The sequence below is a fragment of the Aricia agestis genome, chromosome 1 (genome assembly GCF_905147365.1).
Source record: "Aricia agestis chromosome 1, ilAriAges1.1, whole genome shotgun sequence".
Classification (NCBI taxonomy): domain Eukaryota; kingdom Metazoa; phylum Arthropoda; class Insecta; order Lepidoptera; family Lycaenidae; genus Aricia; species Aricia agestis.
In genome coordinates, this window is record NC_056406.1 from 20,618,441 (window position 1) to 20,762,619 (window position 144,179).

The 144,179-nt window shown below is 35.1% G+C and overlaps 7 protein-coding genes across 10 annotated transcripts; 4 read left to right on the forward strand and 3 right to left on the reverse strand.

Annotated features, from left to right (window-relative positions):
• The first annotated feature begins 9,693 nt into the window (after window positions 1-9,693).
• LOC121738217 lies at window positions 9,694-15,187 on the forward strand. Of its 2 annotated transcripts, XM_042130203.1 has the most exons (5): window positions 9,694-10,049; window positions 10,137-10,252; window positions 10,403-10,915; window positions 14,554-14,808; window positions 14,887-15,003. In XM_042130203.1, the coding sequence occupies exons 1-4, from the start codon at window positions 9,749-9,751 to the stop codon at window positions 14,791-14,793; spliced, it is 1,170 nt and encodes a 389-aa protein (XP_041986137.1). In that variant the 5' UTR covers window positions 9,694-9,748; the 3' UTR covers window positions 14,794-14,808; window positions 14,887-15,003. The 2 variants fall into 2 exon arrangements, with proteins under 2 accessions (XP_041986137.1, XP_041986207.1); XM_042130273.1 differs by lacking the exon at window positions 14,554-14,808 and having other exon boundaries at window positions 14,887-15,187.
• Window positions 15,188-26,396: 11,209 nt separating this feature from the next.
• Window positions 26,397-36,177, reverse strand: LOC121738113 (glycerophosphocholine phosphodiesterase GPCPD1). Of its 2 annotated transcripts, XM_042130005.1 has the most exons (8): window positions 34,874-36,177; window positions 34,113-34,338; window positions 33,684-33,893; window positions 30,968-31,090; window positions 29,518-29,652; window positions 28,626-28,772; window positions 27,546-27,957; window positions 27,249-27,417 (listed from the first exon to the last, which is right to left on the reverse strand). In XM_042130005.1, exons 1-7 carry the CDS (start codon window positions 35,887-35,889, stop codon window positions 27,625-27,627), a joined length of 2,190 nt encoding a protein of 729 aa, XP_041985939.1. In that variant the 5' UTR covers window positions 35,890-36,177; the 3' UTR covers window positions 27,249-27,417; window positions 27,546-27,624. The 2 variants fall into 2 exon arrangements, with proteins under 2 accessions (XP_041986011.1, XP_041985939.1); XM_042130077.1 differs by lacking the exons at window positions 27,249-27,417; window positions 27,546-27,957 and adding an exon at window positions 26,397-26,421 and having other exon boundaries at window positions 34,874-36,176.
• A 6,813-nt stretch (window positions 36,178-42,990) lies between these two features.
• On the forward strand, window positions 42,991-46,096 carry LOC121728022. The gene is made up of 2 exons (XM_042116118.1): window positions 42,991-43,237; window positions 45,328-46,096. The coding sequence occupies exons 1-2, from the start codon at window positions 43,096-43,098 to the stop codon at window positions 45,984-45,986; spliced, it is 801 nt and encodes a 266-aa protein (XP_041972052.1). The 5' UTR covers window positions 42,991-43,095; the 3' UTR covers window positions 45,987-46,096.
• Window positions 46,097-49,015: 2,919 nt separating this feature from the next.
• LOC121732703 (serine/threonine-protein phosphatase 1 regulatory subunit 10) lies at window positions 49,016-70,226 on the reverse strand. The gene is made up of 5 exons (XM_042122660.1): window positions 69,766-70,226; window positions 66,374-66,471; window positions 65,838-66,112; window positions 64,387-65,523; window positions 49,016-50,621 (listed from the first exon to the last, which is right to left on the reverse strand). The coding sequence occupies exons 1-5, from the start codon at window positions 69,766-69,768 to the stop codon at window positions 49,207-49,209; spliced, it is 2,928 nt and encodes a 975-aa protein (XP_041978594.1). The 5' UTR covers window positions 69,769-70,226; the 3' UTR covers window positions 49,016-49,206.
• Window positions 70,227-75,449: 5,223 nt separating this feature from the next.
• On the forward strand, window positions 75,450-77,247 carry LOC121732735 (calcium load-activated calcium channel). The gene is made up of 6 exons (XM_042122692.1): window positions 75,450-75,470; window positions 75,574-75,642; window positions 75,713-75,790; window positions 76,043-76,217; window positions 76,417-76,557; window positions 77,066-77,247. Exons 2-6 carry the CDS (start codon window positions 75,582-75,584, stop codon window positions 77,160-77,162), a joined length of 552 nt encoding a protein of 183 aa, XP_041978626.1. The 5' UTR covers window positions 75,450-75,470; window positions 75,574-75,581; the 3' UTR covers window positions 77,163-77,247.
• Window positions 77,248-77,325: 78 nt separating this feature from the next.
• LOC121732728 (FAD-dependent oxidoreductase domain-containing protein 1) lies at window positions 77,326-79,658 on the reverse strand. Its single transcript, XM_042122685.1, has 6 exons — window positions 79,257-79,658; window positions 78,841-79,144; window positions 78,427-78,763; window positions 78,104-78,329; window positions 77,706-77,820; window positions 77,326-77,492 (listed from the first exon to the last, which is right to left on the reverse strand). Exons 1-6 carry the CDS (start codon window positions 79,527-79,529, stop codon window positions 77,353-77,355), a joined length of 1,395 nt encoding a protein of 464 aa, XP_041978619.1. The 5' UTR covers window positions 79,530-79,658; the 3' UTR covers window positions 77,326-77,352.
• Window positions 79,659-84,421: 4,763 nt separating this feature from the next.
• Window positions 84,422-97,019, forward strand: LOC121732712 (ATP-dependent RNA helicase DHX33). 2 transcript variants are annotated; one of them, XM_042122669.1, is made up of 12 exons: window positions 84,422-84,833; window positions 85,562-85,771; window positions 86,200-86,422; window positions 86,504-86,688; window positions 86,916-86,991; window positions 87,202-87,389; window positions 87,933-88,106; window positions 90,775-90,899; window positions 91,718-91,842; window positions 93,049-93,213; window positions 95,923-96,051; window positions 96,655-97,019. In XM_042122669.1, exons 1-12 carry the CDS (start codon window positions 84,562-84,564, stop codon window positions 96,925-96,927), a joined length of 2,145 nt encoding a protein of 714 aa, XP_041978603.1. In that variant the 5' UTR covers window positions 84,422-84,561; the 3' UTR covers window positions 96,928-97,019. The 2 variants fall into 2 exon arrangements, with proteins under 2 accessions (XP_041978603.1, XP_041978610.1); XM_042122676.1 differs by having other exon boundaries at window positions 84,422-84,563.
• Window positions 97,020-144,179: the final 47,160 nt, after the last annotated feature.

Below are 144,179 nucleotides of genomic sequence, written 5' to 3' on the forward strand. Positions count from 1 at the left end.
CCGGCGTGAAACAGCGCTTGCGCTGTGTTTCGCCGAGTGAGTGAGTTTACCGGAGGCCCAATCCCCTACCCTATTTCCTTCCCTACCTAATAGAGGAGCCTATTCACTTCCCTTCCCATCCCTACCCTCCCCTATTACCCTATTCCCTATTAAAAGGCCGGCAACGCACCTGCAGCTCTTCTGATGCCGTGAGTGTACATGGGCGACGGAAGTTGCTTTCTATCAGGTGACCCGTTTGCTCGTTTGCCCCCTTATTTCATTAAAAAAAATGAACCGCGCGACTTCGCTTGCGTAATTTAGGAATTTCACGCGACCGTACATTTGTCCGCAAAAAAATAGCCTATGTCCCTTAACTCCTTGTATAACAATTGTAATTGCCAGACAAAATTAGGTCATTCACAGAATTATATTAATAGTTCAGTTATCGTTTCAGCGGTGAAGGCTTCTACTGACTCCTCAAATTATTATTATAAAGCTCAGGCATATGTCCCTGAGGCCGGTTCCATCAGTATTTTATGTGTGTGTTTGTAACTGTGATGTGCGCAATAAAGTATATTCATTCATTCATTCTATCATAATGCATGCATTTCTAATATATTATATTAGAAATGCAGTAGGAGTTCTATAAGATAAGATAGATTGATTATTATTATACCAAGTGATAATATTATTAAACTTATTATTCTAACGTATTAAAAACTATAAACAAAAACATAATAACTAATTATAAGTATGATGTTCTATGTTACAATGAAGTAAAAAATAAAACGCCATCTGTTGAATCGTATTAGAACTAAAATGTTCATCGCATCGATATATTTCTGGATTTTTTATAATATTATACATAAAATATATTTAAGATTTTTGAAATATTATTTTAATACACATCCAAGACCCAGGAACATTGAAAACTTTTTGTTCCGCCTGCGACACTCGAACCCAGGACCCCCGGGATGAGCGCTGGCCACGCGCAATGCGAATTAATTTTCATCGATATTTTCATGGAAATAAGATATTTTCCCACATCAAAATGTAGCCTATGTCCTTTCTCAGACTCTAGAATTACTGTGTACAAAATTCCATTGCAATCGGTTCAGTAGTTTTGGCGTGAAAGCGAGACAGACAGACAGACAGAAATACTTTCGCATTTTTTTTTTAATATAAAATTGTGGCCGTCCATGGACTGTTCGTCCATATCCTTTTTTTGTTATTTTATTATTTAGATTTTCGCACCAAGGATAATTGAAATAATATTATGAATTTTAATTAATTGTGGTCCATTTTTTTATACTTAATAAGTAATATACCTATATATATATATAAATATATATATATATATATATATATATATATATATATATATATATATATATATATATATATATATATATATATATATATATATATATATATATATATATACACACTTAGTAGAATATACACTTATTGTTTTGAACGGTGAGGTCCCAGTCGGTGCCTTTGCCTTTAGATGTTGTGACATTGGCTTGGTGGAGAGGGGTCACTCAAGCTGGGTGGAGTTTCTAGGGTGTTAAAGAGATATCGTTCTGTGTCGAATCTACCCGCCATGTGGCTTAGGACTTCATCGTTCCTGTCTTTTATAGCCATTTTTATGTTATAATCTTTTATGTGTTCGGTTGACACCTCCGTGGCTCTTTTTATGAAGCTTGCAACAGCGTCTCCATTACAAATTACACATTTCAGAAATTGGGCAACTCCAGGTATTATTCTAAGTAGGCAAAACTGTATGAGTTATATGATGAAAAAACAATGAATACTAGTGAATCCTTTAAAACATACGTGAAGAAATATTCAAAAATTTTTAGAAAAGTCTGTCAAGCTGCGAAGGCCCTCCGCATAAAAGAAAAAATAAAGAACTCTAAAAATAAAGTGAAAACCACCTGGAAAGTTATTGCAGATGAGACTGGAAGAGTCAACTGTCGTAACTCTAAACTTGAACTTTATATTGATGATAAAAAGGTCAACTCTGACCTTGAGGTTGCGACAGTTTTTGAGAAGTTTTTTGCTGACATTCCGATCTCAACTACAAAAGACTTAAATTCCTCACCTGAAGTTGCGGAAAGGTTACTTAAAGAAAATGTCAAGGAATGTGATGTCAATTTTATTTTTAAAGAAATCGACTCCAGGGATATTATTAAGACTTTCAAATCGCTAAATGCTAAAAGTACAACTGATCTCTGGGGTATGTCCACAAGAGTTATTAAATCAATAATTGACATTATTGCCCCGCACTTATCTCTAGTCTTTAATAATTGTATTAAAAATGGTGTGTTCCCTGGCCTAATGAAGCATAGCAAGGTGATGCCTCTCTTCAAAGCTGGGACTAAGTCTGACCCAGCTAACTACAGACCAATATCTATTTTGCCAACTTTTAGTAAAATATTTGAAAAAATAATTCTAAATCAATTACTAGTTCATTTTAACTGTAATAATTTGCTACATAACAATCAATTTGGCTTTACTAAAGGTAGGTCCACTACAAATGCAGGCATCAGTCTTCTATGTAGTATATTTGACGCTTGGGAGGTTTCGCAGGATGCACTTGGTATCTTCTGCGACCTATCCAAAGCATTTGATTGCGTTGAGCATGCTACATTAATCAGAAAATTATATCATTATGGTATAAGGGACACAGCCCTAAAACTGTTAAGTTCTTACCTTGCAAATAGAACGCAAAGAGTTGAAGTTAATTCTAAAAGGTCTAATGGTAGTAAAATAAAGCTAGGTGTTCCACAAGGATCTATTTTAGGTCCCTTTCTTTTTCTCATTTACATAAATGACCTACCTTATCTAATATATAATATTATAAAATATTAAAGATAAGCATGAGATAGTACTTTTTGCTGATGACACTTCACTAATTTTTAATGTGAAACGACAACAATATAATTACGACGAAGTAAATAGTGCTCTCTCAAAAATAGTACAATGGTTTAATGCTAATAATTTACTACTAAATTCTAACAAAACGAAATATTTAAAGTTCGTTCAGTTTGCCAAATGTTAGACAAGTACAAACCAATGTACTATTAAATGATGAGAAAATGAAATTAGTGGACACCACTGTTTTCCTAGGTATAACTTTAGACAGTAAATTACAGTGGGGTCCGCATATTGCAAATCTGGCGGATAGGCTCAGTTCTGCAGCATATGCTGTTAAAAAATCAGTGAAATAACTGATGTAGAAACAGCGCGACTTGTTTACTTTAGTTACTTCCACGGCATTATGTCATACAGAATAATGTAAGTACAGAATAAGGATTATTTAATACTTTTTAGTATAATATATGTAATACATTTAAGTATAATCTTAAATGAACTAAAAAGCAATAATTGCTTCAGTACAAATAAAGTTGGGATAGCTCCTTTAACCAAAATAGTATTTATTCTACTTTTTCTTTAAAAATTTTCAATGAAATGTTTGCTACATATTGTTGAGCTTTTCTTGGGATTCCAACCAACACGCCCAATTAATTTCAGCCATTTTACTCTTATTAGATGATCTTGAGGGAATCTGTAAAACAAATGATTATGATATATAAATACTAGCTGTTGCCCGCGACTTCGTCCGCGTGGACTTCAGTTTATAGCGCGCGATGTCAACAAAATTGGTGTCAAAAGCTTTTATAAAAAAACCCTGGTACCCCTTAAATCAATACAGCTGTGCAGTGTGCAAACAATAAGTACTTCATTTTTGTATGTTAAACTTTATATATTATGCCAAATTTTAAAGCTTATTTAGCCCCCCAATTACACAACTTTACCCATAAACTATTTATCATTGATAGGTTTAGCCCCAATTTCACCAACGTCTGTTAGTGTTAACAGCTTGTTAAAATATCCTGTCTTCTCTTTCATTCATATGAAAAACAAAACAGCTAACGTGATACTAATTCGAGCATTAACTTTAACAGTCGTTGGTGAAATTTGGTCTTAAGGTTACGTCACTGCCTGCACAGATAAAGTACTGAGTTATTTAATACCGTAGAATAGATATAACAATCGAAAAAAATCGAGACTTAAATGTAGGATGATACCACCTCTTATAGAAAGACTTTTGAGCAAGCGTCAGCGCGATGTAGAAGACGCACGGCGCCATCTATTATGAATTTTTTGAACAAATTTACGACCCTTACAACCCTTTTTTCCAGTAAAAAAGTAGCCTATGTCCTTTCTCAGGCTTTAGACTATCAGTATACAAAATTTCATTACAATCGGTTCGGTAGTTTTGGCGTTTGGCGTGAAAGCGAGACTGACAGACAGACAGACAGACAGAGATACTTTCGCATTCATAATATTAGTACAGATTATGTGCACGCTGCACAGCTGTTTTTGGGTATTTTGATTAATTAAGGGCCGCGCTACACCGGAATGGCAGCGGCGAGGCGAGCACTTTCAGCGCTGCCATTCCGGTGTAGCGCGGCCCTAAGAGGGGTACCACTTACCAGGGTTTTAAAAAGTTTTTAAATTTGACACAAATTTTGTTGACACCGCGCGCTATAAACTAAAGTTCACGCGGACGAAGTCGCGGGCAACAGCTAGTTATGAATAAAAACAATAATATATAATAAAGTAGGTACCGTATGATTAGTTCTGTTATAATAATGAAGTAAAAAATAAAGCGCCATCTGTTTTCATACATTAGAATTAAAATGTTGATTGCATTGATATATTTTCTGGATGGAATATAGGCCAACACAACACACTCGAACTCCTTAGAAATGCAGTAGGAGTTCTATAAGATAAGATAGATTGATTATTATTATACCAAGTGATAATATTATTAAACATAATATTCTAACATATTAAAAACTATAAACAAAAACATAATAACTAATAAGTATGATTAGTTTTATGTTCCAACGAAGTAAAAAAAAAGCGCCATCTGTTGAATCGTATTAGAACTAAAATGTTCATTGCATCGCGTCGATATATTTCTGGATTTTTTATAATATTATACATAAAATATATTTAAGATTTTTGAAATAATATTTTAATACACATCCAAGACCCAGGAACATTGAAAACTTTTTGTTCCGCCTGCGGGACTCGAACCCAGGACCCCCGGGATGAGCGCTGGCCACGCGCAATGCGAATTCATTTTCATCGATATTTTCATGGAAATAAGATATTTTCCCACATCAAAATGTAGCCTATGTCCTTTCTCAGACTCTAGAATAACTGTGTACAAAATTTCATTGCAATCGGTTCAGTAGTTTTGGCGCGAAAGCGAGACAGACAGACAGACAGACAGACAGAGATACTTTCGCATTTATAATATTAGTTTTTGGCGTGAAAGTGAGACAGACAGACAGACAGAGATACTTTCGCATTTATAATATTAGTATGGATTAGTATAGAATAGATACATAAAATATATTTAAGTAAAAAATAAAACGCCATCTGTTGAATCGTATTAGAACTAAAATAAAATAAAACGCCATCTGTTGAATCGTATTAGAACTAAATTGCATCGATATATTTCTGGATTTTTTATAATATTATACATAAAATAATTATATTTAAGATTTTTGAAATATTATTTTAATACACATCCAAGACCCAGGAACATTGAAAACTTGTTCCGCCTGCGGGACTCGAACCCAGGACCCCCGGGATGAGCGCTGGCCTGCGCAATGCGAATAAATTTTCATCGATATTTTCATGGAAATAAGATATTTTCCCACATCAAAATGTAGCCTATGTCCTTTCTCAGACTCTAGAATAACTGTGTACAAAATTTCATTGCAATCGGTTCAGTAGTTTTGGCGTGAAAGCGAGACAGACAGACAGAGATACTTTCGCATTTATAATATTAGTATAGATAAACCTTCCTCTAGTTTTAGAGTCACTCTACATTATAGTTGTTATATTATATTAGCTATATTATATTATATTAGTTAAAATAAGATATTAAGTCCTTTTTAGTCCGGCCGCACATTATCCGAATTTATGATCACAAAAATTCGGACGCCCCGCCCCGCTCATACATTTTGACACGTCAGAAATTCTTTTAGTATGATGGGTCTACAACAAAATATATGAACAGTAGTATCGACGTTCGGTAAAGTTTTTGTAAAAAATTACTCCGAATAAAAATATTTTTGATTTTGATAACGTGGTCTATTCTTCATGTTTGCCAAATAACATAAAATTGCTCCAGTAGTTCTTAAGACTCTTATTTTTCACATTTTCCACTATTTCTTCGCTCCTATTAGTTTTAGCGTGATCAAATATAGCTTGTAGCCTTCCTCGATCAATGGGCTATCTAACACTGAAAGAATTTTTCAAATCGGACCAGTAGTTCCTGAGATTAGCGCGTTCAAATAAGCCCTTTCAAATAATTTCCCCCCGTTTTTTCCACATTTTCCTCTATTTCTTCACAGCGCAAGCGCTGTTTCACGCGCTTGTTTGTGCGCAATCTCCTCCAAAACGGCTCAACCGGTTTTAATGAGATTTTGTATGTAAGTATTAAACATACAGTGGTTAGGCCTGAGAAAAGGTTTTTATCTACTTTTTATATTGAAACTAGAAAATATAATTTACTAGCGACCCGCCCCGGCTTCGCGTCGGGTATAAAATATATAGCCACTGAAAAAAATCATTAAAATCGATTCAGCAGTTTTGACTTGTATTCATTACTACTACCCAGCGACCACATAACCCAATAGACGCCTAATGTTTTGATTTCTCTTAACAAATTATTGTGTCAATGTGTGAGGTAGGCGACGCGGGTGAAGAGGTAAGAAATGCATTACGATTGGCCAATTCAAATTCACGGCATGTCATAAATCAGAACTAGTGATGGGAAGTACGAGAAGCGCTTGTCAAAGGAAATAAAAAAAAACCAGTACATATTTATTTTAAAGTATAGAATGAAGAAAAGACTTTTATTAATTGTGGCAAGCTTCTAAAAATATACAAAAACGTCTTCGGATTATATTAAAAAAGTATCTATACTTACCTAAGTATATTTAAAAATATACTTTTTTTACAAATTATATATATATACATTTTTTTAACTTTTAAAGGGCAAGAATTCTGTAATATATATATACAATCAAACGGGTCACCTGATGGAAAGCAACTTCCGTCACCCATGGACACTCGTAGCATCAGAAGAGATGCAGGTGCGTTGCCGGCCTTTTAAGAGGGAATAGGGTAACAGGGGAGGGTAGGGATGGGAAGGGAAGGGAATAGGGGAAGGTAGGGAAGGGAATAGGGTAGGGGATTGGGCCTCCGGTAAACTCACTCACTCGGTGAAACACAGCGCAAGCGCTGTTTCACGCCGATTTTCTGTGAGAGCGTGGTATTTCTCCGGTCGAGCCGGCCCATTCGTGCCGAAGCATGGCTCTCCCACGCGAGTTTGCTCGTTTGCCCTCTTATTTCAATTTAAATTTTTCCAAGTGATCCATAACCATATTTTCCATTCTAAAATAATCAAACACTATTATAGTGTTAAATAAATTATTAATTTACTCTAGGATATTATCGTTTGCATTTTACCAAGTTACTCAAAGAGTATGAAATAAAATGTCAATTATAGTTCACAATGACACCGACCGTGACAGTTGACACCCTGTTGCGCAACTATTCTCAGTTTATTATTTACTCCACCAAAATAGTCCGTGTAAATATTTACTCCCGTGTAATTACCTTATTCTTGGATTAGAAGTTGGAAAAACGCAAAACCAGCTTACTCTTAGATTAGGAGACATTTATACTTGAGGAAAAATTATTAAAAATTTTAGGGGTCTCCATAGGTCCAAGTTACAACTGAAACAAAAAAAAAATTACCTATGCGTGTGGGGTATCTATGAATAGGCCTTCAAAAATCATAATGAGGTTTCTTATATCATTTTTTTCTAACCTGAATAGTTTGCGAGAGAGACTCTTCCAAAGTAGTAAAATATGTGTCCCCCTCCCTCTAACTTCTAAAGTTTTTTAGTCATGATAAGTCTAAAAAAATATATGATGTACCATCGAGGAAATTGATTCCTAGGCAGTTGACAGACTAACGTCATTTGGTCGGATCATGTCAATTCAATGTTAATTTGTGATTGACTGATTGGTCGCGTTACGTCCAACCCAGCGGGGGTTTGAAGTAACGCGACCAAACTACGTAGGTCCCCCATCTGCTTAGGAATCAACTTCTCTGATAGTACATTACTATAAAAACTACCAACGAAAATTGGTTTGAATGAGATCTAGCAAGTAGTTTTTTTATACGTCATAAATAGTAAAAAGTAGCGTTGCCAGACGTCCCGATTTTGGCGGGACGTCCCGATTTTTTCATCAAAATTAAAGGTCCCGCGCGGGACAAGCTCAGTCCCGCTTTTCGGTGAAAGAAAGGTGAGTAATGATTAAAATGAAGATAAGAGTGTGGAAGGTAGAAGGGTTGATTTTCTTTGGCTACTTTAGCTATCTATATGCTATTGTCACGTAAACGTTATTTTAACGCAAGTAAAAAGGTAAAAATTTGAAAAACTTTTGATTTCATACCTTTTTAAGGTTCCGTAGCCAAATAGCAAAAAACGTAACCCTTATAGATTCGTCATGTTTTTACTTTGTCCCGCTTTTGACTGAAGAATTCCGCTTTTTCACTCAAAAAGTTCCAAAGTCCCGACTTGGCACAAAAAAAATCTGGCAACGCTGGTAAAAACAAAAAAAAATTTTTTTTTCATTCATCTTCCAGTAAGGCACCTGAATAGTTTGCGAGAGAGACTCTTACCACTTTGGTAAAATGTGTGCCCCCCCCCCCCTCTAACTTCTAAAGTAGGGGCATGATAAGTCTAAAAAAATATTTACTTACTATAAAAACTGCCAACGAAAATTGGTTTGAACAAGATCTAGCAAGTAGTTTTTTTATACGTCATAAATCGTCTTACCTTAAATTAATTTTCATTAAATCAAGTGAGATATAAAAATAAATCAAAAACCTTTTAATTTCAAAAAATAAACCTTATTGCTGCTGCGGAACCCTTCATGGGCGAGTCCTACTCGCACTTCGCCGGTTTCTTTCCTTATAGCGACTGATTCTGTGTGTGAAATATGCAAATATAAAAATTTATCCAATGATCAAGGATATTTTTTTAAATCTGCCATCCAAATTTGCCATCAGATCCTGGTAAGTGACTTGACCTATAATATAGGTATCAAAGTCTCAGCCCGACCGGTTGACAAAGTTTCATACAAACTTTCATCCCCTATTTTATGCCCTTGGGGGTGGAATTGATCAAAATTCTTTCTTGGCGGATGCCTATGCCAAACATAGAGTGATGCCAAATTTCAGTCCGAGTGCAGCAGTGATTTGGGCTGTGCGTTGATACTTATCTAAGATGTATGTCAGTCAGTCACCTTTGAGTTTTATATATTTATTTTATCTTGTTATCCTCTGAAAATTTAATAGCGCAATACAACTGAATTAAATTTTACAATAAAGAAAAACGGTGCAGAAAATTGTTGCAAGAATATTATTTTCCCGCCATTTACTTGACACTGGCCATGGCCCATGGATCCATGGTTATAATATAGCCGAAGTGACATAGTAAGAAAAAAGAAATCATTTGTCATATTGACATTTCTCATTTCTCAAAAAGTTTTTGATGTGGATTCAGGATTTTGGTTTTGGTTTTATTTTTTACCAAAATTTGTTGAAGTTTTTATCTTATAGTATTTTAAGCAAATATTATATTTCATGTAAAGTAAAATGAGTGGAAATACTGAAGCGACGTCATCAAAAAACAATGATTCAAATGGAGATTTAAGTTGTGAAAAACCTCAGAAAAATTGGGTTAAATTTGATGATGAAACTCCACAAACAAACAATGATAAATCAGAAACAAACGCGGCATTTGAAAATGACACTGGGCGCGCTGAATCTTCTAGAATAGAAATACCAGCTGTTTTAACAACGGAAACCATTCAAGTTAATATAGACCGCGAAAAACCCGAATCGATTCCACATAATATAAAAAATGTTGAATATGTTAATAATCGCCATGGATTCTGTAATTATTTCAAATATTATTTAATCGATACATATTGCTAGAAATGTATCAGTCCTGAATTCTTATAAGATTGTTATTGTTTTCCAGCAAATGGTGATATAATCGTAACTTTATTGCCTGTAAATACAAAATGGCCTTGGATAACTGCCGCTAGTTTTAAACCGGAGCTTGTACCAGAAGAGCTAATGGCTCAAGGCTTGACTGTAAGTATTTAATCTAAATGTCAAGTATCCAGAATTTTACTGTGCTATTAAATAATTAGTTCATTGGTTAACTAATTAAGTATGCTTTATTCTAACTAATTGACCTGCAGGAAGTAATTTTATGGCTGAGAGTTTTTTTTTTAATTTCAGTTGACTGTTGAGGAGTATGTTCATGCAATGGAATTACTTGTAAATGATGCCCGATTTACTTTGTACAATATATGCTATAAAAGGGTTTTAATTTGTTGGATTACTATAGCATTCCTTGTCCTTCTAACTCTACTTTTTTCTGGTCTAACTGGATTGACATTGTTTTCTCTTGGAGTTGTGTGGCTGGTTTTGAACGCTTTGGCAATATTTTTGTGTATGTGGATAAAACTGCGATTGTCTAAGGGACTGGAGCAATGTTTAGCGACTGTGAACAAACTTTTGAATAAGCACAAGTTGCTACTGGCTCTGGACGACAGAGGAAAAATATCTTGTCACAAAGTTAATCTTTGCTTCATTTACTTCGATTCCGGACCATGTGTCACTCATTTGCAACAGTTTATTGAAAGTGAAGAGGGTCGTACCATTATGGAAGGCTGGGAGCAGAGACTCGATGTGTCCGCTAATGACATTGTTATCCAAGGAAGCCAATCAACGAGACTTTCAAGAAAACAGGTATTACTTTATTTCTTTTATAGTTTTATTGCGAAATTATACACTTAGATTAAAATACAAATCACCTTTGAAGTATAGTGTTTGAACATAATGTTGGTTACTTTTTTTAATTCCTAGGTACTTTTACTAATGAAAGTGCCAATAGTTATATTGAATATAAGAAAATAGGCTGAGAACAATTTGTTTTCAATTTTAATTATTAAATTCTGTTCAATATTAATGTCTGAGTGGCTTTTAAGCTTTTTATGTAATAGTAAGTACCGTTGCCAGATATATTGTAAAACAGTACAAAGCTTATTATCTACAAGAAACGTAATAGCCGTTAAAATACTATGATACCTTCAGATTTATGTTCCTTAGACATTTGAAGGTATGTTTCGTATGTGAGAACTAAAAAACGTAATTTGAGTATTTTGTTTCATTCTACACCAGCCCCGTATCTGCAATTTTTTTTCAGGCGGGGCAAAAACTGAAAAATGCCACCCCCCACGGGGGGGGGGTGGCATTTTTCAGTAGGGGCGGGGTGTCCCAAACGTAAAAATGCGGCCAAGTGCGAGTTGAAATTTTTTTATTATATTGTAAGTAGAAAAAAAATACAATAATATGTACCTCGCCGATGACAATCGATGACAATAATATTATATTGTCGATTGGACAAGTAAGATGGATAGTAAAGTGGGGGGTCCGGACCCCCAGGACCCCCCCCCCCCTTATATACGCCCATGCCGCCCCCCCTTCACCTTTATCATTCATATAATTTCAGCTATCAATATTATGTAGGATATATAATACAATTAACACGTTAGGGTTTAAAATCGTGCGAGAGCCGGGTGCGTATTTTGAACTATACCTACGCGCCTCGCGAAAAATAAATGTTCGTGCAGCACGTCTCACTCCGCAGTCCGCGCTCAGGGTATCGGTCAAGTTGATATGGCCATGAAATTGCTGTACTTGTGCTATTATATATTTTATTACGTGGTCAATGATGAGTTGTCCATTGGTCCGTGAAGTATGAATTTGGCCGCCCCCTAAATTTTCCGCCCGGGGCACAGACCCCGGCCTGCCCCCCCCTTAGATCCGGGGCTGTTCTACACTAACCCTCTTTGTAATAAAATAGTACACTGACTATCTTTGTTATACTACTGAAAAGTTGTATTATAGAAATACAACAGAACTTGTGTGGTTTTATGACTAAAAACTTTAGGTTTAAAGTAAGATAAAACTGTACCTACAACCATTTATTGAAGCCAAAATACACAATAAGGCTTGTTTTATGCCATATCCTTAACATTGTTTAGTAGCTAGAATCTAGATGGATATACATATTTTGCTTTGCTGAAATCATTTTACTAATAGTTTCATTTCATATATTTTACCATGATCATACTCATACTAATCCTTGTATAGGCCGCCCGAAACTTTAAGATTGCTCGGTAAATGTGGAAGGGCCAGTCGGTAGAAAGATTAATAACACCAATGATCACAGATCTACCCTATCCCGCTCAGTCCTCGCTTCATCAAAGACTGAACTTTAATCGAACAATGCGCATTTTGCCGAGCAATATTAAAACTTTTGCATTTTAATGGGCCCCTCGCACACTATCGATTTAATCAACTAATACAGAGTCCAAATTAACTCCTTTGTTTCGTGGACCACTTGTAAGGTATTGGTGCATACTGCGGACCCTTGAAGCACCCCCCTCAGTCAATCCTTCATGGATTAGTATTGTACCCCCTTGTAAGGGTACAATACTAATCCATGAAGCTTTGCTATTATTTTAAATTACAGTCGCTGTGCATTTTAACAAATTATCTGCCCATTCCACGGATGGCGAACCAATGGCACGCGATGATTATTCTACAAAAGCGCGAAGTTAGGTTATAGAGGCATTATATTTTTAAATATACGAGTCAGGATTACAAAGAAAAATATTATTTGATGACAAGTCGATGACATCACTTTAGTAATTATTCAGAAAAATGGCACGTTGATAAGGCAGGGTTCGCCTATGCTTTCTAATAAGAGAAATCAAGTCAACACAAAAGTTTTTCACTGCTAACCCCCCTAACCTACAATTGTCGACCCTCGTTTTTTGTCAGGGCCATTCCTATAGCACGGCAGTGATCGCTCTGTGTTGTGCGCGCGCTTGTTAACTCAATAGTCAAACTTCACGGACGATTGATTAGTACCGGTTACCATTGTATCAATTGTAATGGTTACATAAAATAGTTTTGTAATTACTAACTAGTAAACGACTCTAGGACCGTACCACGAAACCGTTTTGAGACTCAAACAATCGTACGAGAATGCCGCGTCCTACTCTAACAACCGTGAAGTGACGTTGTTAGAGCAGGACGCGGCATTCTCAGCCGATTGTTTGTCTCAAAATGGTTTCGTAGTAGGCCTACAGACTAATATTGCTAATAGCATGTTGAAATTATTCAATCCAATTTCGATTCGATCACTGGATCACTTGCAATAATGTATAAACTGAACATAATTATTGTTGATGGACCAAATATCGATAGTGTGCGGTGGCCTTATAGCAACTGGAATTATTTGTATCACTGTGTTCACATTAGTATTTATGTATTTTTAATTATTAAATATTAATATATCTATTGGCAGCTTTAATACTGACTCATTAATACGGTTAATAAAGGTACGCGCACATGACGAAGGGGCGCAGCAATGCATTTTCTAATTATTGCTATACAATAATATATTATAATACATTATTGGGACGCTGTTAAGCGTTCGACATGTACTCACTACTAACCCAAAAAAAAATACGTATTGAGTTATGAATGCATTATGCAGTTATGTTCTGTAGAACAAGAATATTCAAAATTTAACAACAAAAAATGGGTTAGGACACTAATGCTTAACAGCGACCATTTATGACTTATGAGTTATGTTATGAACGTAGGACCAACCGCAAATTAGCCCTGTCACAAGGCATGTACCTTAATGGTGTAAAATATAAGAATGTTATAAATATATAAAAATAAATTAGAGGAGTCTTTAATTTTTGGACAAATTACTAAAGTTAAGTGTTACTAACTAATAACATGTTTCTGGACATAATACTAATCGAATAATAATAAAAAACGGCCAAGTGCAAGTCGGACTCGCGCACGAAGGGTTCCGTACTATTATAGAGCAAACATTGTGTTTTTGTATGGCATAGCCCCCCTTATTTTTTTAATATTATTCTTAAATATTGAAGTAGACATATAATTAAGGCCTTTGTGAAAATATCAAGTGCCTACCTGTTGCCATTATTGATATAGAGCAAAAAAGACCAAAAAAATCACGTTTCTTGTATGGGAGCCCTCTTTAAATATTAATTTTATTTTGTTTTTAGTATTTGTTGTTATAGCGGCAACAGATATACACAATCTGTGAAAATTTCAGAACTCTAGCCATAGCGGTTCTTGAGATACAGCCTGGAGACAGGCAGACGGACAGACAGACATCGAAGTCTCATGAATAGGGTCCCGTTTTCACCCTTTGGGTACGGAACCCTAAAAATGGTAAACCTGGCTTTACTCGTTTCCTACAATTCCTACTAATGTTGTTATTATCTGGTAGTATATAGTTTAATATTATGGGTAAGAGGTGTATAAATGTGCAGGATATGGCAGAGCAAGTATATCTACGTTACCTTCAACGTTGGGGCAAAGACTACCTCCGTCGTCGGCTCGATTGGACCTTAGACGAGGAGGGCGGCAACCCCGCGGCGCCGCGTCACCTCGCTCAGTCCCTATGCCCTTGTCAGTATGTCGAGGAGATCTTACGGAACAAAGAACCGAAAGATACCCGCGCCTGTTGTCCGCTGTGTAACGACTGGCTCAGGCGACGCGGTCTAGATTGACCTAACCGCATTCTGGCAAGTCCTATTTCTGAACATTTTTTATAATGGTAGAACGTTAAATAGATTAGCAAAAATAAATAATTTTGATTGCAGGAACGAGGTGCGCTTCTGTATCTTCGATATATCGGGCGGTGGGGCACGTATGTCGTTAAGAAGAGGTTAAATCTGGACCGCATCACCCCAGGCCGACACGGAGACAAGTACGTGTGCCCCTGCCAATACATAGAGGAGCATCTCAAAACGAAGCCCCCGGCTGGGCTGGCAAAATTCTTCTCGTTGCCCAACCAAAACAATAGTGTGTACTATTAATATATTTTAGGAGCATATCGTTAAATTAAAATCCGTCCAAAATGGTTGTAAGAACTTAAACATATCGGTAATATAAAATTGTTACATGTATTTATATTACTTAAGGTAAACTTAGTCATATAATAGAAATGACGATATTTTACGTAAGTACTTAATTTTGTTAAAAGGTATTATTTTATATTAATTATAATTTTATTGTACAGGCATATAAAATATTCTATTGTATGTGTATATTCTGCAGCAACACAATAATCTCAGCTGCCATATTTTTGTATAATACTGCGGTCCATGCTTATCGACATGTAAATAATGTCTTGAGGTATTACTATTTATTACACGTATTATACACACTGTAGATAGAAAGTGGGCTATTAGAATTAGCTTTGTAGCTTTTATTGGTACTTAAAACTTGGTTTCTTTTTATAACAAAATCCGGTGTCGTGCAATGTCATTCAAGCTTGTATTTTTATTATCAGCAGGTACTATTATATTCTGTATTTTATTCTGTAGTCAGTTTTAAAACGTTTATTTACAATAATTCTGTAAACCGCAACTCCATTTTTCAAAACGCAGGCTTAAATATACTTCACTAGGACATAATATTATAATAAAACGAATTCAAAAATAGCTTCTATATTAAAATACAGTAGGTATGCATCGAAGAAATAACATTCCTTTATATTTGATAATGATATTCTGTGAGTTACAGGATTTTTTAAATAGGCTGACCGTCAAAGTCGAGCTTTAAAAATACATATATTATTTTCGAAAGGAGTTTTAAAATAAATAACGGTTTAAGGTTTTAGTATCGACGTTGACAGTCAGAGACCAGTCAGCGTCACTAATGCCGCGGCCGCACATGCGTCTATCGTAGGAAGCTTCGTGCTATGAGACGATATACGTGGTATCGTTTTAAGCACGAAGCACTACGCAGGTGCGGCCCGAACATTATACACAAATCAGCAATAATATGAAAAAGTAAAGACAGAGTTTCGTGAAACTAATTTTGAGTCCGGTTTTTGGTATCTTCTATGTACTGTTACTCACTGCGACAGCTGGTCGGTAGGCGTAGTTTCGTCACATATTATGTGCAATTGTGTATGTGACATGTCACTACACGACGAGGCGTAGCTTAGACCGGCCGAAGTGTGTGGTTCGCTGAACTCCATCCTTACTTTTATAAATCTATGGTTATCCAAAATATACTTTTATTTCCGTAAAAACATCGTAATTTTTAAGTCAGAACTAATTTCGTCCCTACCAGTCCTAGCTAGCAAAACAGCAATATAATAATGCCGACCTTTCATAAAATATGAGTGTTTTCACAAATTAACTGCACCTTAACACTAAGAGTCCTCTAACGGTTAGAATGCGGAATACGTTAACGTGCAGATTACCAAGGTAATCTGCAGATTCCCTGTTACCATCCGTTAAAGTGTGAAATTTTGAAAAAAAAGTCTTATATTTGCACTTAACCTATAGTTTGTGCGTTTTATGATGATATGCGTGACACATTATAATTGACAATAGTAGGTAAGTTACCTAACAAAAATTAATCGATAATTTAAAAATATCGAATCACTTCGTAAAGGAATTGCAATCGAAATTATCGATTTCGTACTGACATTTCAGTGGTGCCGGCGCTTTAAGATGGCCGCCCTTTTTATCGATTTGATTTCGATTCAACCGAGTCAATCTCTATTGACATAAGTTCCGTTTCATGCATATGACATTTTTCAAATGTTTTCGTAACAATAATTTTATACTCCTATTTCACAGTTAATATTTATAATTTTTATTAATAAGTTAGCATTTAGCATCTTTTCATTTTTATTCATTTACAATTATAGGAAACATTTGTTTTTGTAGATGGAATATAATTTATTACATTTTGATTTTTTTTGTTTTCTTGTAAAAAAAACCCGTAGCAAGGAACATGAAAACTGTCACCCATATCATCTTAGAACGCACAAACTATAGGCCTCTTGGATATCTCTAGTGGCGCGGCGAGTGGCAGATTCAGGCAACACGTGAACGTCACAGTGTGATCAGCTGTAAAATACGGTTTACTAGTTAAAAATGAAAACACGTTGAAAACGTTAAAAAGTGCTCTGAAAAAGGAAAATATGGGCGGTACGAGATACTGTTGTGTTGTAGGGTGCAAAAATTCCCAATCTCGGAATCGTGAATATGTTTTATTCGTTTCTGAGACGGAATTGGGAAACGTATCGAAATCAACATGCCGCTTACTAATCATGCTTAAATCTAAATCACGCATGAATATTTCTAAATTATCACGTGCAAGTTACTTTTATTAACATTATTTCATTACGTATAATAATATATTGTAATTTAAAAAAACGATATAATAAAAATAACGTAATATTTATTCCTTCAATATTCACTTTCGCATTTATAATATTATATCATACTAATATACTAATTACTGATATTACTAATTTACTAATAATATTGTAAGTGCGAAAGTGTGTCTGTCTGTTTACTGTTACCTCTTCACGCTTAAACTGCTGAACAGATTTTGCTGAAACTTGGCATGGATAACTCCATATATCATTAAGAGTCCCGAAAAAGGACATAGGCAGTGGCGTAACTATGAGATCCGGGGCCCGTGGCAAATTGATGGGGCCCTATCAGTAAAAATCGTCACGTTAATAATAAAACAATATGTGGGGCCCGTGGCATTTTTCCAGCCCTGCCACCTTCCACTAGACATAGGATACTTTTTGTCTCGGGAAAATGTACGGTTCCCGAATCCCGCGCGATTAAAGAGTTATGGCAGAACGGAATTGCGGGCGTCATTTAGTAAATATAATATATTAAGTAAATAATAACATTTTCTTTGATACATCTTCATTTATTTCCATTTTTATTTTGCATGTACGGTTGAACAGTTGCTGAACATATATTTGTTTAAATTATTCAAGTATTATTTATTTTCCAATTAATATATAGCTCCACTTTCACGTCATACAGTCGATTTCCTACTCTGGTCTGTGGTATTACTTTTACACGGATGATTCGTTCTCCATCATCATAGATTTCGAAGACCTCATGAACATGATTGCTTTGGAATAGTTTGTGCCCTATAATTTTTTTTCAATTTTTTAATTAGGTAAACAACCTGTTATTAGTAATAAGTAATAACTAATAAGATGATCTAACAAATAAATAAATACACAGTAAAAATCATATTCAATGAATTTGAAAGAATATTTCATGATCTTGTATTTTTAAGTAAATATAGCTTTCGATACAGATTTTATGCGGAAAAAGTCTGTGGAAATATTCCGAAATCCAAACTTAATAGTAATTTGGCTCATTACTTTTTATTGTGCTAAAAATATAAACAATTACCAAAAAAGTGCAGTGACTTGTATGAGAATCATATGAGAAAAGCGCCCGTGAGTTTCCGCCGTCAACCGACCCGCGGCGTTGCCGTAGCTTAGCAACGATATCCAAGAGGCCTATAGTTAGTTTACATTCTCTTCCTAAAAGTCCTAAAACTTTAACTTAAGCTTGTCAACCTAAGACTGTTGTTGTTTTGACTGTTTTTTTAGTTGATACGATCTGTTATATTTTATTAGTGGAGTATCATTATATTATGTACTTATTTAAAATTTAATAATTTATTCCTTTGTTTATAACCAAAAAATTATATCAAATAATTCTCTACAAATAAATAACATGTTTTATTCAAACAAGAACCTATTTTATGTAATTTAATGAGAATAGAATAAACTTTTTGCACTTTAACTGACTCACCCAGATAATCTGTAGAATACCTTGTTAATCTGCAGTCTTACTGGTTTACGCACATTAACGGTAACATATATATTGTACTGTATATATTCTAATAAGTAAAAAAATATTTAAAATTTTATGAGTCCCGCTAAAACTCCAATTTGACTCATATTAGTCTTGAAATAATTGTGGTCGTCCAGGGAAGGTTTACACGGTGAGAAAATTTAGAAGTTAAGTTAATCTAGTTAAATATTACCTTAAAAGATAATATGGTGATAATGTTTTACCCACGCTTATGTGTCATCTATGTCCGCAAATAGACGCCGAGAACTAGCATTAAACGAGTGTTTAGAATTTTTGTAGAGACAGTACCGTAAACGGCCGCTAGGGGACACTTTAATGTTAAAGAGCCACTAGTGATTCACAAAAACTGCTCAAAGTGAAACCTTTACGTTTGCAGAAACCTTGCAATGACTTTCACACTTTTTGTTTAATATAATATTGTAGATCAATATTTTATTCTTAGAATTTTATTGCTTTTAAAATGTTTTATTGCTCTTTATTACAAACGTATTGCATATTTTTAGCCTAGTCTTTAAGTATATTTTTTATTTATTTAATGATATTTGGAAGTTTAATAAGTGAGTATTATTTTAGAAATACATTAGTCCAAAGCTCCATAATATTATGTACTTAAATAGCCTCTGTCGATTGATAATTACAGATACCGGCACGGATCTCGAGCGCTAATAACTAAGCTGTATAACCATCTTCATTCATGTTTTGTCAATTTCGTCGCACCTCCTAAATATGAGACTGCACTAGGTAACTGAACTGCAGCGGCAGCGGTCCGACGCGACGATTCACGCCCCATAGGTGTTAATCCATAAAGTGTGACACACCTAAAGGGGGAAGGAGGAGGTCGACAATGTGGGACAAGGAGGGGGGAGGTCCTAAGTTTTGTGACATCACATCCAAAAATCATGAAAACCGTGACATACTTTATGGATGGTCCCTCGTAGGTACTGGAGTGCCGTGAATCGTGATGCGTAGTTTCGTTGCCGCGAAGTGCAGTTTATAACGTACAATTTCATACCAATATATTTGGAGTTTATACCTAGTGAGGTTTTGTCCTAAAAATTATAGCTCAACATGGTGCCGTCCCGATGTTTGTAGTTACTTAACACAAGACAGATTTCAGACAGAAGAATTCATCACAAATGCATAAATCTGCTTTGATTTATGAATTTATAAACAAGCAAGGACTTGTAAAAACTGTTAAAGATAATTAATTATTATTATTTATTTAATGCGAGACGAAAAGGCAATTGAAAATTCTGTAAGATTTAAATCTTATGAAATCGAACTGTCGATAGCTTCTTAATATCTCGAGATTGTAGCTTCTATTTTGATCTGTGAAAAAATATCTGTATAAATTGTGAAATTCCTATATATAGAAACAATTATTTACAAAGCCTTAAAAGTAATTATTTATTTCAAAATATTTATTGTATGGAAGAACTGATTAGCTCACAGATCTTAGGCAGTTATACTTACGAACTTGAATAATAACGACATATTCATAATATTATGTCATTAAAATACTTAGGTTTTGTAAGCTTACTGTTATGCAAAGGCAAGGTCCTTTATTACCATTTAAGTGGCAACATCTACATAATATCGTAAGTTTAAGTTTTTAACTAACAGTATTTTGCCATCAAAATAATAATTAATTTATGTTTTATCATCACTAAAGGTAGGTCAATTTCGGTCATTTTTGAACAGCAGATAGGTATTACCATGTATTGCCTAGGAAGTGCCAATATTTTTAATAATAATAGTCATATACAGTATACACCCTAACAATTTGAAGTGCCTGTAAGAGCCATAATTGTTTCTTTTTTAATAGTTTTTACTTATTAATTATACCATTAATGCTACATACATTCCATATTATGATAGTATTTAAAAAGATATCTGGATGGGAGAATGGCAGTTAATTTTCAGTAAAAAAAAAACTATATGTAATTTTCTAATCTTTTTTTTACTTCTAGACATGTAAATCTATATTTTATAACGATTTTAATTTCTAATATTTGGAAATTCGACACATTTACCGCATCCAGTGTTCTTTATCATACATTGTACTTTTTTTTATTATAATAATATGACAGTATCTATAGGTAGGTACATGTAAATTAATATTTGTGAATAACAAAATATAATGGTTTTGGTTGACCAGTAAGTTAATTCTTGTAACTAATTCCGTCCTAATTACACTTATTATGTAGGTACTTAATTAGGTTAAGTCAACTTATATCGTATGTACTCCAAATATATGCGCAACATACATGAACCAATTTTATTTTCACTATCCTCTCTCTGTCCTATAAAGCGTTTTACGCATGGATAATGGAACTTAGAAAACAAAATACAGCCGAGCCAATACAGTTTACTAAAGGAGCAAGAGGTGCTCACATATTAGATGAACTACTTACGCCATCTACCGTCAAACTATTGCTTTTGGTAAAAATTTTGATATAGTAATAACTAAGTAATATCTAACTAATAAGCTTGCGAACTGACATATCCTTGTAAAAGTATTAACAACGATCAGTCTTTAATAAAAGTGATAATAAATACCTACCTAGGTACTTGAACTTTATCGAAATTAATATCTAATAGCCGGTCCAATCCAGTGTCGTATGTCACATAAAGCTTTGATGGAAAAGATAACTACAGTGCTGTTTGGATGTGAAGCGATATAATCTACAATGGAGAAGTTGCTTTTCAGTTTTCATTTTCAAAAACGTCGTTTAAACCATCCAAGTATGAAATAAAAAAAAAAAAATTAGAATTTTATAATGTTGTAATGTAGCCCTAGCGAAAAGCAAATACATAATATAATATAACTTATATACACCTATGGTCCAAACCACGAAGCTAGACATAAGCTTCGTAGTAAGCTAGTAGTACAGTTTAATGAAGGCAAAAATCAAGCCATGGGCGTACCGAAGGGGGGGCACGGGGGGGGGCAGCTGCCCCCCCCTGGATCATGTTGACGTCCCTACTAAGTATATTATCTAGTACTTTCATGTATAAAAATTAAAAATAATAAAACGAATTTTTGTCATTTGTTTGCAATTCTATATTTTTATAACTAAAAATTATTAATTTTTATTCTTTATAAGCACCTTCTAGCTTATAAAAATCTGATTTGCCCCCCCCCCTGGCCCAGAACCTGGGTACGCCCATGAATCAGGCACAACCTCCGATTTCGTTGAACCTCCATCGATTTGGATGATGTTTTGGAATTGAGTAGATATGTACTTCAAAAGTGACATACGCTCGTATTGCGCTTTATGCATTTTAGGGGTCAAATTCACCCCTTTTTCAAAAAGGAGGAAAAATACAGATCTAACCATTCTGGCTTTAGTAATTGTGTTTAATTAGATAAAATAGACGTTTTTTCAATATTTTTATGCCTGATTTATGATTCTAATAAATTTTTAGCCCTTTTAACAACCACCCCTTAAATGAAAAACTATGAAAAATATTTTTTTGTATTTCTGAGTTTCTAAATACAGGGTTTGTTTCATATTTATGATATAGTTTTTGGTTGACGATGAAATTTCAACACTTACAAACTACTCTCTTGATGCAAAATCACTGTAAAACTATTGGTTAAAAAACTTAAGAGTTAAGCCTATTAAATTATTCTACACGAGAGAAGTAAAATCTTATTTACTAAGTATGTATTAAAATTAAATTTATTGCGAAATTTTTTATCCATAAAAACTACGGCTTGACTTAATAATAGTTCTAACTTTTTTATCAGCTAGTTAAACCTGATAAAAAAGTTTGGATGGAACGTTAATTTATCTTATAATAAAATAGTATTTTAAAAAGATAAAACCGACTTTAAAATTGTACGAAGTTGAGAATTAAAATTGCCTTATCTCAAAACCTACTGAACCGATTTTGGTGAAACTTGTAGTGTTCCCTAAGTTAAATAATACCCAATACAACAAAAAAATAATTATTTAAATCGGACTTGTAGTTCCGGAGATATGTGAACACAAACATAAAAACATACATACATTTGAAATTTTGCATATTTGTTCAGACACTGAAATAGACTAACATATACAAAAACTGGGCAGTTCTGGAAATATTACATACATACGCGTCGAATTGATAACCTCCTTTTTTAAAGTCGGTTAAAAAATAATCACATTTTTATTCTAGTTCATCACAGCTCTAAGCTGAGCCGTTACCCAAAGGGTGAGAACGGGACCCTATTACTAAGACATCGATGTCTGTCCGTTTGTCCATCTGTCTGTGTGTCTCCAGGCTGTAACTCAATAACCGCTATAGCTTGACTTCTGAAATTTTCACAGATTATGTATATCTGTTGCCGTTATAACAACAAATACTAAAAACAAACAAAATTAAATATTTAAGGGGGCTCCCATACAACCAAGTTATTTTTTGCAACTTTTGCTCGATATAAATAACGGCAACACATAGGCACTTGAAATATTCTCGACATACTCAGTTGCATTTGAACATTAATAATAAAATTTAAATTAATTAAATAATTAAGGGGACTCCTATACAAAAAACACAATTTTCAGCCTATTTTTTGCTCTATTGTGGTACGGAACCCTTCGTGCGCGATTCTAACTTGCGCTTGGCCGATTTTTTATTTTTGGATTATCTATTGTTTTCCCACTGATCTGGAATTAATACCAGGTTATCCCCTTTCTATCGAATCTCACTAACCTAGTGGGGATTTTGAGAGTAAAGGAAGAGAGAAGGCTCTAGTGTACTGCGCACACACTTGAGCATTTTAAAATTATTCCTGCCTATCACCAAAACCGGTTTGGAGGTATTTTAATTGTTATAATTTAGAAAATATACTAAAATATTCAATGGACCACGTCATCCTCGTAAGCCCCACCACTTTTTCCAGTAAATGTTTACCATTTCTTTCACTTATTCCGTCATGAAAAGACACATACACGTACCCATACGTGACGTGTATTTAGTTTAGTACCTATTGACACGTTTTCCTACAATTTATGAATACCAAATATCTGCTTCAATTTTTTTTCAAAAAATAATTTATTTGTTTTATTACCATAGCTCCCTTAATTTTTTAGTTATCAGGTTCATTTAAAAAGGTAATTTCAAGGGCTTTGAGATCATGCTAAGAAACCTTTTTTAGAGCCCTTAATTTTTAAAATAAAAAGGGTTAATAAGTGCTGGTTACGTGGTTATCGCAGTAAAAGTTAGGCTTTATGCGTCTCTATCTTGGCTATTTTTCATCCCACAAAAATAAAAAGGAAACCAAAAGCTTTTTTAGGAAACGAACTCAAATTTTGTTCTTTATGTTTTTTACGAATATCCAATATTTTAAAAGTTATATCCAAAAGGAAATGAAATTTACGAAAATTTGAAAAATTAAAATTTTATGAAATCATCTTTTTTTCAAAAGTAAGCATTCTAAAGCACGTTAATTTTTTGAGGTCATAACTTATACTAAAATAAAGAAAAGCCTTTAGGGATAACCATAAATTTGAGATATTGTAGAAATGGTCATCGTTTTATTTTTCGTTCTTTCCAAAAAAATTTGAAAGTGTCATCTTATTTTTATCATAACTTGCTCAATTTTAATGCTATTAACTTTTTACAGTACTCAATAGAAAGGTAAATTTAAGTACTCTAAAAAGTGTTAAGGAAGTATGTGTCATAAAATGCATCAATTTTCCGTTATATTTTGTGTATGAATGTTTAGATTAAAGTACTCGCCGAAAAAAAGTATACATATAATCACCTATATTTCACTTTAAACTTAGACGGTTATTAAAAATAGGCATTTATTTGTTATTTTATTGACTTTAATTTAGGTTATAGGTAAATTTTTCGTAAAAACGTACCTATAGTTTTTGAGTTATTTATGAAAAACCGTTTTAAAACATGTAGTTTTATCTCGAAAAATCACAATCTTCGATCTTTAATTACTCAGAAAGTATTGATTTATTCCAAAAACTTTATAAAACGAATTTTGCTTAAAATGTGTCTGTTTATCGATTTTTGCGTTTTTTTTTTATTTAAAAATATTTCACCTCCGAGAAGGGTTGGCATCCACCCCAGGGCAAAAGCGCAAGTTGGCACTATGTCACTTTTGTTTCTTAGGGTATCCCCCACCTACTCACCAATTTTCATGAAAATCGATGGAGGTTCAACGAAATCGGTGAAAACCTTCAGTGACTCCACTATAGGCATTACTACGAAGTTTTGCAAGTGAGTTATCCCCCCCTCTCAAGCGGATTAACCGATTCAGTGCGGTGTCATTTTTTTGCAATATTTTGCGCCTGGCTGCTAACAAATATTTTGTGGATCCTATGAGGCGCCTAGCGCCAGGAACTTTGATGACTCCTCTCGAGCCCTACCCGCCATGAATTGTAATTTATCGTTGTTTCCTCTGTTTCCGATTGTTTTTCTTTTAGTAGCGACTTAACAGCGAACGTAAACGGATTAATAGTTCGTTTCAAGTATTTAGAGGCGATTATTGTGTACAAACAGAAATGGAAGGCAATTTTATCAGGTGTTGTAAACCTTTGGCTATATTGATCATTTTATTTTAGTTTTATTGTAGAACGGGATATTACATGCTACTTGCTAGAGTTGCTAGTCATGTATAACGCCAAAAAATGTATATCTACTTTTTATAGCATTTTATAAACGAACATTGTATAAGTTGTAATTTTTGAATGAAATATGTTTCTCTCATACCGGTGTGAAACAGGGGCGGGCTGCTTTTTTTTTATGAATGAAGGGGGCAAACGAGCAAACAGGTCACCTGATGGAAAGCAATTTCCGTCGCCCATGGACACTCGCAGCATCAGAAGAGCTGCAGGTGCGTTGCCGGCCTTTTAAGAGGGAATAGGGTAATAGGGGAGGGTAGGGATGGGAAGGGAAGGGAATAGGGGAGGATACGGAAGGGAATTGGGCCTCCGGTAAACTCACTCACTCGGCGAAACACAGCGCAAGCGCTGTTTTACGCCGGTTTTCTGTGAGAACGTGGTATTTCTCCGGTCGATTCGTGCCGAAGCATGGCTCTCCCACGTATGAATAGCTCCCCTGCTAGTTAATTATAAGAATAAATGTGAGATTTTGCTGGTGTTGGCGTTATATTTATAAAATAATTCGTCGGCCATATGAATCACCAATTGAAAATGTTTAAGACTCCTGAAGTGTACATTTTTATGCAATATCCTAAAACTAACACTGTACACGTTAAATACGTGACAAATAAAGCCACTTTCATTGAGAAGAAACCTCTGAATAATGTAATTTCATCATAGTTTTACAGGTTAACATTTTATCTCCTCTCGGGCGTCACACGCCATACAGAAAAGACACCCATGGTGCGGCGACATCCGCACGGAATCGGTTAAGCGGTGCATTATGATAATGTGGTTTTTATATCGGTAAAACGATGAAATCCAAGACTCAATAAATACCTCATTTGGATGGCCCACTCAGATCCTGAAGTACAGACATGTCAAGAAATATTTTAGAGTTAATTATTGGCATCATATGTACACTGAAATAACTCGCATTAACAAGTATAACTACAAAGTCAAAATGTACGATAAGATTACAGGTTATAGGAGATATAATATTTTTGTCAATAAAAAACAAATATTTGTACTAATATTGTATTTTTAAATATTTAAATATATTGTTGAAGGTTATATACTTAGTCATATTAAAGACCCTCGCACACTAGCACACGAGAGTGCCGCTACTAAAAATGTAATTAATCAAATCTATGGTTGGTTTGTCACCTACGTGTAATATGTTAAGACCGCTTTCACATTACGCAATGCGATATCACAAGTCTAAACGACGAAACACAATATAAGAAAGACAGAAATGTTTACCATTTTTGTACAATATTAGACTATAATTTATTAGATAATAAGGACACTTATGTCAAAGGTATTATTATTTATTAGAATGTTTGCTGTTTACCGCATCGCATAATGTGCAAAAGTTCCAATGTTGATGTCAAACTAAAATTATTCAATAAGTTAATCAAAAAATAAAATGTTTGGTAGAACTATGTATTACGGCAAGTTATTACTTCATTACAATATTTAAAATAATTACCATTATCATGAGCGAATTTTTTGCAATCGAAAAATAGTCTTTGCGTAAGTAGGTATTACTTACGCAAATTATGTATTATAAATAATTGACAAAAAAAGTAAATATGACAAAAATAATAAACTATAAAATATAATACCTGTACAACAAAGCGTAATGAAAATCTTAAAAACAAGTGTGTCATTTCAGAAAATATTAATTTTAAATTTTTTACTATACTATAATTGATACATTTTTAATGGAGAACTGACCCCTTTATCCCATGAAACTTTAAGAAGCCAATCCAATTTATAGTATTACTACACAATAATAGTCCCCTCCTTATGGAGCTACGAATAATTTAATAACAAGTTATACGAAAACTTTACAGTTGAAGGGCCTGTTTCACCACTTCCTGATAAGGTTATCCACCGATTAACTTGACAGATCAAGTATGGAGAATCAGTCAAAAAAGTTGTGAATATATTAGGCACTTTATCAGAAAGTGGTGAAACAGGCCCTAAATGTTTTAAAATTAAAATGGATCAAGTCATATAAAACAAGTTTGCATTAAAAATATACAATTCTTTGGGCGTAATTCTAGTTATCTTTGCGCGATTTCTTTGGCGAAGCTTTGCCGGTACTGAATAGACCCTTGAACGAGGAGCGCTGCTCCTTGACTTGGAGTTCCTTGTCGATTTTCATGATGAGATCTCTGTTGCGCTTCAAGTTTTTGTCGGGTTCGTCCTTTATATCGATGGAGGAGGCGAGGGACTCGAGCGAGGTGACCGTGGAGTCGAGCTGGCGCCGGGTGACCAGGTGGGCTCCGCCAGCTGGCTCTTGGGCGCTGGACGGGGCGTCGGGCAGGGCGTCCGCGGCCAGGCGCATCAGCTCGCGCTGGGATTCCCGCGCCTCCATCAAGAATATACTCTCCTGTGTTTCCAATGGAATATTTTAATATGTAGTATTGTAAAAAAAAAAATACGACAATAGGTAAACGAAAGTGAGATCATTTATCAATTTAGCCGCTACAAAGACCACAGCCACGGAAACTCAAAGTCCGTGTAGTAAAAATAATCCTGAATTTGATATCTCTGTCGATAAACTCGAGTGTTCGAGCTTTATTTGAAGCAAGAACTGACACCGGTAAAACAAGTCCGTCAAATTTTTGTAATTATTTGTTGGGTTTGGTGAATTGTTTTTGGAAATTAAGGTGGGCAAAATTTTAAAAACATATTCATCAGTCTGCAAGCGATATCGCTTAGTTTGTAAACAAAATTTATAAATATTTATTTATTTCAACTGACCAAATGGAATTACTGCGATAATTTTTTTGGATAAATATCACTTCATTGGACCCTTCAAAGGTAGTTTATAACATTTAAAAGGTCAACTGAAATAATGTGTTAGGGCGCGTTCCGACGCGCGCGGATTCAGCGCCCGACGCGTGTTATCCCAAACGCTATAGCAATTTGAGGTTCTATAGCCTATAGTTCTATACTAACTACATAAAGCTTATTTCATAAACCACAAATACTGCGTACGCGCAGAAGACGCGCAAGTCTAAACTCGCCCTTGCTCTGTTATAACAGTCGACATACCTTAACTTCTTTGGTGATGTATTGATCCAGTTTGTCATATATCACTGCATGCAGGCCCAGTTCCTTCAGCTTTTTTATAGTGTTCTTGTCATTATTGTCGTCTCCCCAACAAAATATTACTAGTCCAGCGTCAGTAGCAAGTTTTACCTACAATAATAATTTTAATGTCATTTACTTATCATATTATTTCTTTACTGAATAAAAGTCCTGTTTTACCTGTTTAAGGTCAAATTCATCGCAATTTATGATTAGCATCATAAACAATTACCTCGTCACTTATATAAATATTTACACAGCATATAATTATCAGCAAACAGTGTCAACTGAGGGTGCTGACCTATAGCTGAGTTCGTTGACATAAAGGTTGCGATTTAAGAGGATTCCACACCGCCGTTTTTCCATACAAACGCTGTCCCCTGTTTCCTCCCTGGATAATGCCGGTAGAGTTATGTTTTTTTTTCATAAATGTCTATGGCCACTATTAGCATGTCCCTATGTTTTCTTTTTTTTCATAATTTAATTATTAAAAAAGATAAGAACGTCCAAAAACCCAAAAAAATGGCCAGATTTTCCTCTGTGTTCAAACACCCAGAAAACAAACCTGACTAGAATATACAAAAAAAATAAAACATAGGAACACAGCTCAAGCCTTGATTTAATTCTTAATGAAAAAATTACTTAAATCGGTTAAGTTTTGGAGAAGGAATCAGCGGACAACGAATCGAAGATTTTCTGTTCTTTTATTAGAACTTTTGTCGTGTTGTCTCTATCGCGCTCTGCGGTGGGAGACTTGAGATTGGTGAGACAGCAATACATTTTCAAATACCTATTTTCGATTTCTCTCTCCCCTGGTGTATCCTCTTAACCTAGGCCAAAACAAGGTCTAGCTTACCTGTGTTGGATCTCTCAGCAAATCCTCTGTATGAACTACGATTCCCAGGATGTCCGAGCTGATGGCATTCTGAACGGCGGCAGGAATCGACAGGCAGCGAGGATCGCGATACGGTTGATATTTCTCAGTAACGCCCTACGATTTTTTTAAATTAAAAGTTTGTATGCTAACACTTACATCTATGTTATGTGCATGTGGTGTTCACTTCTTAGAGAGATACATTCTCTGGCATTATTCGTTTTATACTTAATTATTTATGGCTACATGTATTGTAAATTGTATCTTGTTTTGTGAACCTAATAAAAAAAAAATCTATATAGTACCATTAATATACAGCATGAGACATGTTCAATACTCGAGGACGTGATATTTGGCTATTATATTAGTTGAAAAAAATAATATTATAAAAAAATAATATCAATTGATCACTGAGTAAATGTAGTATTTAACATTAAGTAAATAATTATTTACCCAACGCATGGACGACCGGTCGCATAGTAATTTACTAAGACTGGGTTGCACCAGAGGCGTGGGTAAAGTTAAAGTTATGGTTATAGTTAAGGTAAATTTTAAAGTTAAGTAACTTTTTTTCGCCACATGCATTTAAAACCTTGTCGAACTCTATGGTTATAGTTAAATATGGCGTCTTGATGGCGTCCATTTTTAACTTTACCCAAAGATTTGACATTTTGCACTGTAGTCAAAGTTAAAGTTACAGTTAGTTAGTTAAGTTAGTTGGTGCAATCCAGTCTTAGACTGGATTGCATCCCGCCGGACGCCATCAAGACGCCATATTTAACTATAACCATAGAGCTCGACAAGGTTTTAAATGCATGTGGCGAAAAAAGGAACTAACGCTGTCATCATACAAAAACCGCCATTTTTGACAGTTCTCCTTTACCAGCAGCGCTCCCGCCCACGCGCATTTATAACCTTGTTGGATCAGCTGTCATCTGTCAATTTCTCCGGGCAAAGTTAAAGTTAAATTTACCTTAACTATAACCATAAATTTAACTTTAACTTTACCCACGCCTCTGGTGCAACCCAGTCTATGTGTCCTGGATGATTCATTTATTTAAAGGGAAATTTGGTCAAATAATATTACATAATTATAATGAGAATCGAGTACCGTACAGAGTACTCTCCTTAAGTATTGATCATAATTATATCACCAGTCATGCTGTATAAAAAAATACTTTTTGAGTTTTTAGGTTATTATAGTTTATTACCAATTTACCACATTAACCCCGAAAACCCCGTAAAAGGGGCAAAAGGTAAAACATAGTGTTTCCGCTGCTGTGTCGGTTCCCGGCGTCTGCGTGTTTTATAAATTACTAGATGATGCCCGCAAGTCGCAACTCAATTTGGTTATCGCGCGGGAACCGTACATTTTTTCGTGATAAATAGTATCCTATGTCCTTTCCCCGGACTCAAAGTATAATTAACTTACTACGGTGAGAAACATGACAGGGTACTTGTTCTGCTTGTTTCGAGCCATGGTACAGATATCTGGGTTGAAGCACGAAAGGACAATGCGTCGCTCTCCGCCATACTTGAGGACCACTTCTAAAATCTGTGCAACAATAAATACGAGTTAAAAGAGCTTACATAAGTCAGAATATATATATATATATATCGGCCAAGTGCGAGTCGGACTCGCGCACGAAGGGTTCCGTACCGTTGTAGAGCAAAAGTAAGCCACAAATTGTGTTTTTTGTATTGATTTTAATATTATTATTAATTATTAAAGTACACATATAATAAAGGATTTTATAAAAAATTCAATTGTCTAATTGCAGGGCTGTAGCTACAGTCAGATTTGAGGTAGGGCAGCATTGGTTACAGGTAGGGCAGAAGTACAAAAAAATAATCATAATTTATTGATTTCTTAGGTTTTGGTATTTTTAAGGTAGGGCATTATGATTTTAAGGTAGGGCATTGCCCCCCAATGCCCCCCTCTAGCTACGGCCGTGTCTAATTGTTACCATTATTGAAATCGAGCAAAAAAAGGCCAAGAAAATCATGTTTCTTGTATGGAAGCCGCCCTTCATTATTAGTTTTATTTTGTTTTTGGTACCTATTTGTTGTTATAGCGGCAACAGAAATACACAATCTGTGAAAATCAAACAACGAAGTCTTAGTAATAGGGTCCCGTTTTTACGCTTTGGGTACGGAACCCTAAAAATGGTTAAATTTGTTTAATTTTCAGTAAGAGAAAATATAAAGAAAAAGAGTAGCTTTTAAGGGCAATGCTCTTGACAAATATGCTTAAAAATGATGAACTAAAGTTAGGGAAACATCTATACTAATATTATAAAGCGGAAGAGTAATCTTAATATATATATTTCTTGTGTGCGTGTGTATGTGACTGAACTCCTCCTAAACGACTGGACCAATTTTGATGAAATTTTTTGTGTGTGTTCGTGGAGATTCGAGAATGGTTTAGATTTACAGTTTGGTCTACTGGAAAATGTTTTTTCAATTAATTTCTTATTTATAAGGAGTTGTTGATTTTGGAATGTTTTACATTAGATCCGGCGGACGGCGCTATCATCGCATTCAATATTATTCTATTTCAATTTTAGTTTGTCCTGACAGATGGTGCTACGATTAATTTGAAAAAAATTTTGTTATTCAATTCATGTGCTGATTAAAATATTAAATAAATAACACATAGGCTACAATTTTAACCGACTTTCAAAATGGGGGAGGTGTTATGTTCGTTTTCTTATATTCAACGATTACTCCGCCGTTTGTTAACCGATTTTCAAAATTTTTCTTTTGGTATATAGGGTATCATCCCAATTTGGTATTATATTCAGAAAAGTGGTGATCTGATGAAGGATCCATAAGTAATCGAGGGAACTCCTCAAAACTTATAGGGAAACATATGGTGACTTCGGTTTCGTGAGAAGTATTCTAAGCATATGCTACCAACAAGTAAGATTTTGCACCGAGATATACCTGGTATACCGTGGTTCGGAAGGTGCTGAGAGAATTCCTGATTCTTTATAGATACAAGTTTGGGAGTTTCGGCGTTGTTTTAAGAACAGAAAGCATATGCTACTATGCAAATTACATTCTTCATCATCATCATCATCATCATCACTACCATATTATACCATTTCATAGTCTTTTAGATCGAGACTCGAGTTTGTCAAGCGATAATTAAAAAAAATCTATATCTACCTAATATTATAAACCTGAAGAGTATGTTTGCTTGAACGCGTCAATCTCAGAAACTACAGGTCCGATTTAAAAACTTATCTCAGTGTTAGATAGATCATTTATCGAGTAAGACTCATCATTTATCGAGATGGTTATATTATATTATTACTCTAAGACTAATACGACAGAAGAAACTCAGGAAAATGTGGGAAAAACGGGGGAAATATTTTTTATGGGAAAATGTACCTACGGATTCTGTAAAATTTCTAATTTACGCGGGCGAAGCCGCGCGGGACATCTAGTAATATTATAAAGTGGAAGAGTTTGTTTGTTTGAACGCACTAATCTCAGGAACTACTGGTTCGATTTGAAAAATTCTTTCAGTCTTAGTTAGCCCATTTATTGAGGAAGGCCATAGGCTATATTTTATTACGCTAAGACATATACTGAGCGAAGAAAAAGAGGAAAATGTTTAAAAAAACGGGGGGAAATTATTTAAACGGGGTTATTTGAACGCACTAATCTCAGGAACTACTGGTCCGATTTGAAATATTCTTTCAGTGTTAGATAGCCCATTTTCAAGGAAGGATATATGCTATATTTTATCACGCTAAGACTAATAGGAGCGAAGAAATAGAGGAAAATGTGGAAAAAAACGAGGAAAATTATTTGAAGGGGCTTATTTCACGAACTACTGGAGCAATTTTTCTGTTATTTGGCACAGATAAGAAGTAGAACACATGATTGATCATAGTCTATTTTTTGGGGACTAATTTGTCTGTGAAATATCTTATTTACGCGGGCAAAGCCGCGCGGAATGTCTAGTTTGTTATATTATGTCAATGGGAATTGTTAACCCTTAATGTCATTTGACTAGTCATAACATCCATTTTCAATGTCCGCCAAGACGAACCAAGCAAAGCGCAAGGGCACTATCTACCTTTTCTGGAAATATTTCGTCGTTCATATATTTTATCAAGATCCTTGCCATGCTGTACCTTGTCAACATAAACATTCATGTCAAAAGGGTTGTTTAACTCAAAAGTGCCATCATTTAATTCCATTGTCCATTTGAGTTCAATGTTAAACCCGACATGCTCATCCAATGATTTTAAAGCCTCTTCTAGAGTAGGGAAAGGTTGATGTTCCTCCAAATCTTCATCAAAAAATAAAGTCTCATGATTTCTTCCTTCCACTAAATGATATACCTGCAGAAATCAAGTATTTCAGTATCAAGTATATTAAAAAAAAAATCTAAATTATGTACAATTTAATAATTAATAAAAATATATAATACTACTCTAATCTACAAAGTGTTAACATTTAAATAAAAACTCATGATTTATTTTTAAATTATTTTCTCAGGCATCAGCATTGAGTAATCAAAATATAATGATAATTATTTTTGCAACAGATTGACAGATCACCTTTAACTTCTGCAAATGCTCTAGGGTCAGATCTTTCACTGGCAATTCTAGCATCTCATTGTAATCAACTTCCTTTTTGCGTTTCATTGAAATACAGACATGGAAATCATGATAAATAACGGGTATCATATCTTTACTTAGCTGGACGTCAAATTCCAACATATCAGCCCCACTGGCTGCTGCTTTTTTTAAAGAAGCTATTGTGTTTTCACGAATAGCATTACCTCTGAAATATATATGAGATTAAATATGCCAGAACAACTCTGACTCTATTAACCTAGAATTTACATTACAAATATGAATAAATTAAATTAGAAATTATTTCCATTCATGTATCTTATATCATTAAACAAGCAATTCTTGTATATCTTATATATAAAAATGGATTTTCAAATGTGTTAGTCGCGCTAAAACTCGAAAACGGCTGAACGGATTGGGCTGCTTTTAGTCTTAAAATATTCGTAGAAGTCCAGGGAAGGTTTTAAAGTGACACAAAGTTCACCGGGACAGCTAGTATAAATATATAATTGGAATCTCAGAATCGGCTCCAACGATTTTCATGAAATTTAGTATATAGGGGGTGTCAGGGGCAATAAATCGATCTAGCTAGGAATAATTTTTAGAAAATGTCATTTTATTCGTGTTTTATCAAATACCGAGCAAAGCTCGGTCAAATAGCTAGTATTCTTTAACAATAATATTTTGTACTATTCTGTTATATACATTTAAAATTTTTGGTAATAGGGTAGAAAGATACTCACTCTTTAGTTTTAAAACTTGCACCTAGTCCTCTGTGACCAACTTCGAGGCCAGTCCAAGTAGGGTCCCAATGTTTGGCAAAAGATACTGATAAGTTACAAAGGTGTTCTTCCATGGGAGAAATAATCAGGTACTCAAAATTAATGGTTCCAAGAGGTCTATGTTTGACATTACAGGTGACCGGCAGCTCCAGTGAGCCCTCAGAGGGTTTAAACATATTAGGCAATACATATGTATAGCCTATATGACACGGTGGATCTGCTTCATGAGCATTGGAGCTGTATGAATAAAAGTCTATTAAGTATGCCAGACTTTTGGGTACAGGGGCTGATACATTAATAAGTAACAAATCATTTGCTTTATATTCACGCCCAAATTGATCTTGAGGCTTCAATTGACAAATTGCTGGATCATTATCTAATGTAGCAACTTCAACACAGACCCCTGCTGGAATTTCTAAATCACCTGTATCGGTGCTAAGAGAGTTTTCGTCTATAGTAGCATCAGCACCAAAAGATAATTTCACAGGTGTCACTTTGATATTTATTGGTCTACCTGCTAAGCGACTTTTTAACTTCAAGGAATTGCTCAAAAATTTAAATTGAACTAAAGTCTGAGAAGTTAGCCATCCTCTTCCAACATTATTTTTTCCATCAAACTCCCCAAACACATCAACTGTGGGATGCAACAAAGATTCTTTAATAACTCTTGGCTGAATATTTGTCTCCCATTTACAAACAATAGTTTCATTAGATAGTTCATTTACGGAACATATGGCATAACGGTAGTGGACATCACAAGAATTAGGAATCCTAATAGATTTTGTCCACAAATTAGTACCTTCTTTATTATCAAGTTGAATAATTTTTTTGTGGTCCCATTCCCCGAGTTCTGGTGTATTGCCTGTGATGAAAACTTTTTCTTTATGTCCCACATTAGGTGCCACAACAGTAAATAACCAATCTTGGTTTTCTATGACAGATCCTTGGGAGCCTTGAGACACTTCCTTGGTAGTCATTTTTCGTAAGGTATTTTTTCTGACTTTATATATTATATTGTACCAACGGAGGAACACCACTGAATAATAAAAGTGTTTATTATGCAACCTACTGCGTTGGATCTTATCTTCGATTAGTTATTATCTTTTTCGTTTGTCAATAATTTAGTACGTTCCATATTTTTACGATTAACAAAAAATTCTGCACATATTTATAAAAACCAACTAAACTTAAAATGTTTACTCCCATTGCTTTTCTTTTTGTTGTCCATAATTACCAAGAGAAGAAATGAACAAGTTTTAATTTTACGATTTGAATGATTTGAAAATTGAATTGTACGACGAATTTGACATTGACATTTCCTATTAAACCACAGAATAAATAAACCTGCAGTTAGGGATGTAAAATTATCGATTAAGGAAATAATCGACTAAAAATATATTTAAGGTTCTAATTACACTTAAACAAATCAAGAACATTACAGAATAATAAAAAATACATAATTTAACAGATTCATAATTTTAAGTAAAATTACTAAGACGATGTATTTTCATGTTGAAGGTCATCTCCTTCGCTTCTCTTAAACCTTGTGCGCGCATATGGCGCTTATTCCACTTGTCCTATTTAGGAAGTCCTAGCTAGGATCCTAAAAAATTTAGTCAAGTGGAATAACATTTAGAAAGCTAGGATCCTAAGTGGATATATTTTTTATGTATGTACAACGATTACTCCGCCGTTTATAAACCGATTTTCAAAAAATTTCTTTTGTTGTACATTGTATTGTTCCGAGTAGGTATCATGTTCACAAAAGTGGTGGTCTGGTGATGGAAACCATGAGAAATCGAGGTGACTCCTTGATATTCAAATGGGAAAATATGGTCCCAGAAAACGTTCAAAATCTTTCGGTTAATAAATTTAAAAAAGTAGTCAAAGAACGTTTTGTGCCAAAGCCTATTATAAGGTCAATGATTTCATAAACGATGGCACATCTTGGGAGTAGAATGCTGAATGACTGCTTGCAAGGCTACTTCTACATGACTTACAATTATTATGTTTACATTGTATAATTTTTAGTTACAGCATTGTAAATTTTATTTTAAAAGATAATTTTTTTTCTCACTTTTTTTGGTAAAAAGTGGGCCCCGTGCGAGTTTCTACGCCGGTTCTTCTCGTCGGCTTAGTTCCCGAACCGGTGGTAGACACCATGTATTCTGAAAATATATTTTGTTTTAGATTTGTTCAAAAATAAAGCAATTTTGATTTTGATTTTTCAAAACACCAACTGTAAGTATAGAAAACCTTAAGGACAGCTAAAAAGAGTAAAATTATTATTTTTAAATTCAGAATAGGTATAACTGCAACTTATATACTTAGGACTGGTACTGACTTCAAAATTATGAAGATTGAGTACAGAATAAGGATTATTTAATACTTTTTAGTATAATATATGTAATACATTTAAGTATAATCTTAAATGAACTAAAAAGCAATAATTGCTTCAGTACAAATGAAGTTGGGATAGCTCCTTTAACCAAAATAGTATTTATTCTACTTTTTCTTTAAAAATTTTCAATGAAATGTTTGCTACATATTGTTGAGCTTTTCTTGGGATTCCAACCAACACGCCCAATTAATTTCAGCCATTTTACTCTTATTAGATGATCTTGAGGGAATCTGTAAAACAAATGATTATGATAATATATAAATATAAACCTTCCTCTAGTTTTAGAGTCACTCTACATTATAGTTGTCATATTATATTAGCTATATTATACTATATTATATTAGTTAAAATAAGATATTAAGTCCTTTTTAGTCCGGCCGCACATTTTCCGAATTTATGATCACAAAAATTTGGACGCCCCGCCCCGCTCATACATTTGACACGTCAGAAATTCTTTTAGTATGATGCAATGAGTTTCTAAAATACTAGAGTAGCAATGTCTTACAAAAGATTCTCATAAATGCGTAACCACTTTTTTGTTCAAAAGACAATGTCAAGTCATATATTCGTTATGTCATTATGTATGTGAGATATGCCTGCAGGCATCTTCGAAGTGGCAACGCGTTGCTACCGTAAACTTCCAATCTAGTTACGTTAGTAACATAGAAAAAGATGTCTTAACTCATAAGTTCTAAGTACCGTTAAACCACTAATAGTACTAATAGGTAACATCAATGTTGCTTGCAATTATTACATCTGATTTTAATATGGACATTTATTATCAAAATGTAAGAGGCCTTCGGACTAAAACTAATGAAGTCTATCTTAATATTCTACATTCTAATTATAAAATTATTGTATTTACTGAGACATGGCTGAATGCGGGAGTGTGTGCAAGCGAATTATTTAATGACAACTACGTCGTTTATCGCAGAGACCGCTGCTCTACTTCCAATAATAAGTCTGACGGAGGAGGAGTCCTAAAAGCGGTATCGCGAGACATACAATCCGTTCGTATGAATGCTTGAGAAACAGACTGCGAGGACCTTTGGGTCCAATTAAATGTGGAAATTAATAATACTCGAAAGAAACTCGCATTGTGCGCTGTGTACCTCCCGCCTCCAGTCAACCCATTAAGCTTATCAATGTTCTTGAATAATGCCGGCAATGTTCTTAACCTTATGGATGATATTATTATGATTGGAGATTTTAACGTTGGTTTTATCGATTGGTCATGCGTTGGTGACTTCAATTATTTGATACCTAATAACTGCAATAATACTCTGGGAAATGCTTTAATAGACTTTATTAATTGCAACGGCCTATATCAGTTTAACAATATCCGTAACTGTGATGGTAAATTACTTGATTTAATACTTACTAATCTCCAGGGAGCGTCACTAAAACAAGCCCCGGATCTTCTCAGTAGACTTGACCCTAAGCATCCCAATTTATTAATTTCCATGCATCCAATCAGCACGAATTTTTTGAAACCCAAGTGTCGTCGGGGTTATAACTTTTTTAAAGCTGACTATACCAGCATCAATGATAAACTTTCTTCCATTAACTGGTCGGATAGCTTATCAGGCTATAGCGATGTTGACGGAATGGTCGATTATGTAAATAGCAAACTGTATGATGTTTTCGAAAGTTACGTTCCTAAACGTAATATAGCGCACTCCCGCTTTCCACCTTGGTTTACTAAACCACTTATTAAGCTCAGACGTGAACAAGATAAAATAAGACGTCGTTATCTAAAATATAAAAATCCTAGAGATAAGCTCGAATTCGATATAATTAGGAGTCGTTGTCATAAACTACTGAAAAGATGTTATGTTAACTACATAAATAAATTGGATAGTAATATTAAACAAAACCCCAAGGCCTTCTGGAGCTTTATCAAGAACAAACGAAAGGGCAAATCGTATTTGCCCAGTCAAATGTTTCTCGACCAAAGTAGTGCTAGTACCGGTCCCGATATCGCCAATCTCTTTGCATCTCACTTCTCCTCAGTTTACGTCCCCAGTACGGTCTGTGCCCAGCGACCTGCTGTGAGTAATGGGCAATCATTGGGAGGAATCAACATCACCGACTCAATGGTCCTTAGACAAATTAACAAACTGGACATTAACAAGGGGGCAGGGCCCGATGGCATCCCACCTATTTTTATTAAAAAATGCAGTAAAAACTTAGCATACCCGCTTGCTCTCATTTTTAACTATTCTTTGAGCACTGGTAAGTTCCCTTCGCTCTGGAAGAGAGCTAGAGTGGTCCCAGTATACAAAAAAGGCGATGAAAGCAATGTTTCCAATTATAGACCAATCTGTATTTTATCCTGCTTTTCCAAGCTCTTTAAATGTCTCGTTTACCCAATTTTCATTGTTTCATCTCACTTCGAGCCAATTCTCAACGACTTCCAACACGGTTTCAGAAAGAACAGATCAACAGAGACAAATCTCCTTGCATACACGTCATACATTTCGCATGCAGTCGATTCGAGGTTGCAGGTTGACGCAATATATACTGACTTTTCCTCCGCATTTGACAGAGTGGATCACGCGTTATTGATTTGTAAACTGGAGACGTGTGGTATTTTTGGTGCCCTACTAGCCTGGTTTACTTCATACCTAAATGGCAGAATACATTTCGTATGTATAGATGGTTTTGAGTCACTGCTCTATCTTGCTCTATCTGGAGTTCCCCAGGGATCCCATCTAGGTCCCTTACTATTCTCAGTATTTATAAACGATGTTGTTCAGGTGATAAAATATTGTATGCGTTCAATGTTCGCTGACGATCTCAAATTATATATGATTGTACACTCACCAAAGGAGTCGTTACTTCTGCAAAGGGATCTAGACAGTATTAGCAGATGGTGTTCTGACAATAAAATGACATTAAATCCTAAAAAGTGCTTTCATGTTAAATTTACTAGAAAAAAGTTACCATATCCCTCCAAGTATTTTTTGGATGGGTGTACTCTCGATGAAGTCAATGAAATACGTGACCTCGGTGTCACTCTGGACACGAAGCTCACCTTCAACTCTCACGTGAATAACATCGTTAATAAGGCGTCGCAGATGATGGGATTTATAAAACGTAACAGCAAGGATTTCTCTATTAACACAAAAGTCACCCTTTTTAACACACTAGTAAGGAGCCATCTCGAATACGCTAGCTCCATTCGGAACCCTGCTACCGCCGTTCTGTCGCAGCGAATTGAATCAATACAAAGGTCGTTTACAAGGCATCTAGCTTTCACAAGCAGCGGTATATCTCATAGGGCACCGTATATTCAACGTCTCGGGTTCTTTAAAATTTGTTGTCTTAAAGTGAGGAGAACTACTCACTGTCTTTTACTTCTCCATAAAATTGTCAATGGCCATACAGGTTGCACTGAACTCCTGCATTATTTGTCATTGACCGTACCTTACAACTTACCACGTAAACCTATTACTAAAATCCTAAGGGGTCCTGATTCCAAAACCAATCTAGGATCTAATGCTCCCATCTCCAAAATGTGTAGTAAATATTGTACGATCAACAACGCATTGACCGATATCGACATCTTTCATGATTCATTTAGCCAGTTCAAAAACAAAATTTGCAAGCACTATTATGTGGTGAATGACATCGAAAAATGATAATCATGAAATATGTATAAGTATCCCGATAACTCTATCATTTAATTTTTTTTTTTTTTAATGAACTCTATGTTGATTAAGTTACGACTGGATGTAATTTGCTTTAATTTAATTTTTCGCAGATTTTCGATTTTTAATAATTACGAATAAGTAGTATTAATTTACTATTATTAACTAAATTTATTAATATCGCCTAAAATTTTAAATACTTTTACTTATATGACCTTGTTTTAGAATTGTGTTCATATTTTCTAACTTTATTTCATCTAAACTGCTCTTAGTTAAGATTTAAATGTATTGTCATAGTTTTAAGTTATTTTTTATTATGTTATTTAGTTTGTTATCACAGTAATAATCATTTGCATGAAATTTTATTTAATTCATAATCATATTTAACGATTTAATTGTGTTTAGTTATAAAATCAATTTTTTTATTGTATATTTTGTAGAGCTATATTCGTGAATGCTGTGTCGCCTGTTAAGGTACATGCATCGGTACAAATTAGGTAATATTATTGTGTCAAGGTTTTAATGTATGTACTGTTTGGTGTCCTTAATTTAAATAAATAAATATCATTGGTATGATGGGTCTACAACAAAATATATGAACAGAGTGCGTTCCGCCGGGCGTCCGAATTTTTCTGATCAGAAATTTCGGATAATGTGCGGCCGGGCTTAAGGTGATAAATATAAAGGTAAATGATTTTTATTTTAGTTTTATGTTATTGTAAAATATCGATAAGCATATCGATAAATTTGATTCAAGCACTATGACCATACCATGATTACGAAAAACTTTTACTATGGGACCAACTCAATTCGGCAAAAGAATCAACTGTTTGGCAAAATCGTAACTAGGCAATAGATAAACATTTATAATATTATATAACCAGATGTTAAGTTGGAAAAAGACAAATATATCTGCGAAAACCGCATTCAAATCGGAACAAACATACAGACAGGCAGACAAAAACTAGCCACAGTTTTGGCTTCTATAGCGATGTAGTGACAGTCCCTGCATATTTTTTGAATATCTGTAAGAAGGAAAAAAAGGCACCTATTCCTAAGACCTCGATGTCATAATGTCTGTCTCGGCTGTATATCTCAATAACCGCTACACTTCTGAAATTTTCACAGATTGTGTATGTCTGTTACCGCTATAATTTCAGATACTAAAACAAATTAAATTAAATATTTAAGGGGGCTCCCACTCAGCAAACGTTATTTTTTGCTATTTTTTGCTCGATATCAATAATGGCAACAGGTACTACGTAGGCACTTGAAAAGTACAAAATACGCCATCGTATTTATACTTTAACAATTAATAATAAAATTAAAATAAACTAAATAATTAAGGATTCGTACCAAAACACATTATTTGCCTAATTTTGATTTGCTCTATTATGTGGAATTTTGAACCCCTCTACTACAAAAGGCTGCACGTAAATTTTCGTAATTTTTTTTCTAAACCTTATTTACCACTAGAACTTTACTTGTTTCAAAAATAAACCAGAATGACTTAGTAGTTTTTGCAAAAAATCTAATTATAGATTCTTTCCCATAAGTACAACATTTTCATAATTTTTTTTTCACCTTAAATATACATTTTTATAAAAAATTTAATGAGGATTTATTGTTACTCCTCTTAAAATCTATCGGATGATATATTTTTTCACATCAAAATCGATCTATTTTGCGAATGTCCACTATTTAGCGATTTCGGACCACTGTGCGGCAGGACTGCAAGGCGGTGAATGGGCCTTTTTATACAACTTGTTTAATGGAGATTAGTGATTTTTGAAAAAAATATTCTTGAACGCGGAAAAACACAATGGCGGGCATTAGGTCGGCCAGGCTCCATATACTTAAAAATCTTTATACCTACTTTTTTTACGTCCGAGCTTTATACCCCTTTACTATAAACCTTTCATACATTACAAAAGCAATATCACCAGTTTCAACTTTCAGCGCAAATACGAACGATTTTGCTTGGACGCGGTCACAGCGCGGCTTACCGCGGCCGCAAGCCCCGCCCCCTCCGCCACCGCTTCTGTGAGCGCGCGGACAGGAGGCAGCCATTACGCGATCAGTTGTAACTTGTAAATTATTTACAACAGCCGCGTATACCGCGTGAAATTATGTCTATCAATACTGAGATATTTATTCAAACAGTGCAAAATTATCCAGTTTTGTATGATACATCACATAAAGACTATAAAAATAACAGAATTAAAAATAAAATATGGAACAGTATTGCTGACATAATTGGACAAAGTGATGGTAAGCAAAAAATTGTATTAGATCTATGAATTAGGTAAGTTCTTACGCTGCGTCATTGAAATAATCAGCAAAGCGTTCGCGAATTAAAAATTTATAGTTTGAGGATCTTCTACTGCTCGGCAAAAAATCTTCGAATCTATGTTCACGCTGTTCTTCAACCGGGTAATTATTAATTACTTACCCCGTTATTATCCGAACATATTATGTTCGGATTTTCTTTATATTAAAAAGTTGTGTAAATACACACGTGCGGCCTTTAGGGAGCATACCCATACTACGTGACCTACTTTTAAGGATTTTTGATCCCCCCCTCCCCCTGTACGCGTAGTATATGCCAAGACACCCCCCCTCCCCTTCAATTGTTCACGAATCACGTGGTATTGACAATAATAATTTATTAAGTTATTTATTACAAACTCAGAGTATTTGCATGTTTATAATAATTATTAATACTTAATTAAATATGGGAATAAAAATAACGATCACCAAAACATACTTTGATACCCAATAGTTTGCTGAAAAGAAATACATGACACCAATATTTATAATAATTATTACTATTTAATAAAATATGGGAATAAAAATAACGATCACCAAAAAATACTTTGATACCCAATAGTTTGCCGAAAGGAAACTCTTGACACCAATATTAAAGATATACTATACAAGGTGTAACAAAACTAAGTGATAATGTGTACGTGTTCCTTATAGTGAGTTTACTGTGAAAGTAGCAGCGCTGAATGAGCAAATTTTTTTTCACTTTTGTAGATAAGTAATTTGGTCGCGTTTAAAGTTAAACCCAACCGACAGATCACAATTAACATTGAATTGACATGATCCGACTACATGAGGTTGGTCTGTCATTTGTCAACTACCTAGGAACCAAATTGTAATCGAACACCAAACACATATTATAGTAGCTTGACAGCTTCACCAAACTTCGAAATGCCTAACAAGTGACTACAGTGCCTGTTTTTTTTAATGGCTGTTGGCTATAAATAACCATAATAAATGCCAGTATCAAGTATTAAATGGCAAGAAAAAAAAAATCGTATGACTTTTCTCTCGGCGAAATTGACTACGTGACAAAACTCTAGACCCCCTTCCCCCCCTCTTGTGACCGAGCGTAGTATTTTTAAGACCCCCCCCCCCCCCCGGCCCCCTCCTAAATGGGTCACGACTCACGTAGTATGGGTATGTTCCCTTACTACTACTATTGACGTAATACTTTCGTTTCCATCGGTCTGTGGAAAACCATAAATTAGCGTTTAAAATACCGAAGGCATTTTCAACCACTCTTTTAGCATTCCTAGGTTGGTGTTAAATTTTCTTTTCTTCGGTCATACCGTGCCTGTGTTTCAGGGTATGGTCTCATCATATAAGAGCTCATTGATGCAAATGCCTGATCTCCAATGAGAACGCGCAATTGACTTTTCAAAAATACCTCCACCACTATTTTTTCCATAACCACCTACATCAATACAAAGAAATTTGTAATTATTAGGGCCAACAATTGCCAATAAAACGAACGATTTTTTTTTTAGGTAGGAAAAGTAATTGGACCCTGTTTTAGGTGGGTATTTTACAGTAACATGTTTTCCATCAATACTTCCACAGCAATTTGGAAATCGCCATTTTTCATTAAATCCAGACCATAAAGTTAATATACCTAGCGGAATAGAGAAACAAAGGCCTGAGCAAGAGAGATGTCACTATCAGTAACACTGCGTGGTAAAAAGAGACGTGTGATACATGCCAGCAGCACCCTTTTTTTGACGTCCAGTCGGCACGTGCCGCACGTTGACAATTTAATCTCATAGAAATCATGTTCAATCATGCTTGTGTTAAAGTGTATATACGTACACATATTTTTACACACAGATAAAACCAAAAGTTGGTACTTGGCTCACGAGTCACGCATATTTAAATAAATGGGTTGCAAATGTCTCCATATTATACTTTGCCAAACTTCTTCAATAATGACACTAACCGCTAACGGTAGAAAATCCAATGCGAAAGCTATGATGACCAATGGTGCTAAAAGTGTCTCCGGTTGCCAGATATCTAAAACAAAAATTATTTATTTTCAGGAGATCATTTAAAAAAAAAGTGGAAAAACTTGAGAGATGCCTATAGTAAGCATCTTCGAACATGCAAAACAACCACTGGACAAGCAGCAAAGCTTGTCGATCGATACAAAACTTGGCCATGGGCTAATCTAATGTCGTTTCTACGACAACACTTAGAATTTGCCGAGACTTCGTCAAATATTATTGAAAACACTGAAGAAGCTGGCTCTTCCCAAGCTATTGATAGGACTTCGCCAATTAATACAACTCAGTCTGACACGCATGTGCATAGTTGGCGCAAACGGACGTCTGACGGGTCTCAGACACAAGTTGATAAAGTTATAGAATTTATGAAAAACAATAGAGAAGACGAAGATGATATAGAGTTACTTTTTAAATCTTATGCAAAAAAGTTAAAAAAAATGTCTGATCGCCGTCAAGCCCTTGTAAAGTTTGAGATAGCCAAAATAATGTTGAAAGCAGAACTCGAAGAATCTCATGAGATGCAGTTAATATCTGGTGATGTAAGACATTCGGAAAACATGGTGTTGAAAGTAGAGCAGCCTCTAAGTAGTGCTGGCTCATGTGTAGACGATTCAAAATATATTATATCGTCATCGTCTCCAGCTTCTGAAAGCGAAGGAGAAAACAAAGGAGACAGAGAATGGTTGCTAAGCTAAGCACAGAAAAGTTTTGGGTTGGCATTTGAATCACGCATTATAGGTAGAGGGGCGGGAACGGTGGCATTTTGTAGGGGTTAGTTATTCCTTTCAAATGACACCTGATTTGTGTCTAGGAGATGCATAGTTTTTTTTAATACATGTTTGAAGTTACGTGTGACGGAACGTTATTTTTTGTTAACGTGTCTTTAATAATAATTTTTCACAATAGTTACGTTTTGTTTTATGCGTAATTTGTTGTAAAATGTATTTAAGTGTCATAAATATAAGAACAGTATACAATTCTTTATAGCATTTACATTAGGTAATTAATTATAGCAATGTATCACTCCGTGCTGGCCCAATACGACTTGGTTGGGTTGGGTTAGATGGCTAAGGCGCCTTAGCCATCGTGGTTATTTTTTGTGAACCACCCAGAAATAGGAGCCCCGCATAGCGGGGCTCCGTCGACTAATAATTGAAGCCAGTGGTTATAATATTGACGACCTCTGTGGCTCAGTGGTGAGCGCGTTGGTAGCTCAAGCCGGGGGTCGCGGGTTCGAATCCCGCCGACGGAACAAAAAAAAAGTTTTCAATGTTCCCGGGTCTGGATGTGTATTAAATATGTGTATGATATAATAAAAATCTTAAATATATGTATAGTATAAAAGTATTAAATATATTTCCGTTGTCTGGTACCTGTAACACAAGTCCTTTAGGTACTTAGCACGGGGCCAGACTGACGTGGTGTGAAGCGTCCATATAAAAAAAAAAAAAAAAAAAAATATTATATTTATAAAAAATATCGGGGGTGCAATTAAACATTTAGTTAGTTTACCAGGGTGCAAACAAGTGCCTATAATTTGTTACGCAAGGGCGATAGGGCATTGCATTCCTGCAGATGCCCTCAGCGTCGGAGCTGTATATTTACAATATAAGACATAGAACTGAGTTTGTCCACAGACAAAAAATACTAATTTTGTCGTAAGTCCACTAATTTGGTTGTTTTATTGAACATAATCTCAAAAACTAAAAAAAAAATTAGTGGTAACTACTGATTTCCTAACTTTAGAGAGGGGGTAGGGGGGTCCCCCTTCGCCCCCCCCCTCCCCCCTCCTCTCCCGCCCCCGTCCTATAATGCGTAATTCAAATGTTTAAAAAAAATATATCTTTAATTAATACAATGTAGTTTTCATTACCTACGTACATACACTTAAATACTAAAGACCTATTAAAATAAAAATACCAGCAGTACCTAAGTAAAAAAAATACCCAGAAGTCCCGGTTCTCCCGGTTCCTTCAACAAGTATTCCCGAAAATCCCGGGATGCAAGAAGAACACCGGTTCTTCATTCCCTAGTGACAATAATTGATGGGTTGTCAGCATCACAAAATTTTTCTACCATTCAGTACAATTTTATACCATAAACAATATTTTCTACCAAAAATCACAAATTAAATTTTTAATGCATTGGAAGCTATAAAATTGATAAAATAAAAACAATAATTACAAAGTTTATCAATTTTATAGATTCCAATACATTTAAAATTTAATTTGTGATTTTTGGTAGAAAATATTGTTTATGGTATAAAATTGTACTGAATGGTAGAAAAATTTTGTGATGATGACAACCCATCTTTTGTTTACAATTTTTTTTTTAATTTAAAATTACCTGCAGTACACCTGATGATGATTTTTTCGAAACCGGTCGTGTATTTAACAATTTTGTAATAAATATATTAAAATAAAGTGGACTAAGTGCAAGGAAAGTGTATAATTATTTAATTGAAGATGAATTTCCACCAAGAACTGACAGTACATTCAATATCATACATATAATAGTGTCATACTGCATACAATATAGTACCTAGTTATTAAATATTATAGTACCGTAAACGTATATTAGTGTAATATAGTAGTGTGAAGTCACACGGTAACCAGTTAAAACTAATTGACGTACTTATATCGAAGTAATTCTTTCACTAGTATTTTTAATTTCTGAAGGAGAATATGGAATGCTAATAATCAAAATTAGGTAACATTCTTCAATCAATAAATAGAACGCGATTTTTTAGCTTTTTTTGCTCTTTATCAATAACGGCAACAGGTAGGCACTTGGAATTTTCACCAAGACCTTAATTATATTATGTGTACTTTAATATATTTTAATAACAATATTAAAATAAAATAAAAATTTAAGGGGGGCTCCCATACAAAATCACTGTGGCGGTAGGGAACTCTTCGTGCGCGAGTCCGACTCGCACTTGGCCGATTATTTATTCGTATTTTTTTACTAATCGGACTCGCTCATGAATATACATACCGTTATAGAGCAAAATAGTCCAAAAATTGTGATTTTTGTATGGGAGCCCTCCTTATTTTTTTATTTCATTATTATTAATTATTAAAGTACACATATTATATACGTCCTTGGTGAAAATTTCAAGTGCCTAGCTGTTGCCGTTATTGAGATAAAGCAAAAAATCACGTTTATTGTATGGGGCCCGCGCGGCGGAATTGTGATATGACGTCACACCGTTACCGGGCGCCCGTGTCGGACAGTTACAAATTGTTTTGCTTATAAATCGGAAACTTATTAACGTATCCAAGTAATTCTTTCACTAATATTCTTTATTTTTGACAGAGAATGTGGACTGCTAATAATCAAAATTAGGTAACATTCTCCATTACCTACCATAGTTCAAAGACCTAAGTAACTATTCACCCCAAATTACGGTACCTTCAGAAGCTCGAGCATCTACGTGATCTACTGCTATTATTTATTAGCAATCCTTTTTATTTAATTTAAAAAAAATATCCAATATTGAAGCCATTGGACCTGATTCATGAAGCATTTATAATATTTATAATATCTATCAAATTAACAAAAAAATTAGCAACCTAAATAGCAACAGGTTACGAGCCACCTCAAGACCATTTGCATATCTAGTGGCAGTTGCGCCCATGGAATTAATATGTACTACTGTACGTAGCACATATTAATTCCATGGTTGCGCCAGATCTAAAAAATAAATAAGACTACAGCAGTTATCAATAAAATAGTTTAATTCATTTTTTCTCGTATGTTACGCGTTTACTTATCTAATATTTACAAAATTAATATTTACATAATATACCTGGTAACATATTTACAACCAAATAACAACATTAAACTTAATATTTACAAACAGTCTTGTAAAACGGGCAATAAACCTCATATAAAATTAACGGAGAAAAGTCTTTAATATGGACAATTTACACCCGGATGTAGAAACGAACAACTGTCTCCTTGTCGACAAGATCCTTTTCTTTGAAAATGTATACAGACAGCTTTTCGTCCACTTCTATTTCCGCCTCTGCCTCTTGGTGGTCCATCAAAACCACTGTTTCCTCTCCAGTGTCCATTAGCACGTCCTCGCATTGCACCGCGGAAATTATTTGGGCCAGAAAAAGAATCAGGCCCAGGGGGACCTTGAGGTCCTGGCATGTTAAAATCGCCAGGGAACATATTTTGAGGCATGTTAAAACCATCAGGTGGACCAGGAAACATTGGGTTTGGCCCACCAAACATTTTTGGACCCATCATCATAGTTTCATTGGGAACCATCATTCTAGGCATGTTTCCTGGTGCCATACCATTAGGTGGCATGACCGGTGGTATCATTGATCCCGGTATACCGTTAGGCATTACCGGAGGTACATTATTCTGCCAGTCACCGGGTAATAACGGTTGACCTTGAAATCCGGGTCCGACAGGAAATTGATTTGGTGGGAAATTATTTGGAAATTGTGGTATATTGGTTGGGAACATTGCTGGAACGTTGAGATTCGCATTAGCTGGTGGGTGTCCCTTGGGTTCAGGCCATGGCATATTTCTAAAATCACTGACATTCCCAGTCACATCATCTAGAGGTATCGGAGTTGGCTCGGAATATGTATGAGTCTCTACGTCTGGCTCGAATGGTGAATCTGGAATCATAGACTTGTGGAAATATAACGGCTGTAGCGTCCCCTTCTGACGGATTGCCTGGATGTCTTTCTCTTTACTATTCTTCCCATATTCAACTACTACTTGATCTGCACAGTCGACAAGAATTAAGTTTCTCCAAATAGTTTTCTCTTCCATTACATCATCATTGGTAAGATTTCTGGCCTTTTGGAAAGCTTCCCGCTCATGAATCATTTCTAAATGTTTCATATCAGTGAACGTTTTTGTAACATTTACTCTTTCGGTTTCATCCAATTCGAAGTATTGTATTTCTTCTAATTCTGAATCCGGTTTCCACTTAATACTTTTCTTTGGTCCTTTTCGTCTATGATAGCAGAGAACACCCTTTAGTCCGTTAATTGTCTTCGTATGGGGTTCAACTTCCATCTCTTCTTCTTTATCATTTACATTATTTTCTTCCCTTTGTGGAAGTTCTCCATCTTTCTCAGTTGTCTTTTTCTTTAAATCTTCTTCGTCAAGGGTATCCTGGTAAAATCTTGGGGGAACAGATTTGCCCTCATTCGTTGGAGTGTTTGGTGGAGAACTTTCATTAGAAGTACCATCTTTTGATCCACTCATTCTTCGTTTTCTCTTTTTGGGTTCTTTCTTGTTTGTGGTTGATGCATTCAAGGCGTCCATAAACAGATCGCTTTCTTGTAGCACCATAGCTGGAAACAAGAACAATTCATTAGATAATAATAAAAAAATAATGAACTTAAAACCGATACAACTACATAATATTGTGTAAGTCTTGAATGCATTTGATGGGTTTCAATTCTTTTTATATATTGTCAGTCTTTATAAGTCGGCTATAATTTATCCTTTACAGATTTAGTTGATAAAGAACTACAAACCACTACACCTTGGTAGGGCTTGTGACTGGCCTAACTTAAAAATGACGCGCCCCTCCCTCGTATGAATCGCAGTTACTGTACAGTTGACAACATTTTTCATTTACTATCAATTAGTGAAGTGGTGGGGCGCGTCATTTCAAATTAGATTAAAGCTCTATTATAAGGTTATAGGTGTAGTCGTTTGTAGTTCTGACTTCTTTATAATATTTTATACGTAATGATGAAGGTACATCTACAATATGCTATATTCTACATCCACAGGCCATCGTGTTAAACAATGAGCGAGGGAGAAAAAATGGGAAATCTTTTGGGCTTAATAACAGTTAAGTACCTATAAGTACATGTCTTGAACCGGTAAAATGAGAAGTATTTAATAGTAAGTATAATAATAGTAATAGACGGGAAGTTAAGTACCTATAGGTACATGTCTTGAACCGGTAAAATGAGAAGTATTTAATAGTAAGTATAATAATAGTAATAGACGTGAAGCATAATACAGGATAGTTTCGTTGCGGAAAGATTTACGGTTCCGACTTCCGGATTAACTAATTACAGCGCAACGGAGTTGAGGGTGTCATTAGTCTCAATAGAACACAATTTTCAGGGTTCCATACCCAAAGGGTAAAAAAGAGAGAAAAAAACTTCTGAAATTTTCACAGATTGTGTATGTCTGTTGCCGCTTTAACAATAAATACCTACTGTGTATTGTTTTTAACAAAATTAAATTAATATTTATTGTGAGTGGCTTCCATTCCACGTGATTTTATTGCCCTTTTATGTTAATTGTTCAATATTAACAACAGGTAGGCATTTTAAATTTTCGCAATATCCTCAATTATATTAATGTGAACTTTAAGTAATTAATAAAAAAATTAAAACAAAATAAATATTTAAGGGCGGCTTTCATACAAAAAGATATTATTTTTGCTCTATAACGGTACGGAACCCTTCGTGCGCGAGTCCAACTCGCACTTGGCCAATTTTATTCCTTGATGTAACGCGATGATTTACAGTAAAATACTAAGCTTCAGGCAATTGAAAGTCCCAACGTCGTGTTAAAGTTGTTTATAAATATTTAACAGTTTTAAATGATATTGATATTAAAATACCAGTATCAGGTAGACTGTAGAGCTACGGCTTTATATAATGGTATTGTACAGTAGTAGTAGGTTTGACCTGCGACGCAAAAATTATTGTCATTTGCATTGTTTCATTCGCACGTTGATCATTTCCATATAAAATTACTATTGCCGAGAGATATTAGCAAATTGGTTTTTACAGTAAGTTAGGACATAGTTTCAAACAAATACGACAGTCTTATCAACCTTATTACTAAGGCAGGAAGGTTCTATTATGGTATAACGGATTTGTCGTTGATCGTGCATCAATATTTTTAGCTGTCAATAGATAGGTACCTACGAACAGATATTAAACTCATGTTTTGAAATTGAGATAAGTATCTAAGTATAAACATATCAAAGTTATGTAATACATAGAAAACCTGCTTTGCCGGACGATAGGCTGGATGAATGCTTGCTTGAATAAGCCGTAGTAGCGTACCCTACCTTTTTGAAAGAAAGCTATAATGCATATTATATATGCATTTTTGGTAGTGAAAGCAAAATTAAAGATGATTATAACTTACGAACTACATAATATTATATAACAAAGAATTTATTTAAAGTGTTGAACTTAGCGTTTTACGGGGATCACTTTTGTTCCCGCCTATGTACAGTGGTGAGCCTAAGCAAAGCCCCATAATATTAAAGTTCCACCCTGTGACCTGTCGATAAACCAAAGGGAGATCGCAGACGACACACTTTTTGTGTGATCGAGTCTGCGGCGCACATACATGGTCGCGCCGTCTGCGATCTACCAAAATAAGATGATTTCCTCTTATACAAGCCTACGGGAATCTACGGCCTAGACCAGTGGTCCCCAACCTTTTTTTCATACGGGCAACAAACATGTTTTGGTCTTGTTGTCGCGGGCCGCAACAAAAAAAAATTTGGGTGAAAAATAACGATCTCCAAAATTAACGATTAACGGCCGTTCCCAATATTTGATCTATCTCTGGTTTTTCCCTACTAGAGATAGGAATAACTCACATTAGACATTAGAGACATATATTTTATGTCAATTGTGAGCTATTCCTATCTCGAGTAGGGCAAAACCAGAGATAGATCAAATATTGGGAATGACCGTTAGAAGTGACCAAAATTTCACGACTACATTATTTTGCCAGTGGGCGTGAATTTCAAAATGGTTAAACATCTCGCGGGCCACAGATAAGTTCCGGCGGGCCGCACGCCGCCCGCGGGTTGGGGATAGCTGACCTTGACCCTAGATGGCATAATCCATGCTATATTCATAGGTACTGATAAATAATTTTATGCGCGTCTTACTGCACTCGACTACTACCGGTCTCTTCACCCGTAGCTAAGCCGATTTTGATGATATTTGGCATGAAAATACTTTAAGAGTCCCGGGACTGAACATAAGATTTTATCTCGGAATATAAGGTTTCACTTTCTGGGCGATAAACGCATTATGGATCAACGCAGTTGCGAGCAACATCTAGTAATTTATGACGCTGATACAGCGATGAGTACACCGCTCGTTAGTCGTAAGGTCCTTCTATTAGTTACTGAGAAAAATCACATTTTATTATAAAATCAAAGACATGAAAATAACTCACTACTATGCCTAAATACTAAACTCTAAAGCGCTCGTTAAATATCTCTAATGAATTATTACTGTTTACATGCATACTAATATTATAAATACAAAAGTGGGCCTGTCTGTTACCTCTTCACGTACAAACCGCTGAACCGATTTTTCTGAAATTTGGCACCTTGAATCCCGGGAAAGGACATAGCATACTTCATGGCATCATCTAGTACAGTCTTTCCCAAAGTGGGCGATAACGCCCCCCTGTAGGCCCAGAAGGTCTAAAGGAAGGCGGTGTGGGACCCAGAAAAAAATGGGGGTGTTGTGTAGAGGCTTGGGGGTGATGTATTTCATCGGGATGCATTTTAAATTGAAACAAAGTGGGCGCTAAAAAATCATTTGCTCTTAAATTGGGCAGTAGACAAAATAAGTTTGGGAACCCCTGATCTAGTACTACATACTTTTCTTGTATATCTATTAAATTTTCTTTTATATTGAATATTTATAAGTAATAGTTAACTTCTTATAAGAGTGGTAACCACTGAATAAAAATAATACGATTAGGTCAGGTCATTCTTTTATATTACTTATCATCAAGATCTCTTTAAATATTTTAATTCTCTTGTGTTGACATTAATATTTTATAATATGTGCGCGTTTATAATATGCCCTATGAATTTATACGGCAGCTGCAGGCGAGGCAAGTACGACTGCCCGAAACGCACTTGCGGCTTTTATGCAAGACGAATATCCATGGGCGACGATAATTATTAATTATTATAGTTTTTCATCAGCCCCATTTGCCACCTATTACTTATATTAAAATAATATCTTATTATACATATTAATATTATAAGCATGTGAGTCAAACAGTAATAATTGGCTTCAAAACCACTGGACCAATTATGATGAAATTTATCACGGGGACAGTAATTTATCGTACAAGTGTCAGATGGCGCGGGATACTAGAATTGCGCGTACCTCGGTGATGCTTATAGGATATCTGCAAGAAAATTGATGATAAAGTATCGTAGAAATATTATATTTTTGAGATAAAGCTATGAACGCAGCGAGGCCGGACATATACTGTAGAAACTCGCGAGCGAAGTGGCGACGCCGTGTGCCGCGAGAGCCCGGGTGTCCTCGACACGGGATCTTCATTAGATATAACAAACATACGCACATACTAGTTATTGCAAATAATATTACAATTATTGTTTCATAAGAATCTTTTACTAATTTTAGGCATGCATGTTCATCAGTTGAATACGATGACTAATGAGGTTGCAAATAATAGTTGATACCGACTGCTCACCAGTTCGCTTCTAGTATATTTTTTTTTGGAAAAATTAAATGAATGTAAAAATAATAATAGGCACGGATAAAATAATGTAGCCAATTGCAGACAAATGTACACTTATATTTATAATAAATAAACACTTTATCGCATAACGCATTACACCAAACTCCTACTCATATAAAGTAAAATGTAGGTACTATCAGAGAAGTTGATTCCTAGGCAGATGGGGGACCTACGTAGTTTAGTCGCGTTAAGTCAAACCCAGCCGACAGATCACAATAATTAACATTGAATTGACATAATTCGACCAAATGACGTTGGTCTGTCAACTGCCTAGGAATCAATTTCCTCGATGTTACTTATTGAAAAGCTGTTTCGTACATTTGTTTAACGTTTGGCGTTATGAAGACGTGACCGACGACCGTGTGATGTAAATGGTGTGAATAATGGCGCACTTTCACTGGTCGATATGGACCGCATGGAACGCGCGGGAGATTTCTGAAATGCATGCCACGACCAATGAAAATGCGCCATTAGTTGTTATCTCGGTTACAGGGACTCCCCGTATGCTTTATACCGTATGAGTTAGCATTAGTGGTTAATGCGCCATAAGGATATTTATGGCGTAACGGCGCGTTCAAACGTGCGCGTTTCTACTGTGTCACAGAAAAAACGCGCAAGTCTGAAAGCACCCTAATGTGCCAAAAATATCTTAAAGGAAGGTATTACACGCATCAATATTATCACGGAATCGTGATAATATTGATGCGTGTAACACCTATCTGCGAACCTGCCAAAGGGTTCCGTTTGAACTTTGAAGGGCTTGCCCATGATGCTTACACTTTTTTTGGAGATCGACACTTTTTTTTATGAGCCTATGCAGTCCCACTGCTGGGCAAAGGCCTCCCCCAAGTCCTTCCATTCATCCTGACCGACACTTTACTAATAAAAGTAAAAATTATACCAAAAGAATTTAAAAAAGTCTGACCCGATTTCAAACCCCATGCCTTGTAACGAGCACCTGTCGAAAATTCTTATTACGCGTCATAAAAGAAAAAACCACGGTTTTCAGAAATAAGACCTAGATCAGTGGTACTCAGCCACAAACACGTTTAGGTCAACAACATTAGCAATTTAAAAAAAAAAACACAATGACTGCACTATTTTGCCGCTAGACGTAATCTTCACGAGGGCCACTGATAAAGCATGCGGCCCGCGGACTGCAGGTTGAGTATAGCTAGCTGATCTAGATGGATTTTTCTTCCGCAAAATCTACTAAACTTAATGGAATTGTATTTATAGTATTTTTATATTATATAAAATTAAACGTATAATAAAATTGCCTCGTTAAAAATAAAGTTACTGGCTGCAAATACTCTAAGGCAGTGGTATTCAACCTTTTTTTTTACAGGCCACAAACACCGAACACGTTTTGGTCCTGGTGTCGCGGGTTAAAAAATAACCTTCTTCAAATTTTGAGATTTTTAAAGTGGAAAAATTCTAACAATGTTCACGACTAGGTACACCATTTTGCGGACGGCGTGAATTTCAAAATAGGTTTACTTCACGCGGACCACTAACGAATCCCGGCGGGCCGCAGGTTGAGTAAAGCTGCACTTAGGCCTATGCAAATTGCAAACCATGTGAGTTTCATTCTGTATTCTCGGCAAATAATTTAATACAGAGGTATACCTACGGCACTAATGCACATGATAAACAGTAAGTACATAATATTATTACGTCGCAGGGCAGATATTAAACTAGGTACGTCTATTGGCACATTGCGCTTTACGGCCTACATAAAGCGTACCACCTTTACTGCTTTCATAATGCATCACATTTTTGAAAATTCGCAGCTTTTCATCTTTAGTAGGTATTATCTTTACATTATTTACCTTAGTTTTATATGTTAATCTACCTATATGTGTGGCGAGCATACACTATTCTATCACTATCTATATAATTATCTACAAACTGAAAAAACGTCATTTTATTCTGGTTGAAAATCTTTCTAAACGTTTTTAATTAGATTGATGTTTGTATGCAATAAGCATTTGCATGGTCATTCATGTTAGATTATTCACTTTATTTTTTGATTAATCGAGGAATACATAAGTATTAATAAATACATAAGCTTTTCCTCTAAGCTCTACATAAGTAGAGCTTAGAGGAAAAGCGCTTCACATAGTACCTAGCACCTATGGCTAATTTATTCCCGTAGCTGCCTGCATCTTCAAACTATTAGCCGGTTGGATTCTTTTGCGTTGACCATATTTAGCGCGTTTGTCTATCCTCTTTCAAAAACGGATTTGTTATGTGTTGTACTTTGTTGTTGAATACAACACAAAGCAAAAATTTAAATGTCGAAGAAATTTAGAACTAACAACCTATAACCCATTTTAGGAATTCCTAAAAAAGTATTTCAAAGCCCAAGAGGAGTCCCAGGAATTTAGTGTAATATCCATTAAGGCTTCGGCAAAATGGACTAAGAATTAACATTAAAGGTAGCTTTTATGTATGTAGGTAGGTACATGCATTGTGCCAGGACAAGAATCCAGACTCTATTATTATACCTTTGTCCCCTCAACGGGTTTTAATCTTTAGTTATTAAAGCTACCAACCAACAGGCTATTAAGCGACTTTTTTAATTAAAAAGATCTCTAGCACCCAAGTTATCTAACAGAGTTTAGATTACGTATATTATGTTATGTAATAAGACTAATAAGGTTCAGATTTGATCAACAATAATTGCTTTTATTGCACAAAGTTGGGTCGCCGACAGATTCGTTTAAGTGGGTACCACGTTTCGATTCTATTGGCAGTCTTCCACACTGTAAAACTCTGGAACGAACTGTCACCAGCAGTATTTCCGGACCTATACGAGGTACGACCTGCAAACCTTCAAGAGAGCGTATTCCCTCTTAAAAAAGGCCGGCAACGCACCTGCAGCTGTTCTGATGTTGCGAGTGTCCATGGGCGACGGTAGTTGCTTTCCATCAGGTGACCCGTTTGATCGTTTGCCCCCTTATTTCATAAAAAAAAACAAATTTCAAAAGGGGTACACAAACTTTGTACGCGAACGCACCTAACATCAGCTACCATTATGAGTTTTATGAATATTTACCTAATAAATGCAAGTAAATACAAAATTATTCACTACATTAAGTAGAGAATAATTTAGATCAAAAAGTAAAAACCTAGTCCTAGTGCAAATCACTTAGTTTAAAATAATTTCAGGTGGCACCAGCGGACTTTGGCCTTTTTAGTCTGGATCTATGTGAAAAATGCTCGCACTGTATTGTTAAGAAAAAAATTAACTCGTATAATATAACGCGACGGAATTTCGGCATGGTGTGTCATCTGTAATTTAAAATACATTGCAGGCGGAATCAAGCCCGAACTTCCGCCAGAAATTCGGCATAGTGTGTTTATACGCTTATAATGATAATAATCTCCAGCTATTTATAATACCCCAGTAGAGTTAGATTTTTTTTTAAATTAATTATTAAGTATAGTCAGAATTTTTTTGCACCGGTGTATAGAGGAGGTCATAAATAGCTTAAATTCAAAAACTCGACCAAATCCGACGAGTGCGTTAGCCGCCAAATTGGTTTGAAGGTCCAATCTTTTTTAGCTATATTTCCTTTGTTTTATTTTTTAAAGAAAATGATAAGGATCAAATTTGTTGCAAATTTCATTCCTTACAACTTTAGTCCTTATAATTATATTGTAAAATCAATATTTACGGAAATAACTGCAAAAAACAAGTCAAAGTATAATTTCGACCTGTTCGACTGTATCGCGATTATTGTCAAATACAGAAATAAAATTGTAGCTTGTAGCTCATTAAATTAACCACAATTAAAATTAAGACTTCGCTGTCTGTCTCCAGGCTTCAAGAACGGTGATAAGCCTGAAATTTTCAGATATTATGTATTTTGTTTCCCTCTATAACAACAAGTATTAAAAACATATTATATTTAATATTTGATGGGGCTCCCATATAACAAACAGGCTTGTAGTGGCATTTTTTGCTCTTTATCAAAAATAGCAGCACCAAGACAATTAAAATAAGCATAAAATATTTAATTGTATTTGTACTTTAATAATTGATAGTAAAATTAAAGTAAAATAAATATTTAGGGGGCTCCCGTACAAAAAGCACAAATTTTTGTCTATCTTTGCCTTATAATGGTACGGAATCCTTCATGAGCGAGTCCGACTCGCACTTGGCCAATTTCTTAATAATGATTCAGGTATAGGTTGTGCCGTAATTGTTATAGGGTCTAATTCATGATCCGAAATATTCAGTTTTATCCAGTCGCTTGGGTCCCGGTACATTTACCATAGAGGTGTAGGAGCTTAACCTTTTAATCCCCAAGCGGCCGGATCCGGCCGCCACAGATTATACTACAGCCATTCCGTCTACACCCAAGCGGCCGGATGTGGCCGCGCTCTTTCGTTCGATTGAATTACGTATTTCGTTGACTTAGAGACTACTTTTGTATGAAGAAGTTTGGTTAGTTATGATCTACGATAAATTTGCCACATTCTGCATGCAAAATATTATACAATCTGTGGTCGACGAATATTTGTCAGTCATTTGAAAATCGTGAATTTTTCGTGTGTGTTCTGCCATGTTGTGTTGTTTGTTTGATATTATTGATGGATTTAACGAATGTAAGTAGTAAAATAGTTTAATTTATTAATTATAATTTATAAATAGTTTTAGATAATCATTTGAAAGAAATATTTACATCGTAATAACTTCTAGTTTACACGAGAAAATTTGGTTGTTATTTATGTGATTTGAACGCGATTTGTTTAATATTTTTGTAAATAATTGACGTTAAAAGCGTATATTATCGTGTACAAAACGATTTAGATCCTAGTAATAGTATATAATGGTATCGTTTTAGTAAAATAATCAAGATAAAAATTACCTATTTATAACGGCTTTTTGCCGGCCGCAGCCATTTTGAACTTTATTTGTATTGCACTAAGGACGAAGTTTGCTTGTGTATAATACCAAAACCGGTTTTTATTACTCTTATCTCTTATCTGTTTATTGATAACAAGTTAAGTTATTTCAAAGAATTGTTTACATAAACAGTTTGTATAGCTCTGTGTTATTGAGATTATAATAATGTATTCATATATTTGTTGCGAAATAGTTAGAAACATAGATTTCAAAGTTTACAGTGATGAGACAAATATCACATCTGACTAAATACTATATTATGATGGCTTGATAGATAGAAAATTTAACATATATTATAATATTTTTCACTCAAACATAAAATATGGATTAGATGTAAGGTTATTACATTATTTGTACAAAGAGGGTAGGCCGGGTGCCATTTTTTTTTTGCAAACCACGTACCCTACATTTTTGCAAAGATTTTGGCACTTACTGAAGGGTTAAATATTGATTTCTAAAAAGTCATATGGATCAAATTTGTAGGAAATTTAATGATCTGTCACCTACAACTTTGTTTCTATAATAATTACTTTCGCTAAATTCGATAATATTTGACATTGTTACAAGTGAAATTATACTTTCTTTTTTTTGTATTTATCTCCGTAAATATTGATTTTACAATGAAAATTATAATAATTCAAAATATAAAAAATTAAATTTACAAAAAATTTAGTTCTTATCATTTTCGTAAAAAATAAAATAAAGGAGATACTTATAGCTAAAAAAAGATAGGACCTTCAAACCAATATGGCGGCTAACGCACACGTCGCATTTGGTCGAGTTTTTGAATTTAAGCTATTTGTGACCTCCTCTAAACACTGGTGCAAAAAAAAATTTAACTATAATTAATTTCAGCTTCCCATACAAGGCTGAAATAACCCTACTGGGCTATAAGTTAGATATGCAAAATACCTACGATATCGCCCTTAGGCTAGAAGTTTTCACCCTTTGGGTACGGAACCCTAAAAAGGTTGAATACCACTGTTAACTAAAGCGAAAATAGAAACCTTCCCAAGTAAAGCGTATAATATCATTTTAAGGTGACGCCGCGTTAAAGTAAAAAATCGTTTTGGATATTATGTTTTAGATCGCTTGAAAACTAGAAATAGGAAGAAGAAATGGAAAGGGAATGGTAAGCGACAAAATGGTTTCTATCGCGTAATTTAAAAACCATAAATATATTTCATATAAGATATGGGCAAATAAATAATAATATAGTGTACCTATGCTTAAACTAATCTATGTAAGAATTTTGGAAGCTTAAATCACTCTCCACTGTTGGCAAAATTAGAATCCCTGTTTTTATAGAGGTCTTTATGATTAATTATTCTGTGATATAAAAGTTGACCAATCGTGTTATGCTATGGGTAATTCAAAGATAAAGACATGATGAATACTGACAATGAACTTTAATTTCTTAGCTTTAGTCATTGTTGAGAAAAATCGATATCGCTGCAGCCAAATTATCAAGGCGTCACCTTAACGAGAGAGTTGTTGCTACTGTCTTATTTTTTTCATTTCATATACCGTTTCAATACATTTTGATCTAGAAATGTGAACAAAGCACAGTATGACCGGCTATAATGTTACCAAACTAAATACCTATCACGTAGCCCTATATCGGCTATACTCAACCTGCGGGCCGCGGGAACTTTATCAGTAGCCCGCGTGAAGCATTTTGAAATTCGTCCACGTCCACCGACAAAATAGTGCAGTCATAAAAAAAATCCACTAATCACTAATTTCATCATTTTTTAACCCTTATTTGGTTGCGGCCTGCGTCACTAAGGTCAAAATGTGTTTGCCCGTATAAAAAAGGTCGAGTACCACTGCCATATGTATCAATAGTGCAATTATTATATAAACAAAGACAAAGAATATTTATTCGAGTTTCATTGTTCATCCACCTTTAGATCGAACATCGGCATGGAGTAAAATTTTATCTCTTCCTACTGTAATTTATATTACTTTTATTTGTATATTTATTGCGAAAAGAATAGCATATATATCTATTAATTCTTAAGTAGCGCGTTACCACTTGAAAGCTTACTTTGTAGTCCTGAGACTACAAAGTAAGCTTTCAAGTGGTAACGCGCTACTATAGAATTAATATTCAAGTAAGTCTGAGGTTTATAATAATATTGTTTAATGCCTCAGATTCATATTTAAACGGTTAATATTAACTGCCGTTTCGCCTTATTAACTTTAAGTAGAGTTGCCAGGCGTCCGGATAACGCCGGACAGGCCGCCAGGATAAATAAAATAAATAGGAAATCTTTGAATATCGTGTATAATATGTAAATTGGAAAGTTATAGCAGTTATTTGCCTGCTTTTACTTAGTTTCGAGGACACCTTCATTTTATCTTGATTCAAGGATATAATCATTTTGTTTGAACAAAAATAAAGCCTAACTGCTGCTCCCACTCAGAGATATTCAATGATTGTATATATGAAATTTAGCTATTAAAATATAAAGGCTTAGGGGGGTATTACATTATCATTTATATGTAATCATTTCTATGATCATATATAGGATCCAATATAATATATGATCATTTGATCATATCTGCATATTACATTATCATATTTCATTGATCCTATTTTACGTAATATGTGGTTTCAATAGCCAATGGAGAGCGCTAACGCTGACAGGTATTGACGTCAGGGTTACTAGATCTCAGAGAATTCGATTTGTCAAAAGACATTGTCATTTTTAATATGGCTTGTTTTTTGTTATTTCAGCAAGATTATCCAAGTATATAATTAGAAAAATAATTACATTACATTATTTGAAACATATTAACGAACAAGAAATTAAACTCTTTTTTATATTAAATAACTGGCAACACCTATTTCTATGACCGTATTGGATCCAATCTCTCAGCAAATGTCAAAAATCTATGATCAAGGAAGAAATGAATCATGTCTATATTACATATTCCAATATCATTGACTCAATGATCTCGGATCCAATATATATGATAATCTAATATCCCCCTTAGACAGAAAAAAAAAAACTGTCGAAAATAAGTTCACTGCCGCACTCAGTGGCATAATAATTAGTATTTTTTTTAATTGAGCCGGTCCCTAGAGATCGATTGCATTGTGCAATATCACACTTCAATTAATTTATTGAATAGTTTAGTTGACAATGAGATTGAAGGCGCGCGATGTTCAATATCAACCCTAGACGGTCAATACTATTACGCAACAGCCAACACGTGATATTGCGCAATAAAATTGCTCGTCTAGGGGCCCGCTTAGCCTCATACATTATCTGTCAAACTCTTCATTAAATTGAAGGTTAATCATAATTAAAATGTCTCCGAGTAGGGCGGTTACCTAATTTCAAAACCTTCACACGCTAAGTTATCATTGAATTTCTCGTAATGCGGCCGTTAACATTTTATTAGACTTTATACCCGGGTCAATTAAGACAATTGAATTTACTTGACGTCAGTAATTCTCATGTCTTACACGTAACACGACCGACAAGGTTTTAAATCTAAAACTCTAAAACCTGTTCTTTTCCCTTATAAAATATAACGTAGATCATAGACCTATATATTCTGTAAAATTATGTACCTATTCTAATTCTATAAAATCAATATTAATATACCTACGCGATTGAGTGCACACGAGCACGCATCATGCACATAATAATAATAAGTGCTTTGTCTTCTATTCCTTTTACTAATAAAAAATATTCACGAAGCATTTAACTGTCCAAGGTCCGCTGTCTTTGTCATAATATGACAATCACAATGTGCCCGTCAGGAAGACCTTGTATAATTATTATTTTCTGTGCAACTATTTTTATGAATAAGGGAGTATTTATTGAGTAGTGTACTTCTTAAATATAAACTAATCTGTTAGAAACTTGGCGCTAGAGCAATTTTTGTTGTACGTTAATATCCGTCGATTATGAAACGATAAGCGTTTCGCCTTTATTATTAGTAGGTACCTAGTATTTATTTTTATAGAGCCTTGCTCTGTATTTAGAATCATAACTTCCTCCTCTAAATCGTGTGTTATCTTAAGTTTAATCACCCAAATAAATATTTACTTTAAGGAAAACTTTACCAACATGGAGTTATAGGAGAGGGTTGTTGGTCTAAATAACTACATATTCGTCATTTCGACACATTGTACTACTGTTTACCTATATTTAGAATTAGATAGATCAGAATAAGCCATAAGCTTTTGATTCTTTGACCACATAGAATATAAGCATTGCAGATGATTGAAAATTTTTTTATCTCAATTTTATTACGTCCATCTCCAAGCCGTGCAGTTGCATCGGATGTCCACAATAGCACTTCCATGAGTCTTCGGGTTGGCTCACTGAACTGCTGGTGTACCCTTCTTTCACCTTGTTGTCTTTGAACAGATACAGGTCAGTATTCAACGAAAGAGTCAAATGAGTTCCAGTCTTTATTTAAAAAAAATATTACATGTTTAAGGGAGTTACCATTTTTGAAACCCATCAAGTTATGCATTTTAGACTTACCACAGGGTGAATTGAAAGAATATAGAAGATTTGTCGTAAAGATGACAATAGCTTGACCTGAAAAAATAAAATATGTTAATAAAGGGTTTATATAGTTAAATTTAAAATTATACTTACGTTTCGGTTTAGGGGGAATTAATTTTATAGCCCCTGGCTTGTCCTCAATTGTTTTTGGTTTCTTTTCTGGAGGGGTTTCGTTATGAATTGGTGATGGTCTTTTTGGTATAGATACTGTTGGCGGCAACGGCGGCAACTGCTTCTTAGTTAATAAAGAAGCTCTTGATGGTGGTGGTTGAATTTCTTCTTCTAAACCATGTTTCCTGAATTTGGAATGGAAAGTTTTTACAGTCTTGGGTTTTGGATCTTCAGGTTTTCTAACCTCTATGGAAATAGATGGTTTCTCCCGTTTTACTTCACTAAGCTTAGGAATTTTTCCAAGTTTTTTAATAGATGGACTCAGTGGCTTGCCAACTACCTCCAAGCTTGACTTCTCTTTATCTGATACTTTCTTTTCTTTCTCTTTACTCTTTTCTTTATCTAAAGATGTGTCAGATTTCTTTTCATCTTTAGACTTACTACTTGAAGATGTTTTTTTGCTGCTGCTAGAACTACCACTACTTGATTTTGACTTTGAGCTGCTTGATGATGAGGAATGTCTATCCTTATCTCTTTTCTTATCTTTATCTTTGTCCCTACTGCTACTGCTGTGTCTACTTTCTTTTTGATGTTTATCACTGGATGATTTTGATTTACTTGAATGCTTTGAAGAACTGGATTTTGAACTGTCACTGCTCCTTCTTTCACTCGTTTTATCTTTATTTTTACTTTTAATACTTTCATTTACCTCAGCTTTGAGCTCTGAACTTGCTGATTTAGTATTGTCATCAACTTGTGTTAGCACTTGTTTCCCATTCTTTAGGGATATTTTTAACACAGGTAAGGTTTCAACTTCTTTATTTGATTCACCCTTTTCATCAGAGATATCATTTATATTTTCTGTGCTATTATTATGGCTTGTATCTTCAATATTACTTTCAGAACAATCTAAATCTTTATCAGATTGCATTTCCGATATTTTTGTTTCATCGTTATCTGTTGCGTCATTGGAAGCTTCTGGCATATTATGAGATTTAATTTCACTACATGTTTCAGACACAATTTTTGGTATGTCACTTATTGATACAGGATGAGACTGTTCTCCTTTTACAGTTTTTAGCCACTGTTCTACTAGTTTTGAAGCTAGCGCTTTAATCACTACAAAAGAAAATAAAACATTAAAATACATACAAGCTTTTCCAGACAAAAAAATATGTTTATATAGTAATTTTATGTTAAGTAGAAAAACAGATAAATATAATAATTATTGTGATAAGGAAATGGAAGGTCCCTCGCCATAATAATTTAGTATGTGTTAAATCAAATAGTTTTCAATAGAATGTTATTAAAAATATAGGGCAAACCATTCTCAAAGTATACAAAATGATTAATGATATATAAATGGTTAACAAAAATGTCACTAAAGTATCAATTAATGTATTTAACAAACAGCTATTTAAAAAGTAACTTACCAAAGTCATTTTCATCTTTTGACAATTCCTTTACAAGTTTGGGACAGTTGTTGGACTTCAGTCTGTCAATATCAACTGGGCACAATAACAAAAGCTCCAGCAACTCCTTCACGAGCGGCCAATTTTTTGCTACAATGCCTTCAGTCAGCCACATATGAAGCAATCTCCAGCCACCGGAACCCATGAATACATCTAAGAGATTTGTTTCTGTACACTTCAAAATTTGTATGTATATACATTTTGAGACAAGTTTTTTTGAATACTGAGTCATCAATCTGAAAAAAAAAATGGTCACTTGTTATGGTGATCTAGAATAAGAACTGGGATACCATAAAATGAAAAAATTATTATATGAAAGTATTAACTTGTAGGTCCATAAAAAGAGACTGGGCAATTTAGTCTCAACTGAGAATCAAATTATCTGATGATTACACTAGTTTGATAAGTGCTTTTAAGGTATATATTAACAATATTACTAAAATAAATATTTATAAAATTATTTAGTATTACAAAAAAAATATAAAATGTATATTTACAGTGCCAGCCTTTCCACTTCATCTGTGCTCTTGATACCTCCATTGGGTAACAAAACTACACTTAGGCAGTTAAGAAGCTTCTTTGGATCCATACGCGGCTAAAACAAAAAAAATATTAATTTACTTTAATTTATTAAGTTGTGCAGCCCTATTATGACTTTCAATTAGAAGGACATAATAGTTGTTATTTTGGCAAGTTTAAAATGGTGAGACTGCACTACATGACACTGCGGCGGCTAGTGCGGTCTCACCTTTACTTCTTCAAAAAAAGGACTTGTATATGTAATATTTCCAGAACTGCATAGTTTTCGTATATCGTTGTTGCGTCTTAGTTCATACATAATAAGATTTGCCACCATACTGCATTTTTAATTTATTGATACGTCCAACCATCATTGAATAAAATGGTTTATTGTTTACCCCTGAAAATTTGACTAAAACACATACAGGATTTGGCAGGCGCAACGACAATATGTTAGTCTACATCAGCTTCTGAACAAATGTGCTGAATTTCAAAAGTGTATACTTTCAAAAGTGTATATGTATTAATTATTATGTATGTATGTTTTTATGTTTGTGTTTGGATCTCTGGAACCACAAGTCCGATTCAAGTGATTTTTTTTTGTTGTACGAAACATTGTTGAACTTAGGGAATACTGCAAGTTTCATCAAAATCAGTTCAGTCGATCGGTTTTATATTTTAATATACTACATGTTATTATTCAATTGTCAAATAACTTTTACCTGAGAAATAAAAAGGGCGGGTTTGGTGCATATTATCGCGACAGTATCACTACTGTATCGCTATAAAAATTCACTGTGTGCAAGGGCCATGATAATGTAAAAACTTTAATATAAGACCATTGTCCTATCAGAGAAGTTGATTCATAGGCAGATTGTGGACCTACGTAATTTGGTTGTGTTATGTCAAATCCAGCCAACAGATCTCGATTAACATTAAGAGCCTACTGTCAAAGCGCTAGCCCTGCCGACACACAATGCTATCCTTCAATTGTGATACAATGATTCCATAAATCATGCTCCCGGGCAATGTGCTTTACACTGCAGCTAATAGAAAACAATATCGCGTAACAACGGTTCCCGCTTTATAGCACGCAAGTAAAGGTCGTAAGTCCTAAAAATGTTTTTGATGATTACTTCAAAATTAAATAGAATACTAATATTTCCTTTAGCTATTATTTTATCAAGTGTGTGATTGTATTAGTGCAAGTTATTTAATGATAGTAACTCAATAAGTGTAACAGATTTTTGTTGAAAAGATTCATAATTTCGATAAAAATATACCTATTGAGTCAAAATAAGTGAATTGTGTTTTCCGTTAGCCAAATATCAGATAAATATACAATGATTATATAAATCTCAATTTCATTTGAGTCAATCGTCCAAATCCTCGGTTGATCAAGACGTGCCTCGCCCGAGGCAAACGCACGCGCTGCGTCGCCCGAGCGTGCCGCGTCACGAGCCGAGCGTCGTCAGTTTTTGTCGATGCTCAAAGGCGCCTCGGTACGTTAGCCGCGCTCACTCAAGACGATAGTGTTTTGCCTCACTTATTTGTTGCTTGTTAGTTGTGCGTTTCAAGTTAAACTGAGCGTCAATGCTGGCTAAGCTTTGCGGTTGCTCGGCCTTGCCGCGCGAGGCAGCCGCGGATTAGAAAACTTACAGATGTCTGAAGCTGCTCACTTGGATAGACGTGCAAGTAAGTAACTCGCATGTCTATCACCCCTCATCAGAGCTGAGTGGAGCTGTGTTGCGAGGAATGTGTTTTAGAAAACCAATAGCGTCGCCGCGCTGAGCGATGTCATGGCAATGAAGCAATTCTATTGGTTTTCAAAAAGACATTCCTTGCAACACAGCTCCGCTCAGCTCTGGTAGAAACAGAGCCTTAAGAGGCAATATACATAAATTAAAAGTTAAAGGACATTTAAACTAAAGTTTAGCCACTTCAAATGTGCTTAAAGGTACGCTTAAGATGGTACGCTTATACGGGCAACTAAAATTGCTAAATTGCAGTCAATTCTCGTCAACTATGACGTCACGACTACATCAAGCAATTTGCGGCAACAAGAAGCAATATGTAAACCAATATGTAAACCTTGCTCAGGAATCCCTCGACTCCCGCAACGTGGTTAAAAGATTGAAAAGAAACCACTTATTTCACTGATTAGAGTATGAAGCTCTGGCTTCAAATCCTCTTAAACGCCATTCAATCATTCAAAACGTCTAATCATAGTCTGGCGACTGATTGTAGATTGAATACAAGGAAAAAAAAAAAAGAAGCAATATTGCGCAATACAATTGCCAGCGGGGCTAAAATTGTCACCATTTAGCAATTCCTCTCAATCAATTCAGCAAATGAATTGTCAAAACTGTCAAACTGACAAATGTCAAATCAGTACAAAAATACAGAAATGAATTACAAGCAGAGTTGCATTTTGCGATTTTAGAAAAATGAATCATATTATGATTCATATCATGATACTTCAAAGTGACCATTTTAGCCCCGGTGGAATGACCAAGCCCATCGGATATACGTCAATTTGTATCTGCGACATTGAGCGATATGAAATATCTGGAGCAATTAGAAGCAATATCGCAGAAATAATTGCCGCAATTTATTGAAATTGCTCCATATTGCTCCACCAATTGTTCCAGATCGATCCATTTGTGTCGCCGAGCAATTATTGCTCGTGTAAGCGCATCGTCAAATAGGTAAGCTTTCAAATTATTGCAATAATCATGCAGCAACACACAGGACGAAGTTTCACTTTCTAAATCAGTGGTTCTTTACCGGTGGTCCGCGGACCACTGGTGGTCCCTGGAGGCATTCCAAGTGGTCCGGGAAGCCATCCAAATAATAATAAGTGACGTGACGTAATGAGTCGAAACAACATTTAGATTTTTGCCAAATAAAAAATAAATTAGTGCTAATTATTATTATCAAGTGCTTGTTTTATTTATCAAATAACTCTTAATTTAGGTAAACCAAATGGGTGGTCCCCGGCAAGACAGACATGACATAAAATGGTCCCTCATGACTAAAAGGTTAAAAACCACTGTTCTAATTTAGACTCGTGACTCGTGAGCGGTGAGTTCAATGTCCAACTACACACGGCTGACGTCATCGATCAATCGAAAGACAATCGAACATTTACATTTTTGCCAAAACTTATGACTTACTATTATTATTATATGTTATTATATATTATGTTTGAAACATTATCTCATGTAAATAATGTTGAGGAGTAATTTACGAAAGAGTTTGGACTTTGGGATGAATTATTAATAAATACGGTTTAGGCATCACAATAGTTTTATCACATTCGCGTGTAAAATTTACGCCTTGTAGATATTAACAGAGTAAAATCACTTACCATGTTTATAAATTTATGAAGTAATTCCTATAATCCGAAGTCTGTTGCGCAATAAAAATGTGCCACGCCTCGTGCCTCAGTAATAGACAAAATGGCGGCTCATCTTTGTTTTACCATTCTCCGGCAAATTGGTGAAACACATTGAGGAAAATCCATAACAGACTATCGATTAAACACACTACTAAATATCACTAACGGAAAGTCAAAGTTCTTTACAGAAATGGTTTATTGGCAAATGGTCTGTCGTCTGCAGTCAAACAGGCGCTTATGAGCCTCACTAAACGTATACGTAAATGTTCTATCACTATATTGATTATAAAGGTTATAGACATAAATAATACAGTTTTTTTCTCTATAAATCTACAAACTTATTTCTAAAGTTCAGTATTTTAATAAGTTTTCATCGGTTCCTTTGTGTAGGTACCGATCAACGAAAACGCCCACGTCGCACCGAAGCTGAATCCCGATTCCGACTCCATCCGACTCATTTCCGTTTGACCCAAATAACCATAGACCATAAGAGAGTTGCCAATGCTAATTTATCAAATTCCCCAAAAATGCAAAATATCAAAATCCATGACTTGGAGAAAAAGACTAGTATATTTAAGAGGGCGAATATAACAAAAAATCAAACATATTTCTTCTCTCTCCACTATTACTATGTGTTTCAATCAAGAAGCCTCTTCACTAAGTGCAAAAATCTTTGCAAAAAGAGTAGGTACCGGTAAACCGGAGTGAATAGAATTGAAGGGGGCAATAGGAAAAAAACTTAGAATAAGTTTTAATGTTTTTTATGGCAAACTCGTTATCCCCAGTAAAAAAACCCGCAACTTTATAAATTTGTTGATATCATTCTCCTTAGTCTGGCAAATTTTTATGTGTGGCTACATCGCTAAAACTGCCAAAATTTAATTTCAAAGTTGACAACAAAACAAGTCGTTGTAGACGAGCGAGTTTGAACCTCCGTATTTCGGTGAATTTTGGTCATAATTGTTTATAGTTTTCTTCAAATTGCGGTCAGTGCTGTTAAAATGTATTTAACGCTTCACACCACGTCAGTCTGGCCCCGTGGTAAGTACCTGAAGGACTTGTGTTACGGGTGCCAGACAACGGAAATATATTTAATACTTTTATACTATAAATACATTTAAGATTTTTATTATATGATACACATATTTATAATACACATCCATGACCCAGGAACTTCGAAAACTTTTTGTTCCGTCGGCGGGATTCGAACCCGCGACCCCCGGCTTGAGCTACCAACGCGCTCATCACTGAGTCACAGAGGTCATCAATTATGTTAAGGGCCTGTTTCACCACTTCCAGATAAGTGCCGGATACTTAACTTTCTCGACATGTAAGTATGGAGAATCTGTCAAAAAAGTTGTGGATAGCCTATCCGCCGGTACGTTAATCAGGAAGTGGTGAAACAGGCCCTTACTGTGTTTAATTTTTTTTCTATTGGATTTTAAATTTTTATAAATAAAAATTACCAATTTTTGTACGAGTATATTTTTATTTATTATACGATTATCACCTTGTCACGTCAGTACATATCCCTTTTTTCATAAAAAAGCGTGGATAATGATTAATAGGTATTTTTTTGTTGACTTTAATACAGATTTTATACAGAAAATTGATATAATATGACATACAGATTTTATACAGATTTTAGCAATTCCCACTACAGATAAAAGGTCGAAACCATCTGGCAACACCGGGCTTGTCACTCAAAAATCTGTCATCGTTCCTAGTGTATGTGTTGTAGTAAGTATGTGTAATGTTTTATTTGTTAATAAATGTATGATAAAAGCATAATTTCAAAATATTATTATCTCGATGCACTCCTTCACCATATAAACTATAACTATGCAAAATTTCATTTACCTACGTTTCCCCATTTTTCGTCAAAAGGGATACAAAGTTTTTCGCTTGCGTATTAATATAATATAGATATTATTATTCATAATCGACTTTTAACTGACAAACTAAGGATGCACATATTCTTTCAATTAAATTTCTTATTTCGGTATCCATAGTGTAAAATAAAATTCGGTAATTCACTCATAATATAAAGGATTGTCGATATAATAATATTATAACGACAATCCCAATTATTTTCTAATCAACTAGAGAACCCCCGTAATTTAGGGAATTCCGCACAAATTGGTAGCCCTATTCCATAGACAAGGATACAGATAAAGCAAAAAGTTCAGGCAAAAAATACGGTATCGATTTTTAATCTACTATTAAATACTCAGTGGTAGCCCGTCATAGATAAAGTATTATAGTATAGATGTAGTCTTAGCCCGTCATCGCGTGGCCATTTTGTGCTTATTTTCATACAAGTAGTGTGCGTTTATTTTCTTGAATATTTCTATTTGTCGATTATTTCGAAGCACATTATGATACAGGAAAGAAAGTCAATTATTTCATGATATCGATTAACTATAGTTCAAGTGATGAGAATCCGTAAACACACGTAAAAAGCTATGCAATTTTTATAGCCAAATTATTAATTGATGTGACATTTTTAGCACTCTACCTTATATAGCACGAATAAGGGATTATTAAACTTATAAATTATCTTTTTAGCTTACAAAAATAAGGATTGAAAAGCCCAAAAAACGTTGTTCAAAACATACGTATTTAATGTTAAATCCACGTGTTTGAGGCATTCTTTGACCATTCTTATGGTTTATTATTTAGCGGAACCACAAAACTCAACAATATCTAGCATAAGCTTTTGTAACATTAATGTAACATTGTAACATAGAACTAATCATACTTATTAGTTAGTATGTTTTTGTTTATAGTTTTTAATACGTTAGAATATTAAGTTTAACACTTTGTTAGCTTTTAACTCCACATCTAAAGCCGAGTCTCCCTCAAAAACGAGCACGATGTCATCAGCGAAGGCCTGACAAAACACACCCATTTCCTCTAGCATCCTTAACAGTGGGTCTAACAAGAGGTTCCACAGGATGGGACCGCCTATGGATCCCTGTACACACCCCTTGTCGGTCCCCCTGTTCACTTCCACTCCGGCATATCTAACATTCACACACCTTCCACTAAGGTAACTGCTGATAACCCGCCTCAGGTTCCCCGGACACCCAACTTCAGCCAACCGAACCTTTATGGACGGCCACCATGCACTATCGAAGGCCCCCTCTATGTCCAGCGATACCACAACAGAAATTTTCTTCTCCTCCCTCTTTTTTCTGATGTGGTTCACCAACCTATAGAGGGCGTCTTCAGTGCTTCTTTGGGGCATGAAACCATACTGGTTGGAGCTTATTTTGGGTAACAGGTAGAACCTGAGTCGGGCTACCAGCATCTTCTCGAAGATTTTGCCGAGAACAGGTAGAAGGCCGATCGGTCGATAGGCTTTTGGTACCCGGTATGATTCCCTGCCCGGCTTTCTCAGCACCACTACTGTCGCCTGCTTCCACTGTTCGGGGAAGTAAGCGACAGTCAGGCACTTATTCAGCAGAGCAAGGAACCATTCCGGGCTACATTCCACAGCGTGCTGGCAGATATCGGCCGTGAGACCATCCGCTCCGGGGGCCTTCTTGGGGTTGAATGACCTTACGGCTCTCTTCAACACCTCAATGATAAAAGGAGGGTCGTCTGGACCCGACGGCGGTTCGGAGTCCAGGGACTCCGCACGCCGGCGCGTCCGTCGATGTTCCTCACTTTCATCACTTTCCAGGTCCGCGGGGTAGAAGGTCTCCGCCAACAGTTCTGCAGAGCTTCGAGCGTCGAGGGTTTCACCGCCCCTTGTTAGGAGCAGATCTTCCTCCCTTACGCGCATGATTTGGCTCCTCTTGCACGGAGCTCCCTTTTGAAAGCCTGGAATAAGTCATGGTCCTTCAGTTGCCAAACAAAAGCGATACAATATCGGAAGATTCAACCGGAGATACCCACTAAGCCCTGTTTTTTTTAAATTTTGCTATCTAAAAATATTACATCGTCTATTATTCGGATGAGATTGGGTCATATGTGCATTCCAACGCATCCTAAGAGAATCGGTGTTAGAAATGACGAGTTGTATGTGACTGTGGAAGAGGTTGGTGACTTGAACCAAATTATCCTTTCGTGTCCCCTCCATGATCATTAACATTTGTATCATAACTTATCTTTAATCCCTATCCCATTTCCTACTTCTGTAAATATTATACTTAGTTCTAATGATAAAAGTGTATATAATTGTATATCTAACTACTTAACCTTAAATAGTATTAATATTTAGAATACATATTATAATATAATATATATTATTAAAATTATATTATATATTATTCCTTTGTTGTAGACTTTCTTATATAACAAACTATTTTAATTAACTCTTTTTCCAAATTCCGATATCTTTTATTCCTTCCGCCGTTCCTTACTTTTTTACCTCGTCTGTGGCACAACATACGCATCCCTTGTGTCAAGTTGCCAAAACAGAAAAAAAAAAATTTGCAAAATTCCAATTTGCCAGATGGGTGAAACTTTCGAACAAAAAAAAAATTGGATTCCAAATTTAAACGTAGCAACTAAATTAAGTTGGATAATCTGTGCAATTTTTAAACAAGATCGACTGTGCATGGAATTAATATGTACTACGTACAGCTGTACGTAGTACATATTAATTCCATGCGACTGTGATTGGTTGATAAAAAAGACGAAGAAGAAGTTTAAAACTCAAAGTTCGATTTCAGTTAGTGAAAATTATTTTGTAGCAACTCTTTCAAAAATTGTAAATTAGTGGATTAATTATTGAAAAACAAAAGGTAAGCCATTGTAAAATGTAAATATAACCGTAAATTGATAAATTGAAGCAAAACATAACTATGTCATACTGTGTTCTAATACAAAGTATGTCATAGTGATTATTTGCATATTTGTATAATAATTTACAACATAAACTATAATAATATGAAAAAGATAGATTATTATTTCATGGAAAATATTATAATGTATCAGTATGTATGCCGTTAATTTTGAAAATGTTGAAATGTGTCTATTGATTTATTGTAGTAATTAATTGCACGTTAAGGTTATGAACTATAATAATTTATGTATGGAAATGTAGTAAATGAAAAACTTTTCATTAATTTCAGATTTTTAGGTCCCTATACTAGTTTGCAACATTTTACTCTGCAGGCAATGGTTGTTAAGAAGATTTAAGGAGGAGGAGAAGGAAGGTATGGGATTATGAGAGGTGCGGCCACTAAGGGAAAATCCTCTGATCAAGTGAGGTGGTATACAGCTGGCCTGAGCCCACGCGATATATTTCAGCTGTCGTATGTACAGGGTGCAACAAAACAAAGTAATAATACTTATGTGTGTATGTATAAAGATGCGCGTCCACTGGATCGGAATCGGAGCGTAAGCAGCGGACGGATTTGTTGCCTAAACCTTGTGGATTAAATCTGTTTTATTGTTTTGTGTTTATTTAGCTATGTACAATAATTTTTATTGAAATAAAACATTTATTTGAGCTCATTTCTTTTTTTTTTTAATTTTTGGCATGTTTAGAGTGGAAGGTTTTGCACTTAAAAATTTTAACTTTAGTTTCAATTTAAAAAAATAATAAGTGTTAATTTTTTTTCTTCTAAGTCCGACCTCTTGTTACGTAGTATAACGTAGTGATTATATTCTCTTTGCGTAGTATATGACATTCTCTTTGCAATTTGCATTTGTTATTGAGGTTTCACTTGTTTTATTTAATCATGAATTAAATGTTAATTTTTTTTTTGTTCATTAATTGCTTTTAGTTATCAATCTTTTATTTGATTGCAGGTATTAAAAACATATTAAAAATGTGGGGTGATTCATTGTTAATAGTATTCATATCGATTTGCACAGCGCTACTTGGCGAAGGTACTTCAAATTTCTGAATTCAATTTTGTAAATATTTAACTGGAGACAATGTAATGTTTTCGTTTTGCAGGTCTGACATGGATATTAGTCTACAGAACAGAAAAATACCAAAAACTCAAAGTGGAAGTGGAACGTCAAAGTAAAAAATGTGAGTTCAGTTTGTTAATGTATCACTTCTCTTTTCTGTATAACAGCAGAAATTTTAATTTGCTTCTTGTGTAGGATACAGGCAGCGCAGGCTGTAAATGTGAGAACAATTTGTCAAGATTTGATATTGTATGTATGTACAATATTTAATATTTTATCCACCAACCAGGACGAATCATATTTTACAAAACTTGATTACCTACAATATATTTTTAGTTATGATAATATAATTTATAAATATACAATATTTTAGTGGAGAAGAGAAAGGAAGCCCATGGTGACTCCTTGGACAAGCATCATAAAAAGAAAATTGAGCGTGAAGAAGAGCGTCTGAAAAACAATAATAGAGACTTATCACTGGTCAAAATGAAATCAATGTTTGCTATTGGTTTTGCCTTTACTGCACTCTTAAGCATGTTCAATAATATGTAAGTAATTTTTTTATGTACTTACAAGTATTTTCTTAATCTATTTTAAATTTTACCTTGATACCAATCTGGAATAAAATTTATTGGATATTTTTATCCTGGCTTTGGGGGAATGTTTTGATGATAACCAACTGCTTTGCTACAACTAGAAGCCCAGTGCTCCTTTTTATAAATTATATTTACGCCACCACCATTGCAGATTTGATGGCAGAGTAGTGGCTAAATTACCATTTTATCCCATATCATGGATTCAAGGACTGAGCCATAGAAATTTACCTGGAGATAACTACACTGATTGTTCTTTCATATTTTTGTACATCCTCTGTACAATGAGTATAAGGTAATTTATTTTGCTATACTATCTTTGTAAGGCTGTAACACCTCCATCAAAAGTTCCGTAGTCAATCAACAAAACTTGGTTGACTACGGAACTCTAACCAGCAGATTTTTTGTATTATCAATATACAAAAAATCATTTGGTTATTAGTTATAGAGAAACATTGTCCTACAAATAAAACAATCCATAATATTTTAGGACCATCAAATCAAAGTATGAAATCCTTTCTATCTCTGTTAGCTACCACTTTCAAGATTTTTCGCAGATAAAAATGTTGTTTGTCTTATCAAAATGAAGCTACTCACAAAAAATTTGCTTGATGGTAATTAAAAAAAATTTCTAGGCAACCCTGACTATTAGGGTTTGAGGGGAAACTAAAAAAAACAATGTTGCTTTGTACAATTGAGTTATATTCTCATGTTCTTTACATTAAAATATTTAAGTCTTTAATGACCTTGCACATTTTTTAGGAAAATGCAAGAATAATGATTAATGACATTTATTTTTACAGGCAAAATATTCAGAAGCTTCTTGGTTTTGCACCCTCGCGTGCTGCATCTAAACAAGGCGGGGCCCTGTTTGCTGCTCCTCAACCACAATTTAAATGAAGACTAATAACAAAACAAATAACTTAATGTTCTTGTTCATATTTAATTTTCAAAAAATTGCAAAGATTAAAAAGGAGTAAAATAAATAAGTAGTATATAAATATTATTATGATTTATTATATATGTTTAATGTTTATTAATTATTTTTTAAATGATATTCCTTTTATTTTGATGTAGGTACTTACTAATTTTAATAAATATTAAATTCAACTAAAGATTCACTTAATAAAAGCCTATCAAATCCAAACCTAGTTAAATCAATAGACACATAGTGACTATCTATAATAGACTCGGCTATACCTCTTCCTATACCGGGAGCATGTTGAACACCTTAAAAAAAGGTAGGCATATTAAATAATGCACAATTGGAAATGATAATTATAAAAAATAATATAAAATATTTGATATAGTTTACATAACTATATCAAATATTTTATATAATTTTTTTGATTTGACTTTCATGAATTTGGAATCATATCATTTAAAACAGAATTTAAAGGACAGACATTTTCTTTTCCAGTAAATTAAGTAAACAATAATTACCATATCGACCAAAACCAGCAGCAATGTATAAGTTATTATAGTATGCATGAGGTCCCAATATTCCAGAATCATCATATGTGTTGCTGTCATACATCTCTTCTGATAGGACACTAATCTGAAAAAATCTTTAAACATTATTACATGTTTACTGTTGATGTGGGCAATCAACCTATGACCATGTCATAATGTTTATGCAATAATAAATGATTACTCTAGATTCTAGAACAAAATAAAAAGTACAATTTAAATATATTATAAGAAAGCTAAGTTCAAATATTTCTAATATATATTTGAAATGTTCTTACTTAGCAAACCTAATCAGAATCAATGCATTGATAAAATTTAATTCTTTGCCTAAACTCTTATTATAACAAGCTGCACATTTTACTTAGACTTACATCTGCATCAGTATATCCATGAAGTCTGTTCAACAGACATGGCTTCAGTACATTGTTATACAACTCCTGTTCAGTAAATCCCTCTTTTTTTAATGCTGGAATTTGGCTACATATAAAAGTATTGTCTAAACCATTTCTTCTTAGCCATAACCCGCTGGTGTCCATGATATAAGGGGTGTCAAATTTTAATTTATCTTTTGCATTAATGGCATAAACTTTGTATTGCCTGAAGCCAAATATTAAAACTTTTATAATACCATACTTTTAGAAGTCCATCATAACATTAATATATTATATTTTCTTAAGAAAATAATGTTTGTTACCTTTTTTCCAATGGAAGGGAAATTTCAAGAAGCCCTTCACCAGTTCCTATAGAAGCTAGTTGAGCTATGTTATTTGTTTCTACTCCAGCAGCTAAGACACAAACAGCAAATTTCAAATTATATTCCTCATCATTTTTAGTTCTATACTTGATACTATTTATTCTTTTTAATTCACCAGGAGAAACACCTTCTACCAATGAATCTTGTTGTTTTACTACTTCAAAGCCAACAACTTCTGCCTCAACAAAGGTAGTACCCATGTCCTTACATTTTCTTTGGAGACCTTTAAGGAGGACCGATGAATTAAAGGAACCTTCCTTTTCTAAGCTTATGCAACCTGAAAGCAAGGGAATACACATTGAGATTTTACAATACAAAAATAGTCTAATAAAAAGATAAAAAAAAATTACTTACCTAGTTTGATGTCTGTTGTGTCAATCCATGGATATTTTGCTCGAATGCTTTCAACAGACAATAACTTATTCATTAGACCTTGCTCCTTTTGAATTTGCACATTTTTTTCTAGTTTGTCAGCGTAGGCATCACTAGCCAGCAATAGGTATTCATGTGGTGTAAATTGAATATCTACATCGTTGCCTAGCTCATTTTTAACATTTCGAAGAAACTCTGCCCCATACTCAGCCAATAATATATTCTCTGGGAGTGAGAAATGTCGAGTCAATGTATTAAAGGAATGCAAGTTTTGAGAATTTTTGAACTGTAAATATAATGAAAATCAGTACTTAAGTAAACTGTAAATCTTCTGCTTAATACATAAGACTATTTAGTATTTAGTGAACATTGTTATAATATTATTCAGCGTAACTTACTGTGAGGTCTTTATCTAATATCACCACGGACAGTCCTTCACCGGCTCTCTGTTTTAGCCAGTATGCGGTAGACGAACCAATGAAACCTCCGCCGATAATAACAATATCAGCATGTTCTGGATATTTATATGTTGGTGTATCGTTTATGCTTGATACATCATATCTGAAGGCATCCAAAGTCTTTTTAAATGGGTTTTGGTTTTGGGACGTGGAATAGAATAAAAATTTATTTTTACAAGTCTGGTGGAGGTTTTTTAAAAGCCGTCTATGCATGTTGAATGATGATACAGGAAACAAAATCACATAAGACTTATGAGTAATAAATTATATTATTTGTATATAATTTTTTACATTGATGTTCCCATGACATGAACCTATGAAGAGTTTATATAAAGATAATGAGAAATTTGTTGAAAAAACAGAACCAAAAACCACCCAAAAACTGTTATTGACACTTGACAATTGACATTTTTTTTTTAATTTATTGGGAGCTGGAAACGAGTCCTTTGCTCCAAAAAAAATACAGTAATAATACAAAATACAACAGATTAAAATTTAAAAAAAGGAATGTCTTTCTTTTATGTTGGTTCTCACCACAGGCTCTCACCAATGTTCACACTAAGCACTATTTACAAAAAAAAAAAAAACAAAACACTACGGTACCTATTTACAATTATTTTTAAACTTTTTCCATCGTTGAGCATATATAACGGTATAAACATTTGAAGAAATTGTAATTAGACAGTAAATCTTCTGGGCGGCGGGGTACACTTATATCTTCATCTTTATTAACTATTTCAGAGCAGAGTACAATTGACATTTCTCTTCCAGTGTTGCCAACTATTCAAAACGTTTTCCTCCTAAAGCAACTTCAAAACCCACTAAATTTCAACAAAAACTCCCCATAAAATCAAAATATTTAAAATTTCTTGCGGCATGTTCTACTTAGCGCTCAAAACGCTGAAATAAACTTTCAACAGGCCAAACAAACAAACCGGTCGGCAGTTTTTAAATACTTCAATTTTTCTTTTTTCATTACATACAATGACAACAAATATAATAATCTGTCAGTCTACTGTCAGCTGGTACGATTCAAAAGACTATAGCGACATGTGCTTTGTGCGGCAGTTCCATCTTAAAGGTGACTTTCGGATCTATGCCGCGAGCGACCGCGACCGGTAAAAAATTAAATAAAATGCTACTTTATGGCAAAGACTATAGGGTATCATTTTCTACTGACATTTACGTGGCGACTCATGCTGCCGCCAGCGCGGCGGCGGCGTAAAAGCTAGTGGTTGAGTAAAATTAAACCTATAGCCTATGTCATAAAGTGGTATTTCGTTTGAATTTTCGTCCGTCGCGGTCGCTCGCGGCAAAGTTCCGAGCCACTTTAAGGTTGTTATTAAACAAATATTCCATTCTTCAAAATTTTTATCCCCAAAATATTTTACCCCCTAAAAACCCACAAAATTTATTTTTTCCCACTAAATTTAGTGGGAAAAAATAAATTCATGTGTCAAAAAATAAACAACAAGAGTTTGTTTATATTGTAAAGATTATAGCAAATAAAATATATTTAGAACAATAATTAATGGTATTTGGATTAAATTTAGTTAATTACTACTTGTGGAAAAATTAATATATCCATAAAAACTGATTTTGAGAGTGTAAAACACTCAATAAGTTTCAAGGCCCTATCTATGCTAAAAGGAAATAAATTGGTCTTAGCAGGACATGTAAGGGATGTAGAAGAGCTAAGAACTAAAGGCAATAGTTATTTAATATGAGCCAATATAATTCGCCAAACATCGGTGACTTTAGCACGCTATAAAACCAGTGCAAACGTAAGTACTGAACTAACCAAAAAACGTGACTAAAATTTAGATAAAGCAAGTCTAAAACATTTTTATTCATTCTTACAGATAGATAATGCTTGGGTTGTTGCAACTGGAGTAAAATGCTGAGCTGCGTAACTTATAACCAGAGTGGCAAGTGCAAACAGCTGCTCTAATATTTAAATCTTTCATTAAAAACATTAACAAAAATACGTGCAATACTTTTTAGTTGAAGAAAATAAAAAGGAATGTTTTTAAAATTCTTGTTTTTATTTATTTTTTACAACATTAATACTCTTGAAGAAGATTGGAGTCTTTAAATTTACTAAAACACTACAAACATTCTTCATGTTTCTGATTCTTTACTCTATGTATTAATATACTTTCAATATTATGGATTTTTACTCGAGCAATATCATAAGCCCTTTCGGTTTCTTCTTGAGAGTACTCGTTTTGTTTTGCTCAAAATACCTACCTTGTAATTTTAACTTTTTTACCCCTTTCATCTAAAGCTTGCTTAATTGAAAAACCTTTTTCATTCAAAACTCTATCTCCAGCTTCTAAAAGATCAGTTAAAACCAGATGTAATATCTGGTTTATCGTCATTTGTGAGTCACTGTTTCTTCCACCTGATACTTTGGATTTAAATGAAATAATATTCTATGAATCTATCACTGAAAGTTTTGTCGTCGGGTTTTGGAAATCATGGTGATCCATCAACACTAAACAATAGTTATATCTACTGACTACCTAAATCTCCTGTTATTTTTGCAGTCCACGATAAAAAAATAATTAGGACAAATTTCTAAAAATTTCAAAACAAGATTGACAAGATTGTTTGACTACGGACTAATGGTCCCTTTTGTTTCATATTTTTGCCGCGGCGATCGCTTTCTTTGCCCCCTCCACCCACTTCGCACGCTCCGAATACTGTTAAGTTTATGAGTGATTAAAGGTTGGGATTCTTCTTCTTCTTTTGGCGTAAGCCTCCCCATTTTTTTTAAAGCCGTGTCAAAGTCAAACTGGTGCCTGCGGGAGCTGCGTCATTGGCATATAAGGATGTATATGTAGCAGCCGACTGGTTTAAATAGCTGTTCAATCAAACAGCTAGCCCTTTGACTGAACAACGCCATTCAATTACAGGTCTAGCTTTTATATTGAATATTTTAGTCGCTCAAAACATTCAACACTACAGCTGATTCAAAAGCCACCGCGCCGTCTAACTGCAGTAGTTCAAGCTGCGGCGCTAGGTGCGTTTTATTTACAATATGGCGTCATTAACTAGCAGGTTTTTGTTGGTGTTTGTGGTTGTTTTTCGGAAAGAAAGTAATTAATTAAAGTTACAAGTGTTATTAAAGAGACAAAAATTGTAGAGGCACATGCACATACGAGTGAATCAAAATTTCAACAAATATTCGAGGAGAAATTACCGGATTATGAAATGGATGGACGCAGCCCACCGGAAAGGGGGGTTCGGGGGGGCACAGCCCCCCCGTCAAAACAAAAACAAACACAATCCAGAAAGTCCAAAAGTTGGTTAGGTTAGGTTAGAACTTATACCACAACACAGAGGGAGCCGAGCGAGCGCAGCGAGCGTGCTGCGGCCTGCGGCAGCAGCCGGCGACCATCATCAAACAAAAGGGGGGCTCGGGGGGCTCGGGAGGCGCAGCCCCTCGCCAAAACCAAAACAAACACAATCCAGAAAGTCCAAAGGTAGGTTAGGTTAGAACTGTGACTGTGCTGCGGCAGCAGCCGGCGACCGCCACAAAACACGTCTCAGAATTTTTATTTTTACTTATTGCATTAAACTTTTGGTCACCCCTTAAACTTAATCCGAGAATAATCTTTCAATAAAATACAAAAAGTTTTCCTATTCTCCCAAATTACATATTAAGCTAATGGTCGCCCTAGTTAATTTGCCATTAAACCAGTTGGCTAAGCGTCGTCTAGCTGTAGTGTTGAACGTTGTAGTCAACAAGTCGGCTAAACGACGTATAGCCGTGTGATTGAATGGCGTTGTTCAGTCAAAGGGCTAGCTGTTTGATTGACCGGCTATTTTAACCAGTGGACTGCGACATATATATGGTCAAATACCGTAGTACATGCAAAATTACGAATTATACCGTACTAAATCTGTAAAAAATTGGACACCCAGACACTTATTATTAGTTAAAATGATTTTTTATAATAGATTTTTAAAGAGCTATTCGATATTTAATTATTATTGAAAAAATGATGTAATTTGACTACCGCAAATGGCGGCCTAGAGCTCGGCAAGACACAACTTTAAATGAACGTGGTGAAAAAAGGAACTAACGCTGCCATCAAACAAAAACGACATTTTTGTCAGCTCTTCTTTACCAGCAGAGCCCCGCTCACGTTCGTTTAAAGCTTTGTCGCACCATGCGAAGGAAAGTTTTCATCAATTTCAATTTTAAATATTTCCTCAGAATTACCGGTGAACCCACTTTTTTTTGGGCTTAAAAATCGCAAATCGTACAAAGAAATTAATAAGAAGTTTTTTAGCCGTTTATCTTTGATATAAAGTTCTCAATTCTGATGAATACTAAAAAAATGTAACACTTCCGGCAAAAACTACATATTATGACAAATGGAAATTTTGAAATGAATTATTTCACATAACTTGCCGGTAAGGTATTGGTTTTTTGGTATTAATCGATGCAGGAGGTTTACTTCTACTATATATTTCGAATTTAGGTCAGAATTTTTGAATTTATAAATGTTATATACATCCTTAAGCCTCCCGCATACAGGTAAACACAGGTGCGTTATTATCGGTTGAAAAAAAACGCATGCGTTATTATGATATCTGGTTTCAGTACATTTTGTATTAGGAATTTAGGACGGTCATGTAATTATAATTAGTGGACGACGAACCATCAAAACTGTCAAATTTGTACAACCTGAACACGAGGCAGGTATCACATTTGCGAAAACCAACTTCACCATGGACCGGGTCTGCCCAATCTGCGGGGCTAAAATGGTCACATTTAGCAATTCCTCTCAATCAATTCAGCAAATGAATTGTCAAAACTGTCAAACTGACGAATGTCCAATCAGTACAAAAATACAGAAATGAATTGCAAGCAGAGTTGCATTTTACGATTTTTCAAAAAAATGAATCATATTATGATTCCTATTATGATTCTTCAAAGCGACCATTTTAGCCCCGCTATAGAGGCCTTAAATACTTGACACTAGCCATGGTTATATAGCCGAAGTGCCTTATTAAGAAAAAAAAAGGATATTTGACAATAAATGTCAAAATCGCAAGTGTTGATTTTTGTAAAGGTTGAGGTTATGTTATGTTTTTACATGGTTTTTACGATTTTATTAAAATAATTATTCTGAGTAGGTACTACTAGCAACACACATGTGTTGCGTATGTTATGGAATGTTGTGTTATGTGAAAATGATAAATAATTAGGAGCAATCAAGTTTTGTGATAGATGTATGTTGGATTTTTAATATTCAATAATAAAATGGATTCAAAGTACCAGGTTCTTGGTAAAGGAAAGGAGCATAAAAATGGGTTCGTTATCAAAGCAAAGAGATTAAAGGGATGTAGAGAAAATAATTCTATTGACATAAACTTGAACTCTTCTGGAAGAAATAGTGCACCATATTCTGTTCCTAGTAAGGGAAAACAACTCAAGGCACCAAAAAGAGAAGATATTTTTGAAACAAGAAAATCATTACCTGTATATGCAGTCAGAGCAAGGTGTTTAGATTTTAAAAATACACCTACATAATATTTTAATATATTATTAATCTTATTAACACGTTCAGACGGGGGTGTACCACCGGTGGCCATGTCAGCCCTGACTTTTAATGTACTAGGAAATTCGTGCCGCCTTTAAAGAGAGTATTGTAATTAACATTCCCGCCCTGTAAAATCAACAAAGTTTCATAGAGTAGCTCAGGAGATGATGGTACAAAACAAATTTTTTGATGCATAGTGTTGAAACAATCCAAATACATTGGTTTGTTGTCACATGCAAAGCAAAAAGTATTCACGCCTTTTGATTTTTTTCTAGCGATAGCCGCAGATTAGGTTGTTGTAATAAGGTCATAACAAGGCCTGCATCTCTTTCGGGTATTTCTAAGCATTCTTTCAGTTTTGACCTATTATAGGATTATTAGATCGTTAGAAAGAGAGAGAATGCATAATTCGTGCATAATCGTCGGCCATGTCCACCGGTGGCTCACCCCGCCCGGCAGGTTTTTCGGTTTATGGGGCAGTGATGTACCGCCGCTGGCCATATGAAGACTTGGCCCGTTTGGATACCACATACCAGTTCACAAGGTCACGGTCTGAATGTGTTAAACAGAATTTTTAAGTGATAAAACAGTATCTATTGACCTGTTACATATAAATTCTGTTAATGAACAGAGCTTTATCTCTGTGACTGATTATATTTGTTTTGTGCAATAGCAATTTATTTACAGGCTTTTAGAGGAAATAAAGAAGCATGATACAATGATAATAATAGGTGAAACTGGAAGCGGTAAGACTACACAAATTCCTCAAGTAATTCATGAGCAAGGATTAGAAGGCAAGGGAGCCATAGCTGTGACTCAGCCTAGGAAAGTCGCAACAATCACTTTGGCTTTAAGAGTGGCAGCAGAAATGAGGTCGGAAATTGGTGCTACAGTTGGGTATGTTCTATAACTAGTCTCTGAGAATAAATAAGTAGATGTGTGATTTTTCGTTAAAAACATCCAAATTACATAAAAATGCTTAAGCATTGTTCAAATTAACATAATTAATCCGAAGCGATTGGGCCGCCGGTGCGAGCGCTATGAACATCATTTTCCTTTTTGCCTTTACTTAATTAGACCCCTGAAGAATCGCTATACTGGTATAAATGACCAAGAATTATGTGTCGCCATCTCCCGGTCTATGTCTGTAACCTCCTGATGTAACCTTTGAGAGCTGTAAGCAACATCTAGAATTTTTATTTTTTGCTAATACTATTTTATTATTAAAATTCGTAGTTAACGACTACTATAATTATAATTTCAAATTGATTTGAAAGTTTCACTAATATTATTTATATTTAATTGATAATTATTTATTATTTCAGATACACAGTCCGATTTGAAGATGTGTCATCTGTGAAGACAAAAATAAAATATGTAACAGATGGTATACTTCTCCGTGAAGCACTGTCTGATCCTTTACTTAAGAAGTATTCAGTAATTATATTGGACGAGGCCCACGAGCGTACAGTGAACACGGATGTTTTATTTGGAATAATTAAATTAGCACAAAGGGATAGAAATCAGCAAAATTTGTCTAATTTAAAGGTATAATCGTCATGATTAATATTTATATCTTTAATGCTTGAAATTTATTTGCTATGAATATTTATAATAAATGTGTTTTAGGTTATAGTCATGTCTGCTACTATGGATGTAGATTCCTTCAAAAATTTTTATAATGATTGCCCTGTGATATACTTAGAGGGCCGAACTTTTCCTGTCACAATTTACCACACAAAAACGAAACAAGATGATTATGAGTATGCTGCTCTGTGTTCAGTTTTTCAATTACACGCAACAACTCCAGCTAAGTATGTGAAAACATTTCCATGTTAGAAAGAAGTGTGTTTCTGTATGAATGCCTATTTTGTGTATTTTACTTGGATTTTGGGCCTGAATTTTACCACAACTGCAACTGAGTTAAAAATAGCCCTATCTCCTTTCTTGAGTCTCAAAGTATAATAATATCCAGTATCAAAAGATCGAACAGACAATTTTTCGCATTTATAATATTAATATGTTGAATTCTTATTTTAAGTGAAGACTTTCTGGTGTTTTTGACGGGCCAAGAAGAAATAGAAACAATGATGCATAACATAAGACAGATAGCACAGGTGAGGTAAAATTGTTTTCAAAGTTGTTAATTAGTTTCATTCTGAGTTTTTTTATGAAATAAGGGGGCAAACGAGCAAACGGGTCACCTGATGGAAAGCAACTACCGTCGCCCATGGACACTCGCAACATCAAAAGAGCTGCAGGTGCGTTGCCGGCCTTTGAATAAAGAATTTTAATGAATACAATATACATATATATTTTGTTTATAGGAGACTCAGGGTCCTGTAATACGAGTGTGCCCTCTATACGCGGGACTCCCGGCAGCAGCACAACTAAACGTATGGAAGAAAACACCACCAGGAGCGAGGAAGATCGTTCTGGCAACAAACATAGCAGAGGCATCCGTCACCATACCGGACATAAGATATGTCATAGATACTGGCGTTGTCAAAGAACGGTAATATTTTTAAAATGAGTATAATTCAGTGATGACCAACCATAGAGTTAATATACCTAGTGGAATAGAGCAACAATCTCGAGCTGTCAAACGAAACCGAAATTGGTTTCATCTGTGTGTTAAAATATATATTGTGTATGTTGTATATGTACTTACACAAGCATGATTGAACATGATTTCTATGAGATTAAATTGTCAACGTGCGGCACGTGCCAACTGGACGTAAAAAAAAGATCCCTCTTGCTCAGGCCTTTGTTTCTCTATTCCGCTAGGTATATTAATTTTATGTGACCAACATAGAGAACTTAGCTCCATGATTACTATGGTCTATGTGAGATGAATATGCGTAGAGGGCATATTCGTCTACATCTCACATTTGCCCAATCTACATTGATTATACAAATTGTAAACAGCTGTGTAATCATGGTTGTTTGCCTGCCTTATTTAAACTTACAGCTAGATAATATTGTGTACTTACATTCAATTCATTTGCTTGAATAATGTCGAATTGCTCATAGTTACTTAGATTATTTATGTGTACAGGACGTGGTGCGGGCGTACGGGGGCGGAGCGACTGCGCGTGGCGGCGTGCTCGCGCGCGGCGGCGTGGCAGAGGGCGGGGCGCGCGGGCCGCACCGCCCCCGGCGCCGCCTACCGCCTCTACACCGCGCGGCAACTCAACGACCGCCCAGCGCACACCACGCCAGAGATACTACGGTTAGTATAAGTAGCATGTACAAATAAAATAAATAAACATTCAACATATTTTTAAACCATAATTGGTCGTAATATGTTATTGTTCTATCTTAATATATATATTTCTTGTGTGCGTGTGTATGTGACTGAACTCCTCCTAAACGACTGGACCAATTTTGATGAAATTTTTTGTGTGTGTTCGTGGAGATTCGAGAATGGTTTAGATTTACAGTTTGGTCTACTGGAAAATGTTTTTTCAATTAATTTCTTATTTATAAGGAGTTGTTGATTTTGGAATGTTTTACATTAGATCCGGCGGACGGCGCTATCATCGCATTCAATATTATTCTATTTCAATTTTAGTTTGTCCTGACAGATGGTGCTACGATTAATTTGAAAAAAATTTTGTTATTCAATTCATGTGCTGATTAAAATATTAAATAAATAACACATACGCTACAATTTTAACCGACTTTCAAAATGGGGGAGGTGTTATGTTCGTTTTCTTATATTCAACGATTACTCCGCCGTTTGTTAACCGATTTTCAAAATTTTTCTTTTGGTATATAGGGTATCATCCCAATTTGGTATTATATTCAGAAAAGTGGTGATCTGATGAAGGATCCATAAGTAATCGAGGGAACTCCTCAAAACTTATAGGGAAACATATTGTGACTTCGGTTTCGTGAGAAGTATTCTAAGCATATGCTACCAACAAGTAAGATTTTGCACCGAGATGTACCTGGTATACCGTGGTTCGGAAGGTGCTGAGAGAATTCCTGATTCTTTATAGATACAAGTTTGGGAGTTTCGGCGTTGTTTTAAGAACAGAAAGCATATGCTACTATGCAAATTACATTCTTCATCATCATCATCATCATCACTACCATATTATACCATTTCATAGTCTTTTAGATCGAGACTCGAGTTTGTCAAGCGATAATTTAAAAAAATCTATATCTACCTAATATTATAAACCTGAAGAGTATGTTTGCTTGAACGCGTCAATCTCAGAAACTACAGGTCCGATTTAAAAACTTATCTCAGTGTTAGATAGATCATTTATCGAGTAAGACTCATCATTTATCGAGAAGGTTATATTATATTATTACTCTAAGACTAATACGACAGAAGAAACTCAGGAAAATGTGGGAAAAACGGGGGAAATATTTTTTATGGGAAAATGTACCTACGGATTCTGTAAAATTTTTAATTTACGCGGGCGAAGCCGCGCGGGACATCTAGTAATATTATAATATTTATCTTTGAAAAATCCGAGATCACGATGCGCGGCCGCAACATTCGCCAATAAGAGCGTAATTAGTAGTGTCCGACCGAAGGTCTATTTTTGGCCGAAGCCGAAGCCGAAGGTTTATAATCTTCATCGCTCGACTTCCAGTAATTAATTTTTAACCGACTTTAAAAAAAGGAGGTTATCATTTCGACGCGCATGTATGTAATATTTCCAGAACTGCCCAATTTTCGTATAATTATGTTAGTCTGTAATCTGTATCAGCGTCTGAATCAATGTGCCAAATTACAAGTGTATGTATGTTTTTATGTTTGTGTTCGCTTATCTCTGGAACTACCATTCCGATTTCAGTAATTCTTTTTTGTTGTGAAACTTGCACTATTCCCTAATTAGGGAATAGTGCAAGTTTCATCAAAATCGGTTCAGTAGTTTTGGAGATACGGAGTTTTAATTCTCAATTACGTATAATTTAGAAGTCGGTTTTATCTTTTTAAAATACAGTTATGTTCAATATGTCTACAAGTACAAGCTACAATTATTTAAGTATTTCAAAACTTTAGTATTGAAGGTTTACCTATATGTATATTGACTGTCTCATAGATAAGTTGATTTAGAGATGGTAACAAAAGTTTGTGATCACAAACTTTTATTTACACAAATTATTGAGTAATAAATATTACTCAATTATATGTGGACTACAAATGAGAATTAATTCAGTTTAAGGAATGACTCAAATGTGTAGTTCGAAAATGGACGAGAATTCGGAAAAAGTGTATAGAATCAAAATTATAATATTATGTTTAAATAAATAATAATACATATTTTGACTACATTGTACATCACCTCTGCTCCATACCGATAGATATGGCACAGCAGTGACGCCCATATGGACAATCGAGTCGACTAGCTATTATAGCAAGAATGCTGTTGGTACTCCCCCTCACTCTTCGCACTAAAGACCAAAAACTAGAGCAATAAATAAAATAAACAAATAGGTACTAACTTCTTAATAAATAATTATGCGATTTATTAAGAAGTTAGTGTTTGTTTATTGTATTTGACGGTGACTCCCAGTGGCCTCTGCAATCTGCATACACGACCAGTCCGTCGCTCTCTCACGACTCACTCAGTCTTTTGTTCAATTTCGACGGTTGCTCGGACCTTCGGCAAAGCTTCGGCTTCGGCCGGGTTTTAGGCCGAAACCGAAGGTTTCGCCGAAGGTGGTTTTTTTTGCCGAAGCCGAAGCTTCGGTCGGACACTAGTAATTAGTTATGCATTTTAAGTTTAACACTACTCTCCACATTAGAAATTTCTGTGTCGTGGTCTGTAGAGGCCAGACTCTTCTATCTTATCACTAGTTTTCAACTACAGGCAGATTTAAAAAATGTTTCTATTTTCTAGGTTATGTTGAATTATTAATCTAACTGTTGATTTCAGCTGCCCCCTTGCTTCTTCCCTGTTGTCTCTCATCGCGATGCGGATGGATCCGAATACTTTCCCATTAATAGACCCTCCCCCACAAGACGCCGTTCAAGCATCCCTTATGCTACTGAAAGAGTTAGGTAAGAAAAATTTTAGAGCTTTCTATTAAACTATAGTTTGTGCGTTTTATGATGATATGCGTGACACATTTTAATTGACAATAGTAGGTATGTTACCTAACAAAAATTAATCGATAATTTAAAAATATCGAATCACTTCGTAAAGGAATTGCAATCGAAATTATCGATTTCGTACTGACATTTCAGTGGTGCCGGCGATTTAAGATGGCCGCCCTTTTTTATCGATTTGATTTCGATTCAACAGAGTCAATCTCTATTGACATAAGTTCCGTTTCATGCATCTGACATTTTTCAAATGTTTTCGTAACAATAATTTAATACTTTTATTTCACAGTTAATATTTATATTTTTATATTAATAAGTTAGCATTTAGCAACTTTTCATTTTTATTCATTTACAATTATAGGAAACATTTGTTTTTGTAGATGGAATATAATTTATTACATTTTCATTTTTTTTGTTTTCTTGTAAAGAAACCCGTAGCAAGGAATATGAAAACTGTCACCCATATCATCTTAAAACGCACAAACTATAGTATAATTTATGCGTTCTAAGAACATATTATAATGGGTTACGGTTCTCTCATTTCATGCTACGCAAATTTCTTACAAGTAGGGAAAAAATAAAACGTAATTAATTTCTTACATAACCATAAACGTAACATAATATTAAGTATACATAAACAAAAAAAATTTAAATAATGTTCTATGTACCATGCATATTTACTTTAGATGACTCATGAACTAAATATTAATAATGAAAGTATGAATAATTGTAATTTGTAACAGGTATAAGTAACCAGTGTCCTTTTTTTTCAGGGGCTATAGACAATGTTTCCGAACCGAAATTGACAGTGATTGGAAAGAAAATGACTGCTTTTCCGGTTGATCCAAAATATGCAAAAATTCTTCTGTGTGCGCCAGAATACAATTGTTTAGAGGAGGTCAGTATTTGTTTAAAATAATTATTGATATTATAGGCCTCGTACAACTCTAACTGCCGCACTTAGAGTGGAACATTAATTACTTGAATGTAATTAATTCAACATTTTGACATAAGTCCCATACATTATCTGTCAAACTCTTCATTAAATTGAAGGTTAATCATAATTAAATGTCTTTGAGTACGGCGGTTAGATGATAGATCGCTTAGCGAAACAATAGCTACCAGTAACATAATACGAGTATTATGACAGTCTGATCGCGTTCTACCAGTCGACTAGAACGACCCGTCCTTATAGAACACTTTTTTTCTCCTTTTGCCAAGCGATCTGAAAGTTTTGCACGGAGCTCATACAAAGAGGAGCTGCCCTAAGCAACTGTGCACTGTGATTTTCAACTAGGTCCTGACGTCATCATTGTGGGCGGGGCTTAAGTCAGTACATTTTCAGCGTTTGTCAGGTGCACACGTAACGAGACATCCCAATAAATTGGTGTTTTCTGCGTATTTAACAAGAAAAGGATGAAGTATTGTGTTTTACAATGTCGAAAACACTCAGACAGACGTTCTGATAATATAAATACCATCACATTTCATTTGGAAATAATTTTAAATGTAATTTAAATATAAAAGTTTTAGAACATTTCAGCTTTCAGCGTTAATTATACTACTTGACACTGGGTGGCCAAACCTTTGAAAGATAATACAGACGTAAATGCGTATAATTTTGTATAAGTTTATTACAATAATCATACTTGAACACTGAAAACCGTTTACACTTAGTCTTAAACACATTTAATAGCTAAAACCGTGATTATATAGCTTTTATTATGATATTACTTATAAACCGCCATCTGTCGTAACCTATGATAACTATTTGAAATGTAAAAAAATATCCAAGGCCGTAGTACGTCCCATAATATTCAAGACAAAATGACATCTAGTGTAAGATAGTTGAACTACGTAGTAACATCAACATCGACCTAAGCTAGTAGTTTGGCTTTTAGCCGATAGATGAAATATTGAGAAGTGGGCGGAGCTTGACACCCCCTCACCCCGCAAATTGTCACGCGTCGTTTCATAAGGAAACTTGATTACAACACCTCCTCTTAGTATTAGCTCCGTGGCGTATACCCAAAGTAATGAGGTTCTACTATGGTTCACAACAATATTTATACAATTTAGGCGTATGGAAATTAAATTATTTCAGGCCTTAAGTTTGGTGTCGGTGATGTCCAGCGAAGACCTGTTCTACACGCCGATGGACAAGCGGGAAGAAGCCGCTATTGTCAAACAGAAGTTCGTCTCCCCTCTCGGTGATCACATCACGCTTCTAAATGTCTTCAAAGCATTTCAAAAGGCGCCAATGCAAAAGGTAAGGTAACTAAAACCACAGACTTGCTAAGAATATGTATTCAATCTGAGATCATTATCTTATACCAACGAGTTATTGTAATACTAGATGATGCCCGCAACTCTGTTGCGCTAAAACTCGTTTATCGCGCGGGGACCGTACATTTTTTCGGAACAAAAAGTATCCTATGTCCCGGGACTCAAAGTATCTCCATGCCAAACATCAGCAAAATCGGTTCAGCGGTTTGGGCGTCAAGAGGTAACAGACAGACAGACAGACACACTATTGCATTTATAAAGTCAAAGTCAAATTCGTTTATTCAAAATAGGTTTTACAACACTTGTTGACGTCAAAATACAATTTTTTACAGTTACATAGTTACAATTTTATATTTTATATTTCACATAATATTTTATTACAATTATATTATTATATTTTTATTATTATTTAAACACAAGTAAATTATTACCTTGACTATAAATTAATTACTTATGCTAATACAAATGTCAATATTATGTCATTATGTTATGCTAATATATAATTATGTCAATATAACTATGTCATTTTGCTATTTCATTATCTATATTATATAAAAAGATTTCCAGAATGTGTCAAAGCATAGTGCAGATTTAAATAATTATTACACCCATACCTTTTTGTCATCAATATAATCTTGTATCTTATAATAAGCTTTTGATATAAGAGTCATTTTAATTTGTTGCCTGAATTTAGTCTCCGTTAGGTCAGTTACGCTAGTCGGAATTTTATTATAAAATTTGACACAGTTTCCCATAAAATATTTTTTAGTTTTACTAAGTCGATATGTTGGTACCTGGAGCTTATTTTTATTTCTAGTATTATGCTTGTGAGAATGACACTTTCTATTAAATAAACCCATGTTCTTTCTAGTATATATAATTACTTCATATTTTAGTTTAGTTAGTATTTTAGCTTCTTTAAATTATTCCCTTAGAGATTCATTTCTCTTCATATTATATGTATATTGCTCGTACTGCCCTTTTCTGTTGTATGAATATGGAATCGATGTCTGTAGCTGCTCCCCACAATAAAAGACCGTACGACATCACACTATGAAAATACGAAAAATATACTTATCTGGCAGTGTCGACGTCTGTAAGCTGGCGAATTTTTCGAACGGCAAAGGCGGCGGAGATTAATTTATCTGACAGACTTTCAATGTGCTGGCCCCATTGAAGCCCAGAATCTAATTTTATTCCTAGAAAGGTTGTAGTTTTCTCTACATTAATATGTATATTATCTATTTTTACTAATGAATTCACATGTTTTACATTAGGCAACGAGAATCTAATGCAATTAGTCTTACTAGCGTTTAAAACCAAATTGTTAGTATTAAACCAATCCTGAACTTTGTTTAATGTATTATTAACTTGTATTAAATCACTATCCGTGCGGCAAACTTTAAATAGCAGAGATGTATCATCAGCGAGTAGAACGGCTTTTGCGTATAAATCAATCATGTAAGGTAAGTCGTTAATATATGCCAGAAACAGGAAAGGGCCCAAAATTGAACCCTGAGGTACTCCTATTTCAATGTTTGCACCAGATTACATAGCATCTCCAATAACAACTTTTTGAGTCCTGTCTGATAAATAAGACTTAATGAGATCTAATCACTGATGCCTTAGAAAGATCACAAAATATCCCTATAACATCTTGCGACCTCTCCCAAGCATCTAGTATTAGAGATATTAACTTAGCAACCGCACACGTTGTTGATTTCCCTTTGGTAAATCCATACTGACGGTCATAAAAAATTTTAAATTTATTAAAATGTACCAATAATTGATTAAGCATAATTTTCTCAAATATTTTACATAACGATGGCAAAATAGAGACCCGTCTATAATTGCCATATTAATTTATTTAATAAATTATTAAAGTAATAGATTTTACTATTCTGTTTCTGAGATAGTGATACAGAATATGGTAAAGCACAGTAAATTATGTTTTTAGCAAGTACAGTTTTCAGCATTTCAAAACCTTCAATTAATTCTTGTTTTGTCAATTTTAAGCTGTTACTTATAAATATTACAATCGTGGTTTGAGAATCAGTACTACTTTTCTTAACATTTTTAATTATGTCAATAAAAGAACATCCTGGAGAACAATAATTTACTACCTGACCCTTTACATAGCTATGTAATAATGTTCCAAGACCTTTTCCAACAGAGTCTGAAAAAACTATTGTTTTCGTTGACATAATATTGCTATTTTTGTGAGAGATACACAGCTTTTCCTCCAGCCTCTGCGAGGGCAAAGACTTTTCGTTAGGATGTATTATGTTACATGAGCATGATTGTTTTTGTTGTAGCGAATCAAAACGATCAGCATTATATTGACCTAAATCTATTAGTTCAGTCAATGAACCTATGTACCCTTTAATTTCATTTTGTGCTAGCTCATATTTTAGCGTTATATTTCTAAGCGATTCCTCTAGAGACAGGATGTTTGAGTAAAGCTGTTGTGTATCTCTCTCATACTCGCGCAAGCACTGGTTAATTTCATTTTCTAAATCTTTGGTCCGGTTAGTCAAACTAATATTAGTTTTGCGCAGTTGCGTAGTATTTAACCAGTGCTTCTGCTTTTTGTTGAATAGTTGTGCTATTCATTGGGATCAAAGCCCAATGAATAGCACAACAAAAACTTACCCCGTTTAACCCTTAACACAAAATAACTCGACGCCCTCAGCAATGGTGTAAGGAGAACTACGTGCACCACAAGAACATCGCGAACGCGTGCGACATCCGCCGCCAGTTGCTGGAGGTGTGTCGCCGCCTCAACATGCCGCTCGCCAGCTGCGGCACCGACACCGACCAGGTAAGTCGCCCAGCTTTTAATACTACTAGCTCTTTCCCGCGGCTTCGCCCGCGTGGAATTCCGAGAACGACATAATTGTAGGAAGAAAACATAACTCTTTTATACCTAAAATATAGCCTATGTCACTAAGGAACACAACAGCTTTTTATTGGTGTTAAATTTTTTTCGATCGGACCGGTAGTTTCGGAGATTACTACAAACAAAAAAACAAACTTTACCTCTTTATTAGTGTAGATAATACTTTGCACAAGCTTCGACTGTCACAAAATACTTCACACACACACACACATACAACGTGTACGTATATGAAAAATACGTACACGTTGTGTGTCTCGTCACGTTTGCCTATGTTCTTTCTAGAAGTATACTCGATATCCGATCTTTCTTTAATCATAGGTCCAGGAGGCCTACCATGAAACCGTTTTGAGACTCAAACAATCGAACGAGAATGCCGCGTCCTGCTCTAACAACGTCGTTTCACGTTTGTTAGAACAGGACGCAGCATTCTCGTTCGATTGTTTGGGTCTCAAAACGGTTTGGTAGAACGGGTCCAGTTTATTAGTAATACGTATTTTAATTACCTATTATTTTTTTGTTCGTTAGATCTTGAAGTGCCTGATGTCGGGTCTATTCACGAACGTGGCGTGGTCCCGGGGGGCGGGGTCGGGGGCGGCGCGGTACGTGACGGCGGGCGGCGCGGCGGCGGCGCTGCATCCCGCCAGCGCGCTGTACGGGGTACGCCCCCCGCCCCCCGCCGTGCTGTACGGCGAGCTGGTGCACACGCGCCGGGCACACCTGCGCTCCGTCTCCGCCGTACAGCCCGCCTGGCTGGCGCTGGTGGCGCCGGAGTACGCGCGCCGCGTCGCCCCGCGGTGACACGCCTGTGTCGCAATGACCCCCGCTTCTCGGTGACCTCCCTGTCACGCGGTGGCGCCAGGTGGTGCGGTCCCCCTTGTAAGCGGTTAGCGTTGACCGTAGTGAGCGGTGACCTCCCTGTCCCGCGGTGATCCCTGTTCCGCGGTGAACTCCCTATCACGCGGTGACATGAGGTGGCGTGGTCCCGTCGTGACCCCTGTTCCGCGGTAAACGCTGCCTCTTGGTGGCCCCCTTATCTAGCGGTGACTTTTTGGTCCTGCAGTAACACCTCGACTTCGAGGTGGCCTCTTCTTTCTTTCGCTTCCACATCGTGTTGACCTCAAGATGACGTTCCGCCTCGCGGTGACGCACAGTGCTCCTGAAAATGTACAGTTTGCTTCAGATATTGATATAATAATTATATTAATATCTGTTGTAACGGTTTATTTGCATAATATTGTTTCAGCTTTTTAGATGCGAGCCGTTTTTAGTATAATTATGTTACTTTTAAATTGTTGTAAGGTGTAAATTTGTTGATTATTATTATCGATATATTTTTATGAACTCTAGAAAAATATTAAGGTACATTCACCGAAATCGATAGTTAACTTGCATCAATTAAATATGACGTTTCAGGTAGGCAATATAAATTATAGAAAATTAGAGAACACTACTACTTGTAAGCTCATGAATAGATAGATAGAAAGTCCTTTATTTGTACAAACTAAACTAAATTACAATTTAAAATAAAACTAAAAATATAGGAATCTGTACAAACAGGCGGTCTTACCGCTGAAAGCGGTTTTTTCCAGACAACCTTGAAATAACATAAAACAAAACAATTTAATACAAGTTATGGCTGAATCATAAAGTTAATATACCTAGCGGAATAGAGAAACAAAGGCCTGAGCAAGAGAGATGTCACTATCAGTAACACTGCGTGGTTAAAAGAGACGTGTGACACATACATGACATCAGCACTCTTTTTTTGACGTCCAGTCGGCACGTGCTGCACGTTGACAATTTAATCGCATAGAATTCATGTTCAATCATGCTTGTGTAAGTGTATACGTACACATATTGTTACACACAAATGAAACCAGTTTCGGTTTCGTTTGACAGCTCGAGATTGTTGCTCTATTCTGCTAGGTATATTAACTTTATGGGCTGAATAGTGTTTTTTTGATGAGTCAATTGTGTCAGCTAATGACAATAGTTTATTGTAAGTGGTGACTTTTAAGATGGATGGATTTATTTATTAACGCCTACGAATAATAAAAACTAGTTTTTATTATTCGTAGATTAACGCATTTAGTTTTATAGTAATTGAACTGTATTGTGTTTTATTATTCACTAGCGGCCCGCCCCGGCTTCGCACGGGTGGACATTGATTTTTAAATATTTTTTTTTTCAATCTTTATTTCTTACTCAATCTTTATGTTAAGCAGAACATAAAAATGGTTTACACTAAACGAAATGAATTAATGAAGCACTATAATATTATCCCATCAATGAAGCGGCACCCGGCTGTCGCATAACTATTATATTATAAATCTATTGTGTCTGCGATTCCCATGATCGAGGTAATAATAATTAATATTTACGTGGACTCTCCGGGCGAGCACACCCGCGCGGCGCGCCTTGACGACACCCAATTCGCAACGTGCAGCAGAAATCGTAATATTTTATTTTCGCCATAACATTAAAACCAAACGTCCAATTTTAATCATTCAAAGACCAAATATTATCTACATTAACTGTACTTAGTAATGAAATAATTTATTTTGATAAGAATTAATGCCATGAGTAAAAAATGGTTATTGTGCCTCACTCAACATAGATAGGTATAGTGTGTCGCGGACTTTTTTGTAGATATTTAAAAGATCTACAATTACTTAGAACATTTTATGGTTTTATCTTTTATAGTTTAGGCAGCGTACGCGAAAAAAGTAACATTTCTGGTTGATTTTTTACACCTTGCGTCCGAAAATCCCAAATATCTTACGGAACCCTATTTTTTTCCAAAATAAAATTTAGTCTATGTTCAGCAGAATTAATGTAGGACAATAGGTAAAGATCCAATGGTAAAAGAATCTTTCAAATCGGTCCAGTAGTTTCGGAGCCTATTCAAGACAAACTAACAATCAAATCTTTCCTCTTTATAATAGTAGTGTCCGCGCGGCTTCGCTTGCGTTATTTAGGAATTTCACGCAACCGTACATTTTCCGCAAAAAAATAGCCTATGTGGTGGTCTACTCTTCATGTTTGCCAAATAACATAAAAATTACTTCAGTAGTTCTTAAGATAATAAGAAATTTCATATAATTTTCCCCATTTTTTCCACCGTTTCCTCTATTTCTTCGCTCCTATTAGTCTTAGCGTGATAAAATATAGCCTATAGCCTTCCTCGATAAATAGGCTATCTAACACTGAAATCATTTTTTAAATCGAACCAGTATTTCCTAAGATTAGCGCGTTCAAATAAGCCCTTTCATATAATTTCCCCGTTCCACATTTTCCTCTATTTCTTCGTTTCTATTAGTCTTAGCGTAATAAAATATAGCCTATAGCCTTCCTCGATAAATGGGCTATCTAACACTGAAAGAATTTTTCAAATCCGATCAGTAGTTCCTGAGATTAGCGCGTTCAAATAAGCCCTTTCAAATAATTTCCCTCCGTTTTTCCACATTTTCCTCCATTTCTTCGCTCCTATTAGTCTAAGCGTGATAAAATATAGTCTATAGCCTTTCTCGATAAATGGGTTATCCAACAGTAAAATAATTTTTCAAATCGGACCAGTAGTTCCTGAGATTAGCGCGTTCAAACAAACAAACAAACAAACTCTGCAAAATTATAATATTAGTATAGATATTTAAATATTGTTTTAGACGGTTTGTGAATTTTCACTAATAATGTAAGAAAATAGAATATTATTTTCTTAATATGGCTTTCAACAATATAATATTTATTTAATATCTTGTTGAAAGCCTATTCTTGATCAGATAAATTGATTCATAGGCAGAAATGGACCCACGTAATTTGGCCGGGTTATACAGTCACACAGTCACGACCAACATTCACTTCACATAATATTGACGACAAATTTGCTTTCGTCTGCATTTTGCTTAAATACTTTGTTATCTTTATGTTTGCAACTACTGGAAAGTGTCTAGAATCTGTTATAACTTATAACCTAGTAACACTTTCGATCAATGGTGGAATGAAACAGTATGTAAGAATTTGTTTAGGCTCTTCGATCCAAATTAATCAAATTATAATAAGTGTACCTTGTATCGCTTTACCCATATTATAATTATTTTTAAATTTTAAGTTTTTTACGTCTGGTCGCCGGACAGAGAGATTTCTTGACAAAAGCTTAAAACTATTTCTCTCTTTGTCTCTTTTTTTGTGCACATATTGTTCTCAGTCTTTAAAATTTTCCTACGCGAGTTTAAGCGGTTTAGGTATTTTTCAAAATTTCTAACTATCCGGCGACCGGACCTTACGTTTCATTTCTACTATGCTTAGGTTATTAGTGGTATTTTAGGGTGGGTTGCACCAATATACTTGAACTATAACTGTAACTTTAACTACAATGCAAAATGTCAAATCTTTGGTTAAAGTTAAAAATAGACGCCATCAAGACGCCATATTTAACCATAAACATAGAGCTGGACAAGGCTTTTAAAAATGCACGTGGCGAAAAAAGGAACTAACGCTGTCATCATACAAAAACGCAATTTTTGATAGTTCTCCTTTACCAGCAGCGCCCCCCGCCCACGTTCTTATAAAGCCTTGTCGGACCAGCAACGTCTTCTGTCAAATTCTGTGGTCTAAGTTAAGGTTAAAGTTAATTTAGCCTCAACTATAACCATAACTTTAACTCTAACCACGCCTCTGGTGCAACCCAACCTTAGTGTATAAAAGAAATCAATATCAACTGTTATCGTCTTATATGCCGATCATATAACCGAATTTGGAAAATATATTTCCAATATTATGATTGTAGGCATTACTAGGTATAACTAGCAAAAAAGAGTTTTGCGCGGTGACACCTGGAACTAAAAGTTTTTGCAAAAAATACGTACAAGCGTAGCGTAGGGCTAGGACGCTAGTAGTAGCGCTAGCTTAGCCCATAATAAAAGAAAAGCGCCCTCATTTAAAACGCACTCTTTTTGCCAAGCTGTACCTAATACCTCGTTATTTGACATTAGTGACAAACTGGTTATGCATTGCAAGCAATAATATTTTATAGTAACTGCCTAACCTGTGATACGTTATGAATTTGTATAGGATATGTTTAGTGAGTTATAGTCCGTCAAGAAAGTGAAGAAATTAAAAAGTGGCAACATCGTAGTGTCATCCCTTTTTTCTTAGATTGATTTGAACGTTGTTGCCACTTTTTAATTTTTTCACTTTCTTGACGGATTATAATTAATGTTGTATCGGCGGTTACCCTGTTCTCACATTGTTGAATTTGCACATTTTAGCCTATAAACAAAACATGTAAATATTTTAAATAAAATTTATGTAAATTTACTATTTTTATATTTGTTTTCGTTAACCAAGACAATTTCTAAGGTTTTTTTGCTTATTGAGACAGTTTTTAGGGTTCCGTACTCAAAGGGTAAAAACGGACCTAAGACCTATTACTAAGACTTCGTTGTCTCAAGAACCGCTATAGCTAGACTTCTGAAGATTTTACAGATTGTGTGTTTCTATTGCCGCTATAACAACAAATACTAAAAATAAAATTATTTAAGATATCAATAATGGCAACAGCTGTTAGGCACTTGAAATTTTCATAAAGTACTATTAGGTCATCATAGGTAAGTATATGTAATTTTAAATATACATATACACACATTATTAAGTACTTAACTACTTTAATGTATCTAGTAAAAATTAAGGGGGCTCCCACACAAAAACACATTTTTTGATAAATTTTTTCTTTTTAACGGTACGAAAGCCTTCGTGAGCGAGTCTAACTCGCACTTGGCCGATTATTATACGATAATATTATGTTAGAAGAGGCGAAACGAGGCTCGTCGCGGCGATTCATAATAGTGATACCATAAAGTTAATATACCTAGCGGAATAGAGCAACAATCTCGAGCTGTCAAACGAAACGGAAATTGGTTTGATCTGTGTGTAAAAATATGTGTACGTATACACTTACACAAGCATGATTTCTATGAGATTAAATTGTCAACGTGCGGCACGTGCCGATTGGACGTCAAAAAAAGAGTGCTGCTGTCATGTCTCTCGCCGTCAAACAATTAGTTCTCGCCGTCAAACAATTAGTTTGGTGAGATTTAAAATGTAACAATAATGTGTAGATTTTTTATGAATAAATATATTGAAAAAAAATGCATCACACGTCTCTTTTAACCACACAGTGTTACTGATAGTGACATCTCTCTTGCTCAGGCCTTTGTTTCTCTATTCCGCTAGATATATTAACTTTATGAGTGATACCAACTATTATCTATTCTGTGGTGATACCAAATTGAAATATCAAGCGGCGTCACAAATCGTGCTTGTGCATCGTCAAGTTAACCTTCGTCTCGTCGCACAGTGTATTTTTTGTCCAAAAAATTGGCCATGCCTTTTTTTTTGGAAATCTCATACAGAAATGTTATGTAAATAATTTATTAGTATTTACATGCGTTAATTTCTTATTATGAACAATAAAAAATCACTTTAATTATTTTTTTCAAAAAAGTTAATAATTGCCATCACTTTTTAAACATTTACTTAATTGTCTTCTTGATTGTTCTGATCGACAATAATAAAAAAAACACACAATTTAACTTAATTTACATATTTCTTAAACAAGTTTTTAAAGATTTATTTACGATTTATGTTTTTTTTTCTTTAATTTTTTATGAACGTATTTATAATTATTTGGATTTTATTTTTATTGTTACTTATATGTACTAGAATTCGTGTAAAAAAAATTAGATCCAAATAATAAAGGGCACCGAAGTTTGAGGCTTCCAAAGTTTTCTATGGTAACTATGGTTTTAGGGTTATCAATATTTCTATACCAAATTTTTGATTCAATTGAACTTGGTTTTTTTAATCCTGACTAATGTCTAATACTTAATTTATTAGACATTAGTCAGGATTGACTTAAAATAAATCTTTAGTATTAAAAAAATAAGTGTCTGTTTGTGATACCAAAACGATCAAATTAAGGTCCAGAGAAATTGAATGTCACGCGAGCGAAGCCGCGCGCAACAGCTAGGTAATTGTATTAAAACTATGTTTTTACTTGAAATTCCTGAAATAATACTCTACCAAACACACAGTTTTTCGACTAGTACATGCAAACAAGACAATATATTTATACTTATATTATTTAAGTATTATTTTATTATTTAAGTATATTCATGGCATGTTACTATGTTAGATTTTTTGACTAACTTCAAAACTCAATATTAAAGAGTGGAACAGCAGTGACGCAAAGGGGAACAGAGTAGTAAAATATAACGCAAAGAAAATGTAAACTGTGGATAACATAATGAATTTCCACGCGGGCGGAGTCGCGGGCAGCAGCTAGTAAGTAATAAAAATGACTTACATTTGTTTTGTTGAAGTTATGAACTTCATTAGAAATATGAGCATAATATAAAAACCTAAGTACTTCAAATATTATTCAACTAAATATACGGTAACAACCCTATCCAAAATAATATAAAATTGAATAAATAACTCCAGTGCCCCGCCTCATTTAGATCCCATTTTTTTTTGGGTTATAAGTAACAATAAAAAGAATATTTCAGTCTTAGTTTCAAATCCAAATATGAAAAGACATTGCGTTAAAAAAATTAAAACGTAAATTTACAAAATCAGTCATAAATGAGTTATCTTGAACAAATAAAGCCTGGATGTTTTTCGTTATCGTAGGGCTTTTAAGACACTATTTAGATCAATTAATTTCAAGTACTAATTTGCATTCTTCTATATGAAATGGGCAGTCGGGTGTTCTCGTCCTGCATTTATAATCATAAATCCTATAAAATTAAGTAATAAAAACGGCATGGCCAATTTTTTGGACAAAAAATACACTGTGCGTCGCACTATGGAAAATGGTAGAACTAGAGCATATCATAAAAGGTTTTTAAAAATATCACAATTTGAATGAAATATTTATTGAATTCGATACTCTAATAACCAAGTAATCCTAATCAGACATTTTTTTCTACTAAAACTGCATAAATATTTTTTTATCATAGGTTGAAGTAAGTTGAAGTAGCGGATGGCTCATTAAAATGTTTGCATACACAAAATTCAAATGAATATTGTGAAAAAAGTATATAGCACATGCATGCGGTTTTATATATTTTTAAAAAGGATATATTATGTCCTTAAAAACAAGCTATTAACTTTTTTTAATATGCTTTTTATTTTTCAGAAAGTACTTAAAAATTGACATGCCCTATTTTTCACTTCTTTTTTTTTCGTCGAAGGTTTTCACGTTTACCCACGTCTCCCCACGCGAAACTTTATGTGTTATTTGATAGCCTAACTATTCATAAATGAAAAATTAAAAAAATGAGCTACGGAAGTTTGCGGTCCTGGAAGTTATGGGAAAAAATGTGATAGAGGTCGGAGTAGATAGTTCGGTATCTTTTGCGGCTACTGCTGACATAGTTTACAAAAACAATATTAACCACAATATTTTGGTAGCAATAGCTTATCATCTATTTTTCACTCGTCCTGCGTGAGTAAATATGCCATAACATTGATATTAGTACGTATTTCATATCTAAAAAACCAGTATATAAGGGGAAGCAAATATCTTCAAATTGCACACTTCAGCGTGTATTTCATATTAAGTGACACCTATTTAAATTGGTTATTTCCAATATATTAAGTCTATGGTTATTTCTACGACAATATATATTAAGTCTATGGTTATTTCCATTAAAACAATGAGTTTGTTAGTAACATAGAATATCATTGCATTAAAATGTCAACTTTCAACTGTACTAAGGGCGATTTCAACATTCCCTATATCGAGCGTGGCAGAACCTTGGAATCGTTGTCCATAGTTCTACAGCAAATATTAAATGTTTCTGAAAACAACTTGTGTTTTGTAATTGATGACATTCAAAGACATATTCTGCCTTCTTTCAATAAGGTAGAATATGTCTTTGAATGCATTACGGAAAAAGGACAAATTTATTCGGAATAATACAAGCTGGCTGGAGTCAGGATATTCAGTACAGTTTTCGGAGTCTGAAGCACATTCACTGCCATCAACTTCTGGTGAACGAGGAAGATAAGTGGAAACTCAAGTGATGGAAATACAGCACGAAGGTTCTTTTACAATTACACTTGCTCAGCGAACATAACAGGTGTTGATGAAACATTGATTAAACGCTTGTATATTATTTTACAAGCTCTATCTTCTGGAATGATGATCGATCCCGAAAAAATTTGGAGTTTATGCCTTAGAAACTTACTTATACACGGAGCACAAATTACTCATGGGCAACTGTCGGAAGATGCACAAGAGTCGCGCAATAAAGACTACAGAAATATGCGCCTGCACCATGCCAGAAAATGTTCCCGTATAGCCACAAATGAAGACGTATTTAAAACGCTTCTATATACCTTAGATCCATACATTTCAAGTTTAAGAAAACCTTATGTGAGAAATGTGAAGGATCTTGATGAAGAGGCACTAAGTCTTTTGAAGGTGGTACCTGAATGTGATCCTACATTTACACCGGAAGTAATTTTAGTTAGGAATAGCGAGGATAACAACAATTAGATATTATAACATTAAGTAATTAGTTACTTAATTACTTAATGTTATAATATCTTATAATATTATTGGTTTTATATAACCTAGTTATATAAAACCAATAATATTATAAGATTTGTCTAATCTGAGATCAATTAGTTTGGTGTGAGGTATAGATAGATACTATACGATTTTATAATTTTATGTATTTTATTATACATAAAATTATAAAATCGTATAGTAAAATTGTGTTGATAAGTAATTGTTTAAGTTTTCTTAATTTTACTCATACAAGTACTTATTTATAAAAAATAAACATATAAATATACTACTCGTATTACTTTTTCTCTTTTCTTTTTTTTAACCTAAAATAAATATGTATACATTGAAAAAAAAAAAATACAAAATTGATTATTTTTCAAATCTTTGTATATCACTGTATACATGTGCCAAATCTCAATACAATACGATGAAAAACCTTGAAGTTACAGATTTTTGATCCGATACGGCCCCAAATTTTTCACTGTGCGTCGCCACGGTGCGCAGTAGCCAGTAACCCAAAATATGTCATTACATGTACGGCAGAAATTCTCAATAGTGCGAATACTCATTATGCCATTACAGGTTCTTAAAATCTTAGGTGTGCGCTACAAAGAGGAATGCAGGCACTGGCACTAGTCAGCAATTTGTTTACCGACTAAAAGCTTTCCATTTGCCGCGTAAAGAGCGACGTTAAAAGTAACATGCCGATCTCATCTACACATTATGTTTCGGAGACTTCGTTTGTGTTTTCCGAGTTTACGTGATAGCGCGCCAAAGCGATAATTGCAGATTTTAATGAAAATGAGCTTTTCAATTTTCGAAACTTGCTGATAGCTGCTATACCTGATGAGTTGTAGGTACTTATTACTTATGAGAAACCTACAGTCGTATATATGCTCTCAAAAAATACTCCTTTGTATTATAGCACAAATATAGTCAGCCCCGGATTTATAAATAGACCGTTATAGGCCACGGCCTAGGGGGCAGTGTCCATAGACGCCATACACGAGGCGGCAGAAATAAAGTGGCCTACTCTCATAAAAAATATAAATTCGGAACCGAATACAGTCATCACCTAGATTTATTATTGTTCCGTGTGAGGCGTACTCTTTGGGGACCGCGTCTGTAAAAAAATGTTTCTTCTGGATAACGGTCGTTCCCAATATTTGATCTATCTTTGGTTTTGCCCTACTAGAGATAGGAATAACTCACATAAGACATTAGAGACATATATTTTATGTATAACGCCTCCGTGGTCTAGTGGTATAGAGCGCGGCTCTTGACTCGGAGGTCGTGGGTTCAATTCCCGCATTGGAAACATGATATTTCCAAGTTTGGTTAGGACAATGCAGGCTGATCACCTGATTGTCTGACAAGTAAGATGATCCATGCGTCGGATGGGCATGTAAAAAGTCGGTCCTGCGCCTGATCTCTCGCCAGTCGTGTCGGTCGTCCGTCCCACTGGGTTATGAGAGTAAAGGAATAGAGAGTGCTCTTGTGTACTGCGCACACACTTGGGCACTATAAAAATTACTCCTGCGTAGCTGGCCTGGTTTCAATGAAACCGGCCACCGTCACCGAAACCGGTGTGGGAGCTATTATTAATATTATTATTATATTTTATGTCAAATGTGAGCTATTCCTATCTCTAGTAGGGCAAAACCAGAGATACATCAAATATTGGGAACGGCCGTAAGTAGGTATTATCTTTACTTTCACCCGTACAATTGTTTCTCTGAAAAATATTCTCTAGCAAAAGGTAGCGAACATAAGTTTTTCTCAAACAGCATCAAGCAATTAGGCGTAAGTTCCGGCTTTTGACTCCGTGGACGTTATCAGCAGACCGGCGCACCTGGCCGACAGCCGGTAGGCAATGCAGCCGGCACCGGATGTCGGCACTCACCCGGAAATCCCTCGCGTCCCGACTGACACCTTATTCCAATCCCAACTCTTCTAAGAAAAATGTCGCCTAAAATATTATTTCCCCCAAATATTTATATTTGAGTCACAAGCAGAAAGATTAGGAATAAGTTATAGCCAGATGTGAGAAGAACCTCTGCATACTGCACTTGTCTACTGTACCGCTACATATTATTTCATCATATTAGCACATAATACAGCACTAGTACACAGTATTATGTTTGATAAAGTATTATAATAAAAAGATGCTTACCACCATCGACGAAAATTATGACGAAATCGTAGATACGTTTTCTCCCAATAAAATATATTGTATGCACAGTGATACACATTCAAAGGGTTTAGATACAGTAGGGTTAGGCTGTGTGTTGAGTGTCGACCAATCTCGGCGATAGCTCACTCTGCGATGGGCCGGGCACAGGATTGAATTGGAGACCAATTTAATCTTAAGGCCCGAGAAAAATCCCGCGATCCTTTCTGATCAAATTGAGGTTGAAACAAGAGGCCTCCAAATCAATTTCTTAGACGCATTTCTATATTGTGCGAGTATATGGTTAATGACAGCTTCGGCTCTATTTTAATCCTTCGATCGTGGATTCTTGGAAATCTATTGTTATTCTATGGTTAAGTTTTATATACGTCATTATTTGCGATTAAGGTAAAAAGTAAAGACTATATAAATATTTAAAGCCGGAACAAACCAAGAATTCTCATCTACCGATTTATATCATTTTTAAATATATATTATAAAATTTTTCAGAAGGAAAAGAAAGAATCTGAAAAGCTTTCTTGAGGTATAAATAGCAAGCAAAATTACTCGTACGTCAAAGTAAGTATTGCTGTCGAACCGAGCGTGTTATTTAAAGGCCAAACTTAAGTTTAAGTTGCGCCAGACTTATATCGTTCGGATAGTACAGTCAACTTGCTTGAAATAAATATCACTTTACACCGTGCTCAGCTTATATTTAGAACTTTCAACTTATCCTCAATACTGTTCTAGAAATAAAAAGGTTGTGTGGGTGTAAATAAACTTTTAAGTCCGATTTCTTAGATAGAATGATAGAATAACCAATTACTACCGTATATTTGGATTTGATCTTTTAAGTTTATATTACTGCCGTAGAGTACTATGGCACAGTGGCGGCGTACGGCGTAACATGGTTTGGCACCCGGGGCGGCTTTCTTAGATTGAGCACTTCCAAAATAAAACGACAAAAACTAAACGTGCTTACGTGACTTCATTTCACTAAAATGTTGTGTATTAGCTTTAGTTTCTTATGCATATTATGCATTCACTAGTTTTTAATTTATCACAATATCAATTATCAATGTACTAGTCGTAATATGGATGCCTGGAAGATATCGCTATTGTTAAGCGATAAGCCGTCAAAATTGTGTTGTCTTTTTCAGCTTTTACTGTTTTCTCATCTATTTTGTGGAAGGCAGTAAAGTATATTATTATTATTAATTGTGTGTTAATTTTGAAAAACGTCTGTCACAAAAAGCCAACGAAACACAAAATTGTTAAAAAAATCTTAGACAGCGCTAGACTTGGATCATACTCAGAATTATAGTCCCATTTTACTATAAATTTATGAAGGTCCATTCGACCGCTTCTTGATTCTCGAAGAGAAATGCTGGCGACCTCCAAGTTACGCCTCAGTCGTAAAATCTTCTAAATGTCACCCCTTGGTACTTGGCACCCGGGGCCTTTACGCCATCACTGCTGCCGCAGACGTTTATATAGATTTATAATGTGAGGTATATTGGTATATTGCAATTAACGACCACTACTAATTATTATTATAACGATTAACTTTCTTAAAAACTATTAAAATTACTTTCATATACTTTTATATTAGTTCTACGCGCGATCGAATTCATTGGATTCCACATCAAAACAACGAATACTTAATTTTTGACATCATACCGAGAAATCCCGGCCATTACACAACTCGCATTCAGTGAGCCGGGATGGCCGGGTACCTTTCATTGAGAATATTTCCGCAAATTACTGTCATGTTACCCACGTTTGAGCTTCACCGGTTAATTTCAAACTGGCGCGACGCCGAACCTTTATGAACTCATTTACGACTGTAAAACATCGCCGTACTGATAGAAGAATGAGCAATTAAAAATTGTCTTAAAAATTGTAATTGCAAGAAATGAATTTTCATTTTATTTATATGAAGCTCTAGCAGTGCTACCTACGGAAGACTTTAACAGACTAGGGTTTATATTATTGACATAGAAATATACATTTTTGTGTAATCATTGGAGGAAAGAAATTAACAATGTTGTGCATATCTGTAATTGATATCAGCGCATAAGTCATAACCCTGTCTGAGTATTGAGTAATCTATCCAAGAGACAAGTTTGGATACGGTCAGAGCGCATGCGTCGCGGGCATACCCCACGTGCGCTGTTGACTGCGCTATAACGCATGCCCGTGATGAACAAAAAAAGGCAGTGTGGACATAGCTAATATGTACTGATTGTGTTTATGTTGTAGATGTACCTCTGAAATAAAGAAATATATAGAATAAACTGGATTAAATATATCGAACGCCTGTAGACGCTACGACCACATTATGGACAGAGCGACTTTCGTTCTGTCAATGGTGCTACGACGTTGCTGCTACGGCGTAGCTCAGTGTAGGCCTGCTGCTACGGCGTAGCTCAGTGTAGGCCTGCTGCTACGGCGTAGCTCAGCGTAGGCCTGCTGCTACGTCGTAGCTCAGTGTAGGCCTGCTGCTACGGCGTAGCTCAGCGTAGGCCTGCTGCTACGTCGTAGCTCAGCGTAGGCCTGCTGCTACGCCGTAGCCCAGCGTAGGTGTATTTATTTATTTTATTATTTTCAGAAGGAATTTTCTTTGAAAATTAAAAGTGAGTAAAAGTTTCAAAGACAAGACTTGCAGTATATATAGATGGATATATAAAAAAGTACACAAGTTTGATAAGTTTTCATCGATCTTGTTTGCTTTGTTAAGAAGACGTAAATCATGCTAGACTTTCCGAATCTATACAATCAAATATTTTATTTGAAACTGAACTTTACACATTTGTCTTAGTTTTTGTGTTTTCTCAGTATTTTCGCTCGTATGTCCTGTTGTTGCGATGATGGCTCTATAAATTCTCAACATACACTACACTTGTTCTTGTCAAAATATGTTCGTTATTTTCAAAGGGCTTTAATATGATGATAACTATTACGATTAGTGGTTACAATGAGCTTGCTTAACAAGTAACAACATACCCAGATTAATAGAATATAAAGTAACTTTGGTCCTTTCGAATGATGACTTAATTAATAATAACAATATCTATGGACGCTTCACACCACGTCAGTCTAGCCCCGTGCTAAGTACCTGAAGGACTTGTGTTACGGGTACCAGACAACGGAAATGTATATTTTAATATTTTAATACTATACATTGATATGTATTAAATATAGTATTAAAATGTTAAAATAAATATAATATTATATATTTTAAGATTTTTATTATATTATACAGAAATTTAATACGCATCCATGACCCGGGAACCTTGAAAACATTATGTTCCGTCGCGTCGCCCTGATTCGAACCCGCGACCCCCGGCTTGAGCCGCCACACGCTCTTAACCATTGAGCCACAGAGGTCGTCAAATTCAATTAATATACATCAGGGTGTATATTATTATAGTCATCATTCGAAAACACCAAAGTTACTTTATGACATTGTAAAATATACAGGTATATTTTTCTTTCCAAGAAACAAGAGGGTTATTGTAGTGTTTAAATACGACTTAGTGCTGTTTTCACAGTAGCGAATGTCAGTTTGTACCTCAAACATAATTATGCAGCCAGTTGTTAGACATTGTTCGCCCAAACTCAATAATAAGTTAACCCACACGTCCCGAGTTAGGTGCAGTGTTTGAAAGCGACTTAATTAATTTATTTTTATAGTAGGGGAGGTGGTGCTCATTCTGAAAAGTCATTTCATACCTAACGAAAATCGTAACAAAAGTGGAATTCCATCCAAACATAGGAGTTTTGATCCTCAGCTTCTTCAGAACGGGTGGAATCAAAATTAAGAGTACTTATCTCAAAGTTGTCGAAAAAAATTTTGCTAAAAGTAATTTTATACCGTATGAAATGGTGGACATAATGAGCGTCAGTCGCCGCGGGTGCGGCGACTGACGCTCATTATGTTGATTATTAAATATGAATCTACTACTGGACGTGATCGGTATGAAATGACTTATAAAAAAGTAGCACCACCTCCCCCACTATTAGCACAGGTATATATACGTTTTCCTGGATGTATCACTGTTAAGAATGTTAAAAGGTTGCCTGGAAGAAATTGCTTCAAAGTAATAAGGCCGCCTTTGTGTACATGTCTGATTTACCAATAATTGTTGTTTATATTTAAGTATTTTTGTAATTTTTGTGCACAATAAAGTATAAGTTTGTTTGTTTGTATAAACATGTTCATTATCTTATATCTATTACGTACAATATTTTTCTATTATCACATTTATTTGTTTTGGATTACATTTATAAGGAACTGGATGACCAAGCTTTCATCGGAGTTCAAGTGCAAAGAAAAGAAAAGAAAAAAAAAGCATAAAATGCATGGTTTACTAGACAAGGCTTCGCCTAAAACGCCTACTATATTTTATGAAAATTTTAACTGTCGGCGCATCCATCTTCGGTCGTCGGACCGAGTGCACCCGAGTGGTCAACATCGGCGGGGCTCAAATGGACACATTAAGCAATTCATCTCAATCAATTCAGCAAATGAATTGTCAAAACTGTCAAACTTACGAATGTCAAATTAGTACGAATTACTAGACATGAACTGCAAGCAGAGTGACCATAAGATTTAAAAAACATAATATGATTCTCCAAAGCGAACATTTTAGCCCCGCGGGTGACGTCGGCTGCGCTCGCGCCTCGCGGCTTGCGACGACCGCGGCCCGTCGCGTCCCCACCGCTCCGGCTAAACATTAACCATATCTAGAAAAGCAGAAACAGTCTGGTACGAGAATTTATATAATTCATACTTTTATTTATTTAGTGAGTTCACGATCCCGATTCTCAACGAACTGGCCTCACTACTTGAGACGGTGTTTAAATATTATGCGATGTTGGAACTTATCATCAAATTATTCTGACTGTTCTATAGATTTAACACGTTATTTGAGCAGCAATTCCAAGTGCAATGCTCTCGGTACTCAAATCTTTTGTCTGTTATACAAAAATGTAATCTTTCTTATTTTTCTTTTGTTGTTTAAAATTCTTTTTTTTTTTTTTTTTTTTATGAAATAAGGGGGCAAACGAGCAAACGGGTCACCTGATGGAAAGCAACTTCCGTCGCCCATGGACACTCGCAGCATCAGAAGAGCCGCAAGTGCGTTGCCGACCTTTTAAGAGGGAATAGGGTAATAGGGGAGGGTAGGGAAGGGAAGGGAATAGTTGAGGGTAGGGAAGGGAATAGGGTAGGGGTTAGGGGATTGGGCCTCCGGTAAACTCACTCACTCGGCGAAACACAGCGCAAGCGCTGTTTCACGCCGGTTTTCTGTGAGAACGTGGTATTTATCCGGTCGAGCCGGCCCATTCGTGCCGAAGCATGGCTCTCCCACGTATGTTCTATTTTATAAACGTCTTTAGTTTCTCATAAACTATAGTATCTGTACTATAGTTTATGAGAAACATTGCATTTGCGATTACAGTAAGCATAGCATTATAATAATAATAATAATATCTATGTACGCTTCACACCACGTCAGTCTGCCCCATGGTAAGTACCTGAAGGACTTGTGTTACGGGTACCAGACAACGGAAATATATTTAATACTTTTATACTATACTTATATTTAAGATTTTTATTATATGATACACATATTTAATACACATCCATGACCCAGGAACTTAGAAAACTTTTTGTTCCGTCGGCGGGATTCGAACCCGCGACCCCCGGCTTGAGCTACCAACAGCCCATCAACTGAGCCACAGAGTTCGTCAGATCATCATCATATCTACATTATAACATATTATCTATTACTTATATCTATAGGTTTAGTAATAAAAATATTTTAAGCGAGTAACTTACGAAATATGTTTTTTTTCTTATCTAATACTTTGGAAAAGGCACATGACGGACAAACAGCGCAGACCTTGTATACGGGGCTAGTTTCGAAGTTTACATTACTAGTCAGTTGATAAGTAAAAGGGTAAGATAATGCGGGTATAATATATTATAATGTATACGTTCGGTTTGCGTGTCTTATCGCATTTCCACCCCCGAGCCTATCGTTTGGCGCTTCCTTACACCGACGTGTCATTATACCATACACCGTAACACCTCGCACCCATTTTAATCTGTCACAGCTTTAGCCCTGGAAAAACCCATTTTCCCTGCTTGATGATGAAAATAGGAGGCTTTTAAATATAAAATCCTGCATACTGTATTTAAAGGAGTATTATTATTTACTTCTAATGCATTTTTATTTAAAACAGTAAATAAAATAGATGATTCTGTTCTGTTCTGTAATAAAATAGATGTTTTCGTTCTGACGGGTCGGCGAAAAGTCGTGAATATAATTAATATTCATACTTTAGTGTATGTAGATAAAGCAAACGAGGTATAACCACTCACCATTTGAATTTTAGTAAAAAAGGAATAGTTTTCATGGGACTCTAAAATAATATCAAGTCTCTCCTACTGCAGTTTTATTCTATCGTAAAAAATGGCAACTCGAATCCGGCTTACGGTAAGCCAATCCCACCGTGGATGTCGTTTGAAGCGATTAAGAAGACGTGGCGAGGGTTAGGCAGTAAATTCCCCTTAGAGCGAACATCTTTTAGAGTAAATTATTGTGATTACGCCTTATCTGCCGTTCCGCCGTATTTACCGCCAAATGTTTTATACGTTTCACTAAAAATATTAATGACACTCGTTAAACGGAGGGATTGGAGTCCCCATGAATGCTAAGTAGGCAGCGATTTGATAAGAGAAGAATCCGCCGTAAAGAACTCGGTGGAGGGCAATAATTAGCGACTCGGTTGACCTATTTTATGTATTAAATCGAGACTTTTCAGCCATGACATATTAATCATTATAATTTGTAGCTTTTTACATTACGTTATGAAATATTTTTTCGTCAAATACGTGGAGGGTTTCTTTTAACTTTTTCTGGTACTCAAATTAATTAAGAATACTTCGGAATATTGTTTTGGCATGCAGAAATGCACATAGTAAATAAATTATAATAAATGGTCAGCTTTAATATGTAAATCTGGTCCCTGCTGTGGCGCTGCCAAATGTGTGAATGAATATTTAAATGCTTTCTACGCTAGCTGCGACTAATTAATAAACAAAGTAGAAGATTAATTTTAAATTTGATGAGATGCTTAGAGACCGTTTAAATAAAATAGTTACAAAATGTTTTCTCGTGAATTTTTAATAAAATGGAAAAGATAATAAAGGAATCAAAAAGAGAGTACTCATATAAGTTTCTTTTGTGAGTCCCATCGTCCGGTCTCAGTTGTTCGAACAAAGATGGTCGGCTCGTCGGCACGGGGGCGGGAGATACCCCAAGACTGTGCTCGTTTCGAACTTTCGATCTCGGCGTGTGTAGACTAGATGTAAGAGGAGGCTTATAAATATTTTCTTCTATTGTTCTGCGAGCAATTTCCTGATATCAAACCCTTTGTTATAGCGCGAGGCGAGCGCTGGCGCGCTGCCAGTTTCCCTACGTGTTTCATATTCCACTGGATCGGAACGACATATAAAAAGGCAAAAATGCATTTCTTTAATTTCCTTTTTGTATCTGAGCGTTGTTTTCATTTAGTACGTGAAGTTAATTGGCACTTACACGTCGCGCCGCAACAAGTCTCGGCTCCGCATCCCAATTCCCGCACCCACTCCTCGCAAGCAGTTCAGCACCGAATGCCGACAGGATGAATATAGAAGAGGTAAGACTAGCTTATTCAACAATATTTTGAACATAGCTATGTAAGAACTAAGATGGATCCAAATTAATTAATATTGATAAACGTGTTCATTAATTGCTGGCAAATAAAGTCAGTTACTATATTATGATATAGTAACTTAAAATAAGATATGTCTTATAATAATAAAATAGATGCAGAAATCTAATGTATATAATATAACAGAAGTGTGTTATTATGTAATTAAAAATCAAATAGTTTAAATGTATCGATCTGTGTTTCTATCTAATAGCTTCAGGCTTTAGCATCAGTAACAGATACGTTATCAGCAATGGTTCAAAATTTTGTTTATAATATTGACATCTATTTCTGTATTGAAGTATTTGTACTTGGTAATAATTAATATCTAATGATGTTAACTAAACTGGGGGCTAGACCGATAAAGTTATAACGACACTTTTTATATGTACCTGAATGGTAGGGGTAGAGGGCGTTGATAGTTTCGTTTTTTATATTATTGAAACTTAAATACTGTTAGACAAATAATGCACGGCCAGTCTGTCATCATTTGACTTAATAAATCTGAGACTGTCGCAGGAATTATGTCATAAAGTCAATATTTTGACAAAAGAATATCAATAGAAAAGCGTTGAAATTTGAAACTTATAATTTAATTTTTTATTTGAGGTCGCATTGGTCAATCCCTAGTATGGAGAAATAGACTCCTTAGATATTTTATAACTTCGTTCCATGCGGTGGTCCCTTGACACCTCTCAAGTTTTTATTATTATAACATTTGTAGAGTGACTGTAATCGATAAGTGCGAATTGTTATACCACGTGATACTTATTTCTACTTTACCGATTATCTGTATTTAATTTTTTTATAGATATTATATAGAATTATTATATAGATAGATTATTTATTTAAATATTTCAGTGTAATTAGAGTACTTGACATTTGCTATTATTATTATTGTTTTTTTTAATGTTGTGTATAGTATTTATTGGGCTGCATGGTAAAATGTTACTTCTTTTGTATATTATTGTTGAAACTGTATTACTTACTTTGCTGTCTGTTACTATACCGAATAAATAAATAAATAAATAAAATAAATTAGGGATCAGCTTTGTGTGTGTAAAACGGCCTTACCTTTGCTATATTTGTTTGCTTTTAGTCATAAATACGATATGATGTTGACATTCGTGTTTCACAAAAATGTGTCAAGGCTATTCTTTTCCGGTCTCTCTGTCAGTTTGTGCAAGAACCGTGATTGAAATACCTGAAACGTCTAAATAAAAGATTTTTTTCGAGCAAAGTTTTATTTTTGTGTGTCGCTCGCAAATCGCAATAGAGACCATCTGCATCTTTGTTCGGCTATAACGTCATTATGCCGTAATTTCGGACAAAAATGTACATTTTGCGCGCTGGGAATTTGTTTTTATGGTTTTAAAGTGACGCCGCGTTTAAGTAAAAAAATCGTTTTGGATATGTTTTAGATCGCTTGTTTTGATAGCTCGATCGATTGATGATTGATTGAATGAAACACCAAGAAATGGAAAGGGCGTAAGTGACAAAATGGTTTTTGTCGCGTAATTTAAAAACCATAAATATATTTCATATAAGCTATGGGCAAATTATAGTGTATGTTTGAACTAATCTATGTACAAATTTTGGAAGCTTAAACCACTCCCCTTTGTTGGCAAAATTGTGTTATAAAAGTTGACCAATCGTGTTATGCTATGGGTGATTCAAAGATAAAGGTATGATGAATACTGACAATGAACTTTAATGTCTTAGTTTTAGTCATTGTTGAGAAAAATCGATATCGCTGCAGCCAAATTATCAAGGCGTCACCTTAAGTGAAGCATGTAACAGGAGTTCGCCGGCTATTGTAGCACGATATTAACTAAAATGATTTAAGAAGGTGTGTCTCTAATGGGGACTTTGAATGGTCTCAATATTACATGAAGCTGGTTTCCCGGGCGCGTCGCTCTCGTGATTTTAGTAAGCATTTATATTTCATTACCTAATTAGCTCGATTAAATAAACTTAGCACGTGTAATGTATTGATCGCCAGGGTATTAAACGTAAAAGGTGTTTATTGTTATATTAACAATTAACATTATTTGCTAAACACTAGAAAAACATCACAGCATAATATGGCAAAACAGTTCCAATATATTTTATAGAGTGTTGTTGGTGACTGCTGTATTATAGCATTCAAAAAAGTTAAATTTACAACCATAGTTACCACTTTAAAAAATACAAAAATTTGTTAGAAAAACACTCGATGTGTAATACAATTCCAATAGTAGCGTGTACCGTATATCACGGAGTTTTGGCATTTGGATAGCTGTTACTGTAGTCACCGTTAAGCTATGATAGCTTTTTATTTAACAATGGAGTAAACAAAGGGGAAACAAAAAGTATTTTCGAAATTTATGTGCACATAAACTTTAAGTGTGGTTGTACCTATTTTTGTTGCATCGACTTGAGAGCGGCTCGCGCACTGATGAAACCGACGTTTGGCTCGCAGCCATGTTGCTCTATTCTCCCGAGTATATAAGATAAATATTAATTTTTAATTGCTTCGTTTAGAGCTATTCATTTTCAGTATGTCTTCTCTATTATTTCTAACTTAAGATAATTTGAAATTATCTAATATATAAAAATAAGTCGGGTTTTCCTTCCTGACGCTATAACTGCAGAACGCACGAACCGATTTCCACGGTTTTACATTCGTTGGAAAGGTCTCGGGTTTCGTGAGGTCTATAGAAAAAAAATCAGAAAAACTTTAAGAGAAAAGCAGGAAAACAGGGGAAATCATTATATGGCAAAACAATGTTTGCCGAGACAGCTAGTTTTTATTAAAAACTGTATCGTATTTTCTCACTAAATTATATATAAGTAGGCGATGAAGAAGCATTTACTATAAATAATAATATTTACACTTTAATAATGACGTTTGCTTTTCCGTGATAAACTATTTCGCGTGTCCCGATAGTTTCATTTGTTTATATTTTTCAAGTCGTTAAAGACATCATACAAGAATATAATTATAATGGCCTACTTCATTAGTACGTTATTAACGCGTTGATGCAATAATTTAAGTGGCGTTAGCGCCACATAATGTCAGTTAAGTTATTTCACAGTGTGAATCCACTGGCGAGTAATGGTTGGACTCCATTGACTTATGATATTACTAATGACCGTTAATAACCGTTATAATGCGGACGGGAGGAAACGGATTTGGATAAAGGACATTAATAGCCCACTGATTTATACGTCGCTTTAATTCATTTTGGTCTTACAAATAAAAAATTATAGCTCGATTAATTATTGCACGAATACTTAATAGTTACGTAATATACATAAAAATTAATTGTTTCCGTAACGAACCAATGAGTCTCGCTACCATTATGCAATTACTTTTATAAACCATATAATTTGCCTTTTAGATTCTTTACATACTTTTTAAAATATTTTTTATTAAATATTTTGTATTAATATATTTAAGAGATACACTTTTTTTCTTTTCGTAAAGCTGCTTGAACAACAAAGAGTTATAGGACACGGAATTTTTACAGCAGAAAAAATCCGAAACAAAAGAATAACAAAGCAAATTGCTTACATGCCATTTATATGAAAAGTGAGCAACATCCGAGTGTGATTGACAAATGGCGTCACCTTCTAACACGCAATTTACATCCACCGCTCAGAATTGCAAAGCGCGCCTTAAGTTTCGCTCCGAATATGATATCAGAATATTGTATAGAAGACACCTTAGTGTATCTGGGAAGTACAGAAAAAGCAATAAATATGTAATGTTGATTTACATGCAGGCTCCGGAGATTCGCCGTGAAGAATTGCCTCTCCGAGCTTTGCTTGATGTTGTCAGTCATTTTTCTAAAATTAGATTTAATGATACTTATTATTTTCATAGTAGAATATATTTTAGTTATTTTCATAGTAGAATGTCATATGGAATCCTTTTATGGGGAAATGCTGCCGACATTAATACAATATTTGTGCTGCGGAAGCGAGCCATACGCTCTATTTATAAAATGTCTTCTTTTGAATTTCTGAGAGATAAATTTAAAGAAATTGGTATTCTAACTGTTGCTTCTCAATACATTTTGGATAATGTAATATATGTTAGAAAAAATATAAGTAAATTTAAAGCTAAAAGTGGCATTCACTGTAGGAACACCAGAAATAAGCACAAGCTGGATTTACCGATGATCAGACTTAGTAAAGTTAGTAAATCGTTTAAAGGTCAATGTATACGCCTGTACAATAAAATCCCAGAAAACGTTTAAAATCTTTCGATTAATAAATTTAAAAAAGTAGTCAAAGAACGTTTGTGTGCCAAAGCACAGTATAGCAATATGATATTGCTATACTGTGGCCAAAGCCTATTATAAGGTCAATGATTTCATAAACGATGGCACATCTTGGGAGTAGGATGGCTGCTTGCAAGACTACTTCTACATTATTATATTATGACTTACAATTATGTATGGATGTTAACATTATATAATTTTAAGTCACAATTGTAAACATTATTTTAAAAAGATTAATTTTTTCTCACTTTTTTGGTAAAAAGTGGGACTCCGTGCGAGTTTCTTACGCCGGTACTTCTCGCCGGGATAGTTCCCGAACCGGTGGTAGGCACCAGTAGCATCAACATTCTGAAAGCATTTGTTACAAATCTATTCGGAAATAAAACAATTTTTTATTTAATATAATGTTACACCCATTAGCCTTATTTTAGTGTATTTAGCGATTTAAATTAAAAGTTTTTTAAAATGGGTATCAATGAATTTTCAATGGATACATTTTCTCTGGCAACTAATTAGTAGCAAAAGTATATCAATAGTTTTACAAGTATTAGAATTTATTGGAAGGCAAGTTGTTCATGTGTTTATTACCGGCTCGACCTATCTATATTCGTATCTAAAGCTCGATCGATGAGGCAAAGTAGTGAGAAAGCAAGTCACATCGGATTTCATCCGGTAGTCCACCTCGATCGGAACCGAAATTCAGTTAGTGGTCTGTAAACGTGCTTCGCTTGATTTACGTTTTGTATCTTGTGCTACGTCTCCAAAAACAAATGAAACCACATAAATAATTTACGTACATTCCTATTTTGTATACACACTTTAAAAATAACGTTTCTCCTTGCGCAGTTAGGAGAAAATAATCATCTACATAAACAAAACAAAAAACAAAAAATTTGCGGGGTATTACTGCAGGTATCGCTTTCGGTGAATAATTTGGCTTCACAGAAATATCACGTTTCTCCGGCTGTATTTGCGGAGCTATCGCCAACGCGATTGTGGAGGACGTACAAACAAATTAACACATTTTAATATAGTAACGGTTTTAATGCAGATGTGTTGTAAGCTTCGGATAAAATTTAAATGTGCGCTCCCGATGCTTATAGGATTACGGCGCACGAGTCTCGCGGGTGCGGAATAGCATTTCCATCGGTAATGAAAGCAACAAGCCGTGCCTGTTCTTTTACTTGCGACTAAATTATTCTGGACGCCTGCTTTGTCATTACACAAAGGTACAGAATAGAAACCTCCTTACGCTGCAGTTTATTTTGCAGTAAGCTTACACGAGAGCCTAGGTGGAATTCGGTTGCACGAGAGACCTGCTTTAGAAAGGAATATTGAAATTGCTAACACTCTTGATAATATGGCACAGAGCAAACAATGGCAAACATGTACATGACGCCAATCTGATCCCATGTTAAATTATTATGACTTATGGTTATTATGGCAGACAAGGGATTTACAATACATTGAATAACATGCTATGATTTTTGTAATTTGTCCTTATTCAAACTGCATTCGATTTCGAATTTCCGTATAAAAATGTATATAGTCGAGTTTCGCAGACGCTTAGTCACGCATTTTGTTATCTTTTGTTTGCAATTTTCAGTGTCAAAATTGTCAAATACAAGTCGTTTAAGTACTCAATTATACATACATACTGTAAATATGAAAAAAAAAAACATTGATATACCTACTTCGTAAATTTTAATGGTTGTTTTCCCGCAGTAAAATTATTCTTTCTCAGTAGTACAATAGATTTGTGAAGTTTTTTTTATTTTTATTCAAATCATAAATAAAATTCGGCCGAGTCATAGCCGCTCGCGCCTATCGGCATAAAGTTGCCATAGCACGTCATACAAAATATTTTTTAATTTCAAAAAAATACTTTGCAACCACCACTAAAATGTCACGTTTTATTTGATTACATACATCTCTATACTAAATACAATTGTACTACGAGGACCTTCAAGGACCATCGAAATATTTTAGGAGGAACGCTGACACATAAGTACGTACAATACGCTTTTTTTTTTGTTTTCTCTGTACTTAACGAGCTGAGGGGTACGCGAAGGTAAGGACTGTCGAATCCTAAGTATCTTAAAGGGTGAGGTTGTTTATCGCTTATCAGTATTCAGGAGATTCCTCGACTTCGAGTTTGCAGTAAATATTTTCATAAAACAAATTTTATGTGCTATCTGCTCCTCGAGATTTCGTGTGGATGGATGGTGAGGATATTTGTTTCTACGGTTTAGAGATTTCGGTAAGTTAAAAATATTTTGAATTTTCATATTAAGTCGCCAAAGATGTGTTGTGGATATTGCGTATTTACTAAAATATGCAAATACTAGATGACGCCCGCAACTCCATTGCGCCAAAATTCATTTGTCGCACGGGAACCGTACATTTTTGTGGGATAAAAAGTATCCTTTGGGACTCAAAGTATCTCAATAACAAATTTCAGCAAAATCGGGTCACCAGTTAGGCGTCAAGACGTAACAGACAGACAGATACACTTTCGCATTTATAATATTATGAAGTTTTATTATTATGAAGTTTTGTTATTCACTTTTCAATGTCCAAAGCAGAAGAAGTATTTTGCATTCATAAATAATATAACTTCCTTTAAATTGGGGCTAAGCGTTATTAAACCAGACATGGGTGGTCGGGGTTTTACGATGTAACCGTCCATTAGCCCGGTGGTCTTGTCGCGGTGTGTCAAATTAATGAAATTGAGCATTTGCTTTTTGTACGAGTTCTGGTACATTAGCTACAGATTGAAGATAAATAGACCAAAGATCCTCTTTGAAGAGGAAGTTAAAAAAGTTGATATGAAATTTTATTTTTTAGGGTTCTGTACCCAAAGGGTATAAACGGGACTCTATTACTACGTTTACTAATACTTCGTTGTCTGTCCGTCTGTCCATTTGTCTGTCTCTAGGCTGTATCTCAAGAATCACTATAACTAGACTTCCTGAAATTTTCACAGATTGTGTATGTGTTGCCGCTATAACAACAAATATTAAAAACACACGTTCGAGTCACATTTTCTATCTGCACTTTGAGAATCAAATTAAGAGGATTTCACACCGCCCTTTTTTCCATACAAACGTTGTCCCCTGTTTCCTCCCTGGATAATGCTAGTAGAGTTATAATTTTTTTCCTGAATATCTACGGCCACTAATACAATGTCCCTATGTTTTCTTTTTTTTCATAATTTAATTATTAAATAAGATATGAAACGTTCAAAAACCCAAAAAAATGGCCAGATTTTCCGCTGTGTTCAAACGTCCAGAAAACAGATTTGGCTAGATTATACAAAAAAAGCAAAACATAGGAACACAGCTCAAGCCTTTTTTTAATCTTTAATGAAAAAAGTACTTAAATCGGTTAAGTTTTGGAGAAGGAATCAGGGGACAACGAATTGTTGATTTTCTGGATTTTCTGCAGTTGTCTCTATCGCGTTCGGCGGTATAGGCTTGAGGTAAGGGAGACAGCTATAGATATTACACATACTTTTTTTTCATTTCTCTAGCCCCTGTTGTATCCTCTTAATACTTTTTGCCATGTCTGTCTGTCTGTCTGTCTGTCTGTCTGTCTGTCCGTCCGTCCGTCCATCCGGACCAAAACTACAAAATCGATTGTAATGAAATTTTGTATACAGATAGTCTAAAGCCTGAGAAAGGATATAGGCTACTTTTTTACTGGAAAAAGCGTTGTAAGGGGGTGAAAATGCGTAAATTTGTTCAAATTAAGTGCGTCTCCTACATCGCGCTAACGCTTGCCCAGAAGTCGTTCTATAAAGAGGTGGTGTTATCGTATGTTGTTTTTTCTTTATGTTACATATTTCTTTTTTACGTTACTTATTTTTTACGTTACTTATTAAATCAGTACTTTATCTATGCAGTGACGTAACCTTAAGCCTATCAATGATAAATAGTTTATGGGTAAAGTTGTGTAATTGGGGGGGTAAATAAGCTTAAAAATTTGGCATAAAATATAAAGATTATTTTAAAAATTTAAATATTCTATGCACACTAATAGGGTTGTTGAGGAAGTGATTATGAGGAAGAGGAGGAAGAGGAATTTTCACGCGTAAATTTAGAGGATGCGGATGAGGAAAAGGATATTTTTTGAGGAAGAGGATGCGGATGAGGAAGCGGAAGAGGAAGCGGATGAGGAAGAGGATGATAGGAAATTATAAATACTAGCGAACAAAACCCAAAAGTCTTTGTCCTGTCTATCCATAACTAGGTACATACATTACACAAAAAATAATTAAAAGGGCATTTTCCAGTGGACCAAACTATGAATTCCAATTCTCAAACCATTCTCAAAACACACACAATAAAGAATCATCAAAATCAGTCCAGCAATTAAGGAGGAGTTCAGTAACATACACAACACACGCACACAAAAAAGATGAATACGCGACGCGCATGCGCAGTGAAATTCCTCATAAATTCCTCTTAAATTTTGAGGAAGCGAAGCGGAAGAGGATTTTTAGTAACGGTTGAGGAACCCAAAATATTGCGGAACTTCCTCATTATGAGGAAGCGGAAGAGGAATCCTCAGCAACCCTGTTTTGATTTAAGGGGTACCAGGGTTTTTTTATTAAAGCTTTTGACACCAATTTTGTTGACATCGCGCGCTATAAATTTTCATTTTGTCAAAAATTCAGCCCTCGGATTTTCCTTGACATTGCAAATACACTGACTTGTATCAAAATTACCAAACCGAAATAAGTAAATAAAAGTTTGTATCATGATTAATGTTTTCAGCTTTGACAGATCATAATTATTAACCTGGTAATTTAAAAAGAACTATTGTAGTGTAACAACTGTATGCTATCAGTGATATTTTAATTTGGTCGCATTATCTACCAGATGACGTATTATACGAATAAGTTGAAAATGACACATTGCAGCCAACATGTCGTATTAAACTTGTACATTACAATTTCGTCGCCTTATAACAAGAACGAACTCGGAATTGAATGTTATTCACTCGTTGTTCACTTAACATAGCATTTACTAATCCGCTGTTAAATTTTTACTGTGGGACATAAGTATTTTAACAGTCTGTTTAATTTTCCAAGGTCCGTTAAGTAATGCCTTGTTAGGATTTAACAAACAGATGTTTGTGAAATTGGGTCTTAAGCTACGTCAAGCTAAGCATAATAATAATAATTAATTATCATTAATGCGTAGTGCTACGCCATGCTACGCCGAGCTACGCGGAGCTACGCCGAGCTACGCGGAGCTACGCCGAGCTACGCCGTGCTACGCAGGACTATGCAAAGCTACGCAGTGCTGTCTGCTACGCTAGTCAACGCTACTACTTTTCTTTAAATAATATCTATGAATGCTTCACACCACGTCAGTCTGGTCCCGTGGTAAGTACCTGAAGGACTTGTGTTACGGGTACCGGGCAACGGAAATATATTTAATACTTTTATACTATACATAATGTTTAAGATTTTTATTATATTATGATACACATATTTAATATATACATCCATGACCCAGACACTTTGAAAACTTTTTGTTCCGTCGGCGGGATTCGAACCCGCAACCCCCGGCTCGAGCTACCAACAGCCCACCAACTAAGCCACAGAGGTCGTCAAAACTTCTACACTTTGCTGCGCTTTGTCGTACGCAATATTTAATTTGAAATTTAAGTTATAAACGTTAATGTGATAACAGTAAGTACATACTAAACGCACCGGCAAAATTAGAGGAACATAACAAAATTTTCAATTTTTTTTAATTGTTCACTGATTTTTATATATTTATTTATTTATTTACTAATTGATTATTAAAAAATAAATTTATTATAAATTTAGGGCATAAAAACGTGAAAAATAGAAAAAAATCAGCAAAAATAAAAAAATTAAGAAAATCTTATAAATTTCAGTAGTAAGTTTTTAAGATAAATTCTTCATTTTTATTAAAGAAATGCCATGTTAAAAGCGTGTAATGCTGGTGTAATGCCTTCTATGGATCTCAAGAGGGCCTGGATACGCCATTCCATGCTTGCATTTTAATTGTCAATCATTTCCTGTGGGATATTCTCCTACTCCTCCAGTAGCGCCAACTCGAGCTCCTGGACTCATTTTGGAGCTGGAGTTTTAACTCGTACCGTTCACCCATTGATGTGCCACACGTCTTCAATCGGATCCACATCCGTAGACCACGCTGGCCTCTCCACCTGGGCTACGCCAGCATCGTTTAGGTAATAATGCCCGATTTTCTTACTCTATGGACGCACATAAAATTGAAAATAACTACCTAAAACTGTGTAAAAGGCACACCATGCAGTTTCAGGATGTCGGTGCTATAGCTCTGTACTGTCAAAGTACCATCATCTATAATCATCAGCTCCATGCGGGCTCCAAATCATATGCAACTCCAAACCATTACGAAGCCTGCATCATAGGCCACTGTTTCCGGTAAGTTTGATGGCCTGTAGCTTTCCTTATGATTTATCCACATTCTTTATCGCCTGTCAATACAATGTACACAGAATTTGCTCCCATCACTGTAGAGCACAAGATTTCACTCACTTGTCTAATTTTGATGTTCACGCGCAAATCTTAGCCTGGCTCTTCGGTGTCCTGTCTCAAGTTTTGGTGCCCTTGCTGGCACTTTTGAGTTTAATTTAACTTATTTGAGTCTTCTTCTTACTGTACAATCACTTACACGTTCATCTTGGACCTGTTCCGACAGGTTTCGTGTCTGCATAGCAGTTTGAGGTCGATTTCTTAAGTTTTGTTTCCTTACAAAATGGTCATTCTGAACCATTGTCACCCGATATCTGCCTTGTTCTCGTCTCCGAACGTAATATCCAGTCTCTCTGAAGCCTTGAAAGTTACGATGAACCACGGAAGCCGACACACCTAAGGCCTGACTGACCGAACGGTAGGTGTGACCTTTCTCTATCGTGGTTACAGCTCTAGCTGTCGCAGATGCTGGGAAATCACTAATTTTGTATCTAAGCAACCAAACAATCAAATGAGCTGAGCATACCTTGCACCCCGCTAAAACGCCATTCTTATCAGGAACACTTACAACGTCAATAATCGAAAAACACTTATTAGGGTATAATTGCTATAAAAACCTGTCAACTTGCCAGTTTTGTTCAATATTTTATTTCTTGAATGAGCTTAGAAGCTATAAAAAAGGCTTTCAGACAGCCCGGCCCAGTTGAGTTCAAGTTTTGGCCCTTTTTACCAATGTTCCGCTAATTTTGCCAGTGTGTGTATTTAGTTAGTATTATTGTGATAATACTAAGTAAAATATATTAGACTACAACCTCTATACAGGGTGTAATAAAAATAAGTGATAGTGCTCCTTGTAGAGAGTTCACTGTGAAAGTAGCAGCGCTGATAGACCAATTTTTTTTTCACTTTTGTATGGGCAAGCGCCCGAACGTCATGAGTTTCCCCATACAAAAGTGAAAAAAAAAATTTGGTCTTTCAGCGCTACTATTTATTTTCACAGTGAACTCTCTATAAGCAACACATACTCACCCTAAAGTATTATCACTTATTTTTTTTACACCTTGTATAAGGCTCTAGTCTAATATGTTTATTATGAATGAATATTTTTAGAAATTTCTTAAAAGAGATCAGAAAGTTTTATAGCTCTTTGTGCAAGCGTGTTACTCACTAACTCGTTCATCACTGCTCAACCAAACGCCGAACTGGAGCTAAAGTGTAAACAGCAGACGCTTTTTATGACACGGGTTTGGCTAAACGCGATTTTGTTATATTTTGTTCGAACACACTTTGTGGAACTTTAAGGCGTGTGTTTAAAGTGCTCAATTTATTTAAAATATTTTGCATAGTTCAGTGATAATATTAAAAGTTGTTTCCAGTAAACATGAGCCAAAAAGTAACGGTACCTATAGTTATCGTGTTAGATTGAATACTTCTTCACAATACTTATAATTAGACTAAATTTTAAACCATAATGTTAATGTAGTACTTTTAATTCATCAAGCCCCATACGGTCACCGGTGACCGAGACGCAATAGAAATTCTATTGTTTCTCGTGTTTCCACGATCGACGGTTTAAAAAAGAATAAACAAATATTGTATTTCTCACACAAAACAAATAAAAGAGTGAAATAGCGGTAATTATCGGTGTCGTCCGTAAGTTGTGCGAGTGCGGTCACATTAACACGGCAGCCGGCGCGCGCCGCTACAATCAATTGTTACAATTATTATTATAATTTTATTTACGCACCTGTAATTTTTGGAATTAATTTGTTACTATATATCGTTCATGATTGGCCCACTAGGTATAGCGCAGATCACCTAGGGCGCATTCAAAAAAGCTAAGCAACTTGATAATATCCTGTTTAAAGTGTTTGAGGAACTTCGTTTTTCTACAGATAAGTTATTGGAGATGTAATATTAAATGACGATTGCTAAGTCATGTTTGCAAATATTTTCTTAATTGATAAAACTTGGATGTATCTAGAAATGGAAAAGCAAAAGAAAGTCAGTGTTGGTTTAACTCTCGTGTTGACACGTTATTAACGACAAACATTTTATTTATCAAAGAGAGTGCTGCTACATTTTGTATGAATTTTAAAAGTGTTAACATTTTTTGTTAACGGCAAGCCCACGCGTTGCACCAAAAAACAAACAGCACTCACTACCTGACGCAGATTCCAACTCTGAAGCGGTGACATCGATTACTCCCAACATAGAAATACTTTTCCGTTTAAATGACGGGATTTACAGCAGATATAAATTTACCGCAGCAATGCGGTGCGTGCGAATGGTCATAGAAAGATTTAAAACCCGGCCGATACTTTTTATGTGGTGGAAAGATATTCCCGCTGATATATCACTGAGTTTTATATAACGTTTCACCTACAACATATTTCAGTATGACTCGGAAAGTAAATCTATTTTTGTGAATACATCAGATTTTTATCTACTGCATAGGTTACACACTTTATAAATAGATATAATAATTATATGCTTTCATTACAACTTTAGAAAGTGAACATTTAAATTAAACGTACTTACCTACAAAACACTCCTTTAAAATCCTTAACTTATATATGTCGAACAGTGGAGAAGCTGTAATGATCAATTCTATCTACTGTCGCTGTTGCGTTACGCGCAGTGCAGTATAGACTATATACTATATAGTACCTAGCTAACCCTAGCTCTAACACAACACTGTGTCGTTGGGCGTGGGCGTGGGCCTGCGTGTCTTCTTTTACGGCCTCCATAAAACTTTATCGGCGCTCGGTCTCGGTTTATTATGTGTTAAATACATTTATCCCACCGCATTTTCATTTATTTTGGAGAATAATAACAATTATACTAAAGACCTGCTCGACGAGTGAGTTTTTACCTTTTCTTACGGACCCGTTTTACAATTACTTCGTCGACATTTTACTATCCACATAAAAGTTTTTAGTACACCTTTTTGTTCTCTTTATTTTCTGTATTAATTAAAATGTAACATTTACAAAAATAATGTTCTGCGGCTAAAATTGTATCCACATTTGCACCAAATTGTCTCTAGTATTACAGATTTTCAACATGCGGACTCGTTGATAGAATGATATTTAAATGTATCGCATTAAGCATTTTTTTCACTTCATACGAATATGTTCATATTCTACATTAATGCTTAGAAAAGAAACCGAACCTAACCCGACGTGGCATATTATTTGCAATTAAAAATTGTCTCGAAAAGAATGTCGTGATACGTACCTTAGTAATTAAACGAGTTAACATAAATCTGCGACAACGAGCGAGCGTGCGGGCAGCAGGGGCGGCGGTTAGGCGGGCGGCGAGCGTCGGGCGGGCGGCTAACTTCGTTAGAGGAAGCACGAGCCGACCGCCGACCGCCGCCCGCCTTGATCTCTCACCCTGATAGCTTTTATAAAATGTCGCCTGCTAAATGAAAAAGAGAAAATTAATTTAGTCCGCTCCATACTTTTTTATTCTAACAAATGGTTCTGCAGCTACGTGCTAGTTAGATAGAAACATTTTAGTAGTCTTTTTGTAGATAAACGTATCTTTTGTATAAAACTGCAGCGCTTTGTTTAAAGCTGAGCTTATCATCATCAACGTTCGTGTAGATGTTTTACGAGCTTTTTACAATGGTTCTAAAGCTAAGTATTTTGGCATTAATTATTTAAAATTAGAAGAGGTTTTTCTCGCACAAATCTTCAAACGTCTCCTACGTTAAACACGTATCTAAAATTTCTACGACGAGAAGCATTTTGTGAGGTTCCGGAATTATTCATTTTTATGAGTGGTGATACATAACGAGTCGGTATAATCACGATAAGTCAATGACAAATGGAGTTCTGGGGCGGCGCGACGCGTTTGATGTTCCCACATATAAATTATACATAACAGGAACTAATTTTCGTGCTTTCAATTATTAAGGTTATTTATGATACTAATAAGAATACGACTACAGAATGTGCTGTCGCAGAACACATGGGGATAATTGCGATTTCACGTCATATCACGGTACGAGTATTGTGAGCAAACCTTATTACTACTAATAAACGTATATTTTCTTCTGAAAAAGTAATTATGCTCAAGAGTTTTTATGTGTTTATTATGCTTTATAAGTCCTACGTGACGTAGTAAAATTATATCGAATTACAGTGACGTAGTAAAATTATATCGAATGGTTTTTATTTATTTTATTTATGAATAGCCGTAAAGGATTTGGTACATCCTTTATTTGATACGTGCTTTGGCCATTCGGCCAAGTAGGATTAACATAAATCGACCAAATTAGGTAGGTCTACCACTTGCCATGGATTAATTTCACTGAAAATACATAATTATTGCGTGTATTGAAAATATAGTGTGGACAAAAATTGTGCTAGCTTGTGCGATAATAATATTGTGTAGAAAGCCTTGGAACACAATTCACATCTCTACGTACTCGTACAAACTTTATGAAAACTTTCATTTTAAAATCATTTGCTGGAGTATAACGTAATGGAAAAATATTGTCCTTGTTTTTAATAGCAAACTTTAACTGTTGTTTTATATTATTTAACTAAATAATATAAAACACCTTCAAATCAATGTTAATACTAAATAGGGAAGATGCGATTTTTTTATTTCAGTGTTTATTTTAAAGAACTCCATGTAGAATAGACCACAAGTATATTAAAAAAATTAAAACACGGGAAATTACTGCAAAAATGCGGTTTAAAATTGTCAATTTAAATTTTGGCGCCAAAACGAATCTATAGTCTGTATGACGTCACTACTGTTTGACAATTATTATTGACAATGGCCCCACCTGATCGTACCTCTCAAAAAGTTGACATGCCCTGCGTTCCATTTAGCATTAAAAACGATCAAAACGCTCAAAATGGAGGCATTTTGATAGTTTTTAACGCTAAATGGAACGCGGGGATAGCATGTGTGACGTCACTGAACGTTGATTGGTGTTTTGAAATCCGTTCCGTTTCAAGTTACTTTTAATTCGTAATTTTTGTAAAAAAAAAAACAAATTTTATAAAATACTAGCTGTCCCGGCAAACGTTGTTTTGCCATACAATTATTTTCCCTGTTTTCCTGCTTTTCTCTTGAAGTTTTTCTGATTTTTTTATATACCTCACGGAGCCCGAGACCTTTCCAACGAATGCAAACCCGTGGAATGCGTTTCGCGCGTTCTGGAGTTGTAGCGTCAGGAAGGAAAACCCGATTTATTTTTATATATTTAATATTAGATTTCAATGCAAAGTTAATTTAATATTAGATTAACCTTGCAGTGGCCTTTCTTTTATATATTTTTTAATGTTTTAAATTTAGCAAAATTTTCATATATATTATATATTTTGCATTATAAACATTAACGTATCTTCATTTGTCTTCTCTTTTTAACCTGATAAACCGATTTTGATGAAATTTAAAATGGGTCACATTGAGTCCAGGGAACGAAACTTTTACGCATATCCATACAAGAAAGTATTCGGTTATATCATACGTTCATTTAAATCGACGATTCTTGCATTTAATTTATTTTCCCATCATCTAAAAGAAACATTCCTCCTTAATCGTACTTAACTTCTCAGTAATTTTTATAATAATTATTATTATAATGAACGTACCATTGAGCCGTCTAAAGCTGCCACTGATTACAAGGGAAACTTCAATATTCTGTGTATTCAAAGATCGGTAATTAAAATAAGCTCTGAGGCATAAATTTGCTATTAATTAAGTATACACACACAACTCGCAACGTCAAGCTGACGTGTCTCTTGCAATTAAATGTAAGTCACCTATTTCACATGGTTACGAGTATGAATATTATCTATGTAAATTTGTTGTAATAATAACCACACTTTTAAGGAACATAATATACTACTGTACTCTTTCAATACTGACAAAGCACAATAGATCACTCGTCTGTCACTTCAAATTAAAGTCCTGATTGTCAAATTCGAAGGCTAAGCCCCAATTTCACCAACGACTGTTAAAGTTAACGCTCGAATTAGTATCACGTTACCTCTTTCGTTTTTCATAAGAATGAAAGAGAAGACATGACATTTTAACAAGCTGTTAACACTAACAGACGTTGGTGAAATTGGGGCTTATGATGGTAATTAAAACGATCCAAATATTATGTCATTGTCGTCTTTAGTGGCGTAAAAATTGATAATAAAATACAGTTAATGAGCACTAATAGGCAAACGACGAGGCGAAGGGTGTGTCCGGTTTATCGCCGTCGTTACATTTTCCTCACGTACGGGAACTTCTAGAACAAATGAAAATATCAATGGCACATCTGTAGCGTAAGAGCCAGCGACAGCTAGAATTTCATCATAATATAAAAGAGCCTGAAAGTTTACCTGTTTATGACTCCTATAGAGGTAGGAACGTCCAGCAACTATGGAGTTTATCGGTCGCGGTTACTTTAGGAGGCATCCTGTTCTGAGATTCACGTGACCAAGGGGGGGTTTATAAAGGGTGAAGCTTAATTTTTTTATTTAATTTTTTTTCGGGGTAATGGTAGAAATTGGGTCTTCCAATGCTGGACATTTTTGACAGTTACATTCCCATTGTCAGACACCCTAAAACTTCGTTAAAGCGAATTAGACTTTGAGGTAGTCAGGCAGTGGGTAGCTTTCAGCTCTTATATAAAATAACGAAAGTTCAGCTGTCGATGGCTCCTGGGCCACAGCGTTTATTTTATATCATAAAGTTGTTAATTAACTTTTTTGTTTCGCTCGTATTGGCTTCAGAGAGCATTATTTACCGTACGTAAGTCAAGCTGAGAAATTGTTCACTTCACGCCCGGGGTGCCCGGGGGATAATTGCTATGAACACGTGTTCGGCTTATACAGGTTTTAACATTTTCTTTTGGAACAATATTTTGTACCCGCATCACTCCTCATACGCGTCGTAAATATTTGATTCAATGAAATGTGTACCTATATATAAATGTAGTTAAAATATAGAGGCCCATTATAGCACACGATGTATTTTAAACGCGCAGAAGACGCGCAGATTACGCGCGTATACGCGGTTCAAATGAGATTCGATCGCAACTTTATAACAGCTCACACAGGGCGAATGTGAAACGCGTACGCGCAGATACAGCGATACAGATGCGCTGTAGTCGCTCGTATCTTTTTCGTTTTGATCAGAGATTCCTCTTGTTCAGTTGTACAATGGGGTCGAACACTGCTTACGTTGGCTTAATTAGTACCTACTTCTTTTAAAAAGAAAAAAAAACTTATAAAAATGCAAATCTATTGCATAGACCCATTTACGGGTAAAAAAAAGATTTAGTGGCCATTATCATACAATGTCTAAAAAATTGATAAAACATAGAAGATTTTTTTAATGAAATAAGGGGGCAAATTATGGCAAATGGGAATGCCTTTGTGGTGAGAGTACCGACGAATCTTCTTTCGACCTTCGAGGCGCCGGAGTTCTGGCCGATGGATGTGGTCTACCGGAGGTTCCGGGGGAGACTCCGGAACGAAGCGCGTCACGTCGCCGTCAACATGTGACAAAGTGTAGTTTTTTAAGTGTATAATAATAATATGTATATTGGTCATTAAGGTATTTATTATAATATGAATATGTATGTTAGTATGTAAGGTTATTTGTATTTTTTTATTTTATTGATTCACTTAACTAGATAATACACATTTACAACTTATTTCTAAATACAAGTTAGTAAGTATCATAACGTGGTGTACATCCTTCTTATTATGGACCTAGATGCTTGAAATAAATGGTAAAAAAAAAGAGCAAACGGGTCACCTGATGGAAACTTCCGTCGCCCATGGACACTCGCAGGATCAGAAGAGCTGCAGGTTCGTTGCCGGCCTGTTAAGAGGGAATAGGGTAATAGAGGAGGGTAGGGATGGGAAGGGTATAGGGGAGGGTAGGGAAGGGAATAGGGTAGGGGATGGAAGAAAACTTCTATGATATAAGCGTGCGCATAGATTCATGCGAGCGCTTGTATCATCAATGCAAACGGAACAATCAGCGTCTACGGCGCCAAATACGCGCGTTTCAGGAACGCGCGTGCTGTGCGTGATTAAAATACGCCGTGTGCTATGGGCCTTTAATTTTTTTTTTTAATTATAAGCCTGATTATTAACTTTTGTTATGTATGAAGATTTAAACACGTAAATTCTCTCGAGGGTTACCTTTTACAAAAAACATTGTTAGATTAGCATAGGTTTCACATTAGTATACCTATCTATTTCAATAATAATAAATGAATTTCTGGGGTGAATAAATTTATTCCAAAATGGACGCTTTGAAAGCCAAACATTTGGAAGCAGCTGTCCCTAATGAAATGAAAAGATCATTAAAGTTAGCCTTTGCAAAGAAAATATCCCGGAAAAACTTTTGTCGTTATTTTACCCATGGAGCGAGTGTGCAGTTACATATTTCAGTTTTAAAAACATCGCGTCGTTTATTAATTTTTATGAGGAGTAAGGTGTGTGTGACATTTATAGATAATTTTAAAAAATCCACAACTGTATTTCAATTATTTACTCAGTGAATTACTACTGCATACATGAATCTTAACTAATATAATAAACATGAAATATCTCAATGTTTCTTTGTATTGAATACTGGCTAGGCTGCAGCTTTGGAAGCTACTGGACCGATTTTGATAAGATTCGGTAGAGTAGGTAAAAAAGTGTGCCCGACGCTGCGGACAATATCTACTATCTGTGTTCATCTATGTTACACATAATATTTTCAAGAAGACGTGAGTGGAAGAAACGTGACGAACAAGTAACATTTCGTAACATACGGACAATAACTCATTTTTTCCTAATTATTTTAATTAAACTTGTGACTTATATTGACGACCTCTGTGGCTCAGTGGGTGGGCTGTCGGTTGCTCAAGCCGGGGGTCGCGGGTTCGAATCCCGCCGACGGAACAAGTCAACAAAGTTTTCAAAGTTCCTGGGTCATGCGTGTGTATTAAATATGTGTATGATATAATAAAAATCTTAAATATATGTAGAGTATAAAAGTATTAAATATATTTCCGTTGTCTGGTACCTGTAACACAAGTCCTTCAGGTACTTAGCACGGGGCCAGACTGACGTGGTGTGAAGCGTCCATAGATATTATTATTATATTATATTATATCTACTTCATAACCAAGCTAATATATCTGGCTACACACATAATCCATACTTTTTCTATTTCATATATTTTTTCCGGCCCTAAAGCCTCCATGAAAAACAAAAAAACTGGAAGTTTTTTCATGTTACTTACCCTATTCATCCACTCACATCTATGTTATACAATACTATAACATCCAATAATGCTTTAATTATTTGATTTTCATGGTGATATAAATGAACGTAGGAACCTGTAAATTGTAATTGCCATCGTTTGAGTAATGAAAACAAAGATCTATCCCTCTTAAAGATTAATAGACCGTCTGCAAAGTTTATTTAACTTGGTACAAAATGATTAAAGTTTGTACTGCAAATCGCAATCTGTAGTCGGTGGAAACTAGTGTTAATGGCTTTAATAATTATAGTGCTGATATCCCAAAACGAGTCACTAAAAGGTCAATTTATACGAAAAGAATCTAGAGCGACTAACTATCTAGAACTTTGTCCGTAACAATTTGCATACTACGAGTATATCACCAGAATTTTTACCCGATTTCGTCCAGGTAAAAAATTAGAATTTATATTAATCATTAAGATGAAATTACTCAAGAGTTAATTTTGTATTTCATTACATATCGACATTTTACTATCATTTAATTGGTGGCTGGCAAAATATCTATTGGTAAATAAATGACGCCCGCCACTCCGTTGCGCCAAAATTCGTTTATAGCACGGAAACCGTACATTTTTTCGGGATAAAAAGTATCCTATGTCCTGTTCCGGGACTCAAGTCTCTATACTAAATTTCAGCAATCTCAGTTCAGTGATTTGGGCGAGAAGATGTAACACACAGATAGTCACACCGGACACACTGGACACATCTTTAATATATTTTTAATTAATTTATAATATTAAAGTATAGATCAGGGGTTCCCAATCTTTTTCAGCCTGCGGCGCAGTTACACGTCACAATATTTTGTCACGGCGCGGCGCCCTATTCTACCTAATTATTAGCTAATACAAAAAGATACATAAATAAACACCTTTAATCATTATAGTTAGGTTAGGCAGGTAAATAGTAATAAACAAATTTTTAATTAGCTACCAGCTCCACATAATTAAATTATAATTTTATTTTATAATATTTGTGGTTTTCCACGGCGCATCAGGGTGCCGCGGCGCACACTTTGGGAACCCCGGCTGGTATAGATGATAAGCAGTACTTATCTAATTAGTCTTAATGACAATTTATTGTTTTTATCAAACCAAACAGATGTAATATCTTCACTAATCCTACCTTGATTGTATGTCACGAGCAGATCAATACTTGACATCTATCACTACCGATACCGTTTATAAATCCTAATAGGCCGTTAAGATAAACGACTGTCCAATTCTATGTTACAATTAATTAATAGTACTAAGTAAACCCAGAAACGTCTTGAGTATTGATGAAATTGGTTAATCACGTGGGAACCTTAATTTTTCCGAGATTGAAGGGAGGAACATAGGATAGTAAAACTTCCTATGTTGAACTCTTGAACTCAAAATCTAAAATAGTCCATATTAAATTTTATTAAAATCAAAAGTATATACACATACAGCATAAGCGTGAAGAAGTACCTAGCAGACGGTCAGACACAGTTCCCCGTTTATAAAATACTAGATAAAGTCCGCAACTGGGGCCGTACCACGAAACCGTTTTGAGACTCAAACAAGAGAATGCCGCGTCCTACTCTAACAAACGTGAAGTGACGTTGTTAGAGCAGCAGGACGCAGCATTCTCAGCCGACTGTTTGTCTCAAAACGGTTTCGTAGTAGGCCTACTGCTTTGCGCCAAAACTCGTTTATCGCGTGGGAACCGTACATTTTCCCGGGATAAAAAGTATCCTATGTCCTTTCACTCAAAGTAACTCTATACCAAATTTCAGCTAAATCGGCACATGGCGTAACAGACAGACAGACGGACACACTTTCGCATTTATAATATTAGTATGGAAGTATGGATAGGGAATATGGATTGCGTACCTATCTACTAATTTACGGTTAAGCCTGTTCGTAGGCTTTTATTTTCATGATAGTGAGATAGATTTTTTTTATTGGATATACTCCTTATCTTCTAGTGACTAGTCTAAATTTAAGACGTTATATTATTTAAAAAATAAAAATAAACCAATAAAGTGTATACCAATAATAGAATCCATTAGAACTCCTGAGCCAGACAATTGAGTTTGAAACTTTAAATCACCTTGTATTAATGTTGAAGCACAAAATATAGTTAACAACGTTCCTTCACCAAGCTTAGTGACTAGGCTCCTATGCCAGGGGTTCAAAACCTTGTCTTGGTCAGGGATGACTTTTATATTTTACTTGTAAACATTATGGAGGTATATCAAAATAAACTGCCATAAAATCAATCTTAGACTTTCATTAAAAACTTAACAGAAAATTACATAAATCGAAAATTTTGTTATTTTATAGTTTTCATGTAATTTCTGAGCTTGCATCTTTCTCACGTGTGCAGCTAGCTAGGACTATTGATATTGTTACTCAAAGCTTATTATTATTAGACAACCATATTTTGGTTCCCGCCGACCACTGGTTGAGAACCAGTAGTCTAGGCGAAGAAACTTCTTTTCTACAACAACCGCTTAATTTGTCAGTAATCAATTTATCATTATTAGTATTTACTTAGAAATTTCGTTCCATAGTTTTAGTACCTGGATGACCGGTATAGCAAACCCTCATTGTCTTCGTCGAGTCCGAAGTCCGAAGAGTCATATTTGACTGTTGTTGATATTAATAGTTTGTGAATATGCAGCTTTTAAAGTTCCAATTTTAAAACGTTTGAAATAGAATTCTACTCTTAATTATTATTTTTAACAAAAATTAAAACCGACTTCCAAGGTAAAAACAATAATAACATCCTTATAATATGAATTAAAAAGTATTAAATAATTTTTCCTATCTAATAGTGCCTTTTTCCGAATTCGGCTAAACCTCAACTATTTCTGTACTCAATCTTCATCATTTTGAAGTCGGTACCAGATAGCTGAATCTTTAGTTCTCTGACAGAATATTTGAAACTTTTGGAACTGGCACCGACTTCAAAATTATGAAGATTGAGTACAGAAATAGTAGTTATCAAGGGTCACATTTCGGCCTGTCTTTCGACAGGGGTTGATTTTTGAGAAAAGTTTATCTGAGCTTTTTTGCTCACCTTGTCCACCCTCTTATAACCACCCTTTTTGAATAAACCAATCGATAGGGGGCGCCCCTATCGATTGGTTTATTCAAAAAGGGTGGTTGTAAGAGGTTAAAATTTTGATGAAAAATTTTTCTAAGTATTTTTTCCATAGTGCCAAGTTTCCTTCAGTCCAACCCAAATGTGTGCCTTACGCTCTGGAGTAAAGGTTGAATTTGTTACTTATGTTCAATTTTGTGGTACTTAAAATATTATGTATTTTGAAACAACATTATGAAACAACATTAAGTATATTTTTTTATATTAAAATCGCTTTGAAATATACCAAATAAATAAGGACATAACGTGGTGACTGATGATATTTTATGGTGTTGTGTGTGTGTGTTGTGGGCTGTAGCTAGAGTCAGATTTGAGGTAGGGCAGCATTGGTTAGAGGTAGGGCGGAAGTAAAAAAAAAATCATAATTGATTGATTTTCTTAGGTTTTGGCATTTTTAAGGTAGGGCATTATGATTTTAACCCTTCAGTGAGTGCCAAAATCTTTGCAAAAATGTAGGGTACGTGGTATGCAAAAAAAAAAATGGCGCCCGGCCTACCCTCTTTGTACAAATAATGTAATAACCTTACATCTAATCCATATTTTATGTTTGTGTGAAAAATATTATAATATATGTTAAATTTTCTATCGATCAAGCCATCATAATATAGTATTTAGTCAGATGTGATATTCGTCTCACCACTGAAAACTTTGAAATCTATGTTTCTAACTATTTCGCAACAAATATATTAATACATTATTATAATCTCAATAACACAGAGCTATACAAACTGTTTATGTAAACAATTCTTTGAAATAACTTAACTTGTTATCAATAAACAGATAAGAGATAAGAGTAATAAAAACCGGTTTTGGTATTATACACAAGCAAACTTCGTCCTTAGTGCAATACAAATAAAGTTCAAAATGGCCGCGGCCGGCAAAAAGCCGTTATAAATAGGTAATTTTTATCTTGATTGTTTTACTAAAACGATACTATTATATACTATTACTAGGATCTAAATCGTTTTGTACACGATAATATACGCTTTTAACGTCAATTATTTACAAAAATATTAAACAAATCACATAAATAAAAACCAAATTTTCTCATGTAAACTAGAAGTTATTACGATGTAAGTATTTCTTTCAAATGATTATCTAAAACTATTTATAAATTATAATTAATAAATTAAACTATTTTACTACTTACATTCGTTAAATCCATCAATAATATCAAACAAACAACACAACATGGCAGAACACACACGAAAAATTCACGATTTTCAAATGACTGACAAATATTCGTCGACCACAGATTGTATAATATTTTGCATTCAGAATGTGGAAAATTTATCGTAGATCATAACTAACCAAACTTCTTCATAAAAAAGTAGTCTCTAAGTCGACGAAATACGTAATTCAATCAAACGAAAGAGCGCGGCCACATCCGGCCGCTTGGGTGTAGACGGAATGGCTGCAGTATAATCTGTGGCGGCCGGATCCTGCCGCTTGGGGGATTAAAAGGTTAAGGTAGGGCATTGCCCCACAATGCCCCCCCCCCTAGCTACGGCCGTGTGTGTGTATATTGTATCCATATACAACCATGTGAGTTGTGACATTGGTGACCCTGACATGGTAGTGATGATGATGATGAATGTAATTTGCATAGTAGCGTATGCTTTCAGTTCTTAAAACAACGCCTAAGCCCCCAATCTTGTGTCTATAAGGAATCCGGAGTTCTCTTAGTATCTTCGGAACCATAGTATACCTTGGTGCAAAATCTTGCGTTTTGGTAGCATATGCTTAGAATGCTTCTCATAAAACCAAAATCACCATATGTTTCCATATAAATTTTGAGGAGTTTCCTCGATTACTCATGGATCCTATCATCAGATCACCACTTTTGTGAAAATGGGACCAAATTGGAGTGAAACCAAATATAACAAAATAAAAATTTTGAAAATCGGTTCACAAACGACGGAGTAGTGGTCGAACATACAAAAAAAAATATATATCCACAGCCGAATATAATATAGCCTCCTCGTTTTTTGGAAGTCGGTTAAAAAAGGAACCTAAGCTTTTTTTTAAACTCGGTAAGTTATTCTGTGAAATCACACTGAAGCAGCTCGCTCGTACACTTCGAAGAAACGACGTATGTAACGGTAAACTCGACCGAAAGTTATTTCGGCCTGCTCATTTCATGCAACCTTACTCGAGTTTGTTGTTCAAGTACCCGTATACTAACTTGCGATAAAATAAAAGATCCTTACAAGAGGGAACAACTCATTACGAACGCTCATGGAGATCGCGAGCACACGCCCGCCGTATTTAGTACTTAAATATACTGTTATTTCTTACGTTATAACTGAAATTATTTACTCGCTCTCCTCGGTAACTTGTATTAAACCGTTTCATTTTATTACAACGAATTGCAGAAGTTCAGCGATATGTGAATTTTGTTGCTCTACCTCTTATACGTAATTGTAATATTTTACCTTAGATAATAATTATTTTTAAGTACTCAATATAGCATGAAAAATGTTTTAATAGATTCAAAAATTAAGGACAGACAGTTTTAAGCACTTACAGTTTATTATGTTGGTTTACTCAATTTAAGTTAATGTTTTTTATAAAGCTAATACTACGAATAGTAGCAGTTTTACTATGAATAGTATATTAATATAATTAAGTGTAGCAACTTGTTGCGCTATTCAGTGTTTCATTTGGTGCACGTGCCCGTAGTTTACGATGCACGCCGCGACCGTGTTGAAATGTTGCCAGGGTTCACAGCTCTTTTGTAAGGTACGTAATATGTGAACGTGTGAATAACCCTTAATATATCCCTTCATATTGCAGCCTTAATACAAGTCGTATATAAAGTGTTTTCACGCGTATAAAGTTATTAATAAAATAGATAATCCTACGCCACGGTTTCATTATGAGCTTGCTTACACTCTTAACAATGACATTCATTGTAAAATAAATCTATCCCTTTTGTTGAGTAAGGCTGGTTAGGGCTCATATATGCGATATCTACAGAACACATTATGATTTCAGTATGAAATACGTAAAGATCTACCTTTTTATTATGTAAACGGTGAGTACACATCATTTTGTTCAACAGAAGGGCAGCATAGTAATGTTAATATAGTTTGTAGAGGATGTTTGCGAACGCTTACATTACGGCGCTTACCCTGACGACTGACTTTTAGAATAAGCTTCGCGCTTATTTCTTCAGTTTTTGATATTCCACTAGTTTGTTATTGTAGTAACCGGTCAAATAATAACAAGTGCTTCATTTTCTTTTCTGCAAAATGAGTTAACTATGGAATTGTATAAGAATAACATGTTTATTTTATTTTATTTTCGTTTATTCAAATTCAAATTGTTTATTTCAGACATGGTCCATATTATAAATTTAAGAATTACATAATATTATGACAATAACTGCACAATATTAAATAATCACGTGAGACTGTGTGACTGTGCATGCATATCATGAATGGACACTCAGTGTCCATTCGACTCGCAGTGAGTTGCAGGTAACTGTTGGAGCTGCCGCGTACTCTTCTCATCAGGGATGCAGATCTTTTTCGCATTACTGCTGCAAAGCCGTCCACTCCGGCGTCTGCGAACATCCCTGACGCGCTACAGAATCGCGGCAGCCCCATCAGTGCCTGGAACCCCTTATTGTATTGGACCCGCAGGGCACTATAAGCCGCTAGCGTATGTTTGACCCATAGACTGCACGTATAGAAAGCCTGACAGTAGGCACGAAACAAAGTAATCTTCACCTCTGCAGTGCATTTAGCAAATCTACGAGCCAACATGCTTATTCGCCCTGACTGACAGTGCCCTGCGTTCTCTTGACATGTCCAGGTCATCTGCCATCGACTCGGTGATCCAGTGGCCCTACCTGGGCTTTACGCCCTCGACTCTTCTGAGCGGCTCGTTGTTGAGTGTTACGCTCGGCATAGAGTAACTCTTGGTTCCCGCCTTAAGCACGAGTATCTCGCTCTTGTCAGTATTGTACCTGAGCCCATGCGCCTCCGCGTATTCTTATTAGGCGCCTAAGGGCACTGACAGATGGGCTCAGCAGTACCATGTCATCAGCGTAACTTATACTATTGATGCATTTACCATCAATAGAGCACCCCACCCCGGTACTGCTGAGCTCTCTGATCAAAGAATCCATATATAGGTTGAAGAGCCGAGGAGAGGTTCGTCCACCCTGTCGAACTCCACTCTTCAACCTATACACCTCAGAGAGTGCCCCGGGCCAACGTACATAATTGGTTTGGTTGTTATACCAAAACTTAAAAATTGAGATGATCTCGGGGAGAATATTAGTTTTATTTGACATTTTTTGCCACAGCACTGACAGATGGGCTCAGCAGTACCATGTCATCAGCGTAACTTATACTATTGATGCATTTACCATCAATAGAGCACCCCACCCCGGTACTGCTGAGCTCTCTGATCAAAGAATCCATATATAGGTTGAAGAGCCGAGGAGAGGTTCGTCCACCCTGTCGAACTCCACTCTTCAACCTATACACCTCAGAGAGTGCCCCGGGCTAACGTACATAATTGGTTTGGTTGTTATACCAAAACTTAAAAATTGAGATGATCTCGGGGAGAATATTAGTTTTATTTGACATTTTTTGCCACAGCTTATCGTACTGTACAAGTTCGAAAGCCTTGGAAAGGTCCAAGAAACACGCATAAATAGGCGTGTTTCTACTGGTGTAGTAATGGACAGTGTGCTTGACAATTAGTATCGCGGACTCCGTAGACAGCTCCGGTCTAAAACCGAACTGTGCGTCGTGTAGGTGAACGGTAGATTCCAAATGACTATCAAGCACACTGTCCAATACTCTGGCTATAACCGTCGCAAGTGATATAGGCCTGTAGTTACCCAGACTAGACACGTCTCCCGTTTTGTTCTTAACTATGGAGACAACTACAGTCCTCATCAACTCCTCGGGCAAGTACGAGTGGCCTATACAGAAGGTGAAGAGCATGGCTAGAACCCGGGGCAAATGAACTCCAGCATACTGTAAATGTTCAATGCTAAGTGAATCATGTCCCGGGGATTTTCCGCGCTTCATGCTTTTCATCGTTCTCGCAACCACCTTGGGCGATATGATTACAATTTTATTCCCCGAAATCATCTCATTCCCGTTCACAGTGTTCGCAGACACTGGTGAGCTCTGGACTTGAAAATGCTCCCTGAATAGGTTTGCAATGTCCTCAGGCTCACACCTACCCTCAACACTCATTGAGACGCTCGGCTGCTTATTTAATTTATTAGTTTCCTTCCAAAACTTACTAAAATTTTTCGATCTATGCTTTAATTTAAATCTAGATCTAGACTCCCGCATTCTTTCATAAATTGGGCCATATGCCGGTTTA

Coding starts and splice junctions, on each gene's coding strand:
- LOC121738217 (XM_042130203.1), top strand. CDS start 9,749: ATGAGTGGAAATACTGAAGCGACGTCATCAAAAAACAATGATTCAAAT. Junction 10,050..10,136: donor TAATAATCGCCATGGATTCT/GTAATTATTTCA, acceptor ATTGTTTTCCAG/CAAATGGTGATATAATCGTA. Junction 10,916..14,553: donor CGAGACTTTCAAGAAAACAG/GTATTACTTTAT, acceptor ATAAATGTGCAG/GATATGGCAGAGCAAGTATA.
- LOC121738113 (XM_042130005.1), bottom strand. CDS start 35,889: ATGACTACCAAGGAAGTGTCTCAAGGCTCCCAAGGATCTGTCATAGAA. Junction 33,894..34,112: donor AGCATTTGCAGAAGTTAAAG/GTGATCTGTCAA, acceptor TGATTTCTGCAG/GTATATCATTTAGTGGAAGG. Junction 28,773..29,517: donor TGCTGAGAGATCCAACACAG/GTAAGCTAGACC, acceptor TTATTATTGTAG/GTAAAACTTGCTACTGACGC.
- LOC121728022 (XM_042116118.1), top strand. CDS start 43,096: ATGTCTATCAATACTGAGATATTTATTCAAACAGTGCAAAATTATCCA. Junction 43,238..45,327: donor CATAATTGGACAAAGTGATG/GTAAGCAAAAAA, acceptor ATTTATTTTCAG/GAGATCATTTAAAAAAAAAG.
- LOC121732703 (XM_042122660.1), bottom strand. Junction 65,524..65,837: donor AAAAGATGAAAATGACTTTG/GTAAGTTACTTT, acceptor TTTCTTTTGTAG/TGATTAAAGCGCTAGCTTCA. Junction 50,622..64,386: donor AATTCCCCCTAAACCGAAAC/GTAAGTATAATT, acceptor TCTTGTTTCCAG/CTATGGTGCTACAAGAAAGC.
- LOC121732735 (XM_042122692.1), top strand. CDS start 75,582: ATGTGGGGTGATTCATTGTTAATAGTATTCATATCGATTTGCACAGCG. Junction 75,791..76,042: donor GGAACGTCAAAGTAAAAAAT/GTGAGTTCAGTT, acceptor ACAATATTTTAG/TGGAGAAGAGAAAGGAAGCC. Junction 76,558..77,065: donor CTCTGTACAATGAGTATAAG/GTAATTTATTTT, acceptor TTATTTTTACAG/GCAAAATATTCAGAAGCTTC.
- LOC121732728 (XM_042122685.1), bottom strand. CDS start 79,529: ATGCATAGACGGCTTTTAAAAAACCTCCACCAGACTTGTAAAAATAAA. Junction 78,764..78,840: donor CACAACAGACATCAAACTAG/GTAAGTAATTTT, acceptor CCTTGCTTTCAG/GTTGCATAAGCTTAGAAAAG. Junction 78,330..78,426: donor TCCCTTCCATTGGAAAAAAG/GTAACAAACATT, acceptor ATTTGGCTTCAG/GCAATACAAAGTTTATGCCA.
- LOC121732712 (XM_042122669.1), top strand. CDS start 84,562: ATGTATGTTGGATTTTTAATATTCAATAATAAAATGGATTCAAAGTAC. Junction 86,689..86,915: donor CACGCAACAACTCCAGCTAA/GTATGTGAAAAC, acceptor TCTTATTTTAAG/TGAAGACTTTCTGGTGTTTT. Junction 91,843..93,048: donor AATACAATTGTTTAGAGGAG/GTCAGTATTTGT, acceptor AAATTATTTCAG/GCCTTAAGTTTGGTGTCGGT.